This window comes from Pelodiscus sinensis, chromosome 9 (assembly GCF_049634645.1).
Source record: "Pelodiscus sinensis isolate JC-2024 chromosome 9, ASM4963464v1, whole genome shotgun sequence".
In the NCBI taxonomy this organism is placed as follows: domain Eukaryota; kingdom Metazoa; phylum Chordata; order Testudines; family Trionychidae; genus Pelodiscus; species Pelodiscus sinensis.
Genome location: NC_134719.1, coordinates 45,275,592 through 45,397,487, shown reverse-complemented (window position 1 = coordinate 45,397,487; position 121,896 = coordinate 45,275,592). Strand labels below are relative to the sequence as shown.

Below are 121,896 nucleotides of genomic sequence, written 5' to 3'. Positions count from 1 at the left end.
AAGCAGAACCCCTTTGAATTATTTTCAGTGCTTGAAAACTTCTTAAATTTACTTAAAAAAAAACATAGGACAGAGCTTCCAGAAAAAGAAAATCATTTATATTTTAATAGTTAACATTAAGAGCAACTTGATTTCCTTCTGTGTAAGGTAGTAGGAGCTGAGGCTTCTCAACCTTTTGCAAGGTTTTGTGATCGTAACTTTAGACCTGATGCTAGCAGGTGCATCTTTTCTGTCTTCATAGAGCCCCAAACTCTTTACAAACATTTATCAACTCATTGTACAAAGAAATCCCTTTGTTTATATGTCAATTTAAGAAAGAAACATAGTGGCATATCTGTTTTACATATCTGCTGAAAGTTGAGAGAACTAGTAAAGGAAGAATGCCATTCACAACTTTAAATTAACTTTCTGGTACTTAAATCTCAAGATCCAACTTTTTCAAAAGGTTCCATGGATAAGTTACTTGTTCTTTTGCCCACTCCAGGAATTTTCAGAAAGGGCCTGTTGAGCATCGTCAGACAGATATGAGCAAAAGCTGGAGTACTAAAGCTGGAATTTTCAAAAGGTCACCAAGGTGTTTCACACACCTAACCAACTGCTCCTGCTTCAGGCATGTCAAAGCACAGCCAACTCAGTATGTGCAGTTAAGGGTCTAATGTACTCATTCATCAGAAGGACATTTTGTTGAGCCAGATGCTACATGCCTGGGGAAGAAACCCCTGCATGAATTAATGCTCTTAAAACACATGTTCCTCATTGAGGGTTTCTATTTGGCTCATATCTGTCCTGGCAAACAGGACTATGTAGTCAGTGGTTGCCATATCCTAGCCTGGCAGAGAACAGCCAACTTCATATTTTAGCAAATGTTCAGGAGTTGAGCACTCTCTCAGGAGAGGAGACACAGCACGTCTATGAACTGCATATGAAAACTCAGACCAGCCTGAATCTGCCCAGGCTTCTCAAAATATAGTTCACAAAGATGGCATAGAATCTCAGTAAATGCCAGAGTATCATTGCTCCCATGCAAACAGGGACTCTTTGGCTGTGTCTACATTGGCACGATCTTGTACACTGTCTACACTGGCGGGGAGTTCTTGTGAAAGGACATTGACATTTTAATGTGTGAAATCAGTGCTTCTTGTGCAAGAACTATGATGCTCCTGCTCAGGAATAAGCCCTCTGGTGCAACTGTTCTTGCGCAAGAGGCCAGTGTAGACAGGCAACACAACATGAATTTCTTGCGCAAGAAAGCCTTTTGGTTAAAATGACCACTGGAGCTTTCTTGCTCAAGAAAGCATCTACACTGGCATGGATGCTCTTGCGCAAAGGCACATGCCAGTGTAGACGCTCTCTTGCGCAAATATTTTAATGCAAGAACTCTCCCATTAAAGAGTATTTGCTCAAGATCATGCCAATGTAGACGTAGCCTTTCTGAGCCGCTACCATATTTGTAATTTGTTGCCCATCCTAACAATACTGATATTTTAATTTCTTTTATTGTTTCTCCAGCAACAGATGAGAAAAGCTGCTGAAATGTATCAAGTCAGAGGACATATTAAGAGCTAGTAGTTTTATTGCTGCAAGACACTTTTGCAGCAGCAATTTACTTAGAGTATCTTTAGAGGAGGAGGGGGAAATAACAATTGTTTTAAACTTTTGGTTAGGTGTGTATTTTACTATGTATTGCTCTGGTTTAATTTTAGTGGAGGAATTTGCATACATTCAGTTATTTGTCAACAAACCCCATATTTCTAGCTTAGTCCAAAAAGACTCTTTTATCAACTCCCCCTACACACCTCTGGGAAGGTAAAATTGGTATATTAGAAAAACAATGACCAAATATACTTGTTTTGACTTCAATATAAAGTTTAATATTTTTGTTTTACTTAAACTCACTGCAGCTGGTTATGATGGAATTTACAAGCCCCTTTGGGAGAATTCTCTTGGGCTCTAAGTTTCTTCCCTATGAAATAAACAAGTAGCTGTAGAAAAGGTCCTGAACGCTGACAGTGGTCATGAAACAGCAATTGCTCTTCTCACCTTCTAACTTGTTTGGGCAGAGGGAAGGCAGCTGTGTTTCTGACCCAGTTAGCTGGAACAGGTGGGTTTCATTATCCTCATCAGAGGATCTATAAGGTTGGTCTTTGTTCAAGAAAGAAAGTAATGCAGGCAAAGCTATGAGGGGAAAAGCCTTATAAAAGCCTCCTGGGTTCAGGTAGGTATAGGCTTAAGCTTTCTGTTGAAATTAGCCTATTGTTTTAGGTGATTTTGTTGTATGTGTGCTAACTATGCAAGTAAAATATCTGGTTAGTGTTCTGAGGCACTCTTTGCTTGGCTGTTTAAAAAAGACTGGCTAGTGTCTCAAAGCAATCGTTGCTCAGAAGAATTGGAAAGGATTAAAATAAATATGGATTTTATCGAAGATTTTCATTTTTTTCCATGAAAACCAGTTTGTGTCACTTGCTTGTTTCATTGGTCCTGCTTTCTAGATTGTCTGTGTTCTTCCTTTACGTTATCAGAGCTTAATTCTGCAAATAATATTATGCAAATAATAAAAAAGTTACATTAGTGTAATTGTGAGCTCTGGAAACATAAGCAGTCCTGCATCAAGCTGTTAAGGTTGTTTTCAAGAAGTATTTTCTTAATGGCAATATCAGTTGCCTAAAATATGTATTAGGGAGCTTTTAAAAGACTGGCCCAATGGTGTCCTAGATGTATCTTGTATTTGTGTATGATAGCTTTTTGTGTTTGGGTTATAAGCTTGGATCAGGGAGAAATTCTACAGAATCAGAAGTGCTTCTGAAGTAAAATGTGCGGATTTAACAGGAAATTGATTTAGGGATGGAAAAATGGACTCTTCTCTGACAACTGTCCTTCTAAAGAAGAAGCAGAGACCATGTTGATACTTGGAGAAGGAATCAGTTCAATAATTTCTTTCTGTGAATGGCATGAATATCTTGATTAAACTCTTCCTCAGTGGGCCTGTAAGTGGTACAAGCCCCAAGTGGGCTGAGGATAGCCCATGGGTTTGCAAAACTCTAACCGATTCCACATGGCATAGCAATGTAGAAATGAGGGGGTTTTCTTTCACAGCCCTATCCAGGGGCAGATGAGGATTTTGCAGAGCCCAGGGAAGCACAATTTCGCAGAGTCCTCCTTTGACATGGCGCATGCACGGGGCTTCTTGAAGCGCGGGGCCCAGGGCGGCCGCCCCGCTCGCCCTGCCCTATATCTGCCCCTGGCCCTATCAATGCTGTCATCAGCACATTTGTTGCAGAATAGTTCTACCTCCCTCAACTGAAAGTACTACCTATGGCTTGACCCTATCTTTTGCCTCAGATAATAAAGGTGGAGGGTTGAGAATTAAGTCTTAGCCCACAACCCCATTGCTATTTCACTGTTTCCCCAGCAAGTACAGTACTAGTGATTGTGGGATTTGAGAACAAAATGTGTTTGTATAAGTGATCATAGAGGGGGGGAGACAATGCATGAGGCATCAGAGCCGAGAGAAGAACCTTGATGGTTGAACGCGCCTGTTGCAGACATGTGCATTATCTGCCAACAACTTCTAAGTGCATTTCAAAAGAGCAAATAGAACAGAGTGAGGGTTAGGATGAGTCAAACCCAAACAGTTCCTGTATGTCTGTGTTTACACTGGGGTGTGTGTGTGTGTTTGTTTCTTTTTAAATTGGAACTGGAGATATATTTCAGCTGGTGATAATCTATTATGGTCAATTTGAAACATACGTCAATGTTGTGAGTTAAATCAAACTTGAACATAATCCCTTCTTCCTCTCCCCTCTCCCCCCATTCACTTTCACATGGGAGAAGTTAGTGAAAGGTACAGAAAGCAGCACAGTAGAAAAAGTAAACAAAACTTTGAAAAAAGAAGGGGGGAGAGAGTCCAATTGAAAATGTATTTATTTATGTAACATGGGGTATGCAAATGCAGCAGGCTAACTTTGCAAACTGGGAAAGAGTGGTGTCTTTTAAGTCTAATATACAAGTTAACTAGAAAATGATGTTTTAAATACTGCTGTTCATTTGCTTGCAAAATGTTTATAGGCACCACAGTATTCATTCCATCTGCCTAGAAATTGGCCTCAAGGCAGACTATTAGACAAGCAATAATATGATCAGGAGCTAATGTGGCAAATCCTGAACTCTCTTCCAGTGAGTGGCATGGCCTTATCTACCTCTTTCTGTAGGGTGGGAGCTTTGGAGAGGATAGCACTTGTCTCCTAGTAGCAACTCGCACTTAAAGGCAACTTGCACTTAAAGTAACACACACAAATTGAAATTGTGTTACAATTCCATTTACACACTTCACCACAAGAACAACTGGAGCAGTTTGTGGTGAACATGCAGCTGTCCAAAACCAAATGAATTTATATCTCCTTCTTTTAAAAAAAAAAAAAAAAAAAAAAAAAAAAACTCAACCTTTTGGCTAGAGCCTAAATGACCACAAGGATTAACAACAAGCAGAAGTGCTTGCATTTCCAAATAAACACCCACAGGTAGGCACCTAAAAAAATTAAAATGTTGCTCTATCTCTTTCTTATGCAATGGAAGAGATATTATGTGGGTCCTTAACCTGCAAACACTTCAGCATGTGTGTAAGTATTTCAGTGGGAATATTCATAGTGTGTACATTTAAGCAAATGGAAGAAGTGTCCTTTTATGACCCTTCTTCAATGCTTTCTTTTCCTTATATGAAGACATAAAACAGAAGGCAATACGAAATATCAATGGCAAATCTGCAACAAGGTGTCACTTTATGGAATGACACACTGTATGTCTCCCTCTTAAAAATAACCCTACAAAATAGCGAGAAGTGGAGGAGTAAACTGTCAGTAACGAATCTCTGTGTAAGCGTGTGTCCTGGATTCAGTGAATTATCTGGTGGAAATATGCCTAATAAAACCATGAACATCAGGCATCTCAAACTTGAAGCCTACTGAGGGCAGCACAATGAAAACTGATAGCTTTCAGGGCCACCTAGGGTTTCCAGATGATCCGCAGAACCAGCCCCTCAACCTAATGCCTCCCCCCCAGAGCCAGGCTCTCCCAGCTCCCCTCCCACCCCCCAAACCTAATACCTGAGTCCTGGAGTTGATGATGCTTGCCTGAGGCCCTGGGGTTGCGTGAGCACAGAGGTCAGCTGTGAGCGCCTACTGGAGAGCCCAGCACAGAGTGCCCAGCTGGTTGTGAGCGTGTGTGCAGAGCACCCCGGCTGGCTGTGAGCTGGCAGTTGGCCATGTGCTCCGAGTGGCCAGCAAGCCACACGTCCTTATTTTATAAAAATGTTCTGGCGGGTCACAAAAAACTTCGATCGGGCTGCATATGGCCCTCCAAATGCCAGTTTGACATGCCTGAGTAAACAATCTTTACTTTATATATAAACTTTTGACTGTGGAAGTTCAAAGTCCCATGTGTTCACTGAAGTCTAGTGGAGTTGCGTTAGTATAACTCAAAGAAAGTTGAGTCTAGAGAGAATTTGCTTTCTTGGTGTCAGAACACCAATTTGAGAGAGGACTGAAATCTTTAATGTTGCTCTTAGGAAACAGCGTTGCCATACCAGCTCTCTAGCACTTGCTGGTTTTTGCTCTGTTCCATCCGTGCACCTTATTTTATTTATTTATTCAAATGGAATAAATCACTGATCCAAATTTTATTCTTCCTAAACATGTTGTGGTGGTTTTGTGATACTTTCACACAGGTCTATAAATGTGATTGTGGATAGATAGAATTCCGTGTTTACTTTAAATTTAATGTATCCATTCATTTTAAATTTCTTGGGATATCAACACTGTTTTAGCTTGCTTATATAAAGGATGGTTTAAAAGAGCAGGGGACACAGGTGGCACCTCTCTTAAATGCCATCTGAAAGAAGTAGAAAACATTAGCCTGAATGTGGATCTGCCTATGACTGCCCACCAGCATTTTCCTATGTTTGGTCCAAGCATACAGCACAAGTGAGATGCCCTCTGTCTCTGGCAGCATAGTCTGCAAAGATGCCACCCTGACTGTTTGCTCTATAGTAGAAACAGAATGTCCTGTTATTGAGCTCCCGAATAGCTTTAACTGAGTTTGGAACAATTAACAGAAGATCCTCCAGGGTTCTGTCATCAGCCCATTAAGATGAGTGAAGCTATCTTTGCTTTTCATTCAGCTTTTGCATAAGGAAAATAGCTCAGCACTTGCTTCTGATTGAATAGATGCTTGTGGTATGGAAATATATATAGATGAACAGTTTAACTAGAGGCAACTCATCAATAATAATCCTTCTAGAAGTGAGAAATATAATGAATTAAAACTAAATCCAGGATATCTGAACAGAAATGCAGATATAGTGGCTAGTTTTAATTCCATTCCAGGTTTATGTGTGTATTCTGGCAATTATTGGTGGAGTCATACTCTGTCGCATACTTGTTTTCTTAAGTAACTGTGTTCTGGTGGCAATGTGACATTACGTTGGTAAAGATAGCTTTGCAGTGAATGTAAATATAGTAATCTTAGACATATGTTAGTGAAATTCCTCTTCGTATAACTTATATTACATGCAAAAAGACTAAAGACAGTTTCTGATCTGGAGTCAGAAATGTATGGCTGTAATATTTCCTACTGTCAAATAATCATAAAAATGCATGGATTGATGAACAACTTAAAGTTCTGAGAGAGAACTGGTGAAACCAAGCAAGCTTGACTGCTAGTTTTTGTTTTTCAGTAGTCCGTTTGACTGAAAAGCTCATGATATAAAAGTAGTTTTCAGGAAGAAAGGCAGATACCATTGTGGGAATTGATTATGTTCATAAATTAGCAGGGAAGTAATGAGCAATGTGTGAGAATGCTTTGAGGGTTTCTAATATGAACAAATAATTGCTGTACAGTATTTGTAAGTTACTGAGACGATTAACTTAGAAATGGGACTCAATCTTTTCTTAACAGTCCCAAGAGAAATTTCTTTCAACAAAAGAAATCAAGTTCTAGTATCTCTTGCTCATTCCAATCATCTGGTGTTTCCTTAATTATCAGAACTTCATATGATAGTTGAATTATGAGGAAGCTGTGAGCTTTAGAATAAAAATTTAGAGAAATGTTGTAAAAATAAATCGATCTGATAGTTTATCCATGAAATGTTAGTAGTATTACTTGAGCTGCATTAGGGCTGGATGACATCTTGAGTAAAAATAATCTGGCCCATCTATATCTTCCCAGCCAGTCTAGAATCTACATAATTCTAAACAGAATATGGTTTTCATTACCAGCTCTGTCCTGGTGGGGTTATTTTTGCTAAACTCGTCTTAGTGGTCAGGGAAACTCCTAAGCAAGCCAAGTATGGTAATGTAATTTTAGGAGGAAACATGGTGTAGTGATTATCAGTCTGGTAGTCTTCCCCCCCTCCCCCCCCCCCGGACTGTATTTCCTTTATTCTAGTGATTTTTGAATTTTTGAGCAAATCATTTTAAATGGACATTGTCAATTTAAATCTGATTCCTGTCTGAATTTTGTTTACTTTCTAATGTTTGTGATGTTAGTTGTTTCTTATAATTGGTGCGTTGAAGACACATTCCCTGTTTTTAGCAACTTGTTTAGCAGCAGGTGTAGTAAGTGAAACAGACTAAATTTTGAATGTACAGTGTTCCTTTTTACACTTCTGTACTTCAGTTTCACTGTATTTCTTCTAAGAAATATCGTGGGGCTGTTGTGGACTTCTATATAGAGCTTTGTGATTTTCTACAGAAATGTCAAATACTGGCACAATATTTTGTTGCAGTTTATGAACTGTGTGTCTCAGTGAATTCTGTGTAAATAGGAGTAATTACTGGCTCGCGCTCATGGAGTCTTTTAATGCAGTGTGCATGCATGACTCTCCTCTGTCATAAATAGAAGCTGTGATATGGGTAATACAGAACGCTGCAACAAAGTAGCATCCTTTATCTGTTAATCTATGCTTTTCTAAGGTTACCCTTCCCAGAGGTATGTGAGTGATATATGACTTCTTTTCTTGCAAGTTCAATAGTCTGTTTAAGTTTGAGAGGGGCCCCAGCCGCAAAACTTGAGATCTACACTTTTCCAAATGCCAAGAGTGTTTACACTCTGGCTCACAGCAATCTTTAGTTTAAGGGTCAGATTCCCAGCTGGTGTAAATTGATATAGCGCAATTGAAGCCAATGTAGATATGCTCACTTATACCAAAAGCTAGCCCTAAATCTTTGAAACAAAGGAAAACAGTGAATTTCTTGACAGCCTAAATCTTGTCATATGTACATTTTTGTGTAGTTTTGGAGAGCTCATGAGATGCTGTATAAGTAACGTGCTAAAGAAGGGCACACACTAAGCAAGAAATCCCTCATCCCAAAGGGGTTTTAGATGCCACTACTGTCAGCTGCTGTGCACCTGGCTTTCAGCTGATGTGAAAAGTAACACTACATCTGTTTGAAAATCTCAGAGGGGTAGCCATGTTAGTCTGAAACTTTAAAAACAAGATAGTCTCAAGATCACCTCATCTGAAGTGTGTTTTGCCCATGAAAGCTTATGATGAGCATGCTCTTTCTGTATATATTTACTTACATATATGCATTATATATTCGTCTCTAAGGCACCACAGGACTTCTCATTGTTTTTACATATGTTTTAGTCCTTGTACAGTGACATACATGGGCCTTTTTTGCCTTGGCATTAGCCTAATATTTTCAGTCTTTCCTCAGATAAGGGAAACCAGTTGCCTGTGATAGTTGTGCTTCAGGTTTCAGTGCCAAGTTGGTCATGCAGCTACTTACAACTCAGTCTTATCGGCTCAATTTTCTTACTTTCTTTCCCTACATATTAAGAAAAATATTTCTAAGGAGCACAGTATTGAATTTGATGCATCAGAACCCATCATTAGTAGTAGGGAAAGAATGCCTACTAACCTTATTTCAATTTCTTCTCCTTAAATGAGGATAACAGCTCTGGACTAAAACTGGAGAGACTATATGTCGTTATAGCTAAATGTGAACAGCTCAGCTGGTGTAATGCGGGCCCGTAATATACTGTATAGGACCTAATCTGTGGCCAAGTTTCAAACACTGCAGTGATGTCTCTGGTAGTGGGGAAGTGAATAGTTCATGCTCTGGATTGATGTGCGTACACATTTAGGAAAGGGAAGTACGGTGGAAATCAGTGTTACTGCATTTGCACTGGTGTAATTGCAGAATTAAGACTGAGATGTTGGTCACCGAGTTCTCATCAATATTCTGTTAAATCCTAGCTTGAAACAACCCATTGGACTAAATATTGGCTTATCTCCTAGGACCATGCAAACACAGAAGCCAGCTATAAGCTGCTGGGCTCTTACCTCTCAAACCGAGAAAAATGCATCAGCCCCATCTGGTTTCTGACCTCTCCTCTCTGCTGCAGGACAACAGTGGGCAGGTGGACTCCCTCTCCTCTTTCCTTGGAGGGCATGGGGAAGAGGATTATAGGCCCAGAGCAGCTACAGTAGCAACTCAGACCTTCTTATGCCAGCAACAATAGAGCCTTGCATAAGGGTGTCTGAAGAGTGGCAATGGGCAGCCAAATTAATCCACGTTCGAGATGGAGGTGGACCGTGTTGCCTGCATTTCTTGTATGGGAGGGAGGGTATCTAGGAAGTTACCAATTCTCTCTTGACAAATCATTCTCCCACTGCTGCTCTGAGAAACCCAGTCAGCCACCTCAATCTATCTTGAAAGTCTAAATATGAGAGCTTAGATACAGGTCCCTCCCGTCCCACATTTTAAAAAAAAATCTTTCAATTTTCACTTTTCGTTGACTTTTCACAAGAAGAAAGGTGTTCGTACTATTCACATCCACAAAAATAACCTCTGTATTTCTGATTCTGGGAAGCCTTGTGGTGACAAAATAAAGTCAATATTCACATTCTGCCATGAAAGGAGAATGTTTGTTTGATTTCACATTTCAGAAAAAAGGTCCCACAGAGCTGTTGCTATATATTGCTGCATCATAGCTAAAGATGATGTACATAGGTGGGTGAGAAGGCTGGTGCTGTGGTTAGTGTACCGAATGTTGTAAATGAGTCTGCAAATGGTGGTACGTTGTGGTGTTTTTCAGGCAGCACTGTGGATTTGGCTGAGTATACTTGTACCTTTCTAGGTAAACAAAGAACACAAGTTTGCTGGAAGCCAAAAATGTTTCTATGAACTTCAGCATCCGGCAAAAAAATACTTTCCTGTGAGACAGGAAAAAAAACGAGAAATCAGAAAAGAATTAAGCTTCTTGGAAAACATGTTTTTTCACTGATTGTGAGAATATTGTACATGTCTTAGTTTTTCCTGTTTTCCCACATTCTCTTAATTTTTTTACCAGAAAGAAACCACAGTTAGACTAGTAGTATCATAGGAAACAATCATTTCAAAATGGTATTTCAAGATGTGGAAAGAACTTGGCAAATTACTGCTGAGACTTTTGTGCTCTTAAGCCAATAGGATTTCACAGGATGCATTTCTTGGCTGAATCTAGCCTTCTTGTATATAAATAAATCAACAAAGTACAGTTACAGGAGAAGCCTTTTATCTGTATAACACTTTACAATTATTCCATTTGAAAATCCTAAACTGATATGCTTGTATAAAACAAATGGAATAACAGAATCCTATATGCTGCAATGAAGATGGTAATGAAATAATGGGGGACCTTACCTTGAAACTTCAAGGATTTGTGTGGATGATTTCTCTGTAAGGAACCCTGCTGAGTCAGTGGGGCTCTGTGTGAGCCCATTTGCCCACCTGAAGCCATGGGATCAAGGCACCAATTTGTAAGTATACACTGGAAAAACAAAATACTAAGTAAGAAGACTTGTATTATTTCAGAGGTGGATCCTGTTCTTGAATACCGAACAGTGGCTGTTTTGTGTATTGGCTATGATCTGATTTTTTTTTTTCTCCCTTCTCTCTCTGAGGCAGAAACCTCAGTACCTGCATGCATCTGCACAGGCCTGACATAAAATGTTCATGTTAATGTACTAAGAAGACATTGAGAAAGCAGTCAACCTTTAAGCTATTGTTTGAAGGGGCCCTGTTAAGTACTGGGCAGGAAAATGAGCTGGGAGGGAGGCAAGGTTTCTGCCTCAGAGGGAGAAGGGGGAAAAAAATCTCCTCCTGACCCTTGCACGGGGAGATCACATACCAATCACTAGATTCATCTCCACCCATCTCCCTATTTTTGATGAGCAGGAAAAGAGAGGTTCAAAAATCAATTTACACCCTCGTTCCTTTGAGGTCCAATACCCTGTTTGCATCCCACCCCTTGATGTCCTTTACCCTCCCACCATAGCTTCATCTGTGAATTGGTTTTCCTGCTCCCCAAAATTACTGTTCACTTGATATGTCACTAAACACTGCCTCCTTCCTGATCTTTTATTTGGAGTTCCCTCTCCCTGATCATCCCAGCTTCATCACATTCCTTCTCTTACCCCTTTCTTCTGTTCTTGTCCTACTCTTGTCCTGCTCTGTACGATTGTAAGTCATGAAAGTGGCCATGGTCATCCACTCCTCCCTTTACTCATTCTTCCCTCTCCAGGTTGTCACTCAATTCCCACATCTATATCCTCCATGCCTGTCGGCATGCTTCGCTGTGCAAAATCCCCTGGTCTCTCAGATTTCCTCTCCTACAAATTCATACTCTCCTTCTCCAGTTCTGCCATCTTCCTGCTCAAGCAGCTGTTCTTCCTATCACACACACCTATACCAGGTCACTTAGGCTAGGTCTACTTCAAAGAAAAGTTGGAAAAAGTTATGCAAATTGAAAACCACAATTTGCATATCTTTTCCCGCTTTTCTTTCGAAAGAGGCTTTTCCAAAATTTGACTCATCTACATGGCACCAAATTTCAGAAAAACCTCCTCTTTCAGCACATCCCTTCTTCCTCATGGAATGAGGATTACAGGGATGGTGAAAGAATGCACCCACTTTTTTGGATATTGTTCCGAAAAAGCAGACATGTTCCTTGGACGCAGCATTGCTTTTCTGGGATTCCTCCGGTAACCTGGAAAAGCTCTGCAGTCTACACATAGCCTTATTCATCCCCTCTGGTTCTATCCTGAAATGTCTCTTCAGTGCCCCTCTATTTTTCAAGTAGAAGCTTGTACAAAATTTGCAATGATCTCCCTCTTTCCCTTATCACTTCTTCACGTTTTACCTCACTATGAATGGAATACTTTTAAACTCTGTAATGGATACAGAATGGATTTTGGGTTGCTTTCAGCTGCTTTTCTGATTCCAGTGCTGCCACCCCTAGCTGAAATCATCATAAACGTTCCTTCAGAGATTTTTCTATATGGATCTCTTACAAGTTTGTACAGTTTTCTCTTTCTTGATCACAGTCTGATTGTAAGACGGACCCTATAGGAGCTGCTTGAATGGTGGGAGGACTGCATACAGTGGACAACCAGATATTATAATAAGAATTGTATGAAAAACACAGATTGTAAGACAGTTACATGAAGTCTGTGTATGGACGTGACTGCTTAGGATATTCACGTAAGTCCTCATTTCACAAACAGATAGGGGCCTCCTGAATGAGGTTTTGTTTTCTGGATGAGTGCCTTAAACAAGTGTCCCTGGTTTTTTTTTTTTTTTTTAAAGGCATAGTTAAGAATAAAAACAGCTGTATTCATTATACCTGCTGCATAGACATTGCACCAAACTCTTTTCTCCTTGCTCCCTCTTAACAATGCTATCTTGTTTGTTTTTAGATGATTTCTATTGTTTACATGACTAATCTCAGTCCATGACCAATCACTACTGAACCCCTGTGAGTCAGGGGTGTATTATGATTTCCATGCTACACATGATGGCTTCATGTTGAGAGATTCAAGCCACTGTTTGGGGACTCTCTGCTGTGTATATCCTAAGAGGGCAGAATGCAGGTATCTGAATGTGTCTTATCCACACAACCATCTTGACTTTTCAATGGGATCTTCACATTCACATCTGTGTGGATGTGAGAGAATTTAACCTTATTATTTCCCTCCCTCTTCCCCCCCCCCCCACCGCACCACCACCACCCCAGAAAGTTGCAAGGTACAAACACTCCCAAAACTTTGGAATGGAGATAGGGAAAGCAAATGCAGACAGTGATATGGCTACTACTTATGTCTATAATGAACCAAACCTTAAATTCCATTAAACTTTAGGATGAATATTTGAAACCTGTGTCTGAATTCTTCAGCTTAGGACAATCTCTAGTATTGCTTTTAAACAACAGTAAAAAAAGCCCCATCCCTGGTACGGTTTACTTTCCTGTAATATAACTTTCACAACTGCATTTTAGTTTAATGTACAAATCAGAATGACCATAATCATATATTGACTTCTGAAATGGCAATAAATTGACTTAGTCTATCAAATTAATCTTTAGGTTGTATCCAAACAAAATTTACTTTGTTATAAAGCAAAGCAGTAGTTCAGTAGATGATGTCCAGAAGAGTTGATTACCAGTGCTTTTCTCGACAGGACTACATTTCTCATCAGTTACATGATATGTAGTGCGATTGGAGACCAATCCAGTAACTATAGAGACATAGAAATATCTTTAGTTAGAAGAGCAGAATAAATATTGCACACAAGCTTTTGGGATCTCATAAAAAGATTTCTTCTAATGAAGAGGACTAGAGAGGAAATCCATCAGGAACTGTAAACTGGGAAAAATCAGTATCTACTAAATCATCCAGCACACTGATACAGTATTTAAAGCACTTGTATAAAAAAAACCTTATGATTACTCTGACCTTCGAGGGAAGGAGAGAAGGGAAGACTTTATTAGAACATCAAAGCTTGTGTAAAACTTGCTTGTTAGTCAAATGACTGTCCGCTGCTACCACACATGGGACACTTTTTAAAAAAAATCTCTGAAACTTTCTCTTGTAATAGTTACATACCAAGACCAGATTATTGGAAACAAAAATATCTCTGCCTGGCCAAACTTTTCTTTCCCTCATTCTGCACATCTTTAGGAATATAGCTGAGGTCAGGCTGTGCAGACTTTTAGGCTAAGCGGTATAACAGTCTCTCTGTCTCCTGTTTTTCCTTTCATTATGAGTATGTGATGTGACTAGAGTGGAAAGTTGAGTGACTAGAGCTTTTCGACTGACACATATAGAAACACCTGCTGGCAGCTGAGAGTAACACCACTGCAAAACAGCCACCCTGAGACCATAAAGCTTTAAGCTTAAATTTTTACCGTAACAAAAAATCTACTTGTTCTGTGCTGCTTGTTTTCCTGGGGCAGCATCTGTGTTTGTGTTTCTTCTAAAGAAAAGGCTCTAAAAACCTAAGCTCTGCTCACCAGCCTGGTATTTTGCAATCAGTATTACAATCCTGTGTGTTAGCGTGTATCTATACCTTACCACTGACAGATTTTATAGGCCAGATTCTCTAAAGATCTGATGTAGCCCCTGAACCACCTGAACAACTTGCCTTCAGGTGTGTAGTAGAGAATTCTCCTAGCACATTATGATCTCCTGTGCCTGCTCTAGGTCTAGCTTGGATGTGGTAGGGAGGGGCAGAGGTGGCGAAGGTGACATGCAAGAGCTCGGCTATGCGGTGTCTGTGCTCCGCAAACATAAGGCAACCACCTCGGGCAGAATTTAGAGCAGCTTGTTTTAGTTGTGTCAGACCAGAGTTGAACCCTGGAAGTTGAGAAGCTGCAGCCAAGAATCTTGGAGATCTTGACGTACCTGTGCAATTTGTTGTAATGAGAATAATCAGTAATAACAGGAATACGCAGCCTTTATTAAAAAAAAAAAACATGTCTGGACCTAATTTTTGTTTATCTGCCATAAATTTTCGATGGCGGGGGGGGCGGGGAATCCTCAAATCTGCTTTTGATACTGAAATTAAGATCCTAATCTAAACCATGCTAATGGCTATGATGAGCATGAATCCTGATTCTAGATCCACATACCTATTGCAGTGCTAGTTTCCATAAGATGTGGGTTAAATTAATAGTTTTTTGACCTTTCCTGATGAGAGCTAGTGTTTTGATAATCATATCAATGAAGCTAAACAGAGATTTGCTCTTTTTAGCTGGGATTTTCAGTATATGAAATTTAAATTTAGAAAAGAAATGGCTTATAAGTAGGTCAAATTACATTAGCCTTATATTGCAGCAAGGGAGGTTTAGGTTGGACATTAGGAAAAACTTCCTAACTGTCAGGGTGTTTAAACACTGGAATAAATTGCCTAGGGGGGTTGTGGAATCTCCATCACTGAAGATATTTAAGAGCAGTCTGGATAGACATTTATCAGGGTTGATCTAGACAGTGCTTAGTCCTGCCATGAGGACGGGACTGGACTCGATGACCTCTCAAGGTCCCTTCCAGTTCTGGTGTTCTATGACATTGGCACTCTGATTCGTGAGTATTGTTTTAAAATATTATTTCTCTGAAATTATTTGCTGATCTATTGCATTTTTATAGTCTAACTCTTACATGTTCCTAATTTTCAGTATCTCTAACAAATATAATTTTCATCATGAAGCATGTCATGAGTATTGCAGCCTCATGATGGGGCTTTTTATGCATGTCTGAGAATTTGGTTATTTAAAATGAATTTAATTTAATGCTCAAAGTAGAAAATCCAATGTAAGCAAAAGTTAGTGACCTAAAATGTTGCTTTTAAGCTTCCTAGTATAGCTGATAGTAGAATGATATAAAATGACATGAGGGCTGCAAACATAATTGCTCATTGTGGGTCTCTCTTCTTTTTTTTTTTTTTTTTTTTTTTTTCAATAGCTAACATTTTTTTAAAGATGAAAAGTGACAGTTATATATTTTTGGAAACACTTTCCTGTAGGAAAGGAACATGCAAGCTATTTACTTTGCTGTTGCTGGGGCTGACTCAACTATATTTATAAAGTTTATTGACATTGTGGACCAAATTTTCAAAGCATCATCTCACCAAGAACTAATTTTGGGCATGGTACTCAGTACTTTTGTGCCAAGTACTCTGTGCAAAATGAGCAGTTAGAAGTCTACCCAGTTTATATGCACAAAATCACAAGTTATTTCTAGGAGCAAATGTCATGTTTTTCGGCATCTTAAATCAAAGGTTTTTCAAGATGTGTGCAAACATCAGAGGATGTGGCTGAAAATGCAGCCCTATAAGACCTCTTAACATTGCCAAATGGCAATGATCCATGTTTTACCTTAATTCCCTGAATGCTAGTAATATTTATATTCTTCAATAGGCACATCAGGGATTCCTTTTTAATCAAACATGGTGATGGCAACTTTTCAGAAGAGGTTTTATCAACAGTGAAGTTAGACGTGGAAAACTAGAAAACTAGAGTTACAATGAAATTTCAGTGTCTTTTATTTCTCCCTTTTGTCTGGGAAATGTATGTATTGCATGAATGAAATGATGCATACATGAAGGCATAGAAAACCAGTCCAGTGAGTGACTTCATTTTAAAGTTGGTAACATTTTGTAACTAGCAAATTGTTAATTCAAGTGACTAGAGATCCTTAGAGTGAACAAAAATGTTGAGGAAATGCTATCAGATGATGGCTTTTCAAACAAACCAACCCAAACTAGTCAATTCAGCAAAACAGTGATCTGCATTGAAATTCCCATGCAATTCAAAGAGGCAGCATGGAGAAAAGAAAAGGGTAGTACCCACTAACTGTATCTGAGAATAGAATAATAGTGTAATATATCATTTAATTCTAGTGGCAGGAGCCCCCACCCCCAAAAAAGGCTCTTAGACACCTAATTGTATTAACACTTACATTGGTTAGCAGAGGTTAGTATTTCCTCCTGCTAAATAATGTTGTGGTCATGCGGAGATTAAACAAATCTGACTCTACTCTTACCTTGCCTTTATCCTCATTGTAATTTAATGGTTCAAATAATCTTATTAGAATTGGGCAGTAGTATTGGTTATGCACAAGTCTTGTCCAGAACCAAGAATCCAACCGGAAATGGGCTGAGATCAGGTTCTAGTCAGGGTACACCAGTCTGACAAACCTGGACTATTCCTGCTGAGGTTCCCAAGCAACGTAGACCCCGCTACTAGAATACATCAGCAAGTTCGCTGGCTTCTGAATCTGCGCCAAGCACTAGGGGGTGTCATGACTCCATTGCTTAGTCACCTATTTGAAGGGAGTACTCACTGCAAAGACCAAGGGGACAGTGGCTGATCAATGGAGCCTTAATAATGGTGAGGGGGGGAAGAGTGAGCAAAATCACCCTTGTACACTCAGACTACATCTACACTAGGAGTTTTTGTGGCAGAAAATATGCTAATGAGGGTCTCATTAGCATAAATTGAAATTTCATTTGCATATTTTCTGCCAATCCTTTTTTCGGTAGGGGTTTTTGCGCAAAAACAAGCAGTGTGGACGTTTCCTTTTTACGCAAAAACCCCTTTTTGCACACGATCGGTATACCTCCTTTTGTGAGGCATTAGGATCTTGCACAAAAAGGGAACGTCAACACTGCTTGTTTTTGCGCGAAAACCCCTACCGGAAAAAATGATTGGCAGAAAATATTCAAATGAGATTGATTTATGCTAACGAGTCCCTCATTAGCATATTTTCTGCCACAAAAACTCTAGTGTAGATGCAGCCTCAGGGAAAGGGCCATCGCAAAATTTGGACTTGTCAATCTCCTTTGTATAAATTAAGTCTGGAGGGTTCAATCTGTGGCACCCATGTAAACCAGACCTTTTGTTGTGGTTCACTTTTAGCTGTTATTGTGCTTGGAGTATTGTATTTGATTCCAGAACTGGCTTTACACAATGCTTTTCTCCACTCATCAATAAGTGCCGCACTGTGTAAAGTCTGAAATCTAATGACGCATTTGAATGAAACTCTTATTTCTAGGGGTTTTTGAAAGGCTCCTGATAACTACAATGGGGTATGAAACTGGAGTATTGAGAAGTTGGTTGAGCAGGGCCTCCAACCCAGGAGGGCATACAGAGGCAGAGTGATGAACGACCTGATAAAAAACCTAGACTACTTTTATTTTTCCCGATAGTTGTAGTGCAACAAATGAAGCTTTTTTTTTTTTTTTACCAGTTCTCTGCTTTATGTCCTAATTGTGGAAAGTAGAGTATAAAGTACAGTGTGTGTGCAATGAGAGGGGAAAGCAAGCCCCTGTCAAGTGCAGGAAACAATTGTCAGATGTAAGTATGCTGCAAACCTTCTCTCTCTACCCACATACCTCAACCTGAATAAAGCGGAAGAGAATGCCTTGTGGCAGGTAAGACTGGATTAATAGAATGTGGGTGGAAAGGTTGTTCCTGCAAAATGTACATTGCGTCCTGACGCCTCTTGAGCATAGCTGCAAAAAATATTTGCATGTGGATGATCGGTGATGGGGCACCCAAATCTTATCTGCCTACTTCGCAAGGGAACTTTTCAACTCTTTTTGCTGGTAGAAATATTTGTTTCTCTAGGAGGGAACATGGTTTTCAGATGCAGCATTTAAAGGCAGCCTATGTATCCTGCTGCTAGAACCCATTGCATTTAGTGCAATAAACTGCAGAACATGCAGGCACAGGCTGTCTCTCTCTTGTAAGATGCAGTTTGTTTCCAGAACTTCAGTTACAGTAAACTGGCATAATTCTGTTGAAGTCAGAACACGTGGGTTGACTCAAACAAGATGAGGCTCTTAGCCTCTGTTTGTTAGTTAGAGAGAAGATTCTCATCAGTTAAAACTTCTGGAATGATCTCAAGCACTTACTTTGGGGGAATACAATGATTTTTCTAGGGATGCTGCTAAGACTTCCTCAATAATATTTTCAATAATAATAATTTTTAGAGATGCTGCTTATGGTCACTGAGTCTTCCCTGCCTCCTTTCCTGTTTCTCTGTATCTCACAATATCTTACCTAAAATTCTTCAGCTCCTGTTAGCTCTGTAGCAGTTCTTGGCCTTTTAACAGTACCCACAATCTGTGGGAGGCCAAGGGCAGTGGACTTCATAGCTTCATCATCTGTCTTCCTGGTAACCAGCATCATACAGACACAGATGGTATTCCATCCAAAAGCAGTTTAATGTAGATGCACCACCATGAATTTTAGGCTTGCCGTGTCTCATTATTTTGTCTCAAATACAGCAATTAGCACTGGGTGTACTTTATGATAATTAGGAATATGTTTTACACATCAGATGGTGATGCTGACTTTTGAGATCAACTACCTGGGCCCAATTCAGTTTAGCCAAAACATTTCTCTAGCTTTTTTTTTTTTTTTTTTTTTTTTTTCTGATTTCAGTGGTACAAAATGCTTGAGAGAAATATTGTAAAACTATTTTTTATTGCTGGAAAATTGAGTTAAGTACCTTGTGTATCTTGCTAGTTAAATAAGTTGGTTTGACTAACTTGCTGTTTCCAAAAGGCATCTTGACAGTTTATATATTTTATTCTTTAGTAGGGTTGTCACGTTTTTTAGTGGAGAGTCCAGTCAAAAGGGACCTGTGCAGTGTCGGGTCAATGCTGCTGTCTGGACACTAAAAATCTAGTCACTACAGTAACTGTGATCTGCCTCTTCCACCAGGAAGGCTGAAAGAGAAGCTACTGGTAGAGGAAGAGGAATCCCGACAGTCCATGGGACTTGAGGAGCAGAGTGGCAGCTGGGCTCACCACCTAAGATGGCCCATCTTGCCTTCTCAGCCTCTCAGGACCCCCACTCTCTCCAGCTCCTAGCCCCAGGAACAGACACTCCATTGGGCCCTAAATGGGTAGTCAGGTTCCATGTCGGCTCCTCCAACCCCAGCTCTGTGGGCAGTATTTGAGTACCGGGAGGAGGTGGGGAGCAGAGAGTAAGCAACAGTGGGGCCTGTAATATTTGGGCTTGAAAAACTGGAAAGTCACAAACCCTATTCTTTAGATAAGTCTAATCTTACAAATATTTCCAAAAGTTTCTTTGTTTTTTTTTTTTTGTCCCGAAAAATCTATGAAACGGTAAGAGCTAGAAACACAAAATTTTTCATGGATACTACTGATTTCCTAACTTCAATAACTGGATTGATTATAGCTCAAAATCGGGTCCCCCTAGAGCCCCAATTGGGCCACTAATTAGCTTTTAGTAGCACCTGATCATAGGCATTTGTTGGACTCTTCTGTTAAGCATATCACATAAACTGCAACTACGAGATCCTTTTCTTACGATACAAGAAAAAGTATTTCCAACAAAATATGTTAACATAATTTACGTAGTTCATTCACCACACCTTTTGTTAGCAAGAAATGAGTTACATGTAAATGTGTTTTGTAAGCACATCACTAGCTATGTTAATATCTTAAAATCATATATGAAAAAAGTATTCCAATAAAATATGCTGTTAATGTCATTGACGTAGTTCATTCATCACACCTTTTACTATATTTTCTCTGGGCAATGCCAGGTATTTCTGCTAGTACAGAATAAAATCATAACCGTGACAAGTATCTAAACGCTGCTTTGCATCTTTGTCTCCTATGCCTTGAAATCTTTAAATTTTGGCATCATAGAAGTATACAATTTTGTTCATGTTCAGGCTTGTGCTCCATCATCAAGGCCTAATGAGAAACTGAGGCTTCGTTATGAAGAGTAGTCCTGAGAGACAAAAGGCAGCAAACTTGTTATCTAGAGGCTGTGTTTGTCATTAGAAAGTATAGATTTAGTCAGGAGCCATTCTTTGTAGTAAATTCGGTGCAAGCTTTTGTTTGCTCTCACAAATGCATAATCAAGAAGCCTTAATGTCCATATTCGTGTAATTGTATGTACATGAAACAAGGAGGAAAATGGGATATGTGTAATCAGTGAATCCTATTATTTGAGTGAAGGGTCCAATCCTTCTTTTGATGTGTGTAACAAAATTCCCATTGACTTCTTGATTGGAAAGCTAGAACCTTGGCCAGCTTATCAAATCGGGTGGAAAGAGTTTTTCTTTGGGTACGTCTAGACTACAAGCCTCTTTCAAAAGAGAGCATCTAGACATCCACAAGATTTTTGAAAAAGCGAACTGCTTTTTTGAAAGAGCACACCTAGGCAGTCTGGATGCTCTTTTGAAAAAACCCTGTTTTCATTCAAGATCACCTTTTTCAAAAAAAAAAAAAAAAAAAAAAGAGTTCTTTTAAAAAAAAAAAAAAAGGCGTGCTTCCTCGTAAAATGAGGTTTACCACTATTGAAAAAACCACCACATTCTTTCAATTTAATTCCAAAAGAACGCGATGGCAGTCTAGATGCAGGTGAAGTTTTTTTTCAGAAACAGGCTACTTTTTTCAAAAAAACTGTATAGTCTAGAGACATAGCCTTTTTTTGTTTTGTGTTAGCTCTGGTTATCACCAAGAAAGAGATCATTGATTGGTAGAGAAAGCCACAAGAGCCTAAGAGATGTTCTCCTTTGACTGTATATTGAGTTCTCTATTAATAAGAAAAAAACAGAACTTCAAGGCTGAGCCCTTCTGACTTGCAGTGGATGTTGATTAGAATCACTAGATCTGAATCTCTCTCTTTGGTTTTGGGATCAGTTCAGATCTGGTCCTGTAGACAGATAGAACCTCTCTCCCTCTCCTCCCTCTGACATCCTTGGGAGAGAAAAATCCTTGAGAGAAAAACTCTGTCTTCCAGGGCCTCCAGAGGTGCTGGAATAACAATGGCCCTGGATGCTAGACAGGAACCAGATAACAGCGACAATTGGGCCAGCAGGCAGTCGGGGGCCTTGGGCTACCTTTGGCTGGTCCCAGTATTGATACGCCTACACACACAGTCCCAGAAAAGGAATCTGCTGCCCCATCAGAAAAAGGATGTCTGGCCCTAATGATTGAGTTACCTTCACCTCACAGGTGCAAATTAAGCTTTGGACCCCCTGTGGGAATGAGCATCACAAAGACGTTCCAACTTAATTGGCATTTTAATGACAAGAAAAGCGTCTACGTGACCACAGGGGTATAAAGTACGGCCCTGTGCCCCACTCTAATTGGAGATCCACCCATATACCTGCTGCTCCCATAGTCTTGAATCCACCAAGACTTTAGGGATTCCTTAGTCTCGTACTGACTGCTTCCCATTGGGATTGAGAGAAGCGCTGGCTTCGCCAGAGTAAAGATCGCAGGGGTGCGAATATACCTGCCAGGTGTCTGTGTTTGCGTGCATTTAATAGGAGCTCAGAGAACCAAAAGGGTTTCATGGTACCTGTAGGAGACTTTTTATTGTAATTTCTGAGCTTGCCTTGTAACAATAAAATAGTAACTATTTAAGCTTTAACCTGACTCCTCCTGTTGCTGTAACAGAAACAAATACAATCAAAAAGAACCATAGCCGGTTGGGGTAAACGCAGTAAGAGCTGAGCGTTGAGCCCTGCCACCTACATGGGGCAGACTCTTGGAGCGCCCGTCAGCCTCCCTGGCTGCCCGCTGCGAAGGGACTCTGTCCTAGCAGTTGGAGACTCGGGTGTGTGATAGGGCTCAAAGACCACTCACTGCACTGGCTAACAGGTCCCCAAAAGCTATACTTGCTTTCAGGCTGAAATCCCATAGCAGGAGATCTTCTAAGACTTCCACTGTTGCTGAAAACAGTTCAGCATTTTGAGGCTGCTCAATGCAAACCATCGTCTTGATTCCATCAAACCAAAAACCCTATTGCCACCCTTAACTTAACCTTAAGTTAAAATTGATCTTAAATTAACAGTTGAAGCCAGGTATGGTTGTGCCAGGTATGTCTGCATTTGCAGTCCTCTGGAAACAAAGGCTGTCTACACTACTAAGATAAATCAGAAAAATAAACACAATTTGTGGAATGCAAATTGTGTATCTTTTTCCAAATTACTTCCGAAAGAGGCTTTCTAAAATTTGCCCATCTATACAAGGCCAAATTTCAGAACCCTCTCCTTTCTCCCCCCACCCCCGTCTTTCAGACCATTCCTTCTTCCTCGTAAAATGAGGTTTACAGGGATGCCAACAAAATGCATCCATTTTTCTGAAATGTTTTTGGAAAAGTGGATGTGTTCCTTCGATGCGGTAGAGCTTTTCCGAGATACCTCAGATATCTTAGAGTTCTGCAGACTAGACATGTCACACTAGTTGTGACCAAGTAAAACAGTGGAGGAAGCCAGAAAACCAGTATCTCAATATACAATCCTGAGTTGGTGAACATGACTATTCCTCTTCAATCATGATGATCTTTCTGGAGCAAAATAGAAAGATTTTATTGAAAAGTGATCTTTGCATCTGTTTTTCACTGATTATTGAGGGAACAAACAGCAAGTCATGGGCAGAGAACTAAACTATAAAGACTATGCTACTGATCCTGCCCACCTTCTATTTTAGTGCTAGAGTTTAGTCTAGTGTGTTAGATGGTTGTGGACTTTTACAGTAGAACTTCAGAAATCCTCGTGCTTGGTTTACCACAATATTTGCATTACTTTCTGTTTTTATAGCTTCTGATAAATGTCCAGTTCTAATGGCTTCCTTAGCACATGCACACACTCTGAAGACAAGGTATTTCTTTGTCTGATATGGAACTTAATTTTCTTTATGGCTTGTACATTTTCCTGGCTTGTTTCCCCTTTTTGGGGGGGGGGGGGAGAGGGGGCTTTTTAAGGGCTGGGACAGTGATCTGGTTAAATACATTGTTTAAATGGCCATGTTGTGTAAAAGTGCTGCTTATGCTCTTGCCTGCTTATACATGCTGACCATTTCCTTTGCTTTGAAATATTTGAGAAATGTCTATTTTTATGGGGGGGGGGGGACTATGTTTTGGAGAAATTGCTCTAAGTTCAATAAATGCTAAGTCCTGCCTTGCAGTGAACTGCAGTACACTGATGCAAAGTTGAATCCGCTATCTGGGATTCAGTAAGGTATGGTACTAAGTAAATTTAAACACTAGCATTTGTAATGGCATTGCACAGGTATACTTGGCTGAAAAGGACTGAAGTTAAAAGCTTATTTTAGAGCACCTTGGATTGCTTGCATTTGGAATCCTGTGTGAATTTAGGATACCTGTCGTTTAAGGATAGAAAACAATTCAAAGAAGAGGGAAAGATGCAGAGTCTGATTAAGGGTAAAAGAAGAAGTGACAGTTGAACATGCCTATCTATTTGGTCTTTAAATGTATATAACCCACTACTACAGCACAAAGTAGTTGGGCACATAATAAAAACCTAATCATGATTATGGTTTCAGGGTACCTTTTGAGGAGTACTGATATACAGGAAGGAAAGAGAATAAAATAGTTGCAAGTACAGCAGGAGAGAGAGCAGTGTTGGAAAGCAGAACAAAAAAGATGGGCTTCATCATAGGATGTTCTTGTGGTAAAGGGATCTTGGAAGACCTGGGAAAGGAACGCAGGTCTCCCACAGATTGCCTGTGTAATTTTGGGCAAGTCCATTTAGTTTCTATATCCCTGACTTCCCCCATCTGTAAAATAGGGAAGACTGTCCTCTTCCATAGTATTATTGTAGGCACAGGACTTGTCTACATAGCCCTGAGTGTGGACTAAGGAAGTGGCATAGTACATTGGTGTACTGCACTTTTACAGCCTGATGTGGATGCTATTGGCATGGACTAAAAGATACTAAGTTTGTCTTTTATCCACAGAATTACATTAATTCGAACAAGCCATCTTTTTAGTTCCTGCCAGCAATGACCATGTGAGACAATTCGAGCACAACAGCTGGGTGCTCTTCGGTTCCATGTGTAGATGTGGCATAAATAAAGCTTTTGGAAGTGTTCTCCCTTCTATGGTAGTGAACGTGAGATTCTTCATCACTTGGAGTCTCGAAGTCAAAACTGGGTCTTTCTAAATGAGACCCTGTGGCCTGTGACGGGCAGGAGGTCAGCCTAGAGGATGATCACAGTGGTCCCTTCTAGCTTAGTCTGTATCTATGACCACAAACATAAAGGCTTGATTCAGACATTTTTGGATCAAGTTCTCTGCAGCTATCCTGACCATCTATCCTAAGATAGGCCAGAAACACCCAGCGGAGATCTTTTACAATCTGACCTTTTAAAATCTTGTCAATAGCTTTTAAGGTGCGAACCCCACGATCCAATCCAAGATGGGGTGGAGTTCCCCCTTTTTCTGCGTTGTCACGTTAGGTGACGAGTATCTCCCAGTTTGTGGTCCAGAACAATGGCCTTCTCGGCCGTTGAGGCCGCTGCGCCCGGTGTGGGGCCACCCAACTGTGTGTGTGTGTGGGGGGGGGGGGCTAGAGGGGCCCGGGCCCGCCCTCACTCAGAGGCCCCAGCCCAGGGCCCTAAAAACAGGTCTGCTCAGACCTGCTCAGCCGACGGGGGAATCTTTTCCGAAACCCTCCAGCTCGCCGGGCTATATTCCAGCCCCTGCCCTGAGCTCCTTCCTACCCCCAATCCTCTATCCCTTGCTCCTCGCTCCTCACTCCTACCTCCTTCCTCCTCCTCCTTCCCGGGTTTTCTTCCTCTTTTAAACTTCCCACCCCCTTCACGTCGACACGCACTCTGACATTGGGGCATCAGCGCGCCTTCTGACGTAACTCCGCTTACGTCCCTCCCTGTGTCAGTACGCCAGCTGGTGTGCCTGCCCCCGCCCCGGAGATTAATTGACCCGCGGTGGCTGTGCAGGGAGCGCAGACCTGTCGCGCTCCTCGGGTGGCACAGAGGAGCGCGAGCGCAACCGCCGGCTCAGTGTGGGGTGGGTTTGCCTCTGAGGGGCAGAGGTGTCCCACCCCATCACAATAGCTCAGAGCTGGTGGGGCTGTAATTCCAGTCATGCTGTTGTGACCACTGATGGAGGAACAGCAAGTGATTTGTAAAATAACATAAGAACGGCCGTACTGGGTCAGACAAAAGGTCCATCTAGCCCAGTATCCTGTCTACCGACAGTGGCCACCACCAGGTGCCCCAGAGAGGGTGGACCGAAGACAATGATCAAGCGATTTGTCTCCTGCCATCCCTCTCCAGCCTCTGACAAACAGAGGCCAAGGACACCATTTTATCCCCTGGCTAATAGCCTTTTATGGACCTAACCTCCATGAATTTATCCAGCTTCTCTTTAAACTCTATTATAGTCCTAGCCTTCACAGCCTCCTCTGGCAAGGAGTTCCACAGGTTGACAACACGCTGTGTGAAGAAGAACTTTCTTTTATTAGTTTTAAACCTGCTACCCATTAATTTCATTTGGTGTCCTCTAGTTCTTCTATTATGGGAACTAATAAATAACTTTTCTTTATCGGCCCTCTCACACCACTCATGATTTTATAGACCTCTATCATATCCCCCCCTCAGTCTCCTCTTTTCTAAACTGAAAAGTCCCAGTCCCTTTAGCCTCTCCTCATATGGGACCCGTTCCAAACCCCTAATCATTTTAGTTGCCCTTTTCTGAACCCTTTCCAAGGCCAAAATATCTTTTTTGAGGTGAGGGGACCACATCTGTACACAGTATTCAAGATGTGGGCGTACCATAGTTTTATACAGGGGCAGTAAGATGTTCTGGGTCTTATTTTCTATCCCTTTCCTAATAATTCCTAGCATCCTATTTGCCTTTTTGACCGCTGCTGCACACTGTGTGGAAGTTTTCAGAGAACTGTCCACGATAACTCCAAGATCTCTTTCCTGATTTGTCGTAGCCAAATTAGCCCCCATCATACTGTAAGTACAGTTGGGGTTATTTTTCCCGATGTGCATTACTTTACACTTATCCACATTAAATTTCATTTGACATTTTGTTGCCCAGTCACTCAGTTTGGTGAGATCTTCTTGGAGTCCCTCACAGTCTGCTTCTGTCTTGACTATCCTAAACAGTTTGGTATCATCTGCAAACTTTACTACCTCACTGCTTACCCCTTTCTCCAGATCATTTATGAATAAGTTGAAAAGGATTGGTCCCAGGACTGACCCTTGGGGTACATCACTAGTTACCCCTCTCCAATCTGAAAATTTACCATTTATTCCTATCCTTTGTTTCCTGTCTTTCAACCAGTTCTCAATCCAAGAAAGGACCTTCCCTCTTATCCCATGGCAATGTAATTTACACAATAGCCTTTGGTGAGGGACCTTGTCAAAGGCTTTCTGAAAATCCAAATATACTATATCTACTGGATCCCCCTTATCCGCATGCTTGTTAACCCCTTCAAAGAACTCTAAGAGATTAGTAAGACAGGATTTCCCTTTACAGAAACCATGTTGACTTTTGTCCAACAAATTATGTTCTTCTACATGCTTCACAATTTTATTCTTTACTATTGTTTCGACTAATTTGCCCGGTACTGAAGTTAGACTTACCAGTCTGTAATTGCCAGGATCGCCTCTGGAGCCCTTTTTAAATATTGGTGTCACGTTGGCTACCTTCCAGTCATTAGGTACGGAAGCCGATTTAAAGGATAAGTTACAAACCACAGATAATAGCTCAGCAATTTCCCATTTGAGTTCTTTTAGAACCCTTGGATGAATGCCATCCGGTCCCGGAGATTTGTTAACATTAAGTTTTTCTAGTTGTTCCAAAACCTCCTCTAATGACGCTTCAATCCAGGACAGTTCCTCAGATTCATCACCCACAAAGGACGGTGCAGATTCAGGAATCTCCCCAACATCCTCAGCCATGAAGACTGAAGCAAAGAAATCATTTAGTTTCTCTGCAATGGCTTTATCGTCCTTGATTGCTCCTTTTATAGCTCGATCATCTAGGGGACCCACAGGCTTTTTAGCAGGCTTCCTGCTTCTAATGTACTTAAAAAACATTTTGTTATTTCTTTTCGAGTTTTTGGCCAGCAGTTTCTCAAAATCTTTTTTTGCTTTTCTTATTACATGTTTACACTTGATTTGACAGTGTTTATGTTCCTTTCTATTTATCTCACTAGGATTGGACTTCCACTTCTTAAAAGATACCTTTTTGTTCCTCACTGCTTCTTTTACATGGTGGTTAAGCCACGGTGACTCTTTTTTAGGTCTCTTGCTATGTTTTTTAATTTGGGGTATACATTTAAGTTGGGCCTCTATTATGGTGTCTTTAAAAAATTTCCATGCAGCTTTCAGGGATTTGGCTCTAGTCACTGTGCCTTTTAATTTCTGTTTAACAAACCTCCTCATTTTTGTGTAATTCCCCTTTTTGAAATTAAATGCCAGGGTGCTGGACTGCTGAGGTGTTCTTCCCACCACAGGAATGTTGAATATTATTATATTATGGTCACTATTCCCAAGCGGTCCTGTAACGGTTATATCCTGGACCTGATCCTGCACTCCACTCAGGACTAAATTGAGAATTGCCTCTCCCCTTGTGGGTTCCTGCACTAGCTGCTCCAAGAAGCAGTCATTTAAGCCATTGAAAAATTTTATCTCCACTTCTCTTCCTGAGGTGACATGTATCCAGTCAATATGGGGGTAATTAAAATCCCCCATTATTATGGAGTTCTCTATTTTGGTAGCCTCTCTAATCTCCCTTAGCATTTCTATGTCAGTATCGCTGTCCTGGTCAGGTGGTCGGTATTCCTACTGCTAATTTCTTATTATTGGAGCATGGAATTTCTATCCAAAGCGATTCTATGGAACATGTTGATTCACTTAATATTTTTATTTCATTTGATTTTACATTATCTTTCACATACAGTGCCACTCCGCCATCCACCCAGTCTGCTCTATCCTTTCTATATATTTTATATCCCGTGTGTTTTCCCCCTTTTGTCTTTTCAAAAGGAAGATAATTCCTAATAGGGATACTAGGGTCTTGTTTTTGTTTAACAGTCAGGATCCATTCATTCCCTGTAGCTTTGATGTGCTTGAACTCCTAATATATATTGCTGTAAGGGATTTACTAACAATGGTGTAGTTTATGGACATTTTTGCAGAAAACCTCTCAGATCAATGGGGATTTATAACATTATATATCATATCCATGAACCATAAACATCATAATGAGACCTCTCAGTGGGTTCAGAATAACCATTACTGACAGGGTCCACTTCTAGCCTAATATTTTGTATTTATGCATTTCTATGATAGTACTGTATGGAAATAAGTGGTCTGTAAACTTAAGTGGTCAGGAGGCATATGTTGGCTATAATGAGGTATCTTGGGTCTGGTACTAAATAGTTAAATCTCTTCTTCCTTTGATGCATGAGGGTGATACACATTAAGGGGGTGACTACATTGCAGGGCAAAAGTCGAATTAAGATATGTAACTTCAGCTATGTCAATTGCATAGCTGAAGTCAAAATAGCTTAATTCGGCTTTTGGCGCTGTCTATACAGCAGGAAGTCAAAGGAAGAACACTCTTCCTTCGGCTTCCCTTCTCAAGAAATGAAGGTTACCATAAGTCTGAGTAAGAAGTCCTCCATTTCAAAAGTATTTTGAAATAACTGCTTGCTGTGTAGATGTGCCCTATCAGAAGTTACAGAGGGTACCATTAAAACATAGCTAGTGATTAAACCATACTACTTACCTTTGTCTTGTAATTCCTAGTATTCTCTAATTTCAGTAGGAAATACCACAGGCATTTCAGTAAACCTGGTTAATAGTGGGTGGTTAATAATCCATCCCTCCTAATTTCTGTGGCCTGGTCTACACTACGGGGTAAGTTTAAATTAAGATACGCAACTTCAGCTACGTTACTTTGACTGAAGCTACGCAATTACCCTAACTTGAATTTTGGTGCTATCCACACTGCAGGAAGTCAATGGGAGTACACTATCACTTCATCTTCCCTTGCTCCTCATAGAAGCATAACTACCAGTATCACTGGGAGCCCTCTCAGTTCAAATTAGTGTGTCTTTAGTAGACCCGCTGATTCAAACCCCAGGAGATCGGCTGCTTCGATCTTACCTGTAGGGTAGACTTGGCCTGTATCTGACATGGAACTTGTTTTTAAGGGGCTGTGAAGATCCTTGGGGGTTTTTGTTTTCTATTTTTTCTTTATCTGGCAAAATGGGCTCTCATCCATGGTATCTCTTGAAATTCACATAGGGTCAGCCTATATGTCTTGATTAATTTCATAACCCACTGCTGCTTTAAGGGTGTGGCTTAACCTGATCCATGTGAAGATGATTTCTCAGTATTGAGACTGGTCTTCTCTTTGGTGTCTATATAGTACGTAGCCTAATCGTGATGGATGAAGGCCTCTCTGCATGACTAATATAAATGGTCTGGTAGCACTTTACAGACAAAACATGTAGATGATGTCAGAGCTTTCGAAGTGTGTTGTGCCCATGAAAGCTCATGATGCCATCTACATGTTTTGTTAGTCTATACAGGAGAAACTTAAAAGACAACAAATGGTCTGGTAGCACTTTATAGACTAACTTGGCTACCCCCTGAAGATTCTGTAATGTATATGTTAAGTGATACTGAGTCAGTGCAGGAAGCAAACTAAGGTAGAGCTCTTCTGACACAGGAAGGCAGTTGAGTATTATAAAGAAAAAATCCTTATACAAAACCGTATATCTCAAATCAGCTGCCTTCTGTGTGGAGCTGAAATTTGTGTCCACATACCAATTCCAGTCTGCAATCTTGCTAACCAAAAGAGCATGAATGATTCCCATCACTTCTCTGTGTGTTTGGGCGGTTCTATTTTAGGATAATGATTCTTTCTCATTTTCAGGTTCTTCTATTCAGATAGATAGACATTATGTCTGTTTATAAACGTTCATTATGAAACCTAGATCGCTATCTAGTATCTAAGAAGCTCGCTGAGGCCAACAGGATCCAGAACTTTATAACTCATGTGTTTTAAATAAATCTGATATCACACTGCTGCCAGGAGATACTAGATGCAGCTTTTGTGATCTCCAAAGCAATTACTTCATTTTTAATATAGCATTTGGATACTGAAAAGTAAGTAATTCTATATGTCTCGGAGACCCAGAAAAAGAAAGGGAATGCTTAAAATAGCTTTGGCTGCGAGGAAGAGAACCTTAGGAAAAGTGATGGAATAAGGGCCCCAGTAAACAGTTTAGAACCTTGCAGGGTCTCCAACATCTGTTCACCTGGCACTATAAATCCTCCTTTTTAACTGGAATAAAGCAAAATGTATCTTCACACTAGGGGTACCACATAGCCTTACACTCAACTAAGTATTTGTGTTTCTAGGAGGACATGGTCTTAGAGTTTTGGAAATTTGGTAACAAGTGGTTCTTGTCCTACATGCCTAGACATCTGTGTCAAATCTCTATTGTGAATATCACTTTATTTTATTATTCTTTAAGCCTGCCATCACTATCAAGTTACAGGGAAAAATGCGCTGGATTTCCCCTTCTGCATTTGGGCTGCTGGTGGCTGTGGGTGTAGTGTATATCTACACTAGCCTCCTAGATTGATCTAGGGAAGCTAATGAGGGTGACCAAAATTGCAAATCAAGCACGGGATTTAAATATCTCGCACTTGATTTGCATGTTCCCGGCCAGTCACCATTTTAGAAATTGAGTAGCCCGAAGTAATTGCCCACGTCTACATGCGGCAGTGAAACAGGATTCCAAATTAAAGCCTTAAATTGAACTAGCTGGTATTCCTCCTGCAATGAGATTTACCAGCTAATTCTATTTAGGACTTTAATTCGGAATCCCGTGCTTGATTTGCAATTTCGGTCACCCTCATTAGCCTCCCTAGATCAATCTAGGAGGCTAGAGTAGACATACCCACATACTGGAAACTGCAGCTAATGGCTGAAATTGGCTTAGCAAAATGTTTTCATACTCCTTCCGCTGGTGTTAGAAATTTAGGCTGGTTCCTGAGTTTTGTGTGAAGCACAGGTGGGAGTGGGGAATTTGTGGTGTGCTTTGTGGCATGCTTTAATGTTGCTTTTTATATTTTTTTTTCCTTACATCCGGCAGTAGAGAATGCAGCATGACAACTCTCTCAGTGCTATCTCCTCTAATTGAAAAGATGAACTGAACCTGTTACTAGCCATATAAATAATTTCTTTCTGGCTTCTCTCCAAACAAAACAAAGAGGCAAATCCAGTAAGGGTTGTGTTTTTAATGTTTATTAGGTGTTTAAATAAACTTCACATAGCAAAGAATTGTATTACACCAAGATAAGGAATATTATTGCCATTCTTTTCACTCAGGCTCCCATTTGTAACAGATGTCATGGTGCTTTTGCTGAGAAGACATATAGCAGTCATCTCACTGCATTTGCAATGTTGCAGCGCAAGATGAGGTTTTTATGTTTTTGTTTTTTAAAGAGGCATCTTCAAACATCCCTCCTCCTGTGCTTAAAGTCCTCAGGTGTGCATATAAGGAGGTGTTTGTTAATATCTAGTTAGTAAGATTAATGGCAGCATGCTCTGCCTTGATGTTGTAACGAATTCCATGGAAGAGTGATTGTTATCTTGACCATCTGAGTCAAACCAGTTGAAAACAAAAAACAAAAAAATCCTGAAGATGTTAGTTTTTTTGATCAGAGACCTTTCATATATGAAAGAATTGTGCTTTCAGTGCTGCTTTCTGAGCTAATATTCCTCTTGGCGGTGTCTGCAAAAAGTGGGGCCACAGTTGCATTCATTGTTCAGTGAGCTTGTCCACAGAGTTAAACCCACCGACAGCAATGAATGTTGATTGTGACCTTTTTAGAATAGCTTGACAAAAAGGATTTGGGAGAGGAGGGGGAAAGATACCTTGTGTGCTGGTTTGGTAGCTGTCTTCAGTGAAAGGCCTGAGAGCATGAAGCAAGGAAGAAGATGGTTAGCTGGAGGGTACAATCAACGGTCGATGGTTTTCACTTTAATTCCAAACTCACCGACAGCGTTGAATGTTCACTGAAGCAACCAATAAAACCAGAACTTCACTGACTTGACAGTGTCCTTAAATATCTGAAAGGGGGGGAAAAAATCAAAACTGACACAATGGTTTTAATCATGCAGATTATACAGTTTGTCACTGTTCCCTTACCACCACCACCACCCACCCTCCTTGCCCTATTCTGTTACAATTCATCAGCCAGGAACTGGCAACCCTCCAGGCTTTGATCCTATGAAAAGAACAAGTCTGTTTCACTTTCTGAAAAGTTTTATTTATCTAGCTTGGAAATCTAGACAGAAGCGATTTAGTGTTGTCAGTCAAACCATGGAGATAAATGCTAAATCAGATCAAAGTATTCAGTTCCATATTTCTGCACAACTGGGTTAAAAACACAATGAACCAGCAACGTTACTGGCCAGTAGACTGCCCAGTCCTGGTAAAGTAAACAGATTCAGGATTGACTGAATTCAGAAAAAGTTGTGGCATATCAAATGTTTTAATAAGTTTGTTTCTCAATGAGCTTCGGTGAGGGTGGGGGAGGGTAGAACCACTTTATTCTCTCTGTAAATTGCCATACATACTAGGAACACTGTATTAAATAATTGTCTGCTCTAAAAGGAACATCTTGTTTCTTCAAATATTCCTGTAGCAATCAATGGTTAGTGTAATTTACAAAGTCCCTCTCCATGCCTATCCACCACACACGTCTGCCTAAGCTAAGAGGTTAATTGAAATTCCAATATACTAGTTTGGAAGTAATCAAATTGCAGTATGATGCAGAGTTAGACTTTCTTGAAACGTATGTTTTGGTTTGTCCCCTGTTATGAAAGTTTAACATGAGAGTAAGTGGTGAATTTATCTGGGTCATTCTAACCTCAAGATTCCTTCATGGAGTGTGGTGCGCTGTGGGTGGTAGGTTTCTTTTTAAGTGTAGTCTCTATATCAAAGACTTGATTATCACTCTTAGTGAAGTGCTCATTCTGATAAGGCTCTAGCAATAATGGAAGTTGTTTGCCTTTCTTCTAAACCTTGACAGTTTGCTTAGATTTGTATATTCTATCAAAACTGGCTTTTCGGGTGTATATAGTATTGCAACTTGTGTGTAACACAACAAAAGTTTGTCTTCCTTGTCTACTAATTGGAAGGGTCTGGGAAGTGAAAAGACAAGAGTATGATTCAGAGATACTTATCTACCTTGCTTCCTATTTGCACTGGCAAGCAGATTTAGTCTACACAAGAGAATTCTCTTGAACGGCTCAAGTTCAACTGGATAGTCTTTATCCTGTTGTGCAGTAGAGCTAGTTATCATGAAACTGATGAGTTGTTGGTTTTCATTAGATACTGCATCTGAGATTTCATTTCTGTACAGGGTTGAGGTGGTGTATTTTGGCTGAATAATCAATTTTCAGTCATTTCAAGAATCTCTTCTTAAACTTGCTAATATTTGCATAAATGGGAACCCCCCCAAAGACACCACATATTATGACTCTGTGCTATTTGCTTTAGTATGGTAAATAAGGATCCATGACTTGAACTTTAAATCTTAGCTATATCTTTTAACTGATTTGTCCTGCATATACTGGAATCGATTGCCCCAGTTTTTTAACATGTAACCGTAACCAAGATAAATGATTTGCTGTCCTTCATTCTACTGCAGAGAATGATTACAGAAGGATAAACTGGGGTCCTCTTTCCTTTGTGGGTCACTGTGTGCTTTGTTGTCAGCATGTTCCTTTTCTTTTTTTCTTTTTGACCTCACAACTGTATCTTCACACTGCATTTATATTACGTTCTGAACTTTGTTTTGCCAATACAGCAAAGTACTTGTTTCTACTGTATGTAGATACATCACTACAATCTTGTGGCTTGATTATTTGCTCACTTACACTGGTTTTATTTCAGTGCAACTCTACTAACTTCAGTGACTTTCCTCCTGATTTATAGTTGCATGCATGAGTAGAGAATTGGGCTCTTGGCCTCCATAGGCTGTTTTTCCTATTGACATGTGCTCAGTGTCCCAGCTAAATGAGTAGAGTTTGTCACTCACATTTTAGCATAGAAGAGGGAGTGTGTTTCCTTGTTATTCCCCATTTCTTTCAATGCTACTTCTCTCACTTTTTTCCCAACACGCTATCTTGGCAGGCTGATAACAGGCTTTTCTATTCCCAAGGTTAAAAGCTGGGGCTGGGTTAAATTCTGTCTTGAAAACTATAGCTAGCTGATGCTTCTGGTCCTTTAAACTGGAGATAGATGTAAAACCACAGTGTTGCTTTATTTAGCTCTATGTTGATGGAAGTTGAGGCACGTGAGAAATCCAGGCCCTTGTAAACTGCGGTCCCGATGTCTAAAACTTGCAGTTTATGCAGGGTAATAACGCTTTCCTCTTCTGTCATCTGTTTTTCATTTAAAAAAAAAAAAACAACTGTACAAATATAGCTCTAGCTGCCTATGCTACAAATGCCAGATTTATTTTTAAGTTTTATTTCAAATCTCTAGGCTTATGAGAACATTCAGATTGGATGTATGCTTTTTTTATTTAAGGTTAGTAGGTCATAAATAAACCAAAGCACTTTCCTTGCTCTGAGCAATAGGGTCATAGTGTACATGAAATATCACTTTTAAAAAAATAGGAATCTAACGTGAATTGACAGAGGTACACGAGGAAGTAGTTCATTGTGTCACTGTAAAGGCCATAGGGATTTGGGCTGTTGAGGTTGTCTGTTTCAGGAATAGATTAGATTTCTTGTCTGATGACCTGCACTTAATTTAAGTGACTGCCTTTGCCAGTCCTTCCAGAGGGCAACTGTGTGAAATAGAGCATCTCATCTTCCGTCTCCAGTCCTTTTTTTTTTTTTTTTCTCTCCTCTTGATGGCTGACCTAAATTGAAGATATTGGGGCGTGAGAGGGAAATGCTGCACAAACAGTTACTTTGCTTGTATGGCAGCAACAGTTCTATGCCTAATGAAAAGGCATCTATATCTTGACTTTTTTTTTTTTGTTTTAATGTAAGGAGAATGTTTAATGGCAGCAGCTAGATTTCACTGTTTGCTACGTCCTACTAATGTGTATCAGCTTCCCTATTTAGGTTTCCTTTCCCTACTTGGGAATAATGACTGCAGATCAGTTTGAAACTCTTCCCTTCTCTTTTCTTTGTCCCTCCCCTTTCTTCTCCACACACATGATAGATGCTAAATAGGTCTGGATCCATGCTGACTGCATTGAACATTCCTTTGGGTCAACCTTGCTGCCCTTGCAAGTAGTGAGACACTGGCTATACAAATAGGCTAGAATTGGGAGTTTCTTTAAAGGACATACATTCAATGAAGGTGCAAACAGCTCTGTGTGAGTATCCTTCCTAACATAGGAATCTACAATCTATTGACTGATTCTTATCTGCTTCGTTTTAACCACCTACTCTTCAGATACTTACTGACTCGCAGCTCTACCTTCCTGTTTTTCCCTTTGATTTTTCTAGACCCTCTGCTCCCTGTCTCCCACCCCTTTCTCCCTCTCTCTCCCACTTCTCTCCTGAACATTTATTTTGAGTCTGAACATCCTAAACTCAAAACTCTGGTCATCTGAAGTGGGCCGTGCCCATGAAATTCATGATACCAACTACATGTTTTGTTAGTCAATAAAGTGCTAGAGACCATTTGTTGTTCTATACAAGTTCTAAGTTCTGTACTGGAGCAGCTCTCTTTAGGGGATACATTTAAAAAAAAAGTCTGTGTAGCTTCTGCATTGATTGGAAGATTGTTAACATAGCTCAGTGATCATGTTTTGAGTGGCTCATCGCATCTCTATCTTGCACTGACAACGCTGAACAGTTAATAGCCAGCCCCTTCATGTTAAATTATTAGAAGGGAAACACTGTTTTTTTGGATAAATACATATTTGTCTAGAAGCAAGGGGCAAAAGCACTTCGTTCTGTCTGTTGCACAGTTACTGGCTGCTTTCTTTATTCCAATTTCCTACAGTCAGCAAGTCTTCAGTTTCACACGTGGGGACAGGAAAAAATATAGTGCATTTTCAAACTCTTCAAATTTTAATACTAGAGTGAATTCAAGTGGCTGTGTGTAGAAATGTGATTAAGACAGATAAGAATACAAGTTGGCATAGTTCTATTGCTATCAATGGAGCTAGGCCAACTTGCATTATAAGAGATGCCGAGCATGATTTGTAGGTAATTAGGCATAATTCCTGGCTGTTTTTTATTCCCTTTTTAAAACTAGTTTACCTGTTTTTCTGTTCCATTGTTCATGGTGTTTCTCCATTTTTAATAAAAACAAAAAAAACCTTTCAAATGCTGCATCTTCATATTGAGTTGATACTGGATCTGATACTGGATCTGAAATAAAGTAACACACACAAAATCCTGTTAGAGAGCATAGTAGCACATTGTTGCTAAAAGGAGTTAAATCAACCTGATCATTGTAAACAGAAGCTTTATTTTATTTCATTGGACAGATGACCAAGAAAGTCACTTATTGAAATTAAACTTAGTGTTATATGTTGAAAATAAAAGGTATGGACCCTGCAAAAAAAGAAAGGAAGCCCTTTTGCAGCAGAAAAGTGGGGAGGGGAGGAGGGAGCACTTCTGTAGCACCTGTATAAAAGAAAACAAAATCTAATAGTACTTTGTAGTTTTATCTGCTCTCTCAATGTTTTTACAAGCCCTAATTGAAATGAATAGAAATGTGGGGTGCATTAGCAATAGAGAATCAATTGCTAAACATGGATTCCTATGGCTGGTATATGCAGGACATCCGATTAGACAGTCATAATGGTACCATCTGGTCTCAAAGTTTATGAAAACATTTCAATATTCTTGTGCAGTACTGAAGCAAATGGATGTTATAGGGAATGCTTTTGTCCACCAATGAAATGCAGCTGCCTCTGGGGAGGAGAGTAGCTACTCTGTAATGTGCCAAAGCAATACCACTTACTAGTCTCACGCCGGAAGGGAAAATGTTCTATCCAATACAAATCAGAAGATATTGCTTTGTGTAAATTCTGCCACTTATGCTGCCTAATAATAAAAACATATTTTAAAAACTTTGTGACGTTCATGGCAAACTGCTGAATAAATATATAAATTAACTCAGTCTAGCAGTGACTGATGGCTACTGAAGATGGGATCTTTTTTTTTTTTTTTTTAATAAACTTGCTGTCCAAAAAGTTAACCGAGTTGTCAATTTTAACACCTCAGCTAATATTACACGTCTGACACACAATCTTTCTGAGAAATAGGATGCTGTTTAACAATAGTTTAGGACCAGGGCAATGTGAGCAGTGGTGGTGACCTATTTGCTTAATCAAATATTGGATTATTCATACAAATTATTCAGAGAACTAGAAGCTTTGAGCATACCCTTACCCGTAACATTTTTAGCTCTGGAAATTTTGCTAAAATTCTGATAGTGACAAAAATACAATTAGGTGTTGTTAATGTAAAGTTTCCAAAGTGCTTGTACTTGTATATTGAATGTGTGTCTATTACTTAATTGAATTTAACTATCCTCAGCAGATATCTGTAGTATTCAGTCTGATTAAGACATGCTCTTAGTCTTGTTTGTTTTTAATCAGAGGAGCCATGTAAATGTGAAAAGGTTAAGGACTGAACCTAGAGTCTGTGGCTTTTCATTTAAAACTAAGAGTTAATGGACAATTTCAAATACTGCCTGCAGTTTCCCAGCCCTCATGGGCTATAATTCTTTGTTCAGTTAGTTACTGGAACACATTGCTATTTATGGAAGATATACACATTTGTTTTCATAAATCATATAAAAACATCTGTTCTCTAGATCAGTCAAAGTAGTATGGCAATGGCTTTCTATATCAATATCCAGGAAGCAAACCTCACCTACTGACTCCACACGTAACGTCCATTTTATTCTAGCAAATATTTTAGCTATCTAAGATTCTACTCAGGGCAAGGCAAAACCGTGGGAATTGGAAACATTTCGGCTTGGAGTTCTGTCTGGCCACGCTTACCATATTTATCATAGAACATAGTGTAGTGGGTAAAGACCGAATGGTGAGTTGAGAGAGCTGTGTTTTTCCAATCCCAAGTTTGCCATATGCTTTATTTGATTTTTGCATACAAGTCATTGAAGCCAATAATTTTAAGCTGCCCTCATAAAACACCTCATGCACCTGCCAGCTGTGCTTGTACACAAGCAAATGGGCAAAATACACGTGGGGCACTATTGCCCAATACATAGGAAATCCGAGTTCTTTATATTGCTGATTCTACCGTGACCTTGCTCTTTTCGGGGCTCTGTCTCCATTTCCCCAACTGTAAAACAGAGGTGGTAATACTTATCTGCTCTTGTAAATCATTAAGATCTGCAGATGAGAATCCTAAAGTGCATGAGAGCATTTTGTGTCTTAGGTGCTAAGGGGCTGGGGGATTTTCTTCAGGGAGCTGGGGGGGTTGAGTGCACTCAGTAAATTGAGACTATATTTCTCCACCTAACAGGAATGATATTGTGAGACTCCCTTCATAATTATTTGAGTAGTACCTTTAAAGTACTTCCATGATTGTCAGTATTATAGTGCAAAGTACAGATATTTTATATGAACAAAAATGTATTGACTTTGACTGAGATCCCAATCCTGCATCTATCCATTACTTAGTGCAGGGATGGGGCTTTATAAGATCAAACAGAAGTTTGTTTGCTTAGATCAAGAAAGAGTAGGACTAGCCAGGTTCTGGATTGGGACTTGGAGATGTGTATTCAACTCCTGTTTTTAACAGATTTTCCATGTGACCTTCCACAAATTACTTAATCTCTGTGCCTGGGTTCTCTAGCTGGACAGTGGACATATTACTTCATTTCTTCTACATTTGATCAGCCTTGTTTGTTCTTTCTTTTTTAAGAAACTTCCCTGCTCCAATGGGTGTAAACAGCACCTAACGTAATAGAATCCTGAAATTAGATTTTGTCATCCAGCAGTTACTTTCATGCCTTCTGCAAATTACATGTGTGTGGTATTGCTGATAGTAGCACTGAGTGACTCTAATGGCTATATTTCAGGTTATATTGAGTATATGGTCAAAATAAATTAATTAGGGAGAAAAGGACACTTTTAGAATTCCTATTTTAAGGCAAAGGTTAAGTTTAATGGTACACATGTGTATGTGTGCTCCCATCACCCTCCAGAATCTGGTGGAGTAACAATGGGATTTAAACTCATTCCCCTTTTCTTTCTGATTCACTGTAGGATTGGACCCTTGGAACTACTAAATTCTCATAATCCTAGCTCTGGCAATCAGTTCCTTTCAACCAATGTGAGTATTTTATCCCCTGAGTGCCTTTCCCTGGTCTAAAAGATGGATGATGTTTACCTGCCTTAAAATATAGTGGTGATTCCAAGTTCAAAGCACAATACAGGTATTCAAATACTGCATAAGCCCTAAATAGTGTTGCATACAGCTTGCAACTTATCAGCATGTCTGTATCTAGAGAAGGCTCAAGGAATTTATCCTTCTAGGAAAAATGATATTGAACATTGTGTAGGATCTCAAATATGGTATTCATGTCCTATATATGCTTAGGCTGTGTCTAAACTGGCAAGTTTTTCTGCAAAAGCTGGTGCTTTTGTGGAAAAACTTGCCAGCTGTCTACACTGGCCATTTGAATTTGCGCAAGAACACTGATGATCTAATGTAAGACTGTCAGTGTTCTTCCACAAATACTATGCTGCTCCCATTCGGGAAAAATCCCTCTTGCGCAAATGTATTTGCACAAGAGGGCCAGTGTAGACAGCTAAAAACTGTTTTGTGCAAAAAAGCCCCAATGGTAAAAATGGCGATCAGGGCTTTCTTGCACAAAACCGCATCTAGATTGGCACGGACACTTTTCCACAAAGTGCTTTTCCGTTAAAAGCATTTGCGGAAAATCATGCCAGACTAGAGGTAGCCTTAGTGTTGGAAATGAGCTCAAGGCAGAAATGACACTTTACAGTCTTAAGGGCAGTAAATCACTGATAACCTTTTAATTCTGGCAGTAAATATGCCATAGTGCTTTTACACCCTTTCTTTTTTGAAAGCCCTGTGTGCTGACTAAGTGTCCAGGCATACTACTTTTATTCTTTCTCACTAAATACCCTATGTCGTTACATCTTGTTGTATCTTTCTACTTCATTTCCTGTCCTAAAATGTCATTGTTACTGTTAAGTAGCTGCCATAACCAATTTTCAACACAAGGGGCTGAGCATTTTAGTGATGGATGAATTGATCCTGTAAGTGTAAATGGAGTGAAATTCTGTGCTGGAGATGTGGCCATTTCAGAGTGGAATGGCATTAGGCTAAGAATTTTGTATTGGACTGTCAACCAGCCCTAACAGGACTAGGTAAGGTGGAATGAATGTTGAAAGAGGTTGGTGAGAATGCTTAGTTCACCTTATGGCTACTCTGAAAATGAGAGCTAGTGACTGCTGCCAATCTCTGCATGCACATGCACAGTAAATGACTGAATACTGTCACAGCCACAGCTGAGACATCCCCTTCTTTCCATCCTAGGGACCATGAAATACTGTTGGTTGCTGTACAAAGGCTCCTATGTTAGTAGGACTCCTCTAAAGTAATTGTATGAAATACTGGTTTGGGGGAAAGAGATGCTCTTTAGGCTCTCTTAAGGTATGTCTACATTGCAGAGCTATTTTGGGATACTGAAGTAACCCGAAATAGCTATTCCACATCTATTGAAGCAGCCCATTATTTCAAAATAGATTTAGAAATAACGGGCAGCTTATTTGAATGTCCCGATAAGGGGCATTTCGGAGTAGCGAATTATTTTGAAATTTGGCGCTGTGTAGACAGCTTATTTCATAATTTGGCGCTATTTCAAAATACACTCAAAATAAGCTATGCAATTTGCATAGCTCAAATTGCATAGCTTATTTCAAGCTAAGGGTGCTATGTAGATACACTCTGACAACTAAGCTAAATTCTCACCAAAAGGGCGGATTTGGCCAAGATTTAAAAATTCTAGCCTTCTTTCTATTTGAGAATAACAATGTTCTGGGCATTAAGAAAAAGTCATCTTGACTTGCTCGTTTTTCCATTGCTCTTAAACACGTTGACTTCGTTGGCTTACTGATTGCTAAGAAGATGTTTACAGAACAGTTCAGCTGACCAGTGACAATTATTGAGAGGCTCAATAAGGCTAGCTCACTTTCCGTTCTTGCATCTTAATCACCTGCTGATGGTCAGGAACCTGGGGAGTAAAGCAGAGCACCAAGTATTAAGATGCCTTAAGATGTACTGGATTCCCCAACTAGATTTTTTTTTCAACCCCCCCCCCCCCCCCCCCCCCAAGTTTCAAGAACAAAGTCAGAAATGATCTTCCTGGGAAAGGAGTGGTTCTTCTACAGTATCAGAAAGGAAGGGTTTGGAGAATAAACTCCTGTGTCTTGAGAGTTTGGAAGGGTAGTAGAATTTCCATTTGTACTGAGATAAGTAGTAATTGGATCAGACTAATAAGTAACATTTGAGGATCAAGAAAAATCTTTTAATGTATTTTTAGTCACATTTTTATTTCTGCAGGCCCATAGCCTTAAAATCCTACCTATCTTGCAGTGAGGGGAGATACAGTAGAACTCACCCGTAGGATAAATAATTTCTCACAGAACGGAAACAACTTTAAAGCTATGCGAGCATATATTTATGATACCAGAAATTTCCAATGCAACATGGCCTGCCCCTTACCAACAAATCAAGGGCCAGACTGGCTCTTTGTATACAGGTGAAATCCAGCCCCCATTGCGTTTCTGCATATGGAGGAGTCTTTGTGTTCCCTGATTGGATTGGTGTGGGAGGAGAGCAGTACCAATACTACCTTACACTCCACAGGAGCCTACAGTAGAGGGAACGCATGCTGTGCCCTTTTGAAAGTGAGATCGATTAAATCTCCTGAGCATGATCAAACACCTCTAGAGATTTCTGCTGGCAGATCACCCCCAGCCACTGCTGCCAAAGTCCCTGTCTGCGACCCTCGTGTCTAGCAAGTTTCTACATCCACAGCTTAATTCTAAACAAGGATCACATCAGACAATCTAGGATGGCAGGGAGTACAGCCCGCACAGAATAGAGCTTGTAATCAATTATAACGTTAGCAATGTAAGATTGCCCACTTGGCAAGAACAGCATTTCGGGAGAATAGGGCGGAGGTGGCAGCTGTCCCCTAATAAGGGAGTGAGAGGAAAGTACTTGGACTCCGTGCATGTCTTTCCCTCCTGGCTGGTGAAGGGAGCGGGCAGGGGAGTAACTTAGATTTACTTGCAGGGGACAAAACAAACATTTTCCAGCGGAGGTTCTCTCAGTAGATGGGCACTTTTTCAAACTTTTCCCACCACTTCTAGAATGGCATCCTTGCCACATACAGTATATACAATCTGTTCCTTCATGTGTCTTAATAGAGACTCATGGATCATCACTTTTTCCCCTACCTCTTGCATTGCACAACATCTGTGGGTATTGATTTAAAATTATTTAAATATGGACAATTTGAGGTGGAGAGGAAAATGACTCAAAGATCATCTTCTAAAAAAACTTACCAGTTTTTCAAAAGTTCTGAACACTCAGCTACACCCCTTCAAAGCAAGCATGCTAATGACAGGCTCAATACTTCTGAGATTGACATAAATTGCATTTAACAGCTAAAAGGATTGGGCCCCAAATGCACGTGTTTAATACAACCACTTTACACTAGCACTTGCTACAGTGGCATCAACCAACAGAAGTTGACCAGCAAACCTATTAGCTCAGTGCTTATTGTTAGTCTCCTTTTATCCTTTTACTAGCCAATTAGCCCGTCATAAGATGGGATTTTCAGGTCTTCTCTCCTGAGCGCTCTCGCTCCGTCTCTCTCTCTCTCTCTCTCTCTCTCTCTCTCTCTTCCTACTGCCTCCCCCCCCCCGCTCTCCTCTGCCTCCTGCCTCTCTCTCTGTCTTCCTTTCTCTTCTCCCCCTCCTGCCTCTCTCTCCCTTCTGTCTCTCCCCGCCCCCCTTCCCTCCCGCCCTGGCACTTGGCTGAGTGCTGCCTGCTCAGCCGGACTGCTGCGAGGGAGGGAGGCGGGGCAGTGACGTACATGGCCAGGGAGCAGGGCCGTGTACATCACCGCCTTCCCTTCCCCTTCCACCGTGGGGGACCCCAAACAGCCCCTTGCACTGCTGGCTCCCCCAGCAGCCTGGCTGAGGGGCGCAGCACTCAGCTGAGTGCCACAAGTGGAGGGGAAGAAGGACAGTGACGTATGTAGCCCCCTGGCTCTGTACATCTCTGCCCCACCCTCGTCCTCTCCCTCCATGGCGGCTTGGCCGGGCCACTGTGGAGGACGAGGGGTGGGGCAGTGATGTACATGGCCAGGGGGTGGGGCTGTCTACATCACCGCCTCCCCTTCCCCTCTCCTGTGGTGGCCCAGCTGAGGGGCGCACCACTCAGCACCATGGCAGGAAGAGAAAGGGGAGGCAGTGATGTACATGGCCCCTCCCCCTGGCCATGTATGTCAGTGCCCCTCCCCCCTTCCCATCCCACTGGGGTTCAGCTGAGCGGTGCAGCACCAGCGCCACTCAGCTGGGCCGTGGCAGGGGGAGCAAGCAGCCCAGCTGAGTGATGGTCCCGCTGGGGCTAGGGTTGCCAGGTGTCCAGTTTTCTACTGGACAGTCCGGTATTTGCACCATCTGTCCAGTAGAAAAATTCAGAAAATACCAAACATTTGCAATGTCTGGCATTTTGTGAATTACCGGCTGGGCACTGGAGGGAAGCCTGGTGGGGGGCGGGAGAGCGACTGGGCGGCGGAGTGCAATTGGCTTTGGGAGCCCTCTGGTCATGCGCAAAAGCCAGGTGGGGTGGGCGCCGGGCTTTTGCACGGGACCAGAGGCTCACAGTGCCAATTGTGGCCCATCTCCCAACTGGGAGCCTCTGGTTGCGAGCAGAAGCCGAGCGGGGGGAGTGGTTCTGCTGGCAAGTAAAGGGAGCGCCTGCTGGGGGCGCAACCGGAAGGACTCTGGCTGAGGCCAGTGGCTGCACCCCCCCTTCGCCAGGTCTGCTTCCCACCCCCTTCCTCTGTCCCCCCCCCTCCTGTCCAGCCCCACGGTCCCCGATTTTCCCCCCCCCCCCCAGCTCTGCTTCCTGCCCCCTCTTCCTGCCTGCCAGCCAGCCCCACGGCCCCCGGACACCCCCTGCCAATGCTGCTTCCTGTCCCCCTTCCTCCGGGCCCCCCATCCTCCCCCACAGCCCCCGATCCTCCCCCCAGCTCTGCTTCCTGCCCCCCTTCTGGCCAGCCCCGCCCCCCTTCCCCTCCCTCTGTGGCACGTTCAGCTGGGAGTGCTCAGCTGGGCCCCGGCGGGGGAGCAAGCGGTGGCAAGCAGCTGTTTGGGGTCCGCGCTCCCCCAAACAATCGCTTGCCACCGCTTGCTCCCCCGCCGGGGCCCAGCGGAGCGGTGCAGCATGCCACTGAGGGAGGGGAAGGGGGCGGGGCACTGATGTATGGCCAAGGGACGTGGCCATGTACATCAGCGTTAGATGCACAGACAATGGGCTTCTAATATATGTATGATATGATTTATATTGTGCAGTGTATCTGTGACTAAATTAATTACACATAGAATGGTAATAGTAGATTGTAAGAACAGCCATACTGAGTCAGACCAAAGGTCCATCTAGCCCACATCTTCACACTGTATTTGAGATGAGAACCTACCATGGATTCCTATAGAGGCAATAACGGCGAGGAGTCCTGTGGCACCTTATAGACTAACTGAAGTGTAGGAGCATAAGCTTTCGTGGGCAAAGACCCACTTTGTCAGATGCATGTGGCAATATAGAGACATATGACAAAGTGTTATATTACATCCCATTCTCAATGGTTCCCAACATGGTTTGCTTTTTTGACTGCCATTGCACATTGAATGGTTTTTCCAGAAAACTATCCACAGGGACTTTAAAACCTTTCTGAGTGGTAAGAGCTAATTTTGACCCCATCATTTTGCATATATAGAGTTGGGATTATGTTTTCCAAGTTGCATTGATTAGCATTCATCAACATAGACTTTCATTTGCCATTTTGTTGCCCCACTCACCCAGTTTTGTCGGATGCTTTTGATCAAAGGCTACAAACACCTTCTCTTAATTGTTACTCAGAATAGTAACCTGATTTGCTAAGGCTTTAACTGCTCAGCCTACCTGCTCAGTCTTGCTTCCTGGCACAGGAGAGTATGGCTGCCTTTGAGGAGCTCTTTATAGTCTAATTAGCAGTGTCAACTCTTGTTTTCTATTGACAGAGCTAAACAGAGCTCCTAATTTTTTCCCAATAGAAAATGTAGGGTAAAAGTAATTGTTGAAGCACAGCCTATGCTGAGTGGGAGCTGGTTTAAGGACCCAAATTCCATTTCTTATGATAATGCAGGAAGGCCTAAACAAAGATCATAGAATAATAGGACTGGAAGGGACCTCGAGAGGTCATCGAGTCCAGCCCCCCGCCCTCAAGGCAGGACCAAGCTCCGTCTACACCATCCCTGACAGATGTCTATCTAACCTGTTCTTAAATATCTCCAGAGAGGGAGATTCCACCACCTCCATTGGCAATTTATTCCAATATTTGACCACCCTGACAGTTAGGAATTTTTTCCTAATGTCCAATCTAAACCTCCCCTGCTGCACTTTAAGCCCATTACTCCTTGTCCTGTCCTCAGAAACCAAGAGGAACAAATTTTCGCCTTCCTCCTTGTGACACCCTTTTAGATATTTGAAAACCGCTATCATGTCCCCCCATAATCTTCTTTTTTCCAAACTAAACAAGCCCGGTTCATGAAGCCTGGCTTCATAGGTCACGTTCTCTAAACCTTTAATCATTCTTGTCGCTCTTCTCTGTACCCTTTCCAATTTCTCCACATCTTTCTTGCAATGTGGCGCCCAGAACTGGACACAGTACTCCAGCTGAGGCCTAACTAGTCCAGAGTAGAGCGGTAGAATGACTTCACGAGTTTTGCTTACAACACACCTGTTGATACAACCTAGAATCATATTTGCTTTTTTTGCAACAGCATCACACTGTTGACTCATATTCAACTTGTGGTCCACTATGACCCCTAGATCCCTTTCCGCCATGCTCCTTCCTAGACAGTCGCTTCCCATCTTGTATGTATGGAACTGATTGTTCCTTCCTAAGTGGAGCACTTTGCATTTCTCTTTATTAAACCTCATCCTGTTTACCTCTGACCATTTCTCTAACTTGCTAAGGTTATTTTGAATTATGTCCCTATCCTCCAAAGAAGTTGCAACCCCACCCAGTTTGGTATCATCTGCAAACTTAATAAGCGTACTCTCTATCCCAATATCTACATCATTGATGAAGATATTGAACAGTACGGGTCCCAAAACAGACCCTTGCAGAACTCCACTTGTTATCCCTTTCCAGCAGGGTTTAGCACCGTTAACAACAACTCTCTGACTACGGTTATCCAGCCAATTATGCACCCACCTTATTGTGGCCCTATCTAAGTTATATTTGCCTAGTTTATCAATAAGAATATCATGCGAGACCGTATCAAATAGATCAGGCTCTATTGTTCTCAGCACTGTATAAATACCTAGTGAGGAATTGCCTTTGCACCTAAATAGACAAGATAGTGTAGAAAGGTAAACAAAAGCACAAAGAGGTGAAGTAAGACTTTGAAGATATTCTGTAAGAATTTTAAAAGAAACCATTATGTCAAATGGGGGACAGAAAGGAAGTGGTGGAAGATAGTTTAAATCAAATTTCTTTCTGTTAAAAATGCATATAAGATTTTAATCACTTAATGGAAAAAGAGAATTCTTCTCTTCCTCTTGGTAACTCTGGGTATGTCTACACTACAAAGTTAATTCAAACTAACGGACGTTAGTTTGAATTAACTTTGATAGGCGCTACACTAGCGCTCCGCTAGTTCGAACTTAAACCTCATTCTACGAGGACTAAGCCTAGTTCGAACTTACTAGTTCGACTTAAGGGCTGTGTAGCCCCTTAAGTCGAACTAGTGGGAGGCTAGCGCCCCCCCCCCCCCCCAGCTTTCCCTGGTGGCCACTCGGGCCAACACCAGGGAAACTCTATTGCCCCCCTCCTGGCCCCAGACCCCTTAAAGGGGCATGGGCTGGATACGATGCCCGTGCCAGATGAAAGCCTGCCAGCACCCAGCCAGCAGACCGTGCACCTGGCACGGCTCGAGCCAGCCACCCGATGCCCCCCAGCCCTCCCCCTCTTCCCGGGACCAGGCTGGCGGCTCTCAGGAGCCTGCCCGGGACAGCAAGAGGCGGGCACCTGCCTGGTCTAGTGCAGGCATTGTGGACCTCGTCCACGACCTCTGCACTAGGCACAGGAAAGTGGCCATCTAGGGCAGGAGAGCTGCCAGCCTGGCCACCCAGGAGCAGGTGTGCATGAAAATCAAGGTGGTCCACTGAGACCCCGACCCTGAGCCCTGAGCTTACAATGGCCGTCCTGGGTCAGACCAAAGGTCCATCTAGCCCAGTAGCCTGTCTGCCGACAGTGGCCAACCCTAGGGACCCTGGAGGGGATGGACCAAAGACAGTGACCAAGTGATTTGTCTCGTGCCATCCCTCTCCAGCCTTCCACAAACTTTGGGCAGGGACACCACTCCTACCCCCTGGCTAATACCACTCCATGGACCCAACCTCCATGACTTGATCTAACTTCTCTTTAAACTCTGTTCTAGTTCTAGCCTTCACAGCCTCCTGCAGCAAGGAGTTCCACAGGTTGACTCTTTGCTTTGTGAAGAAGAACTTTCTGTTACTAGTCTGAAGCCTGCTACCCATTCCTTTCCTTTGATGTTCTCTAGCCCTTCTATTATGGGAAGAACTTTTCTGTATGCACCCTCTCCACCCCACTCGTGCTTTTATAGACCTCTATCATATCCCCCCTCAGTCTCCTCTTTTCTAAGCTGAGAAGTCCCAGTCTCTTTAGCCTCTCTTCGTATGGGACCTGTTCCAAACCCCTCATCATTGTAGTTGCCCTCCCCTCTCCCACCTTCTCTCTTCCCCTCTCCTACCTCCTTTTCCCAGTCTCCCCCAGTTTTGTTCAATAAAGAGAGATTCTATTTTTGAACACAATTGTCCTTTATTTTCTACATCAGGAAGAAGGGCTAGAGAGGGGTAAGTGGAAGGAGGTGAGGGAGGAATGGGGTACAAGCCCTCGATGGGGAGGACTGGGCTGCCTTCTGGGGGTGGAAGCTCTCCTGCAGCTCCCCAATTGCCCCCTCTCCCCAGATGGCAGCTTGCGGCAAGTGCAGCCAGTTTGATGGCCGAGTGGTGTGATGTGTGGGTACTCCGGGCACTCCAAGCCAGGACTGCTTTGCAAGTGGGGCACCCCTGAGAACTGTCTGTCTGGGGTGGGGGGTCGGGTCCCTTTAAGCACAGCCCTCGGCTAGCCTGAGGCAGCAGCTCCACACTCTAAGTCTTCATCTGATGCCCTGCCGGCACTGCTTCCGGCCATCCTTAACCTCGGTTCAGGTTCCACTTAATGTGGACATGCTAGTTCAAATTAGCAAAATGCTAATTCGAACTAGTTTTTTAGTCTGGATCCATTAGTTCGAATTAGCGCTGTAGTGTAGACATACCCTCAAAGACCAGAAAGTACCTATAGAAGATCTAGCCAATCAGCATATGTCTGCATCTCTTCAATGTATATCTTCATGGATCGTAGTAAGTGTGGCAGATACTTTTTGTATCTCTCGTTTTTCTAAGGGTTAGGTGAAATTCACCTCGGTGCAGAGAGCTAGTACAAGACCAATGCACACCACTTAAGTCCTATGCAAACCCTATATTGAAAGACTAGTGCAGAGGGTTTATGCTGACTCTGCATACTGGGTGACTTTCATTCTTGGTGAATGTGATCCAGGTGCTAAAAAGTCCTGGTTGAAAACTGTGATGTTAAAAGCACAAGTCAGCTAAGTAAATAAATATTATAGGCTAAATCTGGAATGGGTTCCCAGAGCAGGTTTGCTTTGTTTAAAGAGTTTTTATAACCCCTGATTTATGGCGTCTCTTCCAGGAGCGCACTGCTTGAAAAGAACTCAATCTAAATATTTTCTGTCACACTGGATACTAATTACACTTTCACTTGAGTAACTAATTAGCCATGAGCAGCTAAGCTTTGCTGTTTAGAACCAAGGATACTACCAATGAATCTTTTATTTCTGTGATGAAAAATGACTTATGGCACTTGGGGAGGGGCCACAAGAGGGTGAGGGGAAGCTTTCCTACTTGCTTTTTAATAGAACCCAAATACTTTTTTGTTTTTAATTAAAGGTGATAACTAATAGACACTGTACTTAATAGCTAGAGCACTAGACTGGAACTCTGAAGTCTAAATACTGTTAGTGGATTTTCCTCAACTGCTAGACCATGCCAGTTTCCTCTTTGATACAGTCAGGCTATCAGATGTTTAGCAAAACACATGGAAGTCTGTGTCTGAAAAATGTGTTAAAGGGATTACTGAATGTCGGGAAACCTGTTTTTGTAGAAATTGGTGTGAGAATGGAATGGGGAAAATATTTCAAACCTGGGCTAAATGATATTTGCAATGTATCATTTTCTTAATATGCCTGTAAATTTACATCAAGAAAGTGATTTAGAATGAGATTCTGATCTCTTTGCTGTACGTGGCATGTCACCCGTGAGGCCAGGATTTCACCCAACTTTCATATTGGAGAAAGAAGGAATATGAAGTAGAAGGAATATGAAGTATACAACAAACTCTGACACAAACAACCAATGGTGTGGTAGCACATTTTGGGGTCTGTACATCCTAAACTCAAAACTCAGGTAATCTGAAGAAGTGGTCTGTGCTCACGAAAGCTCATGATACCATCTACATGTTTTGTTAGTCTATAAAGTGTTACTAAGCAATTTGTTTCTTCCTGTGCAGACTAACTCTGCTACCCCCTGAAGCTTATGACATAGTTTTATGTCAGATAGCAGCATTGTCAGTTCCTCCTCTGATCCCCTGGGCATGCAGCAGCGTTACCATTTATCCCATGTTCCCAGTGGCAGTTATTCCCCCTTCCCAAATATTTGGGTGGAAAAGGAGTATATTTCATTGTGAGTTTACAAGAGACCAGATGTCCTAGTAGCCTTTGCTTTTTTACATTTTACTTGGTAAGGTTAGGAAATTGAGTCATTAATTCATGTAAAATGTTTGTTTGAGAACGTTGGTACCATTGAAGTGCCAAATAAATATTCTTCAGTAAATAAGAACGTCCATGCTGAGTCAAAACAAAGGTCCATGTAGCCCAGTATCCTGTCTGCTGACAGTGGGCAGTACCAGATACCCCAGAGGGAGAGAACACAACAGGTAAATCTCATGTGATCCCTCTCCTGTCACCCATTTCCAGACAAACAGGAGCTAGGGACACCATTCTTACCCATCCTGGCTAATAGCCATTGATGGACCTAACCTCCATGAATCTATCTAGCTCTTTTTTGAACCCTGTTAATGTCCCAGTCTTTACAACATCCTCTGACAAGGAGTTTCTCAGGTTGACTGTGAGCTGCATGGAAAAAAAACTTTCTTTTGTTTGTTTTAAACCTGCTGCCTATTAATTTCATTTGGTGGCCCCCAGTTCTTATATTATGGGAAAAATATATAACTCTTCTTTACTCACTTTTTCCACACCAGTTATGATTTTATAGACCTTTATCATATCCCCCCTTAGTGTCCTTTTTTTCTAAGCTGAAAAGTCCAATTCCTTTTACTCTTTCTTCATATGGGACCTGTTCCAAACCCCTAATCATTTTTGTTGCCCTTTTCTGATTTTTTTCCAATGCTAGTATATCTCTTTTGAGATGAGGCGACCACATAGTATGTAGTATTCAAGATGTGGGCGTACCATGGCTTTATATAGAGGCAATAAGATATTTTCTGTTTCATTCATTATCCTTTAATGATTCCTAACATTCTATTTGTTTTTTTGACTGATGCTGCACACTGAGTGGATGTTTTCAGAGACCTATCCACAATGACTCCAAGAGCTCTCTCTTGAGTAGTTGTAGCTAAATGAGTCCCCATCATATTGTATTTATAGTTGGGATTATTTTTTCCAATGTGCATTACTTTACATTTACCAACATTAAATTTCATTTGCCATTTTGTTGTCCGATCACTTAGTTTGGTACTGGTAACAATGTATTGGTAGGAGTCAGAACCTAAGATTATTCCCACTTCTACTTAGAAAACAAGAGTTGAAGGGCAATGGGAGCTTGAGGGATATTTCCTCATTTAACATCTGTCACTTTTCTTCCTCTCTTCTCTCTCCTCTCCATTTTTACTCGTGTACCCTTCCCTACGCTTGCCACCTTCAAAATGTATTGAAGCTTCACACATCTGTGCTGCACACTTGCTAATGAGTAGTTTGGAGTAATTAGTGGGGAGTGTGTGGTAGGGGCCTGACCATGCAGCTGATGGACAAGATTAGGGCCATTAACTCTTGATAGCATCCGAATCAGTCCTTCTTGGTTTTAGTGGTTACCTGCACAGTATATGTGAAGACAGTCACTCCATATATAGACTGAAGTGTCTGACACACATTGAGATCTCACAGTTTCATCTCACTTTTGGCTGGGATACTACCTGTTTCACTGGTAGATGGAATTATAGTGCAGGGTCAGATCATGGCTAACTTTTTCTGAGGGCAGGTTTCATGTACACATCAGCAGATATAATTTCATGGACAAGAAACACGGTAGCAATAGGGCAGAGCTGTCTCCGAGAGGACCTTCATGTTACAAATTGGCACTTCATTGTCATCTATCCATCTAACCCAGTGTCAGATTAGCATCTATCTTTGAAGAAATGGAGCAAACTGCTTCAAACTAGGCGCACTGCCATTGTAACAGATGGGCATAACTGGAGGCAGCCAAGAGACTCTGAGAGGCAGCACTGAAATGGGGAATATCTAAATATGGCAGCTGCTCAGAAAAAAGGAGAGAGAATTTGGTGAAAGCTCTTGTTTATCCATGGAAATCTTGTAGTGCTGAAATTTTCCAACCAGCTCTTTTAAATTAGGTGTTAATCTTGAGATTTTACAGTGAAGGGAAGAGAGATGTTTTTTGTCAATGAATCTGTGCCTCCCTTGAGTCTTTTGAATAGTAGCCTCAATGGAATGATCTGATACGGGATTCTTTGGTTCCATTGCTTTGGGTACATCTACAGTGCACCGTTTTTTACGGAATAACAGCCGTTATTCTGGAAAAAAAAATACTAGCATCCATACTACAATTGTGTTATTTTGACAAAGTCGAAATAAGGGACTGCTTTATGAGCGGTATGAGGAATAAGCCCTTTGCTGAAAAAGCTTTTTCAGAAGAGGGTGTGTAGATGCTCCATTGCTGCTATGTTGAAACAGCTCCTCGTCAGGGCCATTCTGAAGTTATTCCTCCCCAGTGCCTCCTAGGGCTCTAAGTCAAGGTAGCGTGTTCACATCAGGGAAGCCTGCCTTAGACTAATTTGGAGGCTTCCCTGTAGTGTGGATGCTTTATTTTGAAATAAGTTTTTCTGGAAGATTTCTTCCAGAAAAGCTTATTCCGAAAGAAGCTTGCAGTGTAGACCTACCCTTTGACTCCAATTAACTACTACAAGTTCTTTTGAGGTTATCAGTGACTCTGTACTTCATTATAAGTGACAGGTGCTTTAAATAAAATGTCTTTTTTTTCAACATGGATAGTTACTTGTTGTTCTTCTTGTTCAATTTCAATTGCCCCCTTATCTTGACTTGAGTGAGGTGTTTTGTTGTTTTCCAATTGGAAGCTGGGCTTCATAACAAGTAATTTGCAGAGAAAAAAGTTCAAAGCATGAAGTTCTATCTGAATTTGAAGCAGCCTTTGGACCTGTTTTGGTTCAGGCTGTTAATGTAGGTGCCATTTGCACGATTCAAATGCAGATCCAGATAACATTTTCTTTATTTCCCCAATTCTTATTTTTTGGGGTTTTTCAGATTTATGCCTGTCTCCAGCCATAAGATGGAGAAGCATGAACCTCTCTGGCCTGAGCCAAAAGACCTAGCTCTCTAAGCCAAAGTTATGGTGTAGAACAGAGGTCCCCTGGGGTGGATAACAGAAACAGGCTCATAAGCCCTCTCTGATTTCCTTATTAAGATAAGTTGCTTACTTGAATAGGAGTCGATATTACATTAGCTGTGCCCAATGGTATCTGAAGATTGTGACTCTCATTTTGCCAATGGATGTTCTTCCTGTCGCCTCTTTTCCTTCCAAGAGAATAAGGTGAACATTAAAAGGAGAATTTTGTGAGTGTTTGAGAAGCTGAAGTAAGAGTTAAGCTGTGCTCTACCCATCAAGCTGGATGGGAATCTGGGTAGGAAGAGCATTACTGATACTTTATAGTAATCAGTTTAATAACAGACATTTGTAAAACACAAGTAAAAAGGGGTCTGAGTCAAAAAGTATTATACTTTGCTATAACTGTCACCTGGAGTACATGTCCAGGTTTTTTCCCCAGAAAATATCAGATCAAATGTTTGAGTAATGGCTTCCATTTCTGCCTCTGCAAATTGTATGTCTATAATCACTATTTTTTAAAAAAGGCATTGAATTTCAAACTGATAGAAAGCATAAATGAGCTCCTATCATGCCAAACTTTTTAAAATATGTCCTCTTATAGATTCCACCTTCACTTTCAGCTGCAGCAACACTAACAAAGATGTTATGGTGGTCTCTGTTGCCCCAAAGCCCCTGTTTGGAATGCTGAATCTGACTTGCTTTGTTTTAATTTAAATGTAATAAACGAACCTGTTCTTAGCATCTAAGAGGCATACCAGAGTGGTTGACAAAGGCTTCCCTTGTCGCCCGTGCCGCATCTAGACTGCCATGCTGTGCCGGATCAGCTGATCGTCAGCACAGCATGGCGGCCATTTTTATTTTAATGAAGCGGGGATTATTTAAATCCCCATTTCATTGATTATGACGGGTAAACTAGTTTACATGGCTCTGTCGACGGAGCCATGTAGTCTAGACACATCCCTAAGCATAAATATAATGTCATAAAAAATAATTAAAGTAATTCGGTGCGTAATATTTCTAGATTTGTCTGATACTTAGTTATACATTGAAGTATGTATTTAGGCTGCAGTCTGCTGGCTGTGGCTTTCTTCCCTGGATTTGTTTCAATGCATTTCAAATTCTTTCATTTTTAATGTGGTGTTTTTGGAGCTCAGGACCTAATGTGCTTCTCATTCATACTTGCACTTTATTTGAGCCTATTTTATAAAAGTAGTATAAGATACAGTCTCTTTAAAGTGTCTATCTCTCTGCCAGATTCTAGATGCAGAGATGTACAATGGTACCAGGATTGAATCACTGTGTGATTGGCTGCAGGATGCAGTCCCTGTCTATGGCAGTCTGTAGTAAATTCCTAATGCCATCACTTCAAGGAGGAGGAGATGATTTAAAGAAAATGACATGTGAAGTTGCTGTTATTGAATATCTTCCCTGGTAACCTGCATGAATTATTGAGTTAGTTGCCTTGAAACGTGATCAAGAGGGGTATTGCTTTCCCTCCCTACAATAAATTATATGCGGTTTCCTATGAATTGTGCCGTTGTGAAATTTGCCACACAATCCATCACTTGCTATAGAGCTGTTATAAAGAGAACTTTATAAAACAAATAAACAGCAGCAACAACTGTTGGTTGAAAGGTAACTTTTGATACAGGGACTCTAGAACAAACCTGTGCAGTGCTTTGTCCTGATTTTGCAAACAATCTGAAACAAGAAGTCCGCAAGGAGTGAAAGCGAACAGCCTTATTTTTATCTCAATTGATTGTTTACTCTGGCATCTAAATATGTATATTTTAAAATGTCAGCATTAACTGTTTTTTACTGATGATTTTTCAGCCTCAACATCCAGCTGGCATGTAAATCCAACAGTTCCAAACTGCCTCCCCTGGTGCCAAAAGCCTCATTAAACTACTCAGATACCAAAACCTACAGCTTCCCTCTTCATTCTCCTCCCATTCCCCACATCCCCAACTTTTCTGAGGCAATTATCGATTGAGAATACTGAAAACTTAAAAGGGACAGTAGAACATAACTGAATACTATGGCAAAATAAGTAATACTGGTGGTTATTGCATACATCTTCCATTTCTGCATCAAATTACAAGCCTTCATTTTTAAAATACAAGTCAAGTTGGTATGCTAGAATGCCAGGGGCCTTCCCAAAGGACTGTCTCTCATAATGCTGGGGAGGACTCAAGGCTTTGATTGCAATGTATTTTCTTTCATTGTCATTCCATTTTACAGATAATTGATTTAAAAGTAATTCAGAAAGGAGGAGGAGGGGTGGATTTCAAAACTACTTTTATGGAAACCTGAGCAGGCTACTTGAGCTTGGTTTAACATTGTGTTCCACACATGTACTTCTGGCCAAGAACTTTTGTGTCAAACATGGAGAACTGCTGAACTGACGCTCACTGAACCAGACCTTCAGCTATTTCATAGAGAAGGCAGAGTTTTGAGTGTTATCAATCCTTACATTTTTCAGCCTTTGTCTCTGATTTAAAAATATAAATTACAATCCTATCTCCAAAAATAATGACCTCAAATGAATGATGATCAGGGCCCAATTCTCAGGTAGTGTAAATTGAACTCAGTGGCGCTATAGTGACTTTATACCAGCTGAGGCCTGGGCCTGCTATTTCAGGCATGTTTTATACAATAAACGGAAGTATTGGGGGGTATGTCTACACTACCCCGCTAGTTCGAACTAGCGGGGTAATGTATGCATACCGCACTTGCTAATGAAGCCCGGGATTTGAATTTCCCGGGCTTCATTAGCATAAGCGGGGAGCCGCCATTTTTAAATCCCCGCTGCTTCGAACCCCGTGTAGCGCGGCTACACGGGGCTCGAACTAGGTAGTTCGGACTAGGGTCCTATTCCGAACTACCGTTACTCCTCGTGAAACGAGGAGTACCGGTAGTTCGGAATAGGACCCTAGTCCGAACTACCTAGTTCGAGCCCCGTGTAGCCGCGCTACACGGGGTTCGAAGCAGCGGGGATTTAAAAATGGCGGCTCCCCGCTTATGCTAATGAAGCCCGGGAAATTCAAATCCCGGGCTTCATTAGCAAGTGCGGTATGCATACATTACCCTCCTAGTTCGAACTAGGAGGGTAGTGTAGACATACCCTCAGTGGGCTACCTCTGTGGACAAGAGAACTTACCCACCCCCTGCAATTAATCTCCTTATTAAATTAGTTAAGGTGTAAATAATCATCCTTATTCTGGCAACCCGGACAACAGTAGTCATTTTAACAATCTGTCTATCACTTTTTTTTTTTTTTTTTGTTCTGCTCATTTTTCCATATGGTTTCTTTATCTCCATGTGGAAGTGACAGCTCTCAGGTGATGTGGACAAGAACCAAGCCAAATAATGGGCCCTCTGGGGGTTTGTATTGTCTCCAGCTGGGCAGTCCTCAAAGGAGCAGTTCAGCAAGGAAACCAGAGTCACAAAATCTGCCTCTAGCAGAAAGAGCATTAGGCATAGTTGATAACTCGCCGGATCCATTGTATGCAGTTGCCTGTATCTAGGTGTGTGATTGTAGTGGCTGAAAATGTAAACCTCCATTGAATGTTCAAGTATTTTTTTTTGCTCAATATAACCTGCTTAAGTATTCTAAATCCATTTCGCTTCAGTCTAAGGAATAAAGATATATAAATAGGGCTGGTATATAAGGAATGAGTAGACTTTTACTTCCTTCTAGCAAATAGGTAGGTGGTCCTGTTAAAAAGAAAGTACTGAAAAATCACTATCTCACAAACTTATTTCTCTAGTAAAACAATGTGTATGATCCATGTATGTGACCTATTTTTTACTCTAAGGCTGTGTACGCTATGGATTTTTTCCAGGATACCAGAGGTATCCCAGGAAAAACTCCGCTGCATCCAGGGAACCCATCTGCTCTTCCACAAAAAAAAGCGGAAGAGCATACACACTCTTTTGGAAGCCCTGTCTTCCTACTCCAATGAGGAAGAAGGGCTCTTCTGAAAGAGCAGGCTTTTCTGAAATTTGGCCCATTGTAGATGGGCCAATTTTCGGAAAAGCCTCTTACGAAGAAACTATCAGGAAAAGGTAGGTAGATCATTGTAGTGTAGACATAGCCTAAGATTCATGGCATAGGTTCAGTGTTAGAGGTAAACAACCCTCAATAGTACAGGTGGAGTTTGTATTTGTTCCACGTGCAAATGACTGTCTAATCCCAAAACAAGCTATAAAAATATGTAATAGTAACACTGTTGCCGATTTTCTTACTTAACTCTCCTTGGAAACTCTGGTTTGAGATCACAATAGAATGAATGTAATTGGTTACAATGGGAGAAGGGACAATGTGGGATATCCTATGTTTTCTGTGGTGCACTTTTTTTTCACTGCATTAGCAAGTGAGGGGTAGCTGATAAACTAGGATATGACATGACTTTCACCTGACTAAAACTGTCCAAATGCTACCAAAGGTTGCTGCTAGAGTTGCTACATTTCCACAACCAAATAATGCACTTTTTGGAGGAGAGGGACCTTTGAGAAGCAGCAAGGGATGACAACTGTGTTCCCATATGGGCTTTGTCTAGACTGGAAGCCTCTTTCGAAAGAGGCTTTTTTGAAAGATACTTTCAAAAAAGTCTTTCGAAAAAGAGCATCTAGACTGTAAGCAGTACTTTCAAAAAAGCACACCGCTTTTTCGAAAGAAAGCACCCAGGCAGTCTGGATGTTCTCTTTCAAAAAAAGCCCTGTTTGTATTGAACGCCTTTTTTCAAAAGAGCACTTTCAAAAAAAGGCGTTCTTCCTCGTGAAATGAGGCGTACCGCCGTCGAAAGAAAAGCTGCGTTCTTTCGATTTAATTTCGAAAGAACGTGGCTGTAGTCTAGATGCAGGTGAAGTTTTTTCGAAAAAAGGCTACTTTTTTTCAAAAAAACCCTGCGGTCTAGACAGATCCATGGAGAGAAGTCTGGTGACCAACTATAGGAATATCTTGGAGAAGGTGTGACTGGGGTAAGGATTCATGAAGGCTACCCCTACTATGTGTTGCAAAATGTTGTTTTTCAAGGCTCTCTATAAATATATATGTTATAAAAGGCAAACTGGGGAAATGATTACATATACACTTCTAGCTGGTGTTTGTTTTTGGTTTGGTTTTGGTTTGGTTTGTGTTTCTGTGAGGAATACTCATTTGCATCCTGATTACATTTAACTTTGGCTGCTCTTCCTTATTGAATTCTAATGCCCATTATTTTAGTTTTGTTATATCTAGTTTAAAGAAACAACAACAAAACTGCCTGCTCTGCATTAGGGAATCAATAGACAACATCTGTACGACACCAAAGCACAAATGGAGAGTGGCCTCTGTGGATTTGGCTAGATCCGTGAAGATGACTGCAAATGCATATTTCTGATTATCTCCTCCACAATCAGATCCAGGTTCCCACAGTCACAGGAACACGAGACGTTTGGTACTATTTTTCTCTGTGTCAAGAACAGTAAAATTTGTTAAAATCCGCAGCTTTCAAAAGCTGTTATTCAAAAAAGAATAAGTCTGAGATAAGCAGTATGATACACAGATTATTAATTTGTGGCTGTTCTGTTCAGAACATCTGCAGTGAATTGATTAAAAGTAATTAATACAGAAATTATCTCTACTGTCAGTTGAAAACATTTTCCATCTTTCTCTGCCATAGATTTCATACTGTACAATGTTTAGGAAGCACAGCTGCAGTAGACCTCCTCTAACTTTGTCCTCTCCAGTTCCTTGAGCATTCTGGTTGACAGTGAAGAAAGCAAACAAATCAGCAGCCCTGACATGCTGCTTTTTGCCTTAACTCCCATCAAAAAGCTCTGAAACCTGTAGTTTGCTATTTGACCATGCAAGGAAGTTATTAGCATTTGTTCCTCAGGATGTTTACAAATTTAAGGGCTTGAAAGTTTAGGACACTTCCTTCTATATGTAAGTGCAGAGAGATGGAGTGCATTAGAGAGATTTTGACTATAGCAAGCAGCAGAATGGTTTCACATTACCCAAATCAAATAGACTTGTAGAGGCTTTTTAGCAGGCAGGTTCACAATGTTGTATATTGAACAAACTAAATACAGTCCTGCCTGAATATAGATTTTTGGCTGCATTGGTAACAAATAATCCTTTGCCTTTGTGTTAAAATTTGTATGTTCAGTTGATCTCCTAGAACAATTTTTCTACAGTTAAGAAAAAAATCTATTATTGAATCAGGCTTTTGTTAATCCTTATACCCACCCACATGCAATAAAGTCTTGTCTTTTGCAAGCTATTTTTTAAAATGTTTAGAGACTTTGTGTGCACACTCCAGAGCTCAGTCTACATCTGCTTGAATATACTTGATACCCTACTGTGTCTTGTTTTGGCACATTTTTAATTTGGTATTAAGCTGTTTTTTTCTGAACTTAATACAATAAATAGAATGAAACAGCAGGATATAATAAATGATGATACAATATTTCATTATTAGCTCTCTGGTAATTGTACAATGTTCAGAATGAAATGAAATCCCATTGGGTGTTTAGAAAAAGGAAAGAAGTTATCAGAACTTGCATAGAAAAGTAAATCCATTAAAAATTAGCCATGAAAACAGTCCAAGGGGGAATAAAAAAGCCATGAGTTCAAAGCACCGTCATGGTTTTATTATAAAAAACATTTTTCTTTGTATCCGACTACTTGTGTATAGGGAAGTGACAAAATCATTGGAAAGAGAGCAGAATGCTACAGAAGGATTAGAAATAGGTAGTTCTGTGACTTCAGGTGTTGTTTTAAGTTCAACCATCCTGCTGCAACCGTAGCCAGTGGGAGTTCTGCTGTCTACTCCTATTCTCTATGAAGGCGACCAGAAGTCTGTAGATGCTTTTTTCTGGTCAATTTTTTAAAATGTTGTATTCGAATATGCCTTTTTGTGCACCCTCAATCCTAGGGCTGATTCATTCCCTAGTATAAGTTACAGGAACACCTTAAGATTTCTCTAACATAAGCCCAGCTGTTCATGGGGCTGGGATATGTTCTGACATCAAGGCATCAGTTGGACCCTGTCCCTATCTCTCATGCTAGTGGCCATGTTGGTGGGGCTGGGAGAAGAGTTGTGACATAAGAGGATTCTCCGGTGGAGGGAGAAGCCGTCGTGGTGATTTTAATGTGGGTTTATGGTTTGCTTGACACAGTGAAGTGATGTGAAGCAAATGATTACCCCATGAATTGGAGCACATTGACTGAGAGATTTGAATTAAAATAAAATTCTCAATAACAGTCCCTTAGTGTATCATGCCACCCCTTCTAAAGTTTTACAGCAAACATTTGAGACATATACATCTTTGAATGCCAGCAAACATGACCTTTATAAGGCCAATGGAGGGAAGCAAATTAGAGTTAGTTGGCCTCCAGCTCCTAAACATATAGGGGCTTTTTATCAGGAGCTTCTTAGCTAGTTCAATCGTTGGGACCGTTCATAGGTAAAAAGCTGCTATGGGCCTTTGCTGCCTTCTGGATTTGCAAAAGTGCCTAGTGTTGGCCTAGGTAGCCTTTTCCTAACGCAGTGGAAGTTCTACTGTTGACTTCAGCAAGGTCAATTGTGGATACTCTTGAAAATCCCACTACTGTAGACCAAAATCAGCATTTACTCTAAGGGCACCTGGCAGTGACTCAGAGCAGACCGAGATTTTGTTAAGGTATGAATTACTTTTAAGGGAGCCCCATCCATGGTACTGCACCAATAGCCTCTGAAAGTTAAAAGTCTGAATAGTTAAAATGTAGTGAGATCTCAGAAAGATGGCAAGGGAACTCTGTCAAGATCTGGCAAGAAATCTCAGAAAGATGAGGGATAGTGTTGAAAAATAGGTCTTTCTCTCTATTAGGAAATCACTGTGATATGTCAGATTGTTAATGTTGTTGACTTATTGATGACCACTGAATTGCATTGTTAGTCATAATAAATAATTATATGAAGTCCCCTCTTCTGAAATCCATTTTAGTCTCATGTCTTGACTACTACAATCAACATGTGGATGCATTTCCCCTTAGTTTAGCAAGGAGCAGACATTTTATACTAGTGCATGTAAATGCTCTATGCAAACTCATCAGTTTTCACTTTGCAATACTGCCTGTGAGAAGATTATGAAAGATTGTTTAAAAATATTGAGTACACATCTATGTGGCTTCTTTCAGAGTGATGTTTCATATGGTGAATATAACTGAAATTTTTAACTTAGGTCATATTCATTTTAATTTGTGAGGATCTCTTTCTGCGCCCAGTAAAGACACTATCTATGTTCCCATTGACTATACAGGCAGTCCCCGGGTTATGTACAAGATAGGGACTATAGGTTTGTTCTTAAGTTGAATTTGTATGTAAGTCGGAACTGGCTCCAGATTCAGCCGCTGCTGCTGAAACTGACCAGGGGCTGACTACAGGGAGCTGGAGGCAGAATTGCTCTGACCCCAGCTTCCTGGAATCAGCCACTGATCAGTTTCAACAGCGGCTGAATCTCGAGCCTGGGACAGAACAGCTGGGCTGCCAGGTGGTCCCTGCAGGACCAACCCGGCAGCACCCCAGCTGCTCTACCCCAGGGTCCACAACAAAAGCCTGGTCTGCTTGGGGGGAGGGGGCGCACTAGCTGCGCCCCCACCCCAGCAGACCAGGGACACGGGGAGCAAAGCCTCAGAGGCGCGGGATCCCTCCGCCTCCCCGGCTTTGCTCCAGGTGTCCCTGGTCTGCTGGAGACGGTCCCCAGCAGACCAGGGGCACCCGGAGCAGCTTTTCTCGCCCCTGAGGTCGAGGTGGCAGGACCGCTGCGCTCTGGGCGGTCCCGCTGCCTGAAAGCTCTGGGGTGAGAGAGCCCCGTTCGTAAGTGCGGATCCGACGTAAGTCAGATCCGCGTAACTCGGGGACTGCCTGTATTGGAATTAGAATCCTGGCTCAGATATGAGAAAAATGGTTGTCTTGATCTAAGTCCATATCAAAGATCAGTGATAGAAATTGTGATGGAAGTAATGATGGAAAATGAAGCAAATGGGGTATTTAATGACAAGCTATCTAATAGCTTACCAAACCTAAAAGACTATCTGGTAAACTTTGAAAAGGTGAAATGCTCCATAAAGCTTTATACAAAGCAAGATTTTTATTTAAAAAAAACCCACTTTTTTGCATTTAAAATATGTCAACTGCTTTGAATTTGTCTGAAGTACACAGTGCACTCTTTGGATTAAAGTCTGAGGATAATAACAATAAAAAGCCCTTCTGGAGTATAAATATTTTGTACGATCAAAACATGGTCTAATACTATTTAGTTTAGCAGCACCTTAAAGACTAACAAAACATTTAGATAGTATCATAAGCTTTCATGGGTGCAACACAGTTCCTCAGATGACTGGGGTATTAAAAGTCCTGGGAAGGCGGGAGGGGGAGAAGGTGAAAGGAGAGAAAAGAAGAAAGAGGGAAAAAATGAATTGGATTGTTCAAGTTACAAGAGGTTGATAAGAACAATTTGCACCTTTATTGTAACTTGAACAATCCAATTCACTATTTTTTTTTCTTTTCCTCTCCTCCCCACCCCCTCCTTATTTATTCTTGGATCTGGATTTTTAATACTCCAGTCATCTGAGGAACTGGGTTGCACCCATGAAAGCTTATGATACTATCTACATGTTTTGTTAGTCTTTAAGGTGCTGCTAGACTATTAGTAAAGTTTTTCCATTTACAGACTAACTTGGCTACCCCTCTGAGATTTTCTTAATTTTGCATGTTGTAAATCCCTCTATTGCTCTATCCTTATATCTTCTGAGCGAGGAATATTTATTTTCTATTTGACAACGCTTAGCATGTTGTGTCTTGTTGGAAACTCTCCCACTCCAGGGATAAATGTGGCTAATTGTAGTCTCTTTCGTTATAGTCTTGGGGTGAGGAGGAGAGTGAGAAGAAATGAGGCTAAATCATGCTGGTCCTTATTAAGATGAATAATCTCTCTTGTGTTGAGTAGAATTGTCCATGTGAGGTTTTTCCTGATCAGGCCCCAAAAGAACAAATCTCTAGTCTTAAAGCAGTGAATTTTAAAGAAAGCAGTTGCTGTGTTTATAGCTAATGTTATATCCTCCCTCTGCAAGGAAATCACCAGAGGAAGTAATTTAAAATGCAGTCTTGGAAGGGTAGGAATAAAAGTTCTAGTCCCAGCTTTGCTACTGAGTTGTTGTGACCCTGGATTTCTGTTAGTTTTGCCATGTATATTGTTGAAGCTGAATAAATTAGTCCAGTAAGAATGTGCTATAGAAAGTATAAAGAATTTAATGAGCATTTGCAATTGCAAATAATTTGGCAGATGCAAAGGCCAATATGTGCCTCTCAGAAAACATTGTGCTTCCATCTATTTGAAACCTACTGTATCTACGATTCAAAGAAGCTAAATATTAAAAGGGAAAAATAAACTTGACCTAGCTTAATTTAACTAAAAGAAATTTGGTGCTTTTCTTATCTAGCTCCTTAACTGCACCTCAAATTCCAGTTCTAGTTTAAAACATCATAAATGTTTTAGTCTGCATTCTGTTTATATCCATACATAGATTTGGGGGGGGGGGGGGTATACAGGAGTCTCGCTTGTGCAGTGAATGAAGTATTAGGTTTCCTTTGTTAGAAACTTTAGTGAGCTCTAAAGATAGATGCCTTTTACGGCTATTCTGAGAGAGAGAAAAAAGGAAGTACAGTATATGAAAGAATAGTTAAAACCCAGACATGCTGACATTATAATACAGCATTTCATCAGATAATGTGGTGTTTTGACTAGTTGTCTGCAGCAGGTCTATAATTTAAATCGCATTAATGGGACAAAATTGCGATAGCATGGAAAAAAGAGAAATCTTTGGATCTGTATTTACAATGCAGATACAACAGCCCGCTTTGAACTTGTGGAGTCAAATGTTGTCCAAAGACACTAGTCTCTCTAGAAAAGAGGTGTGTGGTGTTTCTTCTCTTACCACAAACAGCCTTTTTCTGGTTAGGGTGTTTGGCTGCTATCATTATAAGGACCCAAGGCAAAGAGAAGCTGCTTATATTTTGACTATCCCATGTCCAGTTAACATTAATAAAGAATTCACTATTGTGAATGGTGTCATGACTGTGTTCTTCGTGCCGTTGACTTTTCAATATGCTGCTTTATACTTTCATTAAAGTAGCACACAAAGCTAACTTATACAAGCAGCCACTGGTGTTCAGCTGTAACACAGTTGCACATAACCCTTGACTGCATCTCTGTTATCTCATCTGGTTCTACCAAGCTGTAATGCTCTCTCTGGCTTTCAAGGGTTTTCTACTTTTTATTTTAATTCTGTGCTATTAAAATTACAACTAGAGTATCTTTTTCTCATTGGATTTAAGCTATATAACTTCTCATATTCCTTGCCCTCATGGAAGCCAGATTTTTAATGCAGCTTAGTGTAATGTATACTGCAATTGTTTGCCTAAATAGTGATTCTTTCCAACAGCAAGCCTGCTCATTGACTATCTCATCACAGTAGTTCATGAACTGTTTTTTTTTCAAATACATATTTCAAAAGGGAAAAAATGAATGTTGTGTAAATGAAACATATTTACATATTTCAGACTTCTAGTGATGGGGGGAATATGATCAATTCTTGTATTTTGTGAACCCAAACAAAAGAATGCAACCTTTGCAAGGAGTTACTCATACCACATTGCATATACATTGGCTCATTGTGTATAACTTGATTGCAAAAGCAGGTAAATGTGTTCTGCCACTACTTGCCTCTCCCCAAAGCGAAGTTTAGGTACTCTTACTAAAATAGTCATACTGTACATGACGTAAGCCCTACTTTGGTTGTAGAGACAAACCAAAAGAAAACTGTTGTGAAATAAGGCAGCTTCTCCAAAACCAATAATCTAGTCAACTGTAGGGGGAAGAAGATGAGCAAACAACTTTGAGTAGTTAGTGTGTGTGTGCGCACTTGCCTCTTCCTCTCATTGGAAAAAACTTGAGGTTAATCACAATTATTATTTCTATTATGTAAATATTTGTAGACAAAGAAGTCAAGGTAATTAAGGCAACCACATTAATTGGAAGTAATGTAAAACAGATTACTCATATGAGGTGTATTTCATCTATTGTGGTGGGTGTTTTTTTTTTTTTTTTTTTTTTTTTTTTATTGGCCATAGCAATCCTTCCAAGGGTCATTCTTCAACCTGTGAACATTTTGCTGCTTCTATAGCACTTCACATATACTTTTTCTATAATTCAAGTTATGCATTCGGCTGTGAGAGTATTATCACATCCTAATATTTCACAAGTACTGTAAATGCTTTGGTTTGCAGAGTTTTCTTAATCTGAATAGTTAATAAAAAGGCAGACATGTGTTAATATCTTTTTCTGTTGCCTTAATTAGGTCAATTTCTCCAAGATCAACCCCTCCAAGTGTGATTGAGCGAAAGAGGTCTGCTAGAGGGGTCTATTATTGAACTTCTAATGATGAGAGTAGTAAGTCAAAAACTAAGGGATTGAGTGTTTCAATACAAGAAAAGTTTACCAGGATCCCAGTAATTGTGATATGACATTCTGACAACAATAAGGATTATCATGTGACATAATTTTGGTGTAAATGTTTGCCACTCAATTTAAATAAAATGATCCCTCCCTTTTCTCAAATCTGATGGATAGCATATCTCCTTCTACTTCCTTTGTTTTACTAACCTGAGATGAGTAGAACTAAATTTGATTCTTTTGGTAAAAGTTAATGACAAAAAGGAAGTAAAACTCTTCCTTCTGTATTTGTTCTACCAATGTATGTATTCCATTTTTTTGTATGAATCTTGATCTTTCCTGAATGCCTAATATTTATTCTTTATGGAAGTTGAAACTAGTGTCTTAAATAACAGATCTCCATCTCTAGTATGGAAAGATCTGCATTTCTGATAGGAACCACTGAATATGAAATGCATTGGTTTAGTGTCATTGTATCTCTTGTCGGCTGGCCTAAAGACTATAACAGTCTGATATTTACTTGCTGCTGAATAAATTCTCCTCTTAGCTCAAAGGATAAATGTCTGTGGATTTTTTGGTGCTAAATGTCTCAAATTTATATTCTGCAAATTTGGGATGGTGTGTATTTGTGTGAACATTAACATACATGCACACACAGTTCATTACACAATGTAACAACTGCTGCAATTTTAATACCTCAGATTTTTTTTTAATTCTATTCTCTCATCAACATAGTTCCTTAACATACCTTAGCCAACAAAATTAAGGCAACAAATTCACTGAAGAGGCACAGGCTCTATAAGACCTATTTTTGAAACTCTTTTATGTTGAGTAGTACATTTCAGTAGAACCATTCCAAGAGTAACAATTAGAACTAACTGAGGAGCAAGGCCAGAAGAGGGGATTCAACACCCAATCTTTCCAAGCTCATCGTCAGAAGCAAACCCCCCACAGACCAGGACACACCAACTCAAAGCGTCACCAGACCCTTCCAGAACAACTGCATCTGGTTTCAGATCTTCTCCGCAGTACACTGATCAACACTCCCTACAACACACCTTTCAAGACCCTTGGGTCCTACACATATCTATCACAACATGTAGTATACCTCATCTAGTGCATTAAATATCCCCAATAGCTACTGATAGAGATGCAGCCGTGTTAGTCTGGTGTAGCTGAAACAAAAGACAGAACTAACAAGATGGTTTATTAGGTGATGAGCTTTCGTGGGCCAGACCCACTTCCTCAGATCAATATGTGGAAGAAAATCGGCACAACCATATATACCAAAGTGATACAATTTAAAAAAAAAATGAACGCATGTAAATTGACAAATCAAATTTTAGAACAGAGTGGAGGTGAGGGGGAAAGGTAAGTTTCTGTGAGGTAATGACATTAGGGGTGATAATTGGGGAAGCGATCTTTGTAACAAAGATAGTTCTGTCTTTTGTCCCAAAGGCTACTGTGTGGGTGAAACTAGACAATCACTATATTCTCAAGTGAATTCACACAGGAAAATGGCAAGACAGAAACACTCCTGAAGGTGAACACCTTTTTTCCCCTCCAAGGGAGCCTGCATAACACTTTCAAAAGATAAGCCTGATTCATTTCCCTGATTATGTTGTAAATCTAGCATCTGTCTCCTTGTCCTATGAATGCAGAGTTGACTGGTCCCTTAGGGTATGTCTAGACTACATGCCTTCATCGATGGAGCCATGTAGATGAGTTTACTAGACATAGGAAAATGAAGCGGTGATTTAAATAATCGCAGCTTCATTTACATAAAAATGGCTGCCACGCTGTGCTGATCAGCTGTTTGGTGGCACAGCGGGGAGTCTGGACGCGCCGCGGTCGACAAAGGAAGCCTTTGTCGACCGCTCCGGTATGCTTTGTGAAATGAGGTTTACCGGCGCGATTGACAAAGGCTTCCCTTGTCATCCGTGGGGCATCCAGACTGCTCCGCTGTGCCACCAAACAGCTGATCGGCACAGTGTGGCGGCCATTTTGATGTAAATGAAATGGCTCTGTCAACTGAGCCATGTAGTCTAGACATACCCTTAGGCTGTGTCTATATTGGCCCCTATTCCGTAATAGGGATGCAAATGTAGCACTTTGGAATAGGCAAATCCGCAGGGGATTTAAATATCCCCCACGGCATTTGCATTAACATGGCTGCCGCTTTTTTCCGGCTTGTAGATAAGCCGGAGAAAAGCGCCAGTCTGGACGCGATCCTCCGGAAAATAAGCTCTTTTCCGGAGGATCTCTTTTGAAAGTAGGAATAAGAGATCCTCCGGAAAAGAGCTTATTTTCCGGAGGATCGCGTCCAGACTGGCGCTTTTCTCCGGCTTATCTACAAGCCGGAAAAAAGCGGCAGCCTTGTTAATGCACATGCCGCGGGGGATATTTAAATCCCCCGTGGATTTGCCTATTCCAAAGTCTACATTTGTATCCCTATTACGGAATAGGGGCCAATGTAGACACAGCCTTAGTGTTTGTGCTAAAAACTTGATACTATACTTGATCCACCTTGCATTTTGCTGTAATACTGAAAATACCTTTCCCATGTCTGAAGAGGAGCTCTCTGACTCAAAAGTTTCTCACCCCAACATAAACTGGTCACATACCTTGTCTGTCTAATATCCTGAGACCACACAGGTACAACTAAACTGCATACTCCTGGCCTCAGTAACTCAATGAGGATCAAGATTGCAGGTGGTTAGTCTTCTCTCACATAGCACAGGTCAGCATCTTCTGATTCAAGTAGACACAAGAATGGCTAACCTGTTCCCAAATTGCTCTGCCTGCCTTTGTACATGAGTAGAAAAATCATAATTTACTGTTAAATGTTCATAACTTATGGCTTGGTATACGACTGCCTTTTACTTAACCAATTAAATACTCCTGGCCTGTGCCATTGTACTTCACTTCAAATTTGAAGTGACAAAATAAGATATAAACATTTCCCATTCCATGATGGTAGAGCAGTGATGAATTAATATAGTTGTTTCTGACATGGGAGGGAATCATTTTGTGTGGGTGTGGAGAGTGAGAGAACTCATACATGTGCATTTATGCTACTCTTGTCACCTTTTCCATTAACATTGTATACCATACAGTATTTCCATCAGTGATCAGATTGGCTGCTACTCTTGTGTTTTAAAGCGACAACCATATCCTGTAACAATTAAAACTCTGAGGAGAGTACAGCTCACTTCCTGATTTAGAACAGAAGTCGCAGCTGCTATCATGGTAGTAGGTTTCCAGATGTCACTGTTTGTTGAATGGAGTAGTGTTGTAATTGCAGGAAGGAAGGGGCATGATTTTGCTATCAGAGAATGTTGTATTCATTGAAACCCCCTGCGTGTGACTGCAGTGATGTAAATACAGAATACACAATGAAGCATAATATAGTGGGACAAAATTTGCCTTCACGGCACAACATGGCCATTAAGTCAATGAAGGAACTGGTGTATGGATTTGAGGATAGAATATGGTATTTTATATATCATGTAAAGGAAAACAGAAAAATGTTAAAACATTTAGGGTCCAGTTTGAACTGAAGTGCTATTCTATATTTCCAATACTGCTCAAGTTATTAGCGCACACAGTAAAACGTATTCGATGAGTCGAGAGCTCAGCAGTGCCTAAACTTAGAGTGAGTGAAAAATGTTAGGGCAGTTTGAGCTCTGGAAGTCTTTGTTGCTATCAGATTTTGTACAGTTGTTACAGAAGTTAGGCCATGAGGAGGTTATTAGAAAGTCAAATCTCTTGCATGCCTTCACTGCCCAGCTGGGGCCTAATCTTGAATTTTTTCCCAAAATACCCCAGTGAATGCCGTGGTAATGCTGAGGTAGTAGTTGTTTTTTGTTCAGCTATTGATTTTCAAATTTGGTGGCTAATGGCTGAACCTGAATTTCTCCAGCTCTCCCCATCCCTAGTTGAGACGCCATAGATTACTCAGAGTAACTTCATAATCGGAAGGCATTCACACACCCTTTTATCCCATTTTTTTTTTTAAGTCCCATTTCTTTTGTGATGGGAAAACTCACAGGAGGAAAGTTTCAAGGGTTAAAAAAAATCTGGTTAACTTTTCGTTGCAGTGATTTTTCCTGGTCTGTTTCTCTGGGGACAAAATTACATTTCCCCAGTGAAGACAGTCTCTCTCTCTCTCTCTCTCTGTCCACCTCCACCCTCCTTTTTTTTGTATATCTTTCAGGAGTCTTGGAGCATTCTAGTTGAGGTCTAGCATGAAAGCACCATGGAGAAGTGGAGACCCCTTTTTACATAGGAGTCAGCATATAAACTATCCCTCTGTGCATGGATATAGAGTGTGTGATTGATTGATTTGGCATCCTGTCATGAAGAGAAATAAGAAACCCTATCTGAACTAGAGCAAGTCATCTGACCAAATCTACTGGGGCACCAAATGATTCTGTTTCAAAAGCTCTAGGGGAAAAAATGTTCCAAATCAGTTTAACAGCTCCAAGAGAGAATTGTGTTTCTTCTGTTTAATATGGTTTGGTTTAAGAAATTGGTGATTACATCTCAAAAATAATAGTTCTTTATTGGAAAGTGATGCTCCTACTGCCTCATGGGATTGATCCCATGCTCAACACGACTTTGTCACACCTGGATTCCATGGCAAACAATGGGAATTGAGGGAGCTCACCAAATTTCAGGATTTGGACATTCTCTTTATGGGGAGAAGGATCTGCTTCATTTCTCTTCTGTTGTATGTCTCCCATAATCTAGCTGAGCTTCAGGAACACACATATAGCAAACATTTACTAAGGTGACCAAAACTAGGAGTTAAAGTCTAGCACACTCATTCTGTGTTGGTATGTGCCACAAGCTGCAATAAACTTGAGACACCTTGAATAGCAGGCCCTCATCCTAGCTCTGATCTTTCCAATAAACTGGCCCCTCAGACTGTATCTTTGTTACTTTGAAAGAGAGGCGAGGTTTGTAAACATTTGGAAATGCTGTGTTATTGGGCGTCTATTTGCCTTTAAAACCCATTTGCTCTTGCTCCCTCTGCTTGAGGAGAAATATCCCTTTAATAAACAACTGCTTTCCAGCCAGTTGCTAGCCTGAACAAAGGAGGAAGGGGGAGAGCTGCTATGTTACGTCCTTTAAATAGACTATTTTCAAACCTTTCCCCCTTTTTGTTTTTTTGTTAAGTGTTTTCAAATGTGAACTGACCATCACTTTGCAAAGACAGGGTGGTTTATTGGCTAGGCTACTAGTCAAGATCTCGGGACATCTGGGTTCTGTTTTGTGGTCTGCTGCAGACTTACTGTGTGACCTTAGCCAAGTCACTTGATCTTTTAGTGCTTCTGTTCTTCCTTTTCTGCCCTTTGTCTTGTCTTTGTAACTTAAAAACCCATCAGGGCAGAAACTGGGCCTCCTGGATGTGTTTGTACTGTTTGTAGTATAGTGGGTTCTTGTAGGCTGCACCTGACTTCATGTTACAACCCCAGCTCTTCTTGTGGTAGCATAACTGTCTCTTGGTAATGTTGCCTATTTTGCAGAAAAGCATATAGGCTGAAATGCTCCAATCCATGCCCTGTTCAGCACCAGAAACCCATGTAGATAGTCTGTGGCAATTACTACCACAACCAGGCTATATTAGTGGCCAGAGCTCACTTGTGGCTGGAAATCTGGGCCTTTTTCAAACTTCCTGACTTCACCCTTCTCACAACAAGATCTGTCCATAATTGTCCCTTCCCTGCACCCCTTTCGAGTCTATTGGAATGGCACTTCACTCAGTATGTGAGAAACTCAGGGTGTGGAGTTCCCTTACCTGGTCTCTTTTCCCCTGTCATGCAGTGGCATTATAATATTTAAAAGCAATAGTGGGACAGCTCATTAAAATAGAGGACATGGGGAGAGAGAGTAAAATGTATTATCACCCATTAAAATTAATTGAATTATTTTATATCAAATTTTTTTGAAGTAACATGGAACTCCGAATTGCCATTCTCTGTGCTACAAAATAAATATTCTAGGCATAGCTAGTGAAGATCTCAGATGTGTAATAATCTTTTGAGATCTGTGGGCTTCCATCATTTTGCATTGTGCAAAGGGAGAAAACACCCTTCAGAATCAATGTGCTCTGTTTTTCTCGTGACACACACTAGCTTCTATGCATGCTATTGAGCTGCCTGCATAAATCCATTTGTACGAGCTTTATGAACATATTTAATTACACTATGCTGTCCTACTGTTTATCTGATTTGTACTACAATAGTAAACCCACCACTGAGTAAGTCTAATAATAATGGTGTTACTCATTATTATATGGAAGAAAGTTTACTTAGGATTGAGGCAAGACACATGATTTGTCTTGTTTTGAATATTTCTGTATTTTTTTTATCCTATTCAATTCATTCTAGTTACCTCAAACTTCAATAATGCTCTGTCTGTTCCAAAGGTATAGCTACTATTAATCTTAGTGCAAGCTACTTTGTTCTAAGAACTTCTAAAATTACACTCTCAAAAGTTTTCTAATGGGGGAGAGAGAGGTAAGATGTATATTGGGGGAGGGGGATCAGATTTGTTCTACTACACAAAATTTTAAGTGACAAATGGTTCACCTAGATTGTAATGTGATGGGCCATACTGTGGATGTGACTTTTATCATTTGAAATGTGTGTGTCTGAGTTTGTCAATCTGTGATTCTGTTTGTTCAAGAACTGCTCCTAAACAGTAAAAGTTAGGACCACCAAATTCTGTATATCACATCCTCTTATCATAACTTAAAGCTTGTGTATGTTTTGAGCTTTTCACTAAGTTTCAGTCTTTTGAACTCACAACATTGAAACATTCTCTTGAGAGGTGGCCATGACCTTTTGGGTATTTGGCTTTGGTTGGACCTTAAACCGTGTCCAAAGCCGACTTTTAAAAAAAAAGAAAAACTAGTGTAGCATACATGCATGCAGTATGTAATATAAGGTAGTATAAAGTTCAAGGTCTGCTGTAGACCTACCAGCAGCTTTCAATACATTCTGCTGTGTGGAAAGAGCTTTCTGTTAATGCTCCATTCAACTTTCTTATTTTTTGGCTCTAATTGGTTTTGCTTCCACCATGCTATGGGTTAATATTATGTGGTACTGGGTGCTTTACCATATGTTCACAGGTGATGAACAGCTACATTCCTTCTCTGCAGATGTTGTGAGGCACTTTGATATTTTATCACTGTCTCCCTTATGTTCAATCATAGGTGGATTGATTTATTTTTAAATCAATACAAACGTGATTCAGTGATGGGTGACTTCTAATGCAATTCAGTGTAACAGAAAATAGGATGGTATTTACTGGTTCTTTATGACTCAGGCGTCTGTTGTGGTTTCTTCAGTGGCAGGTACTCCCACTGGACAATTACCATTACTTGATGATGAAGTGCATTCTGTTTTTTTGTTTGTTTTTTGTTTTTTTTTTTTTTTATCATCATCCACATGGAGGTCTCTATAGGGCACCCGGGTGCTCCTACATGTGGTCAGTTACACATTGATTTTGAAGGGTTTTGATTTCAGTTAATCTACCTGTGGCCAACAAGTTAGAAGATATTAGCAGTGAAGGGAGGGAAGGGAATTGGGAGGGTGAAGTTCCCAATCCCACCTGAAATGCTGGCTTTGCTATAACTGTGTAACTCAGGATAGATCATGTAACTTCTGTGACTCCATTTTTTTATCCATAAAATGGATACAGCCCTTGTCTCATAGCTCCTCTGGAAGACTGGCTTCCGTATTGCTCTCCATTAGTTTTTGGAGCCCTCAGATGAAAGATACTATATATGTACAGCACTATCATTGAGGATGACAACAACAAAATCCAGAGCTACAGCAATGTTTGAAGTCCTAGCTCCTAGGCAACACACCCATGGCAAGTCTGAGGTGATTAATTTGTTTTGACTGCAGACCCCCTCCAACACCTACATTGACTAGCCAGATGGGATGATGTCACAAGACAAACAGGCGAGGGTAAAAGGGGCAAACCCTGGCTCTGCCAGTACAAAGGTCTTGAAAGCTGGTCTAAATGGGTAGCCAAGATTTCTAATGGTCTGGGGAAATCTGCAGCTGGTGTAGAACTAAATATCTGGGCCAAAAGTCTGAAGTTTTCAAGTAGGATTTGTTTGCTTGTTTGTTTTTACAGTAGTTCACATTTTTTTTGAGTGCAGTATCCCACAGAACTTCTTGCAGTTGCAGTACTAGAGAAGAATACATACTCCATCATGTGACAAGTAGTGTTAAATATAATACAGCAACTTTTTCTGTGAGATTCAGAGTAAATAGACTGGAAATAGACTGGATTCAGGAGACAGGAAGCCCCCATTCTGTTGGAAAATATTCAACTAGATAATTACTTCACCATATTTCTTACATTCATATTGGTCATTTGTCTTTTCCTCAAGGACTTTTGAGAAGGAATTTTGAATATCTGGTTACCTGGACAGAACTTTTTCCCCCCCTCCCATCACCAAATGTAGTTAGTAGTGTGTATAAATAACCTCTCACAATGAACAAAGTTAACCCATGTACACAAAACGGGATAGAATTGCAGCTGTTTCTCCCCTCTTCATTTCAGTTTGTCGCCTTTCAAAAGTGTTCTCTTTGTTTGCTAGCAGCTCCCAGCATGGAACACTAGTCAAAGGCCTAGGAATTACTGTTAACGCAGCAGGACAAAAAAAGTGAGGGAATGGAAGAAGTAGAATTGGTGTGCCAGGACGGGAAGGAAACCTGCCGGAGGGTGCAGTGCTTGTATGAGATAAGAGAAATGGAAAGAGGGAGAAAAAGAAACAACCAGCAGTTATTGCAACTTACAAGTGAGGTGCAGATGAGTTTTCTTTTGGGGCACAAGACATGATAAAGCCTGTTTGCTTAGGCAGCTACTTCTTTAATTTGCCTGTCTAGAACAGCTACTTCTGCTATACCACAGAAAGAGAAATTATAGCTTTCAACCCTTCATTTCATCCCTCTTACCTATAATCCTCTAGTTCCAGTCTGTCTGACCACTTGACAGGGCTTTTTTTAATTAGTGAAGCTTTGGGCCGGGCTGCCAGGGGAGGGGGAGCGGGTGATGGAGAGGGGAGGAGGGGAGTGAAGCTCAAATATGCTTTGCATATACAGAAACACTAGGCAGCCGTGGAAACTCTTGATGAGATGGAAAAACTTTCTGCTGGGAATATAAAACAGCACATGATGCATTGACTAATAATTCTTATATAATTGAGATTGCCCTGTGCCTTATTAGGAGACATCATTTACCTGGGATCATCTACGAAATAAATAAATCAAAATTTGCCATGATATTTTATAGATTCTTTCAAACTCTTTTCCATTTATTTCAGGTTCTCTATTCTGATTCCTGCAAAAGGCTTCCAGGATTGTTTTGAAATAGCTTTCATCTTAGTCCTTTTTGTCTATCATTCCGATGATATGCTGCGCCCTGTCACACAGACAGTTATGATACCAGACTGCATGAGAGAAGTGGAGCTTCCTAAAAGCCAGTCTCTTGTCCTTGTGCTGAGGTGCCTGTACTTCATAATTATTTGACAGAGTAATTAAACAAGTAAACATTTAACAAGCAAACATCAGTTAGGAAAGATGTACTTTAAAACCGAGTGCAATAGTTTCTGTATCCCAGGCATTTTCACCTAGAGCAATACAACAGCTTACTCGAATTTCTTAATTTTATGGCACAACTGACTAATGCTTGTGCTGTACCTCAGAGACCTGATAACACACTTCGTCAGCCTCTGTGGAATTCACACCGAAGACATTGGTCAAATTGCCTTCAGCTCACTTCATTTGTTGGTCTGCGATTCTGCTCCAATTCCCCTGGAAGACAAAGAAACAAGATATTGTACGTGATAGCTTTGGACATGTTAAATATATCCGCTGAAAATTGATCCTGACACTGCTACAGCAGAGACCACTAGTGCCACTGCAGTTTTATTATTGTGACCACTAGTGTTAAAGGTAGATGTGAGTTTTCTATTTATATATCACAATAAAGTAAACGACATCACTTTTGATCTGATATCAGGTGGTTTATGTTTGGCTGACCAATTTGCTTTGGGTTAAACTAAGTAGGCAAGGTTTTGGACTGGGAGCCGCTTATAACATTTCAGTAATAAATGTAGCTGGATATTTTTCTGTGTTTCTACAGTCTTTGCTGTGTTGAATCGTTAGATTATTCAGGGAAACAAAATAAGTTCCATCAAAGTGGGGCATGTGTTTATTTTTTTTTAACTAAATGGTGCCAGTCTGTGGTGTCAAAGTCCCCCCCCCCCCCCCACCTTTTTTGGTAACTTTAAGCACTACACATACTTTAGCAATCTTTCCTGGTGTACAGTTTGCTATGCATATTATGGCCAAACTTTTCAAAGTTGAGAGCCGAATGCTTAAGGCTTGGCTACACTACCACCTAAATCAACATAATATACTGCACTCAGCAGGTGTGAAAAGTCACCTCTGGGGTGCTGTGAGTGGGATATACTTAAAGCGGTATCCACGCTGGCCTGGGTCTCTGGGAGACATTTCCACTGATGTATCTTCCACCACTCGTTAAGGTGAAGGAATTATACTCCCGTCTGCATAGCGTGTCTTCTTTTTTTAAATAGAAGCCACAGGTTCTTTACACTTTTGAGAGTCAGACCATGCTTTCATTTTGATGTCTGAACACAGTCTTGGAAGGTTAGCCTGGAATGTTAAAGAAGCATAAGGGAATTGTATGCCTGACTCATATTAAAATTCATTGGGCATTGGGTGCCTAGCTCTTAGTGCGGGATTCCTTAAAGGAACCTCACTTTTCGCATGCAGGTTTGAACATTTGCTGGAATGCGATTCCTCCAGCACAAACCCCAGTAACAAGCACCTGGATTTCTCTATCAAAAATCTACTTTATAAAGGGTTTTTAGAACTATTATGGTATGCCAAACAAAATTTGAATATTTACAGTACTTTGCAACAGCTGTGATGCTTTATAAAGAGTTTGCATGCTCTGGGAAATTCTACAACAACATTACTAGCTTGTGATATTTAAGACTGAAATTCATCCTTATATGGGTTGCGTAGGAGACTTTTGGGGTTGAAATTTGCAGAGGCAGTGAGGGGATTTAGACACAATCTTCTTTTAAAATAAATAGGAGAATATGTTTAAATCTCCTTCATGGCTTTGAAAAATCTTGCTTTTTTTTCTTGTCTATAACAATAAACAGGACATTAAATCACTCTACACACCAGTGTTGAAATAATATTAACTAACCATTCAGTGCAATGCATAGTGATTTAATAATACAATCACCATGAATATTAATATATTTTATCGCAAAGATCTGACATGTTTACAACAAGCAAGCAAGTCACTTCAGAATAGAAGTTGAGTTTCTCTGCTTTGCTCACCCTGTGGCGTCTGCTGCCAGGACCTGTGACTGTTGCACAGTAGGAGGAATTAGACAAGAAACTTAATTCCCACTTGCTGTTGCTTTTGTAGATAGACATAATATTAAGGAGCCTATCTGAGAAGTTGACTTTTTATATAAAGCTTAAACATAAATACATAGTTTTGTTTTAATAGAAGAACTGACCAATTTAAAGGGAAGAATTTCTCTGTGTTTAATGTGTGTTTGTCATCTACTTCCTTGAGCTAACCGTCCTCTCAAAATGATTTTTTTTGTATTGTTCATCAGAGAAGTGAGTTTACTAACTGTAATAAGTTAAAGCCTAGATCTGCCTCTCCAGCTTACAAATCTTGTCTCCTTTCTTATTTCATGCTCCACTCCCTGTCCCTTTCATCTACTCAACAGAGCCAGCTTCCAGGCCCTGTTTATCTGCTTTCTTCCATGCAGCCTGCCCCTGCTCTTGCAGTTCCTTCCAGAGGTGGTCCACAAAGCTACTGCCACTGCTGGTGCCCCATTAACTTTGCAATGTGTTGGGAAACTAATCGAGGTATTGCCTCGGTTTTATCTTTGCATGTAAATTAAGCATTCCTGGTTAGAAAGGATTGAATGTTAGAAGAGGACAGGGTGGTAGGGATACTGGAATAAGTTTGGAGACCACTGTGGAGAAGTTCAAAATGTTCTGTGGCGGAAGAAGGACAGGAGGAGGATAAACAAGTGTTGTAATCTGATGGTGCCTAGGAGCTGCTAGGTACTATAGAAAAAAGAAAAATATGGGTCCTAGCTACAACAGCTGATGATCCAAGTCTAAAGCTGTCTCCACTGTGCACCTTACAGCAGCACAGCTGTGCTGTTATGAGGTCTGTAGGGTAGGTGCTCTTTATATTGGCAGGAGAGAGCTCTTCTGTCAACAAAATAAACCACCCCCAACAAGAAGCGGTAGCTTTGGTGAGGGGATAGTGCTGTTCACACTGATGGTGTTAGTTGGTAAGACGTCTGTCAGTTGGCTTATTTTTCACACCCTGACGAACAACAAAAAATGACCGATGAAAGGGTAGTGTAGACATAGCCTAAGATAAAACACCAGGATGGGCAAACAAACAATGACAAAGGAAAACGATTACACAGGCATGGAAAGTTTCAAAGAGGCATATGAAGGAGCTTTGAATATTTACAAAGAGCTCTTACCTTGGGTGCAAGGCAGCATACGAGAAAACACAACAGGGCTTGCTTGAAAATGTAAGTGATGGATATTAAAGGCAGCTATTATTGGCTGAACAGAGGTGGGCACCAAATTCTTGATAGCTTAGGAGGGACGACAAGGAGCAGGGAGCAAGAGGGGATAGGAAGGGATGGCCAGCAGCTTGTATTTGGTGCAATGAACAGGGAACTGGTGGAAGTGTCATGGTTGTAGTAATAAGCTAGAAGAACCATCTTGGCAGTGGCATTTTGAATGGCTATGTCTGGGGTACGAGTGCATTTGTCAAGGCTAGAGGAGAGGATGTGGCAGCAATTGAGATGAAAGACTGAGGGAATAGGTGATGTTTGCAAGTGTGTGGGTAGAGGAAAAAAAGGCAGAACACATGTAGGGTTCTCTACACATATTTGCAGTTGGTCTCTGCACACTAAGCCCAGCCTGTGATTCAAGTTAGTACCCAACTATGACCCTTCTGTCCACACAGAGATCATCAAGAAGTCAGAGCACTGGGCTTAGAGCCCTGCTAAGGGTATGGAACCAAACCAGAGTTCAATTATGCTAAGTCCCATCATGTTGTGCTATGGACACAGTCAAGCCACGGACTTGAGTCAGAAGGTGTAAGTAGTGAAGTATGGAGGTGTTAACACAGTAGTGAGAACCAGGCCCAGAAATTGTAAACTCAGTGTTACAATGCACTATGGACACTCAAGTGTGGGCTTGGCAATACCAAATCTAGCTTCCACAGCTCCAGATTTACAAATGCATCTGACCTTGCTGCACACAAACGGTAAATCTATTTGCACTAACCTGCTTCCCTCTAAGGCTACATCTATACTGCAGCCTTCTTCCGCAAAAGCTTACGCAATGAACCACAGAGTAGAATATCGCTACGCTTGAGTTGCATAATTAATTAGCAAACATTTTTGCGCAAGAGGCTTTTGCGCAAAAAGGAGCTGTGTAGACAGTTCCTTTTTTGTGCAAAACTCCCCTCTTGAGCAAGAGCCGTTCTTCCTCATTTTTTCAGGAAGAACAGCTACTGCACAAGAGGGTTTTTTTGCGCAAAAAGGAGCTGTCTACACAGCTCCTTTTTGCGCAAAAACAGCTGCTAATTATGCAAATCAAGCGTGTTGATAGTCTACTTCATGCTTCATTTGCATAAGCTTTTGTGGAAGAAGGCTGCAGTATAGATGTAGCCTTAGTCACCATGATCATCCTGTTTCCATGCATTAAAAATTCCCATCTTGCTGCACAGTAAGGGTACGACTGCACTGCACAGCTATTTTGAGATACCAGAGGTATCCTGAAATAGCTACCCCACATCTACACAAGCCACCCATTATTTTGAAATATTTTTTTAAATAACGGGCACTCTATTTTGCCATCCTGGTAAACCTTGTTGCATGAGGGATAAGGGATGGCTCGAAATACCACATTATTTTGAAATTTGGCACTGAGTAGACAGATGCAAAATAGTTATTTTGAAATTTGGCATATTTCAAAATAAGATACGCAATTTGCACTATGCAAATTGCGTATCTTATTTTCAGTTTAGGGTGCTGTGTAGACACACCCTTAGTCTCCATGTGGACAAAGCCCTAAAACACTTCCAGGATCTAAAGCTGTAATGAGGGATGTAAATCGAAGTTTACTGCTTGGGTTAGAGAGCTAAGTGACTGGGAGAGGTGTCTAAAGTGACTGAAGTTGTGAGAAGGAATTAGGGGAGAAAAATGCTTTGTTTAATATCTTTTTGAAAAGCAAACAAATAAATCCATAGTTAATCTGACGTGCTTATCCTGGCTGCTCCCCTGGCTTCTATATTGCATGCCTCTTCCCCATCTTTAACTTGTCTGGTTTTTTTTTTTTTTTAATGGTGTAGGGACCGTGTCTGCCTGTGTTTGGCAAGCAATCAGTTTCTTTCGGGACCATTTGCTATTATTTGCTTCTTGCTCTTGTGTTACTCTAAGTTTGCGAACGTTACTCAAATGCTATTTGCTCACCGTTGGTTATTGGAGAGATTCAGTGACAGCCCTATGTCTCTAACTCTGTACCAGAGTACACGTTATATAAAAAATGGAAAATGCTTAAGACTAGAGTATGACATAGTCTGCATAGGAAAATGATGGGACTAAGAACTTTCCTTACACACCTGCTTGGCCTCCCTAACCCCTGGATCCGGGTAAACTGATCCCAAGATCACTAAAATTGTCAGCCGGAGGGAAGCTTATACACTTCCTTTCATCATAGCTACTTTTGCTATTAAGTGACAAAGTGGAATCAGCCCTATCCAAATATTTTTAATAGACACTTAGCCCAATATATTTTAACTATTCTTCTTACATTTAAATTAATCAGAAATTTGAACACACATCTGCCCCTTTCTAACTTGCACTCCTCACCCCAATTTCCTGACTGAAAAGAAATCATACGCTTCCTTCCCCTCCATCCACCTCACCACTTTGCATCCAACTCATTGCTGATTTGCACAGCTCCCAGGCAGACCGGATCTAGCTCTGTGATGAATGCCAGGCACAGCGCCTAGGAAGCCAAAAGCAACGATCTTGCTGTGCAAAGCTTGCACGATTGGAGAGGCTTGGATGTCAGGGTTTTAAACTCTCGGCTGCTCTCATAACGGCACATGTTGAGGCATGGGGTGGGGGGAGTCTTTTAACGGTATCAAACCTTCCTGAGCACTTTTAATACCTCCCCAAATGTTTGAGAGCAAGCTTTTTTAAAAATTTACTTTGTTTTAATTGCATATGTGCTATCACCAAGGTTATTCTTAGTAAATTAGCAGGGCAGGTTCAAGTTGGATTTTGTTGGACCCCAGGTGTTCGGTTCTTGGAACAAAGTCTTTAGACGATCACACCATTTTGCAGTCTGAAAAGACCGAGTTAAACAACATTTATTGGGCTTGCTGCATAATCAAAAATAATTTCAGTTGTCCTTGGAATATTCATTACTGTTTTTGCTTCTAGAAACTACAAGCATGTGTCAGTGTTCTATTATTCTCATTGGTGTTCTATACATGAAATCTATTTTCACTGAGAAAATGGAATCTTTGTGTCTTTGTCTCCTCACTAGCTTTCAGGCATGTTTTGGCAGGAGCTTTGACTGTCGAGGCACTTGGGGAGGGGCTTTAGTCATTTGTCAGCGTTTCTTGCATCTGTAATTTCTGTCCACTCAGCACTATTGCAGGGGCTTAGAAAAGGGGGAGAGCTCATAGCTGGTGAAAGTCAAACTCTTAAAATAACTGCCAGACCGTAACAGGTCAGGGGAGGGAGGGGGAGAGAACCCACAAATGTGTAAATATTTTTTGTGAGCTGTAGGTTGACACACTACCAAAATCAGGAGTAAGGCAGATTTAGCATAGAAACTTTTGTTGCATTACAGACTTGTTTTTCTAATAGATGAACACTAGCTCTTAAAACACTGGTGAGAATTGTTCTATTAGTTTAGGGCTGGTATTCTGGGCCCCCATTTCCTCTCAGCAAACACAGCCTGGCTTAATTTTTTTCCATGTCTACCACTATTTTTCTCCAATGTATTGGGAAGGAATACAACTCCTTGCATGATATTCACATGTGTATGATGTAACGAAACAGAAATTAGTTTAGTTCTTTGTATGAGAGATCCCTTCGTATTAAAAGAGCATTTTTCCTTTTCAGCATTTTATGGAATATTTAATGTTGATCTTTCTCTCTCGCTTTCAGTAGGCTATTGAAGCTCAGAGCTCATACTGTGAGCTGTTAATTAATCAGTGTGACAGATGAAGAAAGTCTCCGACTATGAAAGAAAATGTTACTTCGGAGCCTAATAATAAGGGTAGGAGCTGCAGTGATTTAAGGGGGGTTTTTTGTGTGTGAGAGCGAGATAAGCAGTTTTAAGCTGTGTGAAGTAACAATGTATTTTTGCCGTCTCTGGCTTTACGCACACATTAAAGGACTCATCTATAGCTTGCCTTGAAATGTCTAGACAGGAGTTAAAAGAGACTCTTATAGATTGCAGGGATCCTGTTTCCCATAATTAATAACAGGAAGCAAGTAAACAAGGTTTTACTGACAAAAAGAAACTGCAACAGTAATGTCTATCCAGAAATGTTAGATCCTAGCTGAGAAATGTAAGGTCTAAAAGATTCCTGTATAGAACATTAAAGCCTTGTTCAAGTCTAACACTGTTATGAGACAGAAAACTGAAGTCCAAAAGAAAAGATAATACATCTCAATAAGGAAGAGTGGTTCTTGACCTTAGTTTACTTTTGTTATAAGTCCAAGCACACTTCCCTTTTTTGTCCTTATCTGAAACACTTTTAATTCAGAGATTTTTGATATTTGCTTAAAAATTACCAGAGGTATTTTAGACATCCTGGAACAAACTCTCTCTGTATGTGAAAGCTAAGCTAGTTTGTTTGTTAATTACATTTTATATTCTAGAGCAGCTTTTCATGTCAACAGTAACTTTTCTGAATATGGTAGAAATCCATCCAGTAAATACTAATCACAGTCTCTGTATATTTCTGGACCCCTATACAGGCAAATGGCCTTCATTCTGGTCTCATTTATGCTGATGTAAGCCCAGCGTACTTGCACTGTTAAGGTCTATGGAGTAAATCCAGATTTGTGATGGTAAGATTGAGATCTGAACATGGCTCAGGCATTTCCCCTCCCTGTTCTGTGTTTTTTTTCTGGAGGCTAGCCACAACTGAATACATTAACTACACAATGAGAAGCAATGGAAGATGTAGGCACAGTTAACTCCGTATTTCTGCTAGTAGTTAAGCACCAAGCTCTCTGAATTATGGTTGTCTGCTTCCATGTCTCCTATCCCATACAATTATAGAATATGTACTGTGTGTTACCTTAACGCTGGGCCTTGAAAACAGTGCTGTGGCTTCACTTGATTCTTCAGTTATGCTAGGCTATAAATTCCTAAGTCTTAATAGTATTAACTATTTTACTTAGTTAACTATTAGAATTGTATATATTTTTTTCTTTAGAAAATGCTAAGGTTCATAGGCAGAAGTAATCTTGCTTGTAGAACTATTATGTTTTTTTCCTATTTTTGTTCATTGTAGAAGATTAACAGCCATTGTTGTACAGGAGTATGGAGATGAATACTAAATAGCCACTCCATAAGACATTTTGGAAGGAATTCAGTTGAATCAAAGGAAGCATCCTAATAATGCATCCCATTTTTTTCTTACCAACAATACTTTAATCAAACTAAATATTTACTCTGTGTGTGTGTGTGTGTGTGTGTGTGTGTGTGTGTGTGTGTGTGTGTGTGTGTGTGTGTGTGTCCCACTCTCTGTTCCTCCTTAAATACAGGTTTATGTTGTTTATGCTGTCAGTTATTACCTAGCCATATGGGAAGGGATGAGGAATACGCCATTATTAATGACCAAGGACCCAATTCAACATGATATTTGAACACGGATAACTTCATGCATGTAAATTGTCCAATTAAGGTCAATGGGACTACATGCACATACTTAAGGTATTAGAAAGCAATCCAATTCACCTTTGACTATTTTCCAGTTGAGGCAGATTCTGTAAACTTCACTCATGTTCATTAATAATCAACCCTGTAAATAGTCTTGCTGCTTTCAAGTGGGACTACTTGTAAAGAAAGGTACTATGAAATGCAAATATGGGATTCTGAGTACAGATTTATCATTAGAATGACTGTTGTAATAGAAAATGGAAGTCATCTAGGAAATGGTTAAATGGAAATGGTAAATACAGTAAATAGCCTTCTCCCTGAGTATAAATTCAATTGTCTCTGTCAGCCCTATGTTCAAGGAACCACATTTCACAGAATGGCCACAATAGGGTCACTATATTATTGTGGCATTTTTGCTATGGCATTGTGTATCAGAATTATTTGCTTCATGGGAATTGTACTAAGTGATTATTCTTTAAACTAATGCAGGAAGAAGTACACAGAGAGTTAAATTTTCTTTCTCACTTCAGGTAACTTAGAATAGTAGTTGATCCAAATTCAGTTTAATCAGAGATCTCAGATCATGAGACTTTTACATATTGAATATAATTTGTGTAAGGTTAGAAGTTTCTCACACCACAGGGAAAACAATTTACTTAAACTATTTTTTCAGACACTTTGTTGATTATGGGATCTGCAGACAACATCACATTGAGCTTAAGCTTTATGATCACTGTTCAGCTGGTAGCACCTCTGTGTTTGAGAGTTTGCAAGGTGTTTTAAAAATATTTTGATTTGCCTCCACTCCATACCCGGCCAGCATTCCACTGCAATGCAGTCCAATTACAAAATGTCACTAGTGCCATAAGTTACACTAAATTGATGTGACATATGTGCCAAAAGGAGGATGTAGCAAGAACAGCAAATAACAAGGGTATAAAATAAAGAATATTCCTGATGAATCATATATGTAAAAGATGCACTAATAGAGTCCTAAAAAGATTATTTGTGCCAACTTCTGCTATTGACACACCAATATCTTGACTCTGCAACTACAAGTATTCCAAAGCTGAAGTGAAGGGTGACAGGGTAGGCGGGCAGGGTAGGCGGACTCTCTGCCCGACCCCGCACTGAGATAAGCCCCGAGGAGAGGGGCAAAGACCGGGAAGGGGGATCGAGCGGCAGGGGTTGCGCCGCCGAGAGCCGGGAGACGATGCTGAGGGTCAGCGCGGCCGAAAGTGTACAGCCCGAACCAACGCCTCGAGATGACGTCAGCAGAGGCGCCGGCCGAGACGCCAAGGAGGGTGGGGGCCTGGGTGCGGGGGTGACGTCAGGCCAAAGCGCCAGGGAGCAGGGGATTCAAAAAGGCCCCAGCCTCAGCCAGGAGGAGGTGGGTGTTCTGCCCTGAGAGGAGCCCCAGGACCTGGCGAAGGACCCAGACCCCGCGGAGTCCAGACGGCCAGGAAGTCTCCGAAGTGGAGGACGGAGGGTAAGCTTGTCCCCGCGCTGGGGGAAGCGGTAGAGAAACAGACCGGGAAGAAGGGACCCAGGGCAGGGCTGCGAAACCCCGTGAGTGGAGGGTTTGGGGGAATCTTGACCCCCTCCACTGACAGGGGACACACGTCCCCTTTCTTAGGGCCCTGGGTCGGGGCTCGGAGAGAGGGAGGGCCCGAGCTCCCTTCCCAGTCCCCCTTGGGATACACATAGGCTCGACTCGCTCCTGCGGCATGAGCGCTACGATAAGGCCAGGAGGCCAGCCGGGGAGCAAAGCTCCCACTTAGGACGGTGTTCCACCCGAACTCGGGGTGGCCTTTAAGTGGACGGTTACAGGTACCTAGTACATTCCCAAATTTAAAAAAAAAATTATTTGGAAGTAGCAGTACAACCCAGTTCTGCAACTTTCTCTTTCAATAAGTATGAAGGCAGCTCATGATAGGGTCTGATTCAAAGCTCACCTGGGTAAATAAGAGTCCTGCGACTTCTGTGGCCTTTGATCAAACCCTAATCTCAATTTTTCAGATTACTCATTTTTAGCTAAGGTACATTTTTTCATGTGATAACACAACTTGTGAAGTTTGCAACAGAGCACATTAGTACTTCACCATTCCTAAATATTATCCTCCATGGTACATTTTACCTGCAAGTTCAAAAAAGTCTTTTGATGTGCCATTTTCTTATAAAAAGAGCCAAAATACTGGATAGGGGAAGTAAAAGTGCATCCAGCTTCAAAATATGAACTCGCGAGTTTCTAATCACAAAACAATGATTTTTATTCAGGTGGTTTTTTTTTTTAAGGATCTCTTTGTTGACTTTTAATTTAGGGAAGAAGTTTCTCTATATTCAACATTCCCTGAGTTGTACAATGTAGTGTACTTCTGTTAACCATGCTTAACTTCGTTCTGGCATGCCACTGGGAAACTATGTTCTTACCCATCTTCTTTTACAGAAGACAACTACCACCTTGCTTGCTGTGGACATGGTAGAATGTCCACATAAACATACACACTGATTTAATGGTGTAATTTCCTGCAACTTTACCAATGTGCAACTATCTGCAAATGACTAATGTGGGGTAGCCCTTACAAGACAGAGAGAGGGCCCTATCTCCCCATCCCCTTCTCTTTAATCATGAATGAAGATGCCAAACCAGTGTGTCTGTAGGGTAGCAAATCCAGTCTTGTATGCCCTACAATACAAATGCCTGGCTCTGACCATGTTCATTCATCTGGTACTATCTTTCCATCAATACCTGTTATTTAAAAAAAAAAATGCAATCCATGGAAGGCAGAGGCAGCTTTTAGGGCCTGTAAAAATGCAGTTTAGGGAGTCTCAAAACAACCATTCTAATTTCAGTTTTTGTTTCTGCCTTTTCCCCTTGTGAGGATAGTCCTGAAACTGTAAAATCACTGCTAGAGTTAAAAGCTTCCCATTGTGTGTGCCTTTTCTACCATTTCAGGTTATCAATGGTTTTCCCCCACACGTGAACTCTGCTGGTCTTCGAAGTCCATGAAATCCATTGTGCCACATCCTTTGATTATTGGGCCAATGGTGTCCCCAACTGCATACAATGAAAGATGCCCATCAGGATGACACTGCTCTCTGTTGAGGACTTGTGTAAATGTTTTCTGGCTACTACTTAGCCGGCCTTATTTAGGCACATATGTAGAATAAATATGGAACATCAGTAGAAGCCAGGGGGTGCTCAATTTCATAAAGAACAGAGGAAAACAAATGCTGGTTTTTCAGGTCCACCTCAAATTCCAATGCTGGAAAGAATAGATGCCCTGTTGTATGTAGAAATGTAAGTAGAAAAAACTTGCTTGTGTCTCCTCATGGCCAGAATGCATACAAGCCAGTCTTTTGGGAGGCTGGTATTGTCAACATGATGATTGCCAATTGGGGGGGTAGGGGGTAAGAGGGAGAAGAAGAAATAAGATGCTATAAGATTGTGGCATGACCACAGGTCCTGTCCCTTTCAGGCACTGGAAAAGTCAGAAAATACCTGATCCTTTTACTCTTGCTACTGCTGTCCCTGTTAAATCCAGATGAAGTAATGTATCAAATTTAAATATACACATGGCCTGAATTTGCCACAATTCCTCCTCCCTCAAATGTCACCTTCATCTTGTTTAATTAGAAAAGCTGCTAGTTGAGAGGAATACTACAAAAGAAAACCTTATATAGGAAAAAGAATGATGATGATTCCAGGCACTAGACCATGACCAAAAAATACTTTCCTTAAAGAATTAAAAATCATCCCTCTCATATCACTCACTGTGAGGGAGAGAGGGGAGGGATCCTTTCAGAAACTGCTTTGTTCCTCATGGGCAGTGTCAACAATTGTGGTTATTCACAAGTATTTGGCTTTTATTGTAGAGCTTCTGGGTGGACAGAACAAAACTGAAGATGACCCCTTTGTTGTCTCTGTCACTGTTTCCCTGAATAGACATTCTCCACTCATAGAGTATGTTTTGCCCTCTTCCTCCCCCACTTGTCTTTCTGCTGATTTTAGTTCTTCAGTAGCTTGTATGCAGGCTATAGTAGGAAAGAGTCATTTTTGCACATGGGAAGGGAGTTTTGTTAAATAAGAGAACCACAGACTGTTTTTTTTTTTTCCTTTTTGGCAAGCTTCTTTGGCACAGTACTTTCTCCTGAGTAAAGTCAATATAGTAACTGGACAGATGCAGCCAAATGTGTTGCATGAGTTCATAAATCCTACTATTCAGTAAGGAACTATTTTTGTAAATCCAATTTTACAGAGAAGTTTGAATTCCATTTTCTTTTTAGTTTGTGAATGCAGTGTGTCACTTTTCCCACGCAGCCTAGCAGATACTGTACTAATTTTCATAATTTAATGTAAATTATATCATTTTAAGGTGTTGTGTCTATATGCCATTGAAAATGTTGTTTTAATTAGACAGTGATTCATCAGGAAATCAAGAGGATCTGATTGGCTTCTGTAAAGGTATTGCTGAATGGTTATGATGTTGCAGTCACACTAATGTGGTGTGCACCTAACCTTTCCAAATGCCTTGAAATCATTCTAAATGCCTCTTACCCATCTTGTTTCGCTTTAGAACATAAATGATTCTACACCTAGAATGAGGTGGTATTTATTCAACAAAATACTACAGGGCATATGTTGTTGGTCCACATTTGGTTGAAAGCCGTTGGCCTTTGGCCTTATGTCTCACAAGACACCCAAACCAATTGTGTTACGACAATGAACACCCTGTCAAGTCTTATTACCACAGTAGATGTTACAATCCACTATACTAACATGTTTGTTCATTATAATGGATTGTCAAAGCTTCTTACATTTTATTATTTAAAGAGTCTGAAACAATGCTTTAAAAATAACAAGAAAGATTTTATTTCTTCTAAGGAGTGTTCATTTAATTCTGAAATTGGAACATTTTATCTAATTTCTAAGCATGTATGTGAACCAAGTGACTCATGTCTTCACACTGAAACCTAGTCCATATTTCTGATGTTTATTTCAGCTTGATTGAATCTACCTAATTTTTTTTAAAAATATCAAACCTATCTTTTTAGTGATAACTTCTTATGAATAGTAACCTGTATTGAGATCCTCTCCCCTTCTAAAAAAATATTTGGCTGCCATCTCTCATACGAATAATGGAAAATGTAGTTAACATCACTTTTTACACGCTTGACACATTTAAATTAATCTTTTCTGAGTTTGGATTTTAGCATTCTTCTGAATTTAGTTGTGAAGGGTCTGACTGTTTTTAATTGAATTCACTTTTAGCTCTCCCATACTAGCTTTATGCTGTAATGTTTGTCATGAAACTCAATGAGAAAATATTTTTAAAAGATATGGGAACTTTGCTGTTTCTTGTGAATTTTTGAAAGCTTAGGGTTGACTTTGTTCTGTTTTTGTTTTACTGTTGATGCTATTGTGTGCTTGTCTTGTTTTTTAAAGATGTTTCTGTTTAACAAACTCAGACATTTTGTTTTTAAAGTCACTTGCATGTCTAATGAAGTATTGCATGCCTGCGGAAACACAATTGTACATAATTCACAAAACGTATTTTAATTCCGAAGAAGTTTCCTTGTCTAAAACTCCAGAATGGATGAAGTTCAGACGGACCAAAGAATGTTCTTGTCTATCAAAATTGAGTCTCTTATCTCAGATGCATCTTCCCTGGCTCCATCCTTTTCTTTCCTTGACCCTCAATTTCTTATCCTAACAGGTTGTTTGAGAGACTTAAAAACTAGTAATATGGTCTAGAATAGTGCTCTGACCAGCTGCTTGGTTGAAATCCTGTGTACTCTATGGCTTTCCCATGCAAGAAGCATCCTAGAATACACTGGATGCATGCAAATGCATTGGAAATCACATGGTTCTAAAAGTAACCAATAGTCCACACATGACCATGTTTGCTGATGTTCTGAGATGGATTTCAGTGCCTATGATGCTATGATTGAGATCTTGATGAGGTACTACTTATGGGGTGTTTGGCAAAATTTTTAGGCTTTACTTCAGTCCACAAATGAGACTCCCATTTTAGCAGGCTTTTAGTTTGTCTGAAATGGCTTAACTTTCTCTAATTAAACCTCTATCTGTTCTTACATGCAAGGGAATGCTATAGACCACCAGATAAGGTGGATGAGGTAGATAAGGCTTTCTTCAGCAAACACAAGCTTCCAGATTGCAAGCCCTGGTTCTCATAGGAGACTTCAGTCATTGTGCCATCTGATGGGAGATCAATACAGCAGTACACAGACAACCCAGGAAGTTTTTGGAGAAAGTTGAGGCCAACTTCCTGGTACAAGTGCTGAAGAAACCAATCAGGGGCCATGCTCAGCTTGGCCTTCTGCTTTTCAGTAGGGGAAATAGATGTGGGTAGAAACCCAGGCAGCAGTGATTGTGAGGTGGTAGAGTTCAGGATCCTGATGAAAGGAAGAAAGGAGTGCAGCAAAATACACACCTTGGACTTCAGAAAAGCAGACTTAGTCTCCACAGGGAACTGATGGACAGGATCCGCTGGGATGCTAACACGAAGGGGAAAGGAGTCCAGGAGAGCTGGCAGTATTTTAAAGACACCTTATTGAAGGCACAGGAACAAACCATCCCGATACACAGTAAGAAAAGCAAATATGGTAGGCGAGCAGATTGGCTTACAAGGGAATTCCATGGTGAGGTTAAACAAAAAAATGAAGCTTACAAGAAGTGGAAACTTGGACAGCTGACTAGGGAGGTGTATAAATATATTGCTCAAGAATGCAGGGGAGCAATCAGGAAGGCCAAAGCACAACTGGAATTGCAGCTAGCAAGGGATGTGACAGTAACAAGAAAGGTTTCTACAGGCATGTCAGCAATAAGAAGGTGGTCAGAAAAGATGTTGGGACCCTTACTGAATGAGAGAGGTAACCTAGTCACAGATAGGAGAAAAGTTGAAGTAATCAATGCTTTTTTTGCCTCTGTCTTCACAGATAAGGTCAGCTCCTAGTCTGCTGCACTAGGCAGCACAATATGGGAAGGAGGTGGGCAGCGCTCAGAGGAGAAAGAACTGTTTAGGAAAACTGGAAATACAGAAATCTATGGAGCTGAGTCTAATGCATCCAGGGGTGCTGAGTGAGTTGGCTGATGTGATTGAAGAGCTGTTGGCCATTATCTTTGAAAACTCATGGAGACTGGGGGAAGTCCTGGACGATTGGAAAATGGCAAATATATTGCCCAGCTTAAAAAAAAAGAAAAAAAAGCGAGGGGGGGGGGGGAATTGAATCTGGGTAACTAGACTGATCAGCTTCATCTCAGTCCCTGATTGATGACCCTTCTATGATGAGGTAACTAGCTCTGTGAAAATGGGCAAGGCAGTGAATGTGATATACCTTGACTTTAGCAAAGCTTTTGATACGGTCTCCCAAAGAATTCTTGCCAGCAAGTTAATGAAGTAAAGATTGGATAAATGGAATATAAGGTGGATAGAAAGTTGGCTAGATTGTTGATCCCAATGGCTAGTGGATTAACTGCTGGAGAGTCTAGCAGATGGCCAAAAACCCCACAAAAAACCCATGATTAGGGGATGGAGCACATGACCTACAAGGACAGGCTGAGAGATTTGGGCTTGTTTAGTCTGCAAAAGAGAAGAGTGAGAGGGTTTTTTTTATAGCATCCTACAACTACCTGAAATGGGGTTCCAAAGAGGATAGAGAGAGATTTTTCTCAGTAGTGACAAATGACCAAATGAGGAGCAATGGTCTCAAGTTGCGCAGCGGGGGAGGGGAGGAAGGGGGAGGAGGAAGGCTGAGGTTGGATATTAGGAAGATCTGTTTTACTAAGAGGGAGGTGAAGCACTGGAATGGGTTACCTATGGAGGTGGTGGAATCTCCATCTCTAGAGGTTTTTAAGTCCTGCCTTGACAAAGCCCTGAGTGGGATGATTTAGTTTGGATTAGTCCTGCTTTTAGCATGGGTCTCGATCTCCAGAGGTCACTTTCAACCCTATGATTCTTCTAGTGACAATGAAGATTGCTACTTTTGCTTCACCATGGATTTCCAACCCTATTTGCCAAAATGTAATAATTAGTCAATGTAAAAAGTATTCACATTAAATGTGCTTAATCGATGAGGAGGGTATTTGTTAGAGTGAATTAATGTACATAAAAGTGCTTTCATGTTTTGTTCTGCTTTACTAAGTCACTTCACTAGATCTCTTTGCAACTTGAAGATAAATCTTTGATCACCACAAAATTTAAGCACACTTGTCCAGAACAGCAACTAAAAGCATCTGTGTTGAATTGTGTAATCAAATAATGTGCTTCACAGGATGTGTTGTGACACTGCAGTCCTACACAAGGCTTTCATTTCAGTGAAACACAGAGGTCATTAATTATGTGTCTCTTTTTAATTTGTTAAAAGCCACTTCAAGATACTTTGACTACAACAATAAAATTACATCATGGAAGACCGAATTTTTACTGTAAGACACACGTGTCTGTGTTACATTGGAATAAACTGATATGACCCATTGTGTTGTGAATGCGTGTGACCTTCAAATCTTTGATTTCTGGTAAACCTGAAAGTTTTCATGCTGAAACTAATTACTATGTATCAAACATTGATGTTTTTCAACTGGAAAACCATAATAGAGGGGGCAATTACAGTGAAATTGTTTCAATTTCAGTGAGAAACAATAGCTGATGCCCGATTTTCACTGTAACCTCTGTGAAATCACCCCCCACTCCTCAGGCTACCAGCTTCTGCTAAATTAAAAATAGTGCCCATTCTTCCACTTCTGGAAACGCCAATCACTTCCTGTAGCTGCTTTTGCAGCTACAGTATATGGTATCAGTGCTATGCTACAGTGTTGTATTACTGGAGAGCTACCTTGGCACAGCATGCCATGTCCTTCATGACCTGAGGAAAAGATTTATAAAATCCTACTACTTCGTTACAATTTGATTTTATTCTTGACAGGAGGGGAAAAAAGGAAGAAAAAATCGTAAAAATGTAGCTTATCAATGTGTAAATATACTATGTTCATAAGTGCAACCTTTGCAATCAATACACTAGATAAACTAAAGAATATGGATATCTTGCTTTTGTATTTTTTAGAATCTGAGGCTTGTAAACGTTGAAACTTTCTGATATAGAGTTAGCCTCTCCTGGTTTGTGAATTGTTTAGTATGTTGTATTATATATAAAAGCTGCATAGAAGTTGATGATTCTATTTCATGGCAACTTTTGAAGTTTTAAAATCAGTTTTTTGTTGTTCTGCACTGGAATAATCTGAAAAATGCATTTTTTTTCCTCAAGAAATGAGCTGTCATTGTCCCTTTTTCACGATTAAAAAGCTGAGTTCAAGTCAGAGACTGTGTCTGTGTAGTCTGGTGCTTAGAGCATCACTTTGCCTGATTTCAACCTTTCAGCTTTGACAAAATGAAATTACATCTAATGTTCCACCCAGATATATATAATTTAAACATCTTAATAAAAAGTTAGTTGTATGTTGGAACTGCATACCATTTGTGGCTAAAAGGTTCAGACACAACTAAAAGAAAGCAAATCATTATTAATTCTGTGTGGGGTATGCTGTATTTGAATACATTATTTGATGAGTATCAAGTTTTTGCTGATAGAGCCTTAATGCACAAAATATTTTCAGGATTTTTGGGGCCAGTAGAAGAAGGGGGGGGGGGGGGAGTAAAACTTACTCAAATGAAATAAAATGTACTGAAAACTGGAACGCCAACCTCACAAAAGACTGTTAAAGTAATGAGGACATATTGGATTCTGAAAGCTATGAAATTGCGGTTATGACTAGCTTTTGAAGTGTTTGCACTATAGTCATATGGGACAATAGTTGTATCTACTTATTTTCTTTTGTGTTGCACCTTAATAATTAGCAATTTGCTACTCCTATGTGGAAAACAATATTGTATTTACAAAAGGTTGGGATTGAAAGTTTTCAAATATCTGAGAAACACCAATATTTTACTTGCATAAACAGGGAAGAAATTGTGGATAGATGGGAAAAGAAATGTAATTCCTAATTTATTTAGAACATAATGTGATGGGGGGGGGGGGGGAAACGTTTCCATGTATCTATCTAGGACTTTGGATTAATAAGCGCATTGCTTGCCTCAAAATCCTAGAGTTCATATTGTTACCAAAGAACTGGTAAAGTCCTGTATTGGGTTAAGTTTTAAGAGTTTTAGTTAATTGTATATCTAGATTAATATACAGCCAATAAGGTTGGATAATGTATTCAATGAAACTACTTATTGTTTCTCTTAATATTTAGTGTTTTTTTCTAAATCTTCAATAGTCAATAGGCATCCTGCTGTGTAGAGATTTCATGGTATTCTATACGAAGACTAAAGTCCTGATCCAGAAAATAATTCTGCACATGCTTAACTATAAGCATTATGAAGTTAAGCACCTGCATACTTTTGTACAGAATTTAGGCTTGCACCGTTATTGTTGGACAATGAATAGAAATTGAGAATTGCTAATATACAAAATGATTCTGATATTTCTGATGAGTGACCAAATATTGACTTCTGGGCCCAGGCTATTCAATGGGTTTTTACGGTGGTATTTGTAAGTCCTTGGCCTCAACATGCTATCTGGTAGTAATTCATATGCTCATAAAAGAACGTAACCTTAGAATGGCCATACTAGGTCGGACTACTGGTCCATCTAGCTCAGTATCCTGTCTGCCGACAGTGTCCAATGCCAGGTGCCAGATGCCCCAGAGAGAGTAAACACAACAGGTAATCCTCACGTAATCCCTCTCCTGTCATCCATTTCCAGACAAACAGAGGCTAAGGGATATCATTCCTACCTATCCCGGCTAATAGCCATTGATGGACCTAACCTCCATGAATTTATCTAGCTCTTTTTTTTTTTTTTTTTTTAACCTTGTTAAAGTCCTAGTCTTCACAACATCCTCTGGCAGGGAGTTTCACAGGTTGACTGTGAGGTGCATGAAGAAAAACTTTATTTTGTTGTTTTTAAACCTGCTTCCTATTAATTTCATTTCGTGGCTCCTAGTTCTTATGATACGGGAACAAATAAATAACTTTTACTTATTCACTTTTTCCACACCAGTCATGATTTTATAGACCTTTATCATATTCCTCCTTAATATTCCTCTTTTCTAAGCTGAAAAGTCCAACAGGCCAAATTCCAAACCCCTAATCCTTTTTGTTGCCCTTTTCTGAACCTTTTTCAATGCCAATATATCTTTTCTGAGATGAGGCAACCATATCTGTATGCAGTATTCAAAATGTGGGTGTACCATGGTATAATATGGAAGCAATAAAATATTCTGTCTTATTCTCTATCCATTTTAAATGATTCCTAACATTGTTTGTTTTTTTGACTGTTGCTGCACAGTGAGTGGATGAGTTCAGAGAACTATCCACAATGACTCTAAGATCTCTCTGTTGAGTAGCTGTAGCCAAATTAGTTCCCATCATATTGTATGTATAGGTGGGATTATTTTTTTCAATATGTATTACTTTACATTTATTAACATTAAATGTTGATTAAAATTAAAGGAATCAAGGCTGCCAAAAGTTGATGAAACACATAATTGATTTTCAAGCTGGTTGAGTATATGAAAAAGAGGGTACTTTCATGTTAAGCTGCACCTGCACCCCTGAGATATATTTGGTATCAAGAGAGATGAGGCTGCTCTTTTGTTCACCCCCCCCCCTCCTTTGTATATTTATAAAAACAGCCAGGTGCTTTCACTAAGAACATGAACAAAATAATTATAGGAGGGAACTGTGTATTCTAATTTTTATTTTGAAGCCTGATTGTATAGGTCCACCTAGACAAGTAATAAAGTAATGGATCAACATTAACGTCCAATAAACTAAATCATCCTTGATCTATTCATAACCAAACCTTTCCCACAATTTCTACTCCTCACCCTACCATAAATGAGAATGGGACAGAACCATCATCCAATGCAGTCCTCAGTGTCACCTCAACAAGGAAAGACTAGACACCCTGCTCTCCCAAGCAGAAGTATGGACAATCTCCTTTGATGATTAACACATTGTGCCCTTGCTAAATGGTTTAAAACCAAATTACTGTTTAAAGTGGTGACTATTCTAAGTGCTCTAACATAATTTGGTTAGTGCCTTGTAATTTGCTGTGCCTTACAAGGTTTCAGAGTAGGGCCAGTAATTCAAGTGTGGGAACACTTTGCGAAGAGTACCAACGAAATTTTTCTTAGTCAGAGGTGAAACTAAGCAGATGTGCCCAGGTGCACAGCTCCAGCAAGAGCTTGCTGAGCTGCGGCAAAAGCCAGCAGGGAGCTATTTAAAGAGCTGGCAGGACAGTACCTGTAAGACATTTTAACTTACTTTCACTTTTGCTTAGAGTCCACCGGATAGTCCTTTTTTGTACGCAGACAGATAAACCCAGGACTCCAGCGTTGGTGCCAAGGTCTCCAAAGCTTAAGCATTAACCCCAGTAGAGTGCCTGGTACCCACCAGCCTTCAGTGGAGATACAATTAAAATGTTTAAGAGGGGGTTTGCTTCTCCCATTAGGCGTACACTGATCAATTCTAAAGTTCACACTCCAAGTCGATTATGCTGTGAAAATTCATAGAAAGAAACTGTGAAAATGCGGAGAAAGAAACTGTGTATCTGGAAAGCTACGTCTACATCACAGGGACCCATGTGGATCCCATGGTCATGGGATCAGAGCCCCATTTGAGGAACTCTGTATTTGAACCCAAGGCAGGACAGACCTTTGAATGGCAGCCACTTGCTCAAATATGTTCCTGCTAAAGAATTTTGTGGTGTTTTGTTTTACATTTCCTCAAAGTAAGCTGAGCACAGCAGGCATATTCAAAAGGCAGTGAAACTTTTAAAAATACACAAATGCTTGCTAAGAGGGGAGCGTTATTGGGGTGGAAGAGGGGGGTGGAAGAGTGGGTGGGACTACGGAGAGAGGTGTTTGGGGGAGGAGAAGGAGATGAAGGGGAAATCTGGGCAGTAGTTATAAGGGGAATGATGGGAAAAATGGGCTGAAAAACCCACATTCCCATCATGTATGGGCCAGAGTTGGAGGAGGGCTCTAAGCCATATATGGGGTCCCCCAGACTCCTCAGGCAAGGAGGAGGGGGAAATGGGAGGGCAGCAGTGGAAGTTGAGGGTTTAAGGGCTGGGTAGCTTGTCAACATTGAATTCTTCCCTTCTCTGTCTGCTGGGGGGGGGGAGGGCTATCCCTCTTGGGGTGATTGAGCCCTTCTCCCTCACCTTCCAGGTGATCTGGGATCAGGGGCTGGAGGATAAAAGTAATGCAAATTTAAACACATTAAATCCAGAAAATGAATAAGAGAAAAATCACTTTCAAGTGGCATGGGGCAGCTGGCTGGTGAGGATAGGGGAGAGTCTAGCTGGGAAGAAGGATAAAGTGGTTCTATGTGTAGCATAGCTGGGGAAGTCGAGCTAGAGCAGGAGTCCCAGCTGGGAGCAAGGGGTTCTTTTCAGTGTGTAGCTAAGGGTTCATAACCAGAGTAATATACAGCAAGCCGCTGCCTGTGATGCATACATAAGGCAGGAGACAGAAATAATCAACTTCTTACATGTTAATGGCATCTACTGTGTCAACTAATAGCTTAGTGAGATAGGAAGGAGAGGAGGCGCTAGCCCTTTTTGTGTGGGGATGTGTAGGGAATACCAGGGTAGAGTTGGAGAAGGAGAGAGACCCACCACTATTCCCCCTCATGCTTAAAGCAGTTGTAACCACTATGTAATATAATTATCAAGGGTTTTAGACATAGGCCATAGATGAAATCTATCTGATTGGCTTTGTTGGCAACTACAGATAGCAAAATAGTCAAAGCATGGCCATTCTTTCCATTCCACTGTAAGAAAATGCATAGGACTAGGGAGGAGCATTTAATTACATACTATGTGGCCTAATGGAAAGATCACTGGTGTGGGACTACTCGTAGATGGGTGAACTTTAAGTTGCTTCATCTCTTTGTATCTATCAAATGGGGATAACTATGAAGAACACTTTCAACTATTACCTAGCCACAGTCGCAAATTGACCATAAATGACAGTAAGCTCTACAACTGTCTTGATGACCAACTCCTGCCAACAAGTTTATATTATAGAAATTAAGTTTTTGTTAATGCTGAGGTAAGGTTGCCTTGCGATATCTGCCTTCCTTCCAGAATGCTGACTCCAGTAAAACTCAAACTGCTTAAAAGGGAATAAAGTTAAAATTAATATCCACACATCCTTAACTCTGCCCGCTCTGAACAATTCTCTGGCTTTTCATGTAATGAACAGACAATACCTACACTTTCCCAGTGCTCAAAGGCAGAGCCTATTCCTCAAACAAAATACCACTGGTAAATTTAACCAGAGGATTAAATACCACTGGTAGGAAATTTAATCCTCTTATAGCCCCCTTCACACTTGCACTCAGGAGACCACCTAATCCTGTACTTATCCTTACCCATCATGAATCCACCATCTGATCTCACTGCCTGCCTCAGTCTTGCTGATATCCATGGACGAAAATTCCAGTATCTTGAGACTGAAACAAAGGCTATGCAATGCAGTATTAAAGGGATCGAAACTGGCACGCATGCCCTTCTTTCCTTTGATCCTACATGTTGGTGGACTCAGATCCAGATCTCATCTTATCATGATACTTGTATCATTCCTTACAATTAGTTAACATAGTAAATGCAGCTGGAGTGCATACAGATAATTCCCAATAGCTATTGCCAGCTCCAAAGGGATGCGGAATGCAGCTAAGGTTATGTGGACATTTACCTTAACCCTGGATTCTGGTTTTCAAAAGTTTAAGTTCTGCTCAAATCATTGATAACATATACCCTGCCAGATCAATGGCCAACCTTAACTCTATATTGATGATTGATTTTGGGCTTTGATCTAGCTAGGAGCAGTATACAGGTTGGATCTCCATGGTCCAGCACCCTTGGGACATGACTGGTCCTGAATGAGGGTATTTGACAGACCAGGTAGATCAATTTTGGTCCCCTCTGCCCAGCTCCATTTCTGGTTCCAGCTGCCACCCCCTCAGGCTGCCAACACCCGGATTGGCCACTGCTGCCTGCCTGACTCAGGCTGCTGATCCCAGACAGGCTCCTGGTCTCAGCAGGGCTCACAGTTGCTGGTCCTCCTGCTGCCTGACTCCTGGTCACCAAGAACATCCGTGGTAGATGGACCATAGATTTGCTGGACTATAGGATCCCAGTTTTTAGAGATTCAACATGTAGTTCTAAATTGCAGTCAATGTTGTGAAGCAGTTCTAGATCCTATAAAACTCGGTATATTTAATTTGCTATAGTTCAAGACAAAAAAAATCCTGATTTGTCCCCTTTGGAACTGGGCAAAACCTCAGCCTAAAACTGAGTCGTATCTGATATACAGCAAAATATTTATGCATGAAATAGTCTCCTATGCTATTAATGGAGACACTGAGACGGGATTAATACTCTACTACCTGAAAGAACTCAATGTTCAGGGCTTTGCATATGTTATACTGTAATCAAGAAACTCTTCTTCCCTTCTTACATGTGGACTCTGTCTGCTGCTTGGCCACGGCTGCTCTAAGTGTGCATTCCTGGTTCCCTGAGAAGAGTAAGGTAAGGTGGAAGGTTCTTGGGAACTGCTGTCAGTAGTGATGGACATGTAAGATATTACAATGTGTTAGCAGGTCATCTGTGGTGGTCTTCTTGGTTTGTCATATGAAGCTGTCAGTGCCCTAAAGCTTTTTTAGCTTCTGCAGAAACTCAGCAAGTGAAGCTTCACAGCAATGAGAGAGCAAATTACTACATGAGTAGCCAAGGATGAGAAAATAGATCCTTTGCCTCCCAAGAAGTGGCACGTCCGCTTTTTTCTTAGTGTTAGAAGTTGGTAGTCAATCCAGAACAAAGATTAAACCACACTCTTTCTTCTAATGGGACTAAAGGAATGCCAGATCCAGATTGTCCCTATCTATATGCTTCGAATTGTGACCCACGAGGATAGTTTCTTGGTTGTCTGTCTGATGCCTTGAAATCAAAAGCTAATTTTTGAAGCCATATATATAATAAATGGAAGTTCTCCAAAATAATCCATTTTGGAACTGCACAAGAGACATTATAGACCATTTATTTCAAGGAGGGAAATTATGCATCAGTACTATGCCATTCTAAATCTATTACAAGTCACTTGCTCTCAATGAATAAAGATATATCTGAACTGTTTGGCTCTGGAGACTTCCTGCATTGGATGGCTGATACAATTTCCATAAACAATACTGAATGAATACTCAATCAGTGTCGGTAAGAGTATTATTGAAGTACTACAGGATGAACTTGTGTGTGCAAAATCAGAGGTTTTAATGATCTCATTGTAGATATTAAGTAATGTTTAGTGCCATTGTGTAATTATAGCAGTATGAGTGTGCGAGCCAACGCTATGCCCTCCAATCACCTGGTCATCTTTAAGTTTAACTCTAAACCCGATTTCTCAGAATAGATGCTGGCCTTGTCCTTCTGCTGCCCACCATCTTTTTATGGTTGCAAGTCTATGCCTAGGCCTCCCTTCTGTATTCCTATAGGCTCGGCTTGCCATGGTATTGTTGAAACCTTTTGAACACTTTTTGTTAGCCATCAAAAGCTTTCTTTTGCGTGTCCCTTTATTACCACATTCACAGTGCCCCCCAGATAGCTCAACCCAGTGAATTGGATGGCAGCCAGCCTCTGAAGATGTCCTCAGATGAGGGCGGTCAGGCAGCATTCACAACCAGCAAGTCTCCTTTGCCACTATGAAATACAATCAGTGCCCGCCTAAAATGGCCCTTTGCTTAGGCCTACACCTGTAATTCCCCATTCAACCTTTGTGGGTTGGACAAAAAAATTGTTTCTCTTCTTGTGACTCCTCTTTTTTTTTTATCCCATCAAATTCACCTGGAGCTTTCCTATCAAATGGCCTGAGCAGAAATTAACCTCAAACTCCTTGATACTGAGGAGAGGGTCAGTCAGAGTTTAGGAAAAGGCTAAATGTGTAATCTAATCTTCCTCCTCAACCCTTAATCAGTCTACAATGAACTCCCTTCCTAACCTTTCCCCTGAGCCACCTCAGTATCTCCAATTACCACTCCAGTGCCTTCCTCTGAGTAAAACCCAGGCATTCACTCTTCCTGACCCAACTACTGCACTACAGTTCAGTTTCCCTGTGCCTATTAATCAAAAATCCCCCTCACGCTTTTCCCAATGAAGTGTAGGTGTGGAGCCAGGATTTCAATAATACATTCCTTCCTGGTTCACCTTTAAAAATATACATCTCTCGCCTTCCTCCTTCAAGTTCATACACTACACACTTCCCTTCACAAACATTAAAATCTACTCCAACTTTAATCTGTGTTCAAATGAAGCAGTTTAATGGAGCCAGACTATTCAAAGATCAGATAAGGAAACTTTTTGTGGTGATCTTGCCAGAAATGAAATTTATGACAGTCTTGTAATTACCTCTATCTAGCCTCTTACATAGGCAAATTTACTTCATCTTCTCTTCTACTGGCAAACAAGGAAAACATGGAAGAAGATTTCATTTAGAACATACATGTTCAATGACTGACAGTCCTGACAATTTAACCATGAACGTTGCTTTAGTAAAGTTTTCAGGGACATTGCTATTAAAAGCAGTGATATGGGGTCTGGTCTCTTTTATAGCAATAGTGGAAAAATTATTAAAAAATATATTTTTGAACCAGGTCAGCCATTAATAGAAGCTAGAATAAACCTTCCAATGATAACAAATATGGTCACTCAAAAGTAGAGAGTAATACAACATATTTTTCCTTCAGTATCATGGAGGCAAGTTTGTACATCTCTGGACAAGAATTTAGCACCAGCCAGTCTGTTTTTTTTAATTACTACTTCATTATTGCTAAACTCTATGGAATCTAGAGTGATCAGTGAAAGAGACAGATGCCCAACTTAGAGCTGCCCTCTGGAGACTTTAACATTTAGACTGTAAACCGTTTTGAGATAATTTCGACAGGCAAACACCAAATACTTGTTGGATCAATTCCTTCTCCTTGTCTTGATTTACATTATCCCCTTTTAAGAAATCAATTTCTTGATTCTTCTCTTGATTCTTCTCTAAGGGTATGTCTAGATTACATGCCTCTGCTGACGGAGGCATGTAAATGAGACATACTAACATAGTCAATGAAGCGGGGATTTAAATATCCCCCACTACATTAGAATAAAAATGGTCGCTGCGTTGTGCCAGCTCAGCTGTATGTCAGCTCAAACCAGTAGTCAAGACAAGGATCGGTCGACGAGGAAAGCCTTTGCTGACCGATCCCTTATGCCTCATGAAACAAGGTTTTCCTTGCTGACTGATCCCCGTCTTGACTGCCAGTTTGCACCGACAAACAGCTGAGCTGTCACAACACGGTGGCCATTTTTATTCTAATGAAGTGGGGGATATTTAAATCCCCGCTTCATTGACTATGTTGGTATGTCTCATTTACATGCCTCCATTGTCAGAGTCATATAGTCTAGACATACCCTAAATATTTAACAAGATCACAATGGAGATACCAGGGTAGCTTTCAAATGAGAGTTTTTTTAATGCATGGTGGTCTTTCAAAATAAATGAAATCCCAAAATGTGTATGATAGACAGTAAGTTGTGGAAGACATTTTGAATACACAAAACATTTTGACTTCTAACCAGATCAAATGCACGAGATGTTACTAACATTCTAGATAGAATACAATATCCATTGTTCATGCTTTTCAGATAACTAGAATGAATATTCAAACATAAAGTTCAGTCAGTATTATCCAAATATCTGTCTTGGAGAGTGAGGGAAGAAGAGTGTCAACTTTTTTTCACTTCTTTTTAGAAGAGATACTAAACATCTCAATAGGGCTTTGAATATTTAATTTGAGTAATTAATATGCTACATTCTGTGGTCACTTGACTTAGTTTTGGTTAGCCTAATAGGGTCTTAACTCCAGGTTTCAATATAGACAATCAATCAGATAATGTAGTCCAAACATGGTGATAAACACATCCCTTTGGGGTCATTACTTTCTAACTGTATGGGCATATAAAACTTAAGACTAACTAAATATTCTAGCAGATGGAGTATGTGTACTCCACTGTGCTCTTTATGGATGTGACTCTAGCAGAGAGCAAATCAGATAAGGACTGAGCAGACTACTCAAGGACAAGTATCTTTATTAACTCCTTTAAGGCTTATATAACGTTTACATAGAATGTAGTGATATATAAAAAAACAACTGCTGGAGTGTTTATTTTTGAATGATTAAAAGAAACAGAAACCAGAGAGATGGTATTCTTTAGGTCAGAGCTGAACCAAGGGTTAGAAAATAATGTTAAAATAAGTACTTAGTTTGATAGAAAATAGTGTTATGTTCTCTTGTCACTAAAAACACTAAGTCACTGCAGTTATGCTACCTTTGACCCTTGAGAGAAGTTCCACTGCAGTGGGCTTGGAGCAGAATGCATGGAGACTGGAAGTATGTTTAGACAGCTGGTACAGTCAGAGGCCTTCTTAAGGAAATGGAAAACAATACAGAGGGTCTTCCTTCAGATATGTGCTCCTATAATGAAAATGCCCCAATGACTCTGTATGTATGATAAGTAGCAAATATTATTACTGGGCATGAAATAGATTAGTTGAAAATAGGTCTTTCCTGTATTTTTTTTTTTTTCTCCACAATGAATCGGAATGAGACTTAATTCACATTAAAGAGATTTTAGCCCAGTCACGTTTCTGCATTTAAAATATTAGATTAACTCTTGAAGAAAGAGGTGGCAGAGTCCAAATTTTCTGCATGGTCCTATCTGTTCTACAGTACTAAAGGGGAAAAGGAAGCAGAAAGACACTAATGGTGTACTAAAGTAGCAGAACATAACTCCTATCCCCTGGGAGAGCTACATGTTCTGAGCAAAAGGAAAAAGGCAGGCAAAACAAACTTTGTTGCAGGCCTTGTAAATTACCTCTTGGAAATCCCCTGTCTCCATGGCATGGACTGCCTTGGAGGGGAAGGGGAATCTTTGTAATGATTACAGTGATCTCTGACTTAGACCCTAAAGACTCTGTCAGTTTACAAGGTTTCAAGGCAATGCTCCAAGCCCCTTCCATTCAGCTCAAATAGATGTATTATGTGGAAAATGTACAAAAAATTCTGGGCCCATTAAATCAGTGGGAAGTTTTGCCATGGGCTTCAATGAGGCCAGGATTTCACCCATAAGTTCAGATTTGTTCTTTCCGTGTGGTTCTAGGTTTGATTTATTAGAAATTCCAGCAAATGTGAGGCTCCTGGAGAATGTCAGGTAGATTTGATTGGATCTCTACAGAATTTACCAGACTCAACACTTAGCCTCAGAAGGTTTTAGTCCCATGGGGAATACAGAAGATGCTAAAACTGTTCCTAAGAGAGCAGGTGTGAGAAGACATGAACTGACCTTTTGATTATCTGATTTGTCTGTTAACATGTAATTGGCTTAAGACTACTAGCTTGCAAATGACCTGGATAAACTGTTTGTGTCATGGTAAAAAGAGCTTTGGGGCATGAGATATACACAATATCTTTCATAAATGTATAGTCCTTATTGGATTTTATTTTAAAAACTGTTTCCCTTTTCATCAGTATGTTAAGGTATCTCTCTTGTTATCAAGAAGTGTCACAAAACAGTTATTTCATACTATAAGAAACATGCACTGCAATGCAACCTAAAACTGTATGTGGAAGGTGGACTTGCTTCCTGTTTATTTTGCTCTCTTTATACTCAGAGTTAAAGATTTGGGTTTACTTATTCAGAGTTACAGCAAACAGCCTTTTGGTATGCATAATCATGGTAAATTGTCAAAATGGATCACTTCTCATTTACTAACTGGCTATTTCCAATAGGCTTTTCAGAGTCTTAGTAAGGGTTAAAAATGAGGAGCTTCTGAATGAGGTTATAGAACTTGTATTCCATGCATGAATTTTTGGTATACAAAGGAAGATTTCTCATGGTGCGTGGTGGGGAAAGAAACTCCCAAAAAAGGCATGAGCAAGGATGAATCTGCAATGTGAACTTAACCACAAAATAAAACTTAAAAAAAACCCCTCTAATACATGACACAAATAAGGGGGAAAAGAGGAAGTTTGGATTTAGAAATAAAATGCTGACAGATGAAGCACACAGACTAAGATAAGATAATTAAATGCTTTGTCTTGGCTCACAGAATTTGGTGAGACTAAATGTTAGCTTCCCTGTAAGAACTTCTGTTTCTCTTGGTTAAGTTTTGCTCCTGGTTTTGTAACCCTGGTAGCCTCTGACAGAATACATTTTGAGTCCATAGTCTAGTGGATTTACTTGTATAGGAAACTATGTACTTTTGTTAGCCATGTATAAACATAACTAGAAGGGTGTAGTACAGATGTATATGCAGTTGCTTATGTTAATGATGCTTCTTGCTCAGAATTACTTTATACCAAACATTTGAACTTCTAGCTACTTTTGTCAGAAAAACTCCTTCAAGACTTATTTCTACCAGTCTTTCAAGCAGGGTGGGCAAAGTCGTGTTCTTGCAACTAGGGGGCACATTTCAGAGACAGCGGTTGATGTAGGACTCTGCTGTCTGTGAAGTGGGATCAGAATCATCCTGCCAACAAGAGGCAAGATGTTTCAAGGAGGCTCATGGCAGAACAACTGCTAATGTCACATGTTTGGATGAGATAAACCTGACTGCTGCTACTTAAAAGAAGCAAAATGTGCTCCCCCTAGTTCAATCTACTCACTACCACATGTCCATGCGGTAACTGCCTTGAAAATAGGCCTGTATTCTTGCTCTGTTGATGCATTTATTGCATGTGCATCTCCTTCCTGTCCTCCTCCATGCAGAAGTAAAGAGGGGGAGGGGACTTGGCTTCTGCATACTACAAGGCCATTTATTTTCTGGGGGGTGGGGGAGAGGAGTCCTTCAAGGATTTAAAAATAAGTGGTGAACTAGTGAAAAGAAATATTGGTGTATATTGTGATGAGATATTATGTACAAAAGAGAGTTCACATTTATACTATTGGAGTAGTTTCTGTAACCATGGAACTGAGGAGAAATAGTAATTACTGCTTGGAGATGGCCTGGTCTTGAAGTCCTTTTTTCAAATAAAGCTTCTAGCAAGAAGCCTTTAGGGTGAAATCCTGGTTTCTTTGGAAAAAACTCCCATTAGTTTCAGTGAGGCCAGGGTTTGATCCTAAGGGGATGTCTACACTAGGAAATTATTTCAAAATAATTTATTTAAAAATAACTCCCCAAATAACTCTTTCAAATTAGTCCAAGACACACTCCCTTAATGTGGATGTACTACCTCATCTTGGAGCCCCAGGAAGCACTAGGGAGTAATTACTTTGAATGATTCTGGGGAGTAGTTATTCTGAAATAGCAGCAGTGGAGCATCCACACCGTGGCTATTTTGAAATAACTATTTTGAAATAAGAGTTATTCCTCGTGGAAAACAGGAGTTATTTTGAAATACAGGAGGCCCCCGACCTGTGACCACTCAAGTTCCGACACCTTACACTTGCAACCATTTTTGTCAGTGCGGAAGGGGCTGAAACCCCCTGACTTATGTCCTCAGCCCGCATTTCCAACAGGCATAGGGCACCTATCATAAATGAGTGATCGAGTTTCGATGCCCCTGATTGGTTTCCCCAAGAACCAATCGTGTCATAAGTCGGGAGCCTCCTGTTACAGGCTTGGTAGTGTGGACGCTCCATTGTTGTTCAAAATAACTCCCTAGTATAAACCAGAACTAAGTCATACATGCTGCTTGTACATTTGAAATAAGTCCTTCATAGTTCTAGTTATGATGACAGACATGAACAGCCCAACTACACCAATCAGCCAAAACAATTTGTTACATAGTTAGTGCTGTAGGCAGTGATAAAGGCTGAACCAAACTTCTGAGAACATACATAATAAGCCTAATAGAATTATTTTTAAAATAAAGTTTTCCATTTGACCTGACTGATATTCTAGCTTTGTGTCAAAGTCTAAGTGGCTTTTAAGCATATTTGCTTGTCCCGATTCACTTTGATTCAAGTGTTTTGAAGCTGTGTTGGTCCCAGGGTCCTGGAGACAGACAAGGAGGGTGTGGTGATATCCTTCATTGAACTAATTGGTAAAAGAGACAGGTTTTGGAGCAATGCAGACATGAACTGCTCTGTTTAGCTCCAAAGCTTATCTCTTTCACCAACAACAGTTAGTCCAATAAAAGACATTACCTTCCCTACTTTGTCTCTCCTGAAAAAGATCATAGACTGGCTAAATTCTGTATTCTATTGTGTATTTTCAAATTACTGTAAAATCATACTTAAAAAATCACATCTTTTATACAAAATTCAGGTAATTAAACTCCTTCAAAGAAAAGTATAGTCATTTATTTTAGGATTATTATATGATATTAAATTAATATAGCTTAGTGCTCTCTGCTCACCAGATTGATTCAGGCTATGTAGAGATTTGTTTCCCATTATAGACAAGGTCAACTAGCCTTCTCAAAACCATTGCTAATTTAACATGGAAAGCACTCTGATACCATGGTGATAAGTGGCCCTTGAGAGAGACTCCATCTTGGGAAACATCCTCGGCTTAGCCATGTCATATGGGAGAGCGGTAATAACATTGCTAACTGCAATTAGCAATTTTAAGTATTTGTTGCAAGTATAAGGAAGACATCTAGGATGTAAAGCCAAAATAAAACCTATATGCAAGCATTTATTGGTACAAAAATTGTCTGCGGGAAAGGGGGGAGGGAAGGAGAGTATTTTTCCTCATTTACAGCAAAACCAAAATTGGTGAATGTCTCACTGTCATGCTACATGTACATAGTGTATCCTACTACTTCATTATGTTTTATTCCAGTAGCAACTCACCACAAAAATATTTGAATTCTCAGCCGTACAAAAATATAATTTTGACAAGTGTATTTGAGCACTAGTGAAATGGAGTACCTGCACCTCATCTCAGCTTTGAAAACATTTCAAAGAGGGAAAGGAAATTAGTTTTGGCAGAAGTCAATTCTAGATCTATGGTATACTACACTGTTTATGTTTAAAGTCACTTTAACAACCTTTCTTCATTTTTTATGTATTCTCAAAGTTAATTGATATATTTAGATTTATAAAGGCACCTCTGTGATCCTAGGTGACTTTGATATATTTAGAAAAAAAAGTTCAGCTAAAATCTTTAACCCAATATGAAATTCAATCCCTGTCCAAAAACTTCCCATAAAAAAAATCTTGAACTTTAAACCCTCTTGAGACTCCTCCTGCCCATTAGAGTGAAGGCACAAGTCTTGGAGCATATGCAGAGGATCAGCAGTCCTGGTCTATTTTGAACTGATGGTGGAACTTCATTCCTAAAAGAAGGCCCTACTATCCACACACTCTTCTAAATCACCCCTCTCTGCTCGGTGCAACTTAGGCTGAGGACGAGGGGGAGGAAGAGGTCTCTTGGATCGATTGGTACAAAGCTGTTTACAGCTTTCTAGGTCAACTTCTAAATTTGCCCCAGAAATAGCTCTCTTGGTCAGGGGTAGCTCTGCAGGCTGTCACCTGCTTGAGTTTCCATCTGGGGTTTTTGTTTTTTAAATTCCTACACCAATGAGGAGTGCATCTCAGCAATTGCATCTTATTGTAGCCAACTCCACACCTGAATAAAATAGTTCTAATGTCTTAGCAGGACATGGATGCAGGGAGATGCAATTTAATCAAAGCTGGACAAAAAAATCCCTAATCTTTCAGAAAGTTCTACAGGCTCTTTAGTGGATACGTAGGTTAGGATACTATTTTTTGCATCTTGCATGAAAGCTGGTGATACCTGCAGCCTAATTTTAGCAATCTGGCATTTTCAGTACCTATTTATCAAACCTTTAGAATACACATACAAATGTTAAACAGTAAATGTACTATATATATGCATTAGGTAGAATGTATGGCATATTTAGTAATAATATCATTTATTGAATATACACCAGAAGGTATTAATTATTTTTAAAATCCAAACCTGAATTATAGACTTTAAGGAGGATGACTCGCTTTATTACTAGACTATAAAAGTTTGTTTTTTCTCAATATTTATATTTGCCAAGGTCTAACTAATAGAACAAGAAATCAATTTAGTTCTGAGAACATCAGTTACCCAAAGTGCTTCTCTTGTTTTTGTGTTTTACATTTCCATAGCAAAGAGAATTAATTTAAAAAAGATCAATAGTGTTGCTGCTATACGTTGCATAGCCTTCCTATGATTTACCATACTGGATAATGTTCTATACCAGTTAATTTAAGCTTGTATTTAGCTATTTAGAGCTACAGTCTGAGACATACAAAAGGAGAATTCTTTCAAATATGATTTTGCTTTTTATTAATGTAATATAGTAACAGCCAATGGGCAAGGGATGGAGAAACAAAGCAAATCTTGTGTTCTAAATAAATAAATACAAAGCTAAACTGTCATGTCTTGTGTTCTGCTGATGTTGTGTAAAATACTCTATGCACTTTTCAGTGTGTGAGAAACATGCACAAACTTCCCAATAAAGTTTAAAGCACTTGCAAAAATGTTGCACCTGGAATGGGGGGGCGGGTGAAGAGGGCAAAGGTCAGTATTAGGCATTAAGGGACTGACTAAACAGACTTCACACTCACTGAAAAGTCCAGACAACCCCTGCAGTGTCATCTTACAACTCTGGTTTTCTTCTTTTCAAGACCTAGTAATCCATAAATATATTTAAGTCACCAGCAGCTTCACTCTTTTTTTTAACTTCAATTTTTCCCACTTACATAGAGATCTGAAATTTTTAACCCTTATGTCTTTGAATAAAATTTGGGAACTTTTTATCATCTTACTTACTATTGTCATTCATTATACTTCTCCTTAAAATTATCCTTCTTGGGAAAACAATTTAAAATGATCTAAAATAATACTTCAAAGTTGAAGTTAAACCTTAGCATATGGACAACATATCCTGGAAAATCACCAGATTTTTTAAAAATAAATTATTTGCAGAGTTGTATGATTAACTGCAATCTTCTGTTGAAGGCCATTTTAAACAAAGGCTTCACATAATATTTCATGCAAAAGATTGTTTCAAACTTATTTTCCTATTTAAAATCAATTGATTTCAGCTAGCCATTACTATGCAGTCTTCTATTTTAAAAGTGTACGGAAGGAAATATTTTACATGTTAAATAAAATTAAAGATAAAACCAAAAGTGGCACTTGTGTTTTCATCATACTCTTAAATCTCAGCTTTGCACTTATTGCTTTTACAATATGAAATCATGAAACAAAATGATTTTAATAGTTTTATCCAATCCTATTAATTATGCACATCCTACAGCTTTAGGGGAATGGATAAACTGCAAATACAGTCTGGTGCCTTGATCGTAAAAGTAGGCTGGTGAAATATATCCCATAGCCTTCACATTTTGCTTACTTCCCCTTTTTATCCTGTGTATTCTATGAGTCTGAAGTTCCACACAGGATATTTCATCTTAAGCGTTTTTCTCATGACCTCACCCATTCTGAAAAGCAAAGGAGAGATGGACACAAGACCTGCTAGTTTCATTTTCCTAATGGGTTTTTATAACCTGAACAGAGCTGTCAAGATATCTAAAAGTATGTGTGTAAGTACTTCTGTCATACTGTGCATGAATATTGATTAATGCAAACCCTTTATGAAGAGAATGAGTGTTTTCTTCTTTTGTACAGAGCACCATCATAGTTGTACATAGACAAAAATTAAATTGTTCCAGTTCTGTGCATGTGATTCAGAGAGCAATTTCACTTCACCACAAAATGGCGGCCTGAAAGAAACCACTATTAAGTCTCATGCTCTGTAGGATCATTAGATCTCTTTACTGTGCAGTGATTTTTAGAAATTCTCACTCATGAATTTGTGTTAGATCAATTAAGCAACAAAATGTGTTACCAAATAGAAAACAAAATGGCTAAATCCTTCTCTCAGCTTTACTCATTCAACCCTACTTCAGGATAACAGAGAGCAAAATCAGGTTAAGAACATGTAACTGTTCAAACTAGTGCACTTTCAACAAGGTATTTAAGCATGTGCTGAACTTTAAGCACAGTGGTCCTATTGAAGTCAATGAACTATTTGTATGCTTCAAATGTAACCATATGCTTAAGGACCTTGCTGAATCAGGGCCTAAATACATCAGTATCACATGTAAACATAAGGGAACCAGAGTTCACCACCCTTACCTTGGGTAGCACCTTACTTCTCAAGTCAACCGAATGAAATCAGTAGGACAACTTGCAGAGTAAGAGAGTACACCACATTAGAAGGCTTCACAGTCAGGCTCTAGGTGACTACATTTTACCCCAAAGATGAAGCTATCATGACAGATGGAATGCTATCTCTCACTTATCTTAAATATTAATAACATTTTACTTACATATATTAAATGGAAATGGAGTATTGTACCTAATTAAAAGCATTCACCATTTTTATTTAATTATTAGACCTAATCATATGACCGACTGCAGATTCAATGGAAATTTTGCCTTCATATTCTGGTGAGTTGCTGTTTCTTATGCCTTTCCCTGTGGTATTTAAGCAAGGGGCCTGCAAACAATAATTACATGTCCAAAGGACTAATTAACCCTCTGTGAGGTAAATAGGTGACTATTACCCTAACATTTAGGGAAAATTGAGGCAGGTGGTTAGTAAGCATGCCCACTGCCACAGAACTCAGCTGGCATTTAAAATAGCAGTCTTCTGATTCTTAATACCATGCTTTTATTACGGGACAGAAACTGAAAAAATGGCCCTGAGATGTTTGCTCCTTATCAGATGTTTTCAGGCATATCTACTATTTTTCATTCCTTCTAATCCTTTCCTAAACCCTATATATATATATATATATATATATATATATAAAATATCGTTAAAAGGTCTAATTTTTGCTCAGCTTTCTTTCCCTTTTGCCCCACTCACCTTACACCTGAAGCATGACTGAGACTTTAATTAAACTTTCTTCATTTAAAAAAAAGAAGGTTATTTCACAGTGGCATGAAAACATACTTTCATCAGCACCTAGAGATTTATGGGGGAAAATTTTGTGATTCAGGCTCATTGCGCTGAGTGCCAGTTGAAGCATAACAGTAGTCCAGGGCTCGAACAGCACAGAAATTCTGCATTTAATGGTCACAACAATAACTAACTTATTACAGTCTTTTATGTTTCTTTAACTGTTGCATAGAGCCCTATATTGGTTTGTCAGGCAATTTGTCCTCCCCTTCTAAAGTGCCGATGCTATCCTGTTAGTTTGCCTGCAGAGTAAGGAAATTTGTAGATTTCTGATCTATTATATATCTCTTACATACAATAATTGTTGACTCTCAATAAATGTTCATGCATAGTAAATCTCTTACTAAATTGTAGATGGTAGCTGTTGTGCTGCAATCAGTGTCAATTTTATCTATAGCCTGTGTGTACACACATTCTCTCGCATAAATACACCAGCTTTAGACGATATAATTTTGACATTTTTTACATTGCAATTTATAACTCAGTTTAGGGGACTGGATATAACACACATGTATGCAAGCTGCTAATGATTACATGTTTCAGATTCTATGTTGGTATGCACTGTTATAAAAACTTCAGTGTGAAATTTATAGTTTGCTGGAACTATTTTAAAATGTTTCAGATTTATTAATTTGAAAAGCACTACCTTGCTTGCATTTTCCAACTTGTTTCTTCCCTTAAATGTAATATGCATTTGTTTAGGTGGTTGTATATTGGACAAAGAATATATGGAGGGAGCCTGTTTGCCTGGAGAGTGAAACAGAACTTTTTGCTTGTCCTTCCAACAGAAAGAGGAACTTGCAGTGATTTTGCCTGAACACTTCTAGACTTGCAGTTTTGTATAACAAATATAAATTAAATATTCTTAATTATTTCAGCTCTGCTAGAAAGGATACAAAACAAAGGGGAGATTGATGCAGCATGCCTCACAATGGCTCTACTGATTTCTCTACTGGCCCCTCCTCTGCACATGGTCAATTAGAATTGAAAATTCTGTGCTGATTTCATTTGCTGGAATTTTAAAGCAGGTCAGAAAGAAAGATGTTATTGAAAGGAAAATTCTCATCTAAATAAGAAAAGAACACGTGGCCATCTGGTCTAGCTATACCATACCGAAAGTAATTTAAACTCCATTACATTCTTGATCTTTGCAACAGTTTTCCAAAATGAGACAGAAATTTGTTTATATTTACATGTTGTTTACATTAAAATATCCTACATGGTTTTTATCTATAAATATGCAGTGCACAGTTCATTTCCTATGTGTGATGCATGAGCTCATTTCACCCTACTGCCTGAGTGAGCTGGACTGCATTTTGGGCAGGCAAGGTTTCAATTGCTCTGACTACTTTTACTACATAAAGATATGAAGAGAGCAACCCGTTTTTTGAAAGTTTTGAGTGATCCCAAGTAGTATGTACACATGCCTCATGTTCATATTTATATGTAAAGGACACAATGAGACAATTTTTTTTAATGGTCATTGGAACTAGAAGTTTCTATGCATTGTGCTGTACTGTTTACACAGCCAATCACAGTCTGTATCAAACTCCTCATTTTGTATGCCTGAAAGTCATAAATATGTGTAAATTTTCATGATTGCTTTGTTTCAATATCAACAGCTATTTACAAGTTTAAAGGAAAAAGTGGATTAGCAAAAAACGTAGGCCAACATTTTCGAACTTAGACTTTGGTTACAAAATTACTCTCCCAGATCCATATTTACGTGCTCCAATATAAATGACTTTATTTGTGAATTGCATCTACAATTTATACTGATTTTGGCAGAGTTTGTTGCATGTTTATGAAAGTGGAGCCACTGTTGTTTAGGAGCTCAGATATGTACCTCAAGCGTACCAGAGAAAAGGGGGGAGGGAAGATTTGCAAATAATGCAGCTGTGAGAAATGCATGTAGTTTTATATATAATTAATTATATATATAATTTCCTGGGTATATCCATCAGTGTATTGAAATAGCTAATGATACATTATGCCTTTTCAAATAAGATGCTACATTTTTCTTTCAGAACATTCCTAATTATTCATATTAAAAATTGGATTTATATCGTTTTAATAGATCAATCAAATACACTGTCTTCATTTCTTTGACTTAACACTACAAGTTTCTAGAGTGTATTTGGAGCACTGGATATTATTATCATTAGTTATGACAACCTTATTTTCTATCTTTTTCTCTCTTTACACAACTTACTAGAAAGTTTTATAAACTGCTCACCCAAAATAATCAGCATATAGGATATCCATATTGGGATCCTGTTTTCAGATCTAAATCTAGAATACTATAGACTGCATGGCAGAGAGAGAGAGAGAGAAACACAATAATAAAGGAAAAAACAGTAGAAGTCATTTTTCGTAAATCAGCTGATATTTTGAATAAACCATAGTTTCTTAATCCATGTCAGGTAATGTGCTTTTAAAAAAAAAAAAAAATAAATAAAAAAAAAGAACATACTATATTTAGGCGTTTTAAAGTGCTACTCAAAAGAATGTGATTAAAAAATACTTTTCCAGATCCCTATATTGTGTATCCAGGGACAATGAAATGCATAAACATTTCAAAGAACATTTCTAGAATATACTTTTAAAAATTAAATGGAAAATGGTTCAAAGAAGAAAAGAATCTTCCTTTCCTCTGAGTATCTGTACTAGCCCCACCCTTGGCCACACCAAACTAATGTGCCTGACTATTTTTAGAAATACTGTCTTCAAAAGACAAACTTTCTGGAAGTAATGAGAGACAGCCAATCGCTGTTTCTCCAGGGACTATAGTAACTGCTTGACAATTGGAAGGCCAGATTCCAATAGTCAGACTGACTACCTCAAATAACCCCCCTCAATTTGGACATGGTTTAGCCACTGGCATTTGAATACCACTAGGTTTCAAGATGCTCAGAATAATCTGAGAGAACAGTAACTCTCTAAAACCTAATCTATTTGTAAGTATTCAAATTTTCAAATGTAGGTCCCTGAATTGCTAGTATAACATATGTGCATACATTGTAATCTGTATATGCATACAGTGTTTCTACATAATTGTATGTCGTCTATGTGAACAACATACTGTCTACAGGAGTACACTATTTGTAACTGGAGTGAAACTCTAGATACTGGATGTATAGTGCATCATGCTATAGAATTGAGGAGGTGTAGATAATGCATACAGCTATTTATGAATGCATCTTTCATATATTATTTTAAAATAATGCGAGACTTAGAACTGAGTGTGTCCAGAGAAAGAGAAAAGAAGTATTTTTGTCTTTGATGTTTCTACAGTATGGGTAAGACTTCTGTGCCTGGTCTGCACATAGCAGAGAAATAGACTTGCCGTGCATTGCGTGCAGGCTCCTTGATTGTAAGGGGGGGGGGGGGGAATCTGGCTGGAATCCAGCCAGGCTAGCATAGTGCTCTGTTGATCATTATGTCTAGCCTTCAGGTGTCTCAGCTCACAGTGGGCGGCAGTTGGGGGAGGTGTAGATAACAGGAGAGCAGACAAAGAAAAAAATGGTGTACTTAAAAAAGATTATATGAAAATTCATGTCCTGTTCTCCTTTTAAAAAATAAATTGTTTGCTTTCCTTTCTCCACAATAGGAACACATGAACATACGCCCAGGAAGATTTATTTTAAGCCATACTTAATAGTGGCTTAGTCTTTCAACAATTTTTCTTTCATGGAGTTAATTTAAAAAAAACAAGTATGAAGATCTTTCACTGAAACTGTTTCATCTCCATGTTTTCTTACAGAGCCAGACTAGCTAAGCCTGAATCAGGTTTCCATTGTCTTTTCTCTTTTTCTTTTCTGTTAGTCCTGTGAAAATACTTTCAGAATGGAACTTTTTAAAAGAAGATTCAGACTATTTAATGATTTCTTAATTTAAATCCAGAAAGATAAATCAATGTGCTATTATCGGTTTGGGTTCATTTCATTTCTAGAGACTATGAGGGGGGCGCAGAGGGAAACCACCTCTGCTTTGTCTGTTGCTTCTGTTTGAGAACTCTTGTAAATCTTACACAGAAGGCCACTTAGATTGTCTGTCGAGCAAAGATCTTGGTAAGCGATCAAAATGCATCTCATTATGACTGTCTTATTTCTCCTCCACCCCCGCCTTCTGACATTATGCCGTGAAGAGCTTCATACCCCTTCCCAACCCACCAGGAGTCTGAGTGAATTCTTTCTAAAAGGAAGGCAGGGTTCAGAAATGTTTAAAGCAGTCTGTCCAAACCCCTCCCCAGACTGAACAATTCCAGACTGAATATTTATTACCTGGTGGTGTTTTTTTTATACATAAACCTCAGCCCTCCCCTCCCCCCAAACACTGAAAGGGGTAAGATGGGAACTTTGTTTGATTTCATTGTTCAAAACCTATGAGCTATTTGCCCCAGAGTGTCTGTGCTGTCTTTCAGAGCTAATTATAATAACTGTCAGATGTCTGGAAAGTCTGGACTGTCCTTGCCAGCAGAGACAGCAAAGTTTGCTTTTATTTTTTTCCCCATTGGGGACAGATCAGGCTTGATTAAACACAGAGTGCAAATTAAAGTGAACATACATGTGTGGGGCTTTCTTGCCTTCATTTTTCTTTATGAACAAAGCAGCACACTGGCTATGTTAGGAAGCAGTGTGGCATGCAGCTCTTATGCAGACACTGCCCTGAGGGATAACTGATTTTTTTTTCTCTTCCCTCCCACCCTTTCTTCTTTTATTGAAGCATGCAGGGAATATTTCTGAAAGATTCCCCATTCTTAGATCATTTTCAATAGGCAAGGCCAGGGAAAAATAAAAAGAGCATGTTTTAAAGATCTGATGAAAGCAACATGTCAATAGCATTACACTGCACACTTTAAGGGTGAAAATAAAAATCAATACTCACTGTTTCCTAGTGCTAAGGGATTCTAGTCACTGTCTCCTTCAGTAGAGATGAGTGTGGTAGATTAATGTCAAGGATGCAGATCCCAATTTAAGGCAGAAGAGAAGTACAAAACTGCTTCATAAAGTCACTCGGAAGTCAGTCACTTGTGCTCCGACATCCCATGGCTGCTGTGCAAGCTGTACTATCTGCAGTTCTGAATTGAACTAAATACTGCCCATGTGAAAGACAGGGGAAACGCTGTCATGTGGGATGCACAAATCCATCCTATTGGCTATGAAAGCATAACTTAGGGATCCTTGTTTTTCCACTATTGGTTAATAGTTAAAACAGAAAGAGTAGGTCTTCCTAGGGAGCCCCTTTCCCTTCTGTGTGTGGAAGAATGAGTGTAGGATTTTACAGTGACAGGGTTAGTTAAGAAAGGGACTGAAGTCATCCTTTGAGTCTAGTGGGTGGGGATTGGAGGCTGAGCTTGTGTGTGTGTGTGTGTGTGTGTGTGTGTGTGTGTGTGTGTGTGTCCGTCCCCATCCGTCCTTTTGCCTGGGCGTTGCATATCGGAAATATTTGCAATTAACTTCGGAGGGTCAAGCAAGGATTTTTTTTTATTTTAGATTAAGGTTTAATATTGCAGAGTGTAGGATGGTGATTTTATAGGATTCATTAAAGTATTCTAGCTGTTTAAACAGATTATTTATTATCACTTTTCATAGATTCACAGATCTGAAGCCCACTATATGATCATCTAGTCTGATCCCATGCCCCATTTATCCTGTGAATCCTATATTTTTCACAAAGTTGTAGTAAAACTAGAGCATAAGTGTTATAAATCTACGCAATTGCACAGAGCTATTATTACATTAACATTATAACCATTGGTAAGCACTGAAATTTCATAAACTTCATTATGGCTAAGATGAATTATTATGAAGAACTTATTAGAATTAAATGGGAGGACAGAAGATCAACTCTTCTCCATGTAAATGTTCTGCCTATTTGCCTTATTTAATTTTGCAGGCATCAGCAGTAATCTGAAACAGCGGTCAGTCATATGTGACATAAATTCTCCAATTAACCCTTATTAAAAATACTTTTCTGCAGGGGTGGGGAACGTGAAGCCAGATACGGGCTCAGTCCCCTTCCCTCCTCCCCCCCCCGCCAATGTTAAGGTGCCCATGCCAGTGCTCCAGCCCCCAATTCTGGAGCGCACAAAATCTCCTAACTTGAACCCCCCTACAAAAGAGGAATGTGGGGAGTGTCTTTCTCTTTCTCAGTCAGGGGCCACATCAGCGATGGTTTGTTTGTTTTTTGCTTCATGCTTACATGTGACCCCTGACTGACTTTTTTTTTGGGGGGGGGTCAGCTGTCCTGATCCAAAAAAGGTTCCCCTTCCCTTGCATTTCTGAAATCCAGCATGCATATGCACACACAATCACAGAAATTAGATATAGGAGAGAACTATCAGTGTTACCTATCCCATCTCCCTGTCAGTTCAAGATCTTCTGTATTTGAAAGGATTTCATTCGGTCTAGCTCTAAATATTCTGAACCATGGCATTTCTGTCATTTCTGAGGGAGAATATTCTTGAGTGTAAAGGCCCAAATCAATAATCCGATAGTGTGTCCACATTTGGAAGTTTGTGAACATAGCTCATTCGGAATTTCCATTTTGGTAAATTTTCCAGTGTAGACAAACACCCCTTCTTCTATGTAGTCCTGATGCATTATCCCTTACTGTGATCTTGTTGTCTGGAAATATTCCTGCTACCTTGCCTAACCAGCATCTATTTTTCCTCCTTTTCTCATTCCTTCTAGTTACTTTTTTGTGCCACTTTTGAATAATTCCTTTTGCTTCTTGGTGTTTACAGTCTTCAACTATTCACAGGCTTTCATCATGTCTAGCCTTGTCCTGACTTAGCTTAATACTGCATTCTAGGTGTAAGGACAGAAACGCCATATTGAATGTGTGTCTGGTCTCTCTTTAGTGGGTGCTTCCACAACACATTTTCACATCATGAATACAATAAATATATTCAAAAATAAGTCTCCATCTCATTTGACAAACCAGATTTCTTGGAAAAATATTGCATCAGTGAATGAATGAATGTGTCAGTGCTTTTCATCTCTGTTCTGTATTGAAATTACCATCTTATCTCAGTAAATTTGTTGATGGCTTCGTCAACAGTGAACTGTGCAAAAAATATAGGATTGAGTACACTCTTAACCCACCAATTGATTGAGAGGAAGGATATAGATACAAACATGCATTACACAATGCATCACAATGGAGAGCATCTTTGCAGCCGGGATCATGTTATCAAGTATTTACAGATATATTCAAGTATACGAGAGTCCTAGCCCTGACTGACACCTATGGGTATTACTACTATGTGACGGGGCAGCGGGGATCGCAAGCCCCAACCCCGCACCCCGCACTGGGGCGCTGCAGGGAACAGCCGCCGGGACACCCGAGTGGCTCTGCCGCACCTGCCCAGTGGCGGCTGCCGGCGCAGGTGCAAGAGCCTCCCTGACACCCCACCCCTGCACGTTCCCGGCCCCCCAGGGAGCATGCGCCGGCGTCCCCGGCCAGGGGCGCCAGATTCAAGAGCCGGGCGGCCAGAGGCACAGGGGGAGAGATGGAGACCCGGCAGGGCAGCGAGCTGGCAAGCGCGGAGGACGGGGAACATGGCAGGATCGACAGCGAACCCAGGACTGGCAGCAGAGAACCCCCGCGACCGGAGTGGGTGAGTCGCCCCTGGCACCCCGCCGAACCAAACTCTACCGTATGGGACCGAAGGGGTTGGAGGAAGCAGCCCAGAACTGGGTCGGAAAACCCCGGGGACCGGTGAGTTGCGGCGGTGGCTCCCCCCCCCCCGGTCGGGCGGTGCGTCCCGGATGCCCACCCTTAGGATCCTGGCTGGGACCTGGAGAGGGGGCAGGCCCAGGTCCCCCTCCGCCCCAGTTGGTTACTGGAGGACTATTAAGGAATGAGACAGTGGAATGTGATGACTCCCCTCCCCGGGAGAGGGGCCAGGAACGTTACAAATGGTAGAGAATGTGGGTATGAACCCCTAGACTAGAGGGGATGGTCCCCCAACCCCCCCAAAAAAACTGTCCAAGATGACAGTGAATCCCAAGTGGGGCAGAGGGCGCATCCCACGGAAGAATGGGAGGAGAGCCACAAATATGGACCCGGCCCATATTTTCGAATGGCTCACGGAACAGCAGAAGCTACAGCAACAGCTCCAGGTGCAGTTGCTACAGCAGCTGGCCGCACAAGGCCAAGAACAGCGGCGCCAGCTAGTGAGGGAAATGACCCAACAGCAGGAAAGATGGCTGCAGCAGAGGGTAGGCCAGGGAGCTGCATCCGGGCCGGCGGGAGACGGGAATGAGGGACCCTGTGGAGCGGCACAGCTGCCCATCAGGCTAACCAAAATGGGACCGCTAGATGACCCTGAGGCATACTTAGTAACTTTTGAGAGGGTAGCACTAGCCGCACGATGGCCTGAGGACCATTGGGCCATGCTCTTGGCCCCCTACCTCACTGGACCGGCGCAATTGGCTTACAGGAGCTTGGCCCCGCAGGATGCCTTGAAGTATTACAAGGTCATAGAGGCCATATTAGACCAGATAGGGGTCACACCAGAAACCTATAGACAGAGGTTCAGGACGGAGCGATGCCCCCAGGGGGGCACGACCGCGAGCCGTGGCACAGAAGTTAAAGGAACTGGCCTGGCAGTGGCTGGAGCCGGATAGGAGGGATAGTACCCAGCTAGCGGACGCAGTGGCACTCGAACAATTCTTGCAGATTCTCCCCCCGGGGGCCTAGCAATGGGTACGCAGACATTGCCCCCAGGTCCTGACCGATGTGGTCACCCTAATGGAGAATTATATGGTGGCGGAGGCGCCAGGAGGCCCCGGGAGAGGGGACAGAGAGGTTCGGGCGGAGAGGCTGCCAAGGGGCCGAATGCATCCGGGGAGGGGAGAGATGCGCTGGGGCCTGGGGCAAGGGGTGGCCAGGCGAGCGCTGGAGGTAGGAAGAGAAAGACCCCCAGAAAACACAGGAGTAGGGGGTACCTTGACCAGAGAGAGTCAGGGGAGGGGTGGCTGAAGGGACACCCTCTTGTACCCGATGTTATAAGTGCAGGCAAGAGGGGCACTTCAAACGTGAATGCCCCTTCATGGACTGCTCATTCGGGCAAGGGGTCCCCTTGGGGGCGCCCCCTTGCCCGGACCATAGAGCTATAGTAACCACCAGGGTATTGGTGGAAGGGGTACCGATGCAGGCCTTAGTGGACTCGGGTTGCGGACAGACAATGGTCCGCCTGCAATTAGACACGAGTCCCGAGCCCGCCAGCTCCACAGTGTGGGTACGGTGCATGCACGGGGATGTCTGGCCCTACCCAAGGCCTGGGTGAGGTTACAGTGCCAGGGAGAAGACGGCATTTGTCAGGTGGCCCTGGCCCCGCAGCTAGCATACCTGGTGGTCCGAGCGGGACTGGCCTGGCGTCTGGCGAATTTTGCAGGCATGGAACCCGTCAGACGCCAGCCAGCAGGCAGACGCAATGGAAGGGACAGAAGCCGAACCTGACTGGGTCACCGCTCACGATTTCCTCGAGGAACAAAGGAATGACCCGTCCCTGGTGT

At 40.6% G+C, this 121,896-nt stretch overlaps 1 long non-coding RNA gene across 2 annotated transcripts; it reads left to right on the top strand.

Moving 5' to 3' along the window:
• Window positions 1-2,185: 2,185 nt before the first annotated feature.
• LOC142830599 (uncharacterized) lies at window positions 2,186-66,396 on the top strand. 2 transcript variants are annotated; one of them, XR_012905980.1, is made up of 3 exons: window positions 2,186-2,215; window positions 39,900-39,966; window positions 66,131-66,396. It is a non-coding gene; the product is annotated as an uncharacterized LOC142830599 (long non-coding RNA). The 2 variants fall into 2 exon arrangements; XR_012905981.1 differs by lacking the exon at window positions 2,186-2,215 and adding an exon at window positions 12,416-12,521.
• Window positions 66,397-121,896: the final 55,500 nt, after the last annotated feature.